Here is a 134,882-nt window from a genome sequence, read left to right as displayed (position 1 = left end):
TTCAGTCATCTGTGATTGTATATTTTATGATTTTATAGAAATATTGTGCTTCAATGGCAGCGGTAGAGCAGTCAATCTCTGTTCGGAGGATCAAAGGTTCGGTTCCCACCCTGTCCGCCCATGTGTCAAAGGGTCCTTGGGCATGACACTGAACCCCATATTGCTCCTGGTTGGCACCAGTGTTTTCGACAGTAGTGTGGGAATTTGTGTGTGTGTGTGCATGGGTGAACGGGGCTTTGGACCTTCTCAGAAGGTAGTAAAGCACTATATAAGTATATGACATTTATATCAATCTACATATATGATAACCCTTGTGCTATACTATGACCCCACCCTTACATTGGCGTGTTATCCCTACCATGACAAAGGTGGATAAAGGTGGAAAGATTTCATGTAATCCATGGAATACCAGTGAAGATCACAAATCATTGAAGAAAAAGATTAAGCGCACTGTCTTGTGGGGTCTAGATGACCCAACTCCCAATGTTAACGTGCCTAGGATAGCACAAGTATTAAAAGCAGGATCTAAAGATCAAATTCATAGTATATTTTCTCTACACCTTATGTGAATCTGATGCAATGTGAAATTGATATAGCATAGTTTTTTTATGGAGGTTGTTCTGGAATCCCTGATGTCACATGACCTCAGTCTGTGATTGGTCAAGCATGTATCAGGATGGTTTATTCAGCATTTAATTTAAACAATAAAACATCAAAAAAAGGAACACTGCATCTTGAGGATTTTGTAGCTCTGGGGCTTTTTGAGCTTTTTGTTTTGTTTTACTACTTTAAATTGTGCTCTCAAAATTTACTTTTAAAGAAATTTTCGTGGCAATGCATGATCAGCACATTTTTACTACAACCTTGTTTTTTTTTCCATTGTAATGCACAATAATTCCACCTCAAACCAGAAACTGTACAAAAAAACAAATTCCAAGGGGCGACAGTGGCTCAGGTGGTTGAGCGGGTCGTCCAATGACCGAAGGGTTGGCGGTTCGATCCCCGCTCCCACCAGCCAAAAAATGTCATTGTGTCCTTGGGCAAGACACTTCACCCTTCTTGCCTCCAGTGTGGCTCCACTGGTGTGTGAATGTGTATGAATGTCCCGGTGATGGTCAGAGGGGCTGTAGGCGCGAAATGGCAGCCACGCCTCTGTCAGTCTGCCCCAGGGCAGCTGTGGCTACAACCATAGCTTACCATCACCAAGTATGAATGAGGAGTGAATGAATAATGGACACACTGTAAGCACTTTGAGTGTCTTGAAAAGCACAGATAAATCCAATCCATTATTATTATTAAATGTATCCGTCTTCAACTGGAAAGAGTTTTTAAGCTTTTAGAACAAAGATCAAAAGTGTTTGGACATTATTAAAATGTCTAAATCCAAAAACAAAGCAAAGACAAGATCAAAACAATATGAAAAATGTATTTAAAAACCAGACAAACCTCCACTATACTGAAATACTGAAGTACTTTTACCTCCTGAGACCAGAGCTAATATTTGAAACAGTCCTCTTCACACACAGGGACAAGTCTAGTAGAATTAACCGAAAATGTGACGTCCAGTGATGGGATTTACAGCTCTTTTTAGGGAGCCGAATCTTTTGGATCAGTGCATTACAAAGAGCCATTCAAAAGACTGACTCATTTGGCTCTTTTTATATTTATTAACTTTTAAGAAGCCGGCCGCAAATTTATTCTTTTAAACTTAGAAATGATCAGATTGATGGGCTGAAATCCGGATCAGAATCACTGAAATTCAGATTTTCCACCAATAATTGAGTTTGAATTATTTTTTGAAATATCAATTATAGCTTAATTTGGCATGTGGGGACAACATGTTAAAGTCTGATCTGGATTTATTGTAAATATTCCATAGCCAGCATAAACAGCGTGAATGTATAATGAGTGTGTATATGTACTCTGAACTATGTTATTAATGCTGAACCGGGGGTCTGCAACCTCTAAAAGAACCATTTGGTTACTGACAAAACCGAATGACAGCTGCAAAATCTCACTATTCTTTTTTTTATATACTTTTTTGCAGCCATTAGGCAATTTAGTTATGACATGTAGCTTTTAAAGTATTACAATATTTAAACTATAACAGTGTAATATTTTTCAATAGGCTATATAACAATTTGGATTTGTTTTAATCTTTTTTTATTTATTTTTTGGTCCAACACCACCAGTCGCAGACAGAAAACTAAACTAATGGTGAGTCGGCAATGATTTCTCTATCATTGTAAACAACCAATATGATTGGCAAACACACCGTTGAGAGCAGAGACTATTAACGGTTTAGGCACTCAAGTAGTGTAATTTGCTGGGGGGCAAAAAAAAGGAAGAACCATTTAACAATCTGCAAAATAAATGGACTCATTTCAGGAGAAATGTTAGCATTTTTAGGGCCAGAACAGCTTTAAACCTTTTCTTTGCTTTTGTTGCTTCACACAAGGTAACAAAATTACTATAACAATTGATTTAAGCTGCTTTTAGCAGCAGTGAGTTTATTTTTTTAATTGGTGAGGAGTGTGCTGCAAGTCTGAGTGTATTTAACACTAGAAAGAAACATTGAAAAGATTTTGCCTATTTGTGCTTAAAAAACGTGCGTACAACAGTTAGACTGCAGGTTACAGAGGATTCATCACTCTGTTATCAAATTATCCATCTGTTTGCTGGGGGCAGGAGCCTATCCCAGCTGTTACCAGGCTGGATTCTGCAAGTACATTGAGGGGCAACACACAAACAGCCATAGCTGTGAATCAAAAGTTGGTGAGACCAAAGCTTCGTCAAGGTTTAGAGTAGCAAGACTGTCCAACACAGAAATGTAGGACTACAAAGACAGCAAGGGGTCTCCAAGAACAATGAGGAAGTATAACAAAAACAGACAGTAAATATACATATTTTATGTCATTTCAAATAATCCTGAATATGTGATTAAAGGTATAGTGAAACAGGAATTCGTCCATGAAATAGTCCATAGTCTTTGGCGGTTTGGCTCTAGGCTGGAGACATCTTGCATGTGACCTCCGACCACGTGAAGAGACCCAAGAGCCCAGACGCTAATGGTGGTTGAGGCCAAAGCGAAAAGCCAGGAGGAGAACGGTGGGTGATGGGTCGGCGGAATGTCTAATGCGGAATGCGGAAAGACAAGGCAAGAATTTGATTATTGTCATTATTTGATGGTGATTGGTTGTTACAAAAAAAAAAGAAGAGCACTCCAGCTATTGGCTACAAGTGAGGACTAATTGTTAAGTGACGTGTGAAGAATCAGGAACCCAGCGTACCTGAAGATAATGTAGATCTTCCCTAGTGAAAATGTGCCAAAGCTTTACTTGTAAAAGACAGAAAACTTCTGTTTTTGTCCTCGTTCCACAATCCACAACCAATAAATCTGACTTAACAAGGCATTTTTATCCAATCCTGAAGGTTTCTTCAAACTCTTTTTTTGTTTTGTTTTTTATCTCAACACCATCATTGCGTGTTAGGCCCAATAACCTGATGTTTTTTGATTGCAGCTGAACCTGGACGGAGGCACTGCTCTCTGGCTTTGATCAGCACCGCCGGCTCTCTCGTCCTCCTGCTGAGTTGGACTTTAAAGGCTCTAACTATGCATGCAATTCAGAAGATGTAAAGAAAAGCTGCAACGTGCTGCTGAGGAGAATACTTAATGAAAACATTTGGCTCTTTTTTTCTTTTTTCTTTTCTTGTTGTACCATTAGTGTTTGAACTGCAATAAGGGAGTTGAATCAGCCGGTTATTCAAGAAAGACCGTGTTTGTGATAGTCAAAGAAAACAATCAGTTCGACTTTATTTGAGTTAGAGTTAGATCAACGCCAGCAAAAAGAACCTCCAAGGAAACAATCTTTTTAATGCAAGCTATGCATTTTTTTGTTATTATTAATGGTCTGCATTTTCCCACTACTGTCACTTTGGCTTCCTTCTTTTGGAATATCCTTGTCATAAGGATTAGATTTGGTCCAAGTTGTGACAGACTGTAGGCGGACAATGCTGGCCTGGATCTGGCAGCGTGTAGGGCCCATTTTTGTCCTAACCTACATTAATCACAGGGGAAAAGATTACATCTCAGTGAAAGCATAAATGAGAATTCAAGAGGTAGGTGCTTTTTTCCTGCCAGGTTTTTAAGAGTACTGGTGAATCCCGCCATGTTTCATGAAATAGTCCGCTAATTATTTCATAGCAGGGTCACTTCCATTTTACAAAAGTCCTGAATATTTTAGTGGTGTTGGGATCCTAGGATGCAAAAACACAAGAAAAACTAGGCCAGAATCTACTTGTTCAAGTAATAATAGATCCAGCAGCATAAGGGGTCTTTCCTCTATCTTTATAGAGATGTTCATAAATATAAAATAAGACCAAACTTTAAACCATTTGGGAGAGATAAACGAAAACCTAATTTGAAATTCTGTGGCAAGCAGATGTTGTTTTGGAGACTTTGTGAACTGCGCTGTGGACAATAGTTATTAAAAATGCAGCAGATGAGCGTATGGGAGACACACGCACACACACGCGCACAAAAGGGAAACATTACTGTAAATGAGACATCTGAAAAGGCCTAATGGCGAGGATTATCATGGCAAAGACGGCACACGTGTGTGGGCACACATTTCATGGGCCCCGCTCCTCAGGAGTCGGGTCTTTGGTGACATTTGGAAAAGGGCAGGGAGCAGCCTTCTCTCTTATATGCACACAAACTGCTTTGACCTCCACACCATCGGGTGTCAGCGCAGCCCCCACCCCCCACCCCCGTATGGAAGTTCAATACTCAGATTAACATCAGGAATAAGGATAAGCTCTGCCCTGCAGGGTTTGGACGGCTTACAATCGTTTCACCTGGATGTCGGGCCGCCCACACAACACACACACAATCACAGATATGGAGGGTCCACGCAGAGAATATGCACTGGGAGTTCATCTTTAAAACACACCGATTAGAACCTGACTTTGCAGCAAACAAATACATTCAATGGCTTATTTAATGGCAAAAAGACCCACTCTGACCATCCAGGTTGTCGTTTCATCATAATTATGCCGTTTTTTGCTAAAATTGTGTCGTTTTTTTTTTAGGACGTTTCTGTAGAGCGGCAGGAGTTCATGACTGTTCAGGAAAAAAGCACCTACTGCCTCAGATTTGATCCTCACATTTTTAATGTGGTATAACTGTAATATAAAAAAAAAGAATTGTCATCAAATTTAACAGTTTTTCAATACAGCACATTGTCATTTATTAGAATGAATAACAACATTTTATTTATACTCACCAATACATTTAAAACATTTGCATCACTTTTTACCAAAAAAAGTATTTTTGAGATTTCATGGAGGCAGCCATTTTAAAATGAGCAGGAAAAGCCCTTCCACTGCCCCGAGTGGAATGATGATAAACAACTGGGCAGAAAACCAAGTTATAGACTACAGCTATGTCCAAATTCCCTTACTACCTGACTACTAAAAAACAATACAGTGCCGGACTATCTCGTGCCCTGGATTTTAAAAGCAATTTGGACAAGATACTCACTACTTGTGGCAAATATGATTTCATGTCACCAATTTCACGAAGTAAAAAATCGAATCGATATGAGCGTTTTACAATGACTATTTATAAATTCCCTGTGTTCTGATGATGAAGATGTGGATGGTTTATAAAAAATAAAAAAAAAAATTGGGTACTGGCTTCCTGGGCCCGGCAGCCCTCTCTCCACGCAGGAAGAGGGATCCCTGAGCTCTCTGGCAATGCCAAGAGCCGGGGATCACATCACATCTGAGCCGGGGGGTGTCCGTGTCCCTGTTGTGTGGGTTCTGGTCCTTGCCCCTGAGCGCTGGGCCTCGCCAAATTTCCAACTGTGGGCGAACCTGGTCGGGCCATGTTTACAACACTTCTTGTGGACCCCCTCTTGTCCTGGGTGCCCTTCTCCTGGTCAGGGATGGCTGGCCCCTGCCTTGCTCCTTCTGGACCAACCGTGGCCCGGGTGGGTGGCTGCCTGGAGTGCGGGGCGGGTCTCCCTTGGGGGGTCCTGACTCTTACCTCGGGTTGGGGTGGGGGGATGCCCAGAACTCCCGGGTGGTGATGTGTTAATTGTCTGAGGCTGTGGGCAGGGTCAGGGTCCCGTGTTGGGCCCTCCATGCGCGGCGGGGGGGCTGCTCTCCTGGTTGGGCTGGCGCTTGCACTCTCTGTCCCCCCCATGCCTCCCTGCTCTCTGGCCCTCCCTGCTCTCTGGCGGTCCTGCTGGCCCTGGCCTGGGTGGCGGATGTGATCGCCCGGGGGGCTGTTGTTCTCTATCTGCTGCCATGCGGGTGTTGGGGGGTTCTGGCTGCCGCTGCTGCTGCGGCGGGGGTCTTGGTGTGGGGATGGCTGGGCACTCTCCCTCCTCCTTTTTACATTCCATCATCCATTTTAGAGGAACATAAACACTCACTCGAGTTTCACACTAGTTGGTTTGAATGCGTAGGTATGCGTGTGTGAACATTATTTGTGTTGTGTACAAGTTGACATGTGAACGTTTTTGGAGCCAACAGGTGTGTTTATAACATTTGAGTGTGTGTGTGGACAGGCCCCGCCCTTATAGACTTGTATTACATCTGAACCTCACTGTGATGATTATAACCATCCAGCAACTTGTTGCTTTATGCTCCTTCATGGTGTTACACCCCCCCGCCCTCTATAATCACCCTCTTATCCCCCCTTCTCTAACATCCCTCTCTCTTCTTCCCTCCTTTTCTTTTCCGTCCGGTCCAACACAAAAGATTTTCAAATATGATTAAAATGAATAAAGTTTAGCCTTGATTACAAAAGGGGTTTATTCAGACATACCTCTGGTTTGTCAGAAGATTCATAACCCCTGTTGTTACAGTAAAATTTGTCCAACAGAAGAGGCCTTCAGCTCTCATCTTGGACAGGACAAGTTAAAAAAAAAATCTTAATACATTTTTAATACATAGTGCACTATGTAGGAGTGGAAGGAATTCAGACACAACCAATGATTTTTTAAAGAAAGTTTGATCATGCTAATGAGAAAGGGGTCTCAGAAATGAGCAGAATCTAAAAAATGAATTTAATTAGCAACACAGGTTAACAGAAACTGCAAATAAAAGAGAATAAGAAGGGTCATCCTCATATATTTCTAATCTCTATAAAATCCAGTTTGTGAAAAAAAATTCAACTGGAAGTTAAACCACTTGAGCAACAGAACATTCTCTAAATTTGACTGCTTGGGCAGACTTACATAACGATGTCTCACAAGCTACTCTTCAGCAAGTGAGCGTGCTCTGGGATGTTGGGAGGTATCTCTCAATCCTTTAAATTGTCAAATTTAGCAACAAATTGATAGCTTGACCGCTGCTCTTCCCACCCGTCTGTCAAAAAGCAGATCATTGATTTGTTTGATGCGATATTTAAAGGAAGGAGCAACTAAAAAAGTATCTGAACAAAGCTGCAGACAACTCGACTGCTTTGGAGCATGACAGTGTGTTAGACCTCTGTAGCTCCTCCATTAGGGATGCTTTGTAACCTGATGTCCACTATTTATATTTAACAAGGAAGTATGGATGCCTGTGCAGCCGCGGTGTGCTTTTCATTCGGAAAGGTTAGCGGCTGAGCTACAGCTCAGAGACTGAGATCAACACAGCAGCTTTGGCTGGTTTTATCTACTCTGTCTGTCTGAGAGGCTGCAGCTCTGCTCCTTCGATGAGTCACTCACAAGGCTGCAGCAGGAAGAAATGCTTCTCTACTGCCACCATGTGTTGGCTGCACACGTAGCATGGTAATGTAGAGTGTAAACATCACTTCTTCTGCAGTTATCTGTATGCACTTGTTCAGCTAGTATAAAGCAAGGAGAATAATCCTGTTATCAAAACGTTTCAAACTGGATGTAAACTTGGTGCCTGTGTAAGAACATGTAAATGATTATAAATAAATATACACACACACACAAGTATTTGTTCAGCCACCAATTGTGCAAGTTCTTCCACTTAACCCTTGTGCTATCTTAGATGACCCCACCCTTGCATTGACGTGTTCTCCCTACCATGACAAAGGTGGATAAAGGTGGAAAAATTTCATGTAATCCATGGACACCAGTGAAGATCACAAATCATTGAAGAAAAAAGGTTCAGAGCACTGTCTAGTGGGTCTAGATGACCCAACTCCCAATGTTAAAATACCTAGGATAGCACAAGGGTTACAAAGATGAGAGAAGCCTGTCATTTTCATCATAGGTACATCTCAACTATGGGAGACAAAGCGAGAACAAAAATCCAGAAAGTCACATTGTCGGATTTTTAAAGTCCCCCTCCGATGAAAATCAGGTTTTTTGAGGTTTTTTTTTTAATGTACTTGTGGAATTTTTCTTATGAAAGAGAACACATGTAATAAGAAATCATTTCATTTTTGCATTTCTGAGTATTTCTTCTTTTAAATCGCTGTCAATCAAACTGTTGCAAAGATGCTCGGTTTGAAATAATGAGCTATTGTGATGTCACAACAGCCTCTGGAGTGCGTGCACTAGCTCCCTGATCCCCCTCCAGCGTGCACAAGCTCAGGTGCGGGAGAAGAGAAGATGGCACATTCCCTGCAAGTATTTTAAGTGTGTCCAAGGCTGGATTTTGTTGTTGGCAGCAAGTGTTTAAAATTAAATCTAAAGTTGAAGTCCCAAAGGTGTTCTCGCTCTGACCGAGTTTGAAGGTTTGCTCTCCTGTATTAACCAGAGAGAGTAAAAATAAAAACAAGGGCCCTTTTTTTTATTATTGCCTCGATGAAAATAATGAAAATATCATAAAGTTCTGGAGGCCCGAGCAGTTTGGCTCTCCATCCTGCAGGAGGTCTCTGTCTGGACGCCAGCTCGCCTCCCGGGAGCCGGCGTAGTGATCGAGATTGTTCCATCTTCATCGGCCCTGCGACAGACTGTCCAGGGCGTACCCGCCTTCGCCCAACAGTAACCGGGACGGTTCAGACGGGTACCAAATTGTGCTGCACTGTTGAAATCGCGGTGCTGCCAGACCTTTGTCGCTCAAATTGCACCGCTGGACCTCCAATCGCATCTGTGCTATTGACCTAACATTCAAACTGGCCACCTCTACTGCAAAAATCACGTTTGGTGAGAACACAGCTTAACCCTAACCCATAACCCTAAACTTAATCCTTCCTCTGGGTCAGGCGGTCAAGAAAAAAAGCTGAGCACAGGCTGAGTGGTCACTTTCTTTACGGCGTTTCATTTTATTTGCTGTTCAAGTTAATTTAACATTCTGTAATTCAAAGCATTTTCATGGGCTTATCAAAGATAAGATCTTTTTCGTTTTTAATTTTATCAAACAGCAGGGTCTGGTACTCACATTTGTTTCGTCATTCCAAAAATATGTCACTTTTCACCGATTCTTTATCGCTAAAGATAAACTTTTGAGAATAGAGACTGTCAGTCGATGTCATATGTGGCCGACGACAGTGAAGGCAGCTAATTCCTTACCTTTGGCTAATAAAACATTTGGTGTTTTCCAAGCAACTCTAGTCATGTGTCTAACGTTCCTCTTGCTGTCTGTAGTTCTTCACCTTCACCTGTCCTCCCAGAATAGAAAATATGGTTGACACTAATCCCACATATCTGTAATCTGCAATAATTCCTTTCATTTTTGACATGTAGTAGATTTTTTCCACACCCCGTGACAACATCATTATTTGTCGGGCTGTAAGGGGGGGGGGGGTTAGGATATTGTTGATGTCAAGTTCAGGATTTGGGTTTAAAGAAAAGGCGGAATAAAAAAAGTAAAAAGGGATGCATTGCTATGACAAAATAAAAGCGAATCATAGAAGGGAATCAAATCGTTATTGGCGATGAAGATCTGGAAGCGGAAAATCATGGAGCTTCTTCTTGTTGTTTGCCCCCCAAACCTCCTGGTGCTGACTTGGCTTGTGATGCAGAACCCAATCTTTGCTCAGGGAGAAAAATTGTTTTTCTTCGGCCTTTCCAAAAACAACACACGACAGCGCAGAGACAACACAGCCTTAAGAAAACATCAGCATTCCATGAACCGGCTGGAACAATCCTTTACCAGCTGCATGCATGTGGAATTTCTTTCCTTTTTCCTTTATTTAAACTTTTACGTCGTTTTATTTAGGAGCAGAGAAAAGCCAAGCTTCTTCTTCCAAAGTAAATCCGAATCAGCATGTCTGCCTCTTACATGCTTGGGAAGCGGTCACATATTTTAAAACACAGGATCTGGCTCCACTACTGTTAGTTTAATTCCGAAAAGACATTAACTGTGGCAAAACCTTTTTATTTATTTATTTCTAAGAGTAACTTAAGATTCAATCTAGCAATACTCTAAGGAATGGACCAGGAGTGAAAAAAAATTATTTTCAGTCTAAGCCAATTTATCACAAAAACCTCCCCAAAGCTACAAATCAAATACGAGACTTTTCCACATTTATTAAAGACAGGTTTGCTATAATCAGTCATAACATCTGTTGACAATTTTGTCTCTTTATCTTAGAATGATGATAGAATGATATTAGAATAATGACTGAAGCCACTTAGAAGTGTGGAGAAACGCTCCAAGACAGAAGGTTACAGTCCAGATACCATGACTCACCTTTTATGCTATGTGCATTCTACTCTTCATAGACAAATCTATGGGCTGTACTTTTGTCGTGGAAACTTGGGTGAAGGTAATGATGGTGATGCTTTCTTTATGCTTACACGTTCGTTTGAGAAATCCAAGCTAGAACTGAGGAAATGCACTTGGTCAGGTTAAACTATAGTTCATGCTAAAACAGGACAGGATACAGAGCTCCACTTACAAGTATTGTCAATGTTTTATCTCATGTCAGAAGCATTTACAGTCGTGCTTGACTAAAACTGGGTGGTTACATGATGGTCATGCTTTTGCAGGTTCTTGTTGATCATACATCTTGGGAGAAGATTTCATGGTCTATGTGGAACTTATACAAAGTCAGAATATATTATTCTACTTTACAAGCAAAGACATTTCCACAGTTATTGATGATGTAAGTTACAGGCAGAGTGAAGAATATTATATGAGGGAAAAATGAAATTCATTATTGGGTCTGAACGCCTTTTCTCAGTTTACATTTTAAAAATTTTATGGTCAACTTTTGCAGCTTCTTCTAATATTCCTCAGAAAAAAATGTTTATATTGAATGCAAAAAGCCCTTTTATCTCATTTAAGTAAATTCTCTGTGGTTTGAAATTGAAAAAAAAACGTAAATGTTTGAAAGCAAAGCAATGACATCAAGTTTCTGAAAAATCCGTTTCCTCTTTTCCTGTTTTCCTGGATCGTGCCGTTTTAAAGTTATTTATTCCACCTTTCAATAAGCAAACTATTCAAGCAAACAGGTTTGTGTGTTGAAGAACAGTAATATTAAGTATGGTGAAGCATCTTTAAGCAGCTTTCAAAGCTTGAAAACACATAGCAAAGGCTCCCCAATAAAGCTGCTGTTGGAAGCTGAGATTGTGCAACAGCCTTACGATGTTTTATTGTGCCATGTTTTCTTATATGAATTTCAAACTGCTATCTCAAAAGCTGGGGATGCAGGTGTTACTTCTTTATATTTATACTCTGCTGAGCTGCTTTATATTCTATCAGGCCATTGAAATGGCTAAATCAGTTATTTATGTAAGCAGCACCTAAAGGCTCAAGACAAATTCCACCATGTGGACAATAAAGTTTTATTATGTTGTGTTCCCATGACAGAAAAAAATGTATTTCCAACTGTGTTTTTTTTTTATCAACCTTTATTTGAGCAGCAGAAAAGTAACTTTGTGATGACAAACAAGCTTTTTTGCAAGGGAGTCCCAGCCAAGTGGAGGCAGCAAATACAAAATCTTTTACCTAATTACAAAATATACAAAATTATAGCTGCAAGAGGCGCTGTATGGCCCAGTGCCCCCCCCCCCCCCCCCTTTTTTTTGACACACCCTCATTGGCTAAGCAGATCTGCTATTTGCCCCTCCATCTCCCCTCCAGCTGCCACCCTGGTCAGAGCTGCCTGTCCCAAAATATAAAAAAAAACAACACTTTTTTCAAAATGGCAACTTTTCTGTTGGTTTTATGTCCATAAAAACCATTTTATTTTTTGGTTGCCAGGGGATGATAAACTAACTATAACTTTATGTAATTTTTAGAAGAATCAGCTAAAGTAAACTTATAGATTTTATTTGACAACAGAGTTTTTTTAGAAACCATATCCCATATTCTTATTATGTTCATGTCATACATTCTATATTTTTGTTCGGCTTCTCAATGATAATTTAGGAGTTTAAATTTATATAGCTGTATATCTTTATGTACATATTTATAGCTGGACATAAAGGTATCTATTTATTTTTATTTTTTAGGGAACATTTAAGATGACGGCCTCTTACTGAGGTCAAAGATCAACAAAACTTCAATAGCGGTTGAAGACTTGTGCATGAAATTTTGTGAAGATCGCTTGAACAACGCCCCCCCCTCCCCCCCATATTGTTCAAATGTCTGAAAATATGCTAAATTTCACAATTTAGTACATCTTGGCCGCCAAGCTGTTGGTCTTGTGGCCATCCCACAATAATTTTGAAACTTACTATGGATTTTCCGAATACTTTTGAACATCCTTTCTTTAGACCCTAATCAATTTTTGACGGTTTTGCCCACTGTGATGTCATCATTTCCAAATCTTCTTATGTCACGACAATCCGCAGCAAAACAAAGCAGTTTATCAGCGAAAATGTCGTACAACAGCAAACTCATCACTTTATAATTGATTACTTTAATTGTCATCTTGCTAAGGTGGAGATTGTGCTGATAATCTTGGTCTACAGCTGTGCAGGCGGGTCTACGAGCAGATATACGGTGATCATAACTGATTTCCAATCGTGCTAAAAAGAAATACTTTCCCATGGTCTCCTTTTCACAATAAAAAAAAAAACTTGTATTCTCACGATAATGAAATTATAATGTTGTGACAAGTAAGCAGGGAAAAAAAGAAAGGTAAATGTCGTTATAGCGGGAACACGTTGTCGTTATCGTGTTAAAAATGATGTCATCATGTGAAAACGTGGAAAAAGAGGAAAAATTTAAGTTGTTCCTATGGAAAAATGATGTAGTTATCTTGTTAAAACAATGTCAATGGGGGGGGGGGGGGGGGGGATTGAGCAACTGAAACTGGGTGTGTGCAAATTTTATTAAGTTTTTGAGTATATAGAAGGAGTGACATTTTTGCTAGGATATGCAGCAACTAAGAATTGCGAGAGAGAAAAAAGGAAAAAAAAAAAGGTCCTCGCAGGCCACCATAACAGGAAGTGGCAAACGGATTTTAGAAAAACACGCGCATGTCTTGGTCTCTGCTTCCAAATAAAGGCGTTTAAATTTTGGTGCCTGTGCAACGTGATTCATGCATTTGTTGCAAAATAAAAGCTTTTGTCTGCCTGCTTCAGCTTGACAAAATGCAACAAAAAAATGATCAACAGCAAACAATAAGAGTCAGTTAATCAATAAGGTACAAATGTAGATGGAAAGAAAAACAAGCATTGCCTCAGTAATGAAAATGACTACGCCTCCAAATGTCTAAGGCCATTTGCAGCATCAACACAAACAATGAACATAAATGTTGCTTTTGTCTCGTCTGGCTACAGGAAAAGGCAAACCTCAATTTCAGAAAAACACAGAAAATAGAAAAAGAGATAAAGTCTGTGTACGTGAGTGATTTTTCCCGACTTTTTCTTTTTCTGTCTGCACTGCACGCTGTGCATTTTCAATTACCAAACATCCAAAAGTCTGTGGAGCTCAGAAGTGCTGACAGGTGATGCGCGCACGCTTTCTCGTACAGTGGTAATTGAAAGCAGTCACTCTGAGACTTCTCTCACCGCAGGGATTTGCACGACAGCTTCACCACTTAGCTCAATCTGTTTCTTTGATGTTGCCGCTCACCTCCAGACTCTGTGTCTGCGGTGTAACATTACTGCATGCACATGGAGTCATGCACGCAGAACACATCCATGCAAAAGCAAAACCTTCAGCTGTGTGAGAAACAACACAAACTCACTCTGTCGTTTCTGCTTGGAGACAATTCATGTTTCAGCCTCCATGTCAATCGGCTGCTTTCAGACCGCGTCCCTCTAATTGGCACTTGTTCTGTGTTCACCTGCACAGATCGTTATGCTTTGAAAGCATCTGAAGTGGATTTTTTTATTAACTTTGTCATACATAACTCATGTTTAAAACTTGTCCTTCATTTTTCCCTTTTTTTGTGAGATGACCAATTATTGCATCTTATTCCTAACAGATCAAACCCTATAATTGGCATAATGATCTATGCACTTGAAGTGAACCTGAAAAACAATTTTTTTTAGCTTGAAACCATAAAAGTTTTGGGATTCTTATCACAAGTGACCCCACTAAGGTTTATTATAATTGATGGAAACTTTTTTAAGTCTTTAAAGTCCTGTTAAATATTTTGTCTGCAACCTTCAACCTTCAGTGCCACATCACCCAGTGATGTGCGGTGAGGTTAATGGCTGGTGAGGCACTGACGTCATCAGTCAGATTTACAAACATATGAACCATATTGAGTATCTTATTCACCATTTGACTGACAACAGTTAACGTGTTTTGTTTAAAATATCATTTCAACATGTTTTTTTCATATACAAACTGCAGCATAGAAAAAGCACAAACCTTATTATCGTCTTACCTTTACTTGTACATAAAGTCCATACGCCGCTCCTTCTGAAGAAAATTACTTGCCGCTTGCTATCACTTATTCTATTATTTTTTAGCGTCATAATCTCAGGGCTCACCGGCGCCCCCTAACATGGCACGAGAACTCCTGGCCTCACCCAGCGGCTGTTTTGCCGGCGTTTAGCGCTCAGCACAAGAAACACATCCCTCATATACAGTTATTTATAAACACAAACACTGTACATCATATACATCTGCTAAATTATCTAAACTCAGCTCATATAGTACAAGTGATTGAACCGACATACAGAGAGACAGCAGTACCGTCTGACTGCATAGGTATTGCGCAATCCAAGGTGAGGCTCAGCGGGCTGGTGCCTCACCGCACGTCACTACTTAGTATCTGAACGGCAAATTCAGCGATTTTGAAAAGAAAAAACACCCAGAAATGGTACATTTAAATGGAAAATGACTGCAAAGCACAAATTACTGATTAAATATAATAATTGAATTTATTTTTTCTCTTTTCTTCCCATAATGACAGGTGAGGCTGTGCCTCACCTGGCTCTCCTGACTGCACGTCGCTGACATCACCCTATAGAAAAAGAAGACACTGATTGGTACTGGAAGCACAAATTAGTACTCTTTTGCCACAAATCAGCATTTTGTGGGCACAAATTAGCATTTATTAGCATTTTGTCCACACAAATAAGCATTTTGTGTGAGCAAAATAGTACTTTAGTATCCTCAGTTCCTCCCAGTAATTACTACTACTAATAACTACTTCTACTACTAACTACTAATAACTACTACTGTTCACAAAAATGCTACATAAACGGCAATTGCTGAATTTGTGAAAATGCTCATTTGTGATCACAAAATGCTATATAAATGCTTATTTGTAGCCTCAAAACAAACGTCTGTGCACAAAATGCTAACTAAATGCTAATTTGAGGCCACAAAATACTCATTTGTGTACAGGAAATGCTATATAAATGTTCATTTGTAGCCTCAAAATGCACATTTGTGTGCACAAAATGCTGATAAAATGTGAATGCTAATTTGCAGCCTCTAAAAATTTATTTGTGCACACAAAATGCTAGTAAAATGCTCATTTGTAGTCTCAAAATAAAAAAATCAAATGTTTATTTGTAGCTTTAAAATAAAAATGTGCTTTCACAAACTAATAAAATGCTAATTTGAGGTCACAAATTATTAATCTGTGTGTCTAAAATGCTAATAAAATGTTAATTTGTGGCTTTGAAATACATATTTGTGAGTGCAAAATGCTAAATAAATGCTCATTTGGAGCCACAAAATACTCGGCCAATAGCTGCTAAATGCTAATACAATGTTCATTAACTCATTCCATTCTATTTTGTCCATACATATTTAATATTTAACTGTTTCTGTACATATTGTACATTTTTTGTTAGAGATGTGAGTACAGTATTTCTTTTTTATTTTATGTATCTTCATCACTCCAAGGCTGCTGCAATTTCATTGTATCATCATGTACAATGACAATAAAAGGATTCTGATTCTGATCAGTAACCTGAAAATACTAATTAGTCTGCAGAAATTTCTAACAAAACAAAATGATCAATTGTTGGCTCAAAATACTAATATGTGTGCACAAAACGCAAATAAAGTTTTCATTTGTAGCCTAAAAATACACATTTTTTGACACAAAACGCAAATAAAATGCTAATTTGCAGCCACTATAAAACAAATTTTCAATTGGATGGAATATTTTTTTATTGTCATGTCCAGGGCTCCGTAAAATCAGGCTAACATCTAGCATATGAAAAATTTGTGGCATATTAATTGAATTTCAAACAAATACATTTGATTAACTTCACAACATTCAAAATATTAGCATAAATTCTAAATTATCAACCCTTTTTAGAATGACCAAAAAATACATGCTAACTTGCATATATGATAAGTGGCGTATACGGTACTTGTGAAGTGCTTTATTTTTTATTTTTTTTAATTTTTTTTTTACTTGTCCTGTCCAACAGTTGGGCAGGCAGATGAGAGCTGAGGGCCTCTTGTGTTGGACATATTTTGCTTTAACAAGAGGGGTTATTAATCTTCAGACAAACCAAAGGTATGTCTGAATACCCCTTTTATAATTGAGGCCTAACTTTATAAATTTCAACCATGTTTGAAAATCTTTGGTGTTGGACAGGACGGAAAAGGAAAGAAGGGAAGAAGAGAGAGGGATGTTAGAGAGAGGGGGGGGCGGGTTAGGATGGTGATAATAGGAGGGGAGGGGGGATGAGACAATGAAGCAGCATAAAGCAACAAGTTTACTGGTTATTTATCATTACGGTAAGGTTCAAATGTAGAACAAAAAGGGCGGGGCCTGTCCACACACACACTCAAATGCTATCAACACACCTGCTAGCTGCAAAAATGTCCACATTTCAACATGTACACAAAACAGATAGTGTTCACACACTGTAAAACCAACTAGTGTGAAATATTTCATTCATTCTATCACGTAAACTATTAATGCAAAGGTGAGCTAACACCTGTGCTCAGGTGAGTGTTTGTGTTCTTCTAAAATGGATGGAGGAATGTGTAAAGAAGGAAGGAGAGTGCCCAGCCACCCCCACACCAAGACCCCCGCCACAGCAGCAGCGGCAGCCGGAACCCCCCCAACGCCACACGGGAGCAGGCAGGGAACAACCGCCCCCCGGGCGACCAAATCCGCCACCCAGGCCAGGGCCAGCAGGACTGCCGCGAGGCCCCCAGAGCGATAGAGCAGGGATGCACGGAGGGAAAGAGAGCGCCGCCCCAGCCCAACCAGGAGAGCAGCCCCCCCGCCGCGCCGGGGGAGACCAACGCAGGGCCCCACCGGAGAAGGGCGCCCACAGCCCCAGACGAGCACCCCATCACCACCCAGGAGTTCCGGGCACCCCCAGCCCCAACCCCAGGTACGAGCCAGGACCCCCCAGTGAAGTGCTTTTCTACCTTCCTCGAAGTCCCAAAGCACTTTACAGCTACAGTCCCATTCACACACACAGTCACACACTAATGGCGGATCCGCTGCCTATCACTGGCGCCAGCCTTCCACCAGAAGCAAGCTTGGGTTCAGTGTCTCGCCCAGGGACACTTCGACGCATGGGCGGGAAAGGTGGGAATCAAACCTACAATCTTCCAATCAGAGGTCAACCGCCTTACCACTGCACCATGGCCGCCCCAATCTACATGCTATTTTTTTTCTTCAACATATTTTTGACACCTGTATGGCATTAACTTAATTATTAGGCTTAATTTAATGGAAACTTAAAAAAAGCCAGAAGCTTAGTGTGGCAGATGATTCACACAGTGGGGTCTAAATCCAAATTTTGGTTCTGTGTGCCTTACCTCACACACCACTGCTGCTGTGGAACATAAAGCAGCTCAAACTAAATAAAATAGGCTACAAACCGAATGCTGATGGATTAATGTTGATCCTTGAGGAAAACAATGAAACATCCTGCATTTCAGCTGCCGGGATTCGTGTCACTGGGCATGAGAAGCAGGTTTTCATTGGAAAAGAACATCTTGCATTTCCTTCCTGCAGGTCTGTTCTGACGCCGATAGTCCACCCTCTGCTGCTGCTGAGTGCTTATCTCCCTTTTTTTTTCTCTCTCCCCCTTTTGTGACCTGGTGATACTGTGGTGTTATCTCATTACTCCTCTCGACTGAGTACCCAGTGGTGAAGTCACCTTCCTTCCTCCAAAAGCACTGCATAGCTTTGGTATGATGAATGAAGGCGGTCACGCAGCATCTGGAAGGGGCTGGGACGGCGAGTGTGCCCGTGTGTGGTGATCTGTAAAAAAAATAAATAAAAGAAAAGACACTGCTTTTAGTGTCTGTTTCCAAAATGCAGCAGCTTTTTCAGTAAATCTCAACCACTGAGGAGTTTTTAAAAAAGAAAAAAAAAACACAAATCCGAGATGCTGGTTTCTGCTTTCTCTGTGGGTTTTTGGTGAGCTTGTGTTTGGATGGATTTGACCCTATTTAAAGCCCTTTTTAAATTTTTTGCAGTTAAAGTCATTTATGACATCACTGACCTTTTTCAGAAATAGGCAAACAGGCGGGACAAATAGGGCGGCACAGTGGTGTAGTGGTTAGCTCTCCCACCTGACAGTAAGATAAGATATTCCTTTATTAGTCCCACGATGGGGAAATTTCCTTATTGCGGCAGCAGGACAGGAACAGAGAGCAAAATATAAAAGAAACAAAACTATGGAGTCAGTATAAACACATATATACACAATATACACACATACATTTCCAAAAAAATTACACAGGATGACCATATAATCAGTTAATACACTGGGTAAGATAAATAAGACCAAGCCGATTATGTTGTTTGACGTGGTTCACTGCGACCAGCTAAGGTTGTAAAGTCTGATGGCAGAAGGTAGAAACGACCTGCGGTGTCGCTCCTTCAGACACTTAGGATGTATCAGTCTGACGCTGAAGGAGCTGCACAGTGAGGACACAGACTCATACATGGGGTGGGCGTCGTTCTCCATCAAGGATGATAGCTTAGCTACCATCCTCCTCTCTCCCACTTCCTGTATTGAGTCCAAAGGCAGCCCTAGAACAGAGCTGGCCTTCTTCACCAGCTTCTCCAGTCGCTTCCTGTCTGCTGCCGAGATGCCGCTACACCAGCTGACCGCTCCATAAAAGATGGCTGATACCACCACAGAGTCATAAAAAGTCTTTAGGAGTGATCCCTGCACTCTAAAAGACCTCAGTCTCCTCAGCAGATGAAGTCTGCTCTGTCCTTTTTTGTACAGTGCTTCTGTATTGTGTGACCAGTCCAGCTTATTGTTGAGGTGAACACCCAAGTACTTGTATGAATCTACTCTCTCAATGTCCCTTCCTTGGATGTTCACCGGTGCAAATGTAGAGTGAGTGTGCCTGCGAAAGTCTACCACCAGCTCCCAGGGCCCTGGTTCTGACTTTTCTTTGTGGACTTTGCATAATCTCCTAGTACAGTTTTCTCCCCTTAGGCCTCTTCACATGGTCCAAAAAAGAGAAAAAAGCTTCATATGTTAATTGGTGAAGTTAGTTGAAAATTGAGCTTAATGAATCTGTCGATCAAAGGTGTCCCAACGTAATTTCAATTTAAATTAAAAAACAAACAAGTAAATTCTTTGTATATTATCTACCCTTAGCAAAAATAGTCAATGTAAGTACACTTAGTTTCTGCCACAACTGAGGGAGTACTCTTGAAGTTTCCATAGGCCTACTATCTACATACTGTAAATTTTAAATGTTCAAGTTTAATCTGAAGAAGTATTCAATTATCATACTTCCTACACTATATGTACATGGTCCACATTATACTTATACTCAAGTATACCTAATGAAATAACCTTCAGGTGTATTAATTTTTGCTCAGGGTAATCTAAACAAAGAGATGAAAAACAATCTTGGGAGCGACCCTCAGCAAAAACGAGTAAACTTGAAATGTATTTTATGAAGTATACTGAGTACTGCAAATATACTACTGACCATGTAGCTGTAGTGTAGGAAGTATACTATTGAAATACTTCACACTAAAGTTGAAGATTTTAAGTTTACAATGTATAGATAGTATATAAAAAGTAGACCTCAAGTACACCACCTCACTTTTAGTATAGACTAAGTATACTTGAGTATAAGTACAACAAATGTACTACTGATCATGTACCTGTAAGTGTAAGAAGTATACTAACTAAATACTTCTGACTAAATTTGAAGATTTTAAGTTTACAATGTATAGATAATATATAAAAAGTAGACCTCAAGTACACCACCTCACTTTTAGTAAAGACTAAGTATACTTGAGTATAAGTACAACAAATGTACTACTGATCATGTACCTGTAAGTGTAAGAAGTATACTAACTAAATACTTCTGACTAAATTTGAAGATTTTAAGTTTACAATGTATAGATAATATATAAAAAGTAGACCTCAAGTACACCAGCTCACTTTCAGTATAGATTAAGTATACTTGTAGTACAATAGACTAGTTTTTGGTAAGGGGAATTGTGAGGTAGTTTCATTATGATTATTTTAGGTTAGTATTAAGTAATCTAGTGATAACCTGTTGAACTGACATGATACCAATAACTTTTAGTCCAAAACAGGAAGTCAAAGTGTTTGTTTGGTGGATTTAAACAGACAGTACGAGTCTTGGCGAGTTAGCGCCCCTAGAGGTGCTGACTGGAATTGCCAGCCCAATTCAATACTTCCACCAACTCAACCTGCTGAAATTAGGGTAAAACACAGTTATTTCATTCATATTTGATTTAAAAAAATGCTTTTCTTTTGCTGGTAGTGGAGGAAATATTATTTTCATGTAGTTTTATTCACTCATCTGCACAGTTTTGCAAATAAACACCAAAATACTTTAAAAAAAAATTGCTAAACTAATATCCAATCTTTTATTGTCAACCCACCAGGCTTAGAAAAACAAAATATTTTTCAGGCAAGTATATTAAAATAACTGTGTGCAAATATTTGCTTTAGCGTAATTTACACAGAGCCAGTCTGTTGAGAGAAATGTGCATAAGTGAGGCAGAAAAATTAATGAACCACTAAGTGGTGATGTTGAGCTATTTTCCTCTGGAGATGAGCCATTCCCACTCATGGATGAGGAGTGTCTGGAAAGATACGCAGTGACATTAACCAAATGGAAAGCGTAAAGTAAAGGGAGAAAAAGGATGGGAAAAATATTCATTACTGTACCAACAAATGTAGCATATAGTTGCATGTTTTTAAGTAGATTTTAAAATGCTGAATGAGTTCTCTCTGTGGTAATTGCAACTAGGATTGAACTGGATAAAAAAATATATACATCTTTGAAAACCCTGTGATTTCTAAAACAAACTTAATTAGACTTCAATGTGTTTTTATGTACAGCCTCATTAATAACACATATTTCTGTAGAATAAATAGAATATAGCTCACATTCCCATGCCTGCAGACTGAAATAATGAGGGAATGATGGGTAATTGTTTGGGATTTATGAAATTCAGGGAACTTAGAGTCAAAAAAGCGGCTGGATGGCTGAATGCAGGACTGGTTTGTGGAAAACCAGGGTTCATTTCCCAGGGGGCACGATGAGCTGAATCCAGTGTGGGTCCTTAGGTAAAACCCTACGCGGTAAGTCCCCCTGTGCCGGGTCCCAAGCCCGGATGAAATACAGGCTTGTGTCAGGAAGGTCATCCGGCGTTAAAAAAAATCTCTGCCGAACCACCTGTGCAAATCAGTGAAAGCTAATTCGCCGTGGCCACCCCCTGAAGGGAAACGCCGAAAGGTGAACAACAAGGGAACTTGAGGTCAAATAAGGAGAATCAGTTACAGAGTATGAAACCACAAACATGAGAACTTTTAAACCAGTTTAAATGTAATCTTCATGTTTTTCTTTCCTTTTTTACGCCTATTTATACTTTATCCTTGTTTGCTTTGTCCTTTCAAATGAGAGAATAAGACACTGAAGCCAAATTCCTTGTATATGCCCTCATTATTCGCTAATAAAATTGATTACTAGTCAGAGAAAAAAAAGGGAAAGTAAAATTATTTTTAGTATTATTTCTGTTTACAGTTTGGGGTTTGTTACCTCCAAACTGTCACTGTGTCAGAGTTACACTGCATTACATGACTTTATTACTTATAAAGTAATAATAAAGGGAAAGTAAAATTATTTTTAGTATTATTTCTGTTTACAGTTTGGGGTTTGTTACCTCCAAACTGTCACTGTGTCAGAGTTACACTGCGTTACATAACTTTATTACTTATAAAGTTATGACTCGTAATCAATTATTACTTATAGCGTTCTTTGTAAGACCTACAGAAGTAGAGGAAGTGACAAGGTACTGTCAAGCATTTCACTCTAAGACAAATGGCGATAAGCTTTAATAATCATTAAGTGAAAGTACAGGAAGCAGAATCACAGCTTTTTGTTGTTAAAATAAAACTATGAGTCATCTACCTAAATGGATAACAGAGTGACAGGAGAACCGTAGGGGTCTGTTTACCTCAGGAAAAGTGGAGCTGTCTATTAAATAATGATTCCAATCACCACACTTTGTCAAAAATAACTGATCAGATACATTTTTTTCTTCAAGAAAAAAAAAAAAAAAAGATAAACACATTTGTTCAAGAAATCAAAAGTTAAATTATTGTTTCTAAGCTAAAAGTGATGAACCATGAGTTTATAAAGATATTTTTAGCAGAGTTTTTTTGTTCATGTGTTCTCGTCTCATTACTAAGTATGTAATGACTTTAATGTCATAGTAATGCTTTACACCCCTTTAGAACTGCAAAAGGTATGCTATCGTAATGTATTTTGTAACTACGTGCTGTAGGCTCCTCTACAGTAAAAAGAAAAAAAAAGGCTTTAAATTAAAAATATTATTCAAAAATAAATCCTGGAACTTTATTAACATTTCACTTAAGTGTTTCATCTTTTAACAAGAAATGAGATTAAACTTTATTGGTCAAAGCACAAAATTTGGCAAAGAAAACTTGTAAAGATTATGTTTATAATCGAAATGGCAATCACACCACAATGCAAAACAGAACATATTACAGTCAGGTGTTGGAAATAATACTTTTAATGTCTTATTACAAACTGTTGGTTATAATAATATCCAATAATTTTCAGTTTAAAAACTGAAAATGTTGGGGGAGAAACATTTGCTGAAACTATTTAATTGTTTTTAAACGTTCCGGCAAGAATTAAAAACTGTGAAACAGAACACTCATTATTTTAGCTATAGTTTCAGAATCCCTAACCAAAATAGCTCTCTTGCCTGAAATAAGTTGACTGTCCTCCAGTCCAGTAGGTGGCGATGTTGAGCTACACAGCTGCGGGTTTTTGCTTGCACGCGGAAGACGTCACCCAAGGAATAACATACGATAACCGACAACTCGAACACTAAACGAAACAGTTACATGATGGATACAAAAATAATACTTTTTTATTAGAAAGTAAGCTTGAGTTTACTTAAGCTTAAAATTGTCTTTCTATTTCACTTTTTAGTTTATAAATTAGTCTATCGGGACTTATTCGCCACTTTCTGGAAAGAAGAACTCAACAGTAGCAGGTAACGTTGACATGCTAACACTAGGATTAGCATCACATTAGGTGTTAGACAATGCGGGAACATTAATTAGCGGTTATGTGGGTCATGCTGTCACGGGATTCGGTTCTTTGGGGAAACTGGACTCTAAAGGTTCATCTCGATGACTTTTAGCTGCTTATATGAAGTTTTTTTTTTCCCGATAAACTGAAGAAGAAGCTAATCGGACAAACAGCGAACTTCTGTTATATATGTTTAAATATGTTTTGAGTTGAGTTTTTAGTCCACTGTTTCTGTATTAAGTGTATTTCTTTGGTCACTGTTAATGTAGTAATTCCATGTCTTTGGCCCATATTGTCAGTAGAAGAACCGAACACAATTATTTTTGGCACAAATGGAACACCGTAGTTTTGAAGAACAGAATCCTGTCGTGTCAAGACAATGTTTTAACATCAAATCTAGTTACTAATAATAATCCTTATGCTCTACTTAATATTTGAAGAAAAAATAGTAAAACAGCTGCATCACTGATTAGATTGAGAAAAGAACCAGGTAAACATACCAGGTATAATAGATATGCATGGAGATGATGCACCTCACTGTTTCAGTATTATATTTATTTCATAAATTATATTTAATTTAAACGTTTGAAGCTTAGTAAAACTGCATTTTATCCAGCCTTTTCTGTGTTTACATGCTTTTGTCCACCAGCCTGGATGGATCCAGCTCTGCTTCGCGAGAGGGAGCTGTTTAAGAAAAGAGCTCTCTCCACGCCGGCTGTTGAGAAGAGACCAGCTGCATCAGACTCTGGATCCCACAAGAAGAAGAAGCCCAAGTTAGACAAGGAAGGCTCCTCTGGCTCCAAACACAGCACTGGTAGGTCATGCTTTATATCTGGTTACTGAGCTTCTCCTGGACGTGCCACAAGCTGCTCCGCTCCATTCTGATAAACCCACTTGCAGACAAATGGATCCATGTACGTCTTTGTTTTCCTCGCCTGGGCTGCCATCTGGCGTAAACCTTAAGTTTGCTCACCAATGTTGGGTTGGGTGTGTGAGAGGCTGTAAGCTTATGAGAGAGGATATGCAGAGAGCTCAGTAATGGATGACTGGAAGGGGGGGTAGGGTTGCTCCTTACAGCGCCGCTGGTCCCACTCGCAACTCAGGTGAAATTCCAATGAACTACTGCCACCCTGCAGAAACTATGTCCTAGAAAAACGACCCAGATTTTTTTAATTTTTAGCTAAAAATGACCTTCTCCTAAGTAAAAGACCAATGGAAACGCTTTCACAATAGATCAAAATATGATCGGAGGGGGTCTTTGAGTGAAACTGGCAGATTATTTTTAAGGATTATGTTTTCTTTCTTTTGTTTGGTTTAAATGTTGTTGTTTTTTAATGGATGGATGATGTAACACCTAGGCAATCAAAACTCATTCATCTGTCACTCATAGGTTATTCTGAGTCAAATATTTGAATAATTACGAAAAGCAAAGTGGTCAAAATTCTGCTGTCATTGCTTTTTTTTAAAGGTGTGCACAGATCAAAAAATGACTTCTAACATTTTTATAGTAAATATAAATAAAGCCTAAAAGAATTCTTTGGATGAAAGGACTGATTCATAAGAATCATGAAATATAGAGAAAGAAAATTCAAACTCTTTAACCAAACTTTTTGTTAGATCTCATTTTTATTGATTTTCTTTAGTCTTTTTATGTTTGTCTTCATGAAAATGCCAACATACCACATTGACCAACAGCCGTCCAACGCTAGATTTTATCACTTCATTTAGTTGCTTTTGGAAAATAAACGTCTTCATCTGTTAAAAAAGTTTCAGAAATGTCAGATTTTCCACCTGGTAACATGAGAGTGGCAGCTGATTTCTATACATCCACTACAAACAATTACAACTTTCGGCTCGCCTTAACATCCATTTAAATGAATCATGTTTATTTATAACAATTCTTTTTTATCATACCACAATGTTTTTAACCCAAAAGAAAAGATTTCCATCAACTTTTATCGGGTTTGTGGGAAGCCAAACGAAAACCTTTATTGTGTCTACAAATTCACGACTGTGTGTTTACCATAGAAGAACGGCAAAAAAACACAAAACTAAACAAAGATGACATGAGTCTTTAAAGCCCTAACTCGGCAAACGTTTCTGTGTACAGAATACTCTGGAACATTGATTCATTTTTTTCTTTGCCTCTGAATTGGATGCATGCAAATAGACAGTCTATGGTATCAGGGGTGCTTGTTTTGGCAATAAATTGGGCATCCCAACCCCAAACTCTTCCATTTTCCTTTGTCTGTGCTGCTGCTATACCACCTCCGTGTGGCTCTCCAGCTCCTTGCATGTTCTCGTCATGAGATTGCTGCAGCTTCCCGACCTTTCTTGCTGCAACTGGTGGCGCGTTTTCCCTTTGGCGCAGCAGCCGCAGTCCAGTAACTCGTAGAGAACGGCCAGAGCGGCCAGGGACAGAACGGTGAGGATGAAGAGCAGGAGGATGACGAAGCAGGCGACGTTCCAACCGTCGTGGAAGGGGTAGACTTCCTGTACCTGCAGGGAAACGTGGGACATGGGGATGGCCTCGGGGAGGGAGGGGGGTACGGTAGCTGTGGCGTTCGCCATGATCCGTGGCTAAAAAAAAATGAAAGGAAAAAAAAAAAACATTAATGGTCTGTAGCAGTTTTTCAAAGCAGAAAAAAGGCTTTTGGAATAACTTTTATTTATGTTTTTAAAAAAGTGCTCGAGCAAGTGCCCAAAACAACTGATTTAATAGCAGATATGTAAATGAGATCAAACAAAATCAGAGAATCATTTAACAGCTGGAACCTGGGCGTACGTCCAGGGCATCAAAAATAGTTTTTCTTACGCTGTTAAACTTGCTGCTGGACTGGTTTAACGCCGAGAAGATCTGGTAATTTAAAAAAAATATATATTTTTCAAAATAAAAGATAGCTGAGACTCAAAATCACCCGATTGGGTGGAAAACTGCAGAATCTGGCGCAGAATCTATTTGCCACATTCAGGAACAGCAGAATCTGGCAAACAAGGAATCTGCGCTTCCGTGTTGGGCTCCTGTGACGCATCGACACAGTAGCTGTATTGGTCATGTAACTTTTCCTGAAGCGATGCGCGCACCAGCAGGGTTTCACTTTATGAGCTTGACATGTGTTTCTCAAAAATGCATCAACATTAACTATAAATTGAACCACAGAAATATAACCTTTATTTTTGTATGTTTATTTTTGTTGTCTTACATTGGACTTTTGTCTTTTAACTAGCATCCCCTAACATTTTGACTAAAGCATACTGATTAAGGTAACTGCAGTCTGAGAATGTTTGAAAATGGACAATTATTTATATACTTAAACGTTTTTGAATAATCTAAGGGGAGACTTGGTCTCTTTTATGAACTTTTTCCTAAGAATTCTGCCTCTTATTTTTGGATTCCTAAACAAAAAGTGACGTCAAATTATATTCTTTAAAAAGCCACTGTGCTTTTTTGTTGCTTCTCTTATTTTTCACGAGCTTTGGAAATGTCGAACTTTGTTAAAAATGTGTTTTTGCTGAGACATTTGGTGAAGTTCTTATCAAATGTTGAATTTAAGCACAAATGTAAACACGATCAAAGTTTGTATTGTGTATAAGTTGGGAATTAATTTGTGGTTGCGTCCGTTTGTCATTCCCCGCCTCTCGTCTCTAACTGCTGCACACTGAGCATCCTCTCCCTGTTAATCAAGCACTAACAGCTTCATCATCACTCGTCGCTATGACAACAGCCTCTTTTATTGCATGTGTTTTGGCCAGCCTCCTCCCTCCCCCCCCCTTTTTCTGTCCATCTCCCCTCACCAATGCTCTCTCGGCTTATCCATTATCCTTCCTGAGGAGTCGCACAAAAACCGGGACGGTGCAGCATCTGTTACCTCCCTCCCCTAAGCGAGCGAGCCCCACCCCGGCCGGGCTCTGTGGGCGGCATTGGAGCCACACATTTGCTTTTTCTCAACACGCATTCCAAAAAAAAAAAAAGCTGTCTGGTTCCTCTCAGTCTCGACTGATTTGTGCGTCCGTTTGTTCGCTCAGGTTTTGTGCGTTTCAGCTGTCACAGGTACGGCGCCCGAACGTGGGACACTCACGGAAATGGTCCCTGGAATGATGGTCCCTGAAACCCGAGGAGCGCAGACTGATCCATGTTTATTTAATCAAGCGTACCCATGAGAAATCCTGGCTTCGGAATATTACAGCTGAGGAGATTGAGGGCTGCTTTTGCCGTTAGCGCGCACAAAAGTAGCTTTTAGAAATGATTGCTAATATCAACTGGAAAATCCTTAAAAAAATGGCAGATCCTAAAAAAAAGTGCCATTTTAAGAATCCTATTCAGAGAAACATGCAGACTCACCTGTCTGGCTGTGGCTGAAGATAGAAGACAGAAGATGCTCTCTCCTCTTTTCACTGCTGCACCTGTCTGTCGGTATTCCCCTCTTCTCAGCCTGCACTCGTCATGGGTTCAGTCCATACACTCCTCCTCCTCCTCTTCCTCCCCCGCCACTCCTTGCAGTGACCCCCCCCCCCCCCCCTTACACCCCTTCTTTTCCTCTGCCTTAGCTCCATTTGTTAGCCAGCTTGTCATCGTTGTAACGTCCCGCCTACTCTGCAGCTTAAAGCTGCAGAGGCTCCAGCTCACAGCCTGAATCACTTAAGTTTTCACCAAATGCTAGATCCATTTAATATTCATGTCTTATCAGAGCAACAGATTAAAAACGGCTTAAAAAAACCCAAGGAAATGCAATACTATTTTTAAAGACCCATTTGTTAAAAATCGTGCTTTTGCTGTTTTTTAACAGGGTTTTTTTTCTGGCATTTTTCTGCTGACAGAGGACTTTTATTTTGAAAATTTAGCTTGAAATAGCCCTTTTGAGTTTTTTCTTGATTCAAATCCTCCTGAATTAGAAGTAGATGAGAAAACACCGTCTGAAAAAGATGATATTTGTGACGTGGAAACGGTCGGCGGGCCATGAGCTCCCTGCTCCGCTCCATTCTGATGCATCCACCTGTAGACGACTAGATCCACGAATGCCTTTGCTTTCCTCGCTGGACATTCGGCGAGCATGTAAACAGAGAGCTCTCAGCAACAAGGAGGGGAAAGGGGGGTGGTGTAGCTCCGCACCAACATTCCCCGTCCACACCTTAGAGGCAAATTTGGAATGAACTCCTGCCGCTCTGCAGAAACGACGTCCTAGAAAACGACACAGGTTTTCAGATTTGGGCGTTAAAACGGACATCATCATAATTAAAAGACCACTGGGAACACTTTGACAATAGATCAGAAGATGATCGGAGTGGGACTTTAAGTTTGTGTTTGCCAAAATGGCTTTAATCTCAACCGTAAAAAGCTTTTATTTTGAAATGTCATTCACAGAGAGCAGTAATGGCAACATCAACATCAAAGCAAGCTCCGGGTACAAATTCGGCTGCCTGGCTAAGATCGTCAATTACATGAAGGTAAACATGATGCTTTCTGTTTGTAGTCCAGGGTAAAAAATGTTTTTTTTTTCTCTTTTGTTTATTTGTTTTTTCCCCGGCACATGTTTTTGACGAACGTGTGAAGTTCATTTTAGCCCCCACATTAGCATCCACATCATTGACCTGCTTGTGCTCTCTCCATCCAAGCTGAGCAGTGGGCCGTGTCAATCTCCCCGACTGACTGAATCGGCTCCCACTTCATTCCACCGATTCTCTCTTTGTGTTCTTTGAGCCATCTATCTGTTGAATGCAGCGGCTCCAAGTTACCCTAAACCAATGGAGAGATGCACGGCCCGCCTTTTCACTGAGAGACTCCGATATGATGTGATGTTTTCTGACTTGTTTTGGTGTGAAATTACAGACCAGACATCAGAATGGCGACACACATTTCCTGGCTTTGGATGAGATTCTGGATGAGACCAAACTTCTGGACATCAGTATGAAACAGAAGCATTGGCTCATGACAGAGGTGAGTTTGCTGCTCCTCCCAGCTGTGAAGTGATGGAGTTGGTGTTTTGTTAGAAACATTTACCCAGCATCCAAGCAGCAGCACTGCGACTTCAGTTCGTTTTGAAGATCAACCTTTTCAATGAATGAGATCTGTCCAAAAAATAACAGAGAAATTCCACAAGGATCTGGATCTAGACGACAACTTCATCTGTCAGACCCAGAAGTTTTCAACCGAAACTGGAAGTCTCCTTTTCCAATATTCCTCGAAAAAACTTTATTTTAACAAGCGACTGTAACAGTTACAGTTTTTCTGTTTCATATGATGCTTTATTTAACCCATCGTGACGATCAGCATATATATATCGCTTTCCTTCGCCACTGCAGTCGAGGTAAGTACCGGCTGAGCGCCGCGTTGTCACGGAAACATGTCAACGCGCTGCACCGCGGAAAAAGTAGTCTGCTTTTTGCGAATAAAGCAATCCAAACTGTATAAATAAAGTTCTAAAAAGTGGTTGAATATTTATTTCTTTTGTAAATGACTATGGTATAAGCGGGTTAATGGCCTTTGAAGTCTGCATTAGGGTTAGGGTCTGCCGCGATCTAGCGTCTGTGTGACACGGCCTTAAAAGCGTGAAACTTCCTTTTGTTGCTTTTTTTTATTCCCCAATATTCCTGAATATTTATGATTCATTTATCTTGTTTTTCTTCTGGATTGTAAGGCTTTTAATTCATTAAAAAACAGCATTCCTCCGCAAAGAGCAGATCTTTGTTGAAGACGTGATCAACTTCCGTGTCAAACCTTCAAAATAAAGCTCACGCTAATTACAGACAGGAGACACTTTTTGGTTTAAACATGTCCTAAAAAACTCTTGTGGAAAGGCCGCATTACAAACCTTGATCATTTTGTTTTGCACAAACACAAATCCCGTTTGGATGCATATACACACACCCTCACACACTTGTAATCAAACACACAACAAAGCCCTTTATCGTCTTGCATTGCAATGTTTTCATGCAGTATTTAAAAAAAAATACGCTTGCTCATTTTTGACCACCTTAATCCTAAATACTGAATAATAAATGACATATTAAAGAAAACCTTTGGCTGACATCAATGTGACCTAACCTGTTTTCACAGAAATGTACATTTTCTCGATTGCTAAATGTGACGGCATGATAGTCAAATAAACATCCTTTCAGGCGCTGGTCAACAACCCAAAGATCGAGGTCCGAGATGGAACGTACGGCTTCAAGCCCAAGTACAACCTGAAAGACAAGAAGGCCTTACTGAGGCTGCTGGACAAACACGACCAGCTGGGACTGGGAGGAGTGCTGCTGGACGACGTGGAGGAGGGGCTTCCCAACGCCGCCAAGGCCATCAAGGTCAAAAAGCATCAACAATTGACGCTCAGTCATAGCATGGCGATGTGTGATAAATGGTTAGTGAGGGGAGGCAAAAATACTAATGAGATGAAAATGACCTTTTAAAGGCTTTGGGGGATCAGATCATCTTCGTCACGAGACCCGACAAGAAAAAGATTCTGTTCTACAACGACAAGCACTGCCAGTTCACGGTAGACGAAGGTGAGTCTTCCTCTGTGAGGATTTGAAAGGTTTAGGATGTTTCTTTAACCCTTCAGATCCTCCTTACATGTAACGAGGTTTTTCTACAAGAGTGTTCAAATATGAATAGTAGCATTTGCTCAAATTCATATTTCATTCTGTGCCGCTTCTATGGAACAAATAGTTTTTGGAATTTTCTTACCGCCACATTCTCCAAAAATCACCACAGTTTGCACACACCTGGTACCCGATGAAAACCACTTTTGGGCATTGTAAGCGACCCCCCCCCCCCCCCCCATGATGACATCACAGCAGGAGAAACAGACACAGAAATGAATCGGGGCAAAGTGTCATATGCAGTTCCAAATCCACAGGCGATACCAAAACACACTTCGGGAATATACAAAGGAAGTTTGAAATATTATGGGATGGCCACTGGACCTACTGCTTATCAGATGTTTTTGTGTGAAATTTGCAGATTTTCACATTTTTGCACAATTAAGACAACTTTTGTCTTGGTGATCTTAACATCTCACACACACACACGCCTCCAGGTTAGATCTACAACAACTGAAGCTGCATTGACCTTTGACCTCCCACCCCCAAAGAAATGAAATCACCTGTATTACCATCTACAAATTAAAATTCCTCCAAAGGGATTTTAATCTTCAGGACTCCTCAAACATCATCAGGAAGCTACTGGGAAGAAAAAAAGTTCATTTGAAGGTTTATAGATTTTAAATAGTGTTAGCGTAGCGAGATCACAAAAGTGGCGTTCCCCTATTTCTGCCGTATTTTTTACGAGAATGTTGTGAAAATGTAACGTATCAATCCTTGGGTCAAGCTCAAGAGATCACTACAAATTATGATGTAAGCACGGGGGAGTGGTTAACAAAAAACCTGTGTTGCCATGGAAATCCAAAAACTTGCTTTTCCTCTAAAAATGACAGATCTCTTTGTCACCACCCCCAGGCGACCCAAAAATAAAGTGGTTGCTATGGAAATAAAACCAGCAGGGAAGCTGTCATTTTGAAAAAGGTTTTTCTTTTTGATGAATTTGTCACATCCAGCTCTGACCAGGGTGGGAGAGTGAGGGGGTGTAGCAGCTACTCAGCCAGGACTTTGTTGTTCTAATTTATTTTACAAAATTCCCTATTTTTCCACATTTTTTGAATGAAAAACCTTTGCAGCAAATAAGTAAAACTTTAAGTTCATGTTTTTTATCTGAATACTGTGGGGATCATTTCCTGGTTTAGAAAAAAAAATGTCTATCTTCCTTAAACACAATCATCTGTTGTTTTTTAATGACCAGAACCCTTCATGAACTTTACTTATTAAAAAGAAAAAGTTACTGTTGGGACTTTTGGGCAAAGACGTTTGTGAATTTGAATAACGTTAACAATTTCTGGTAATTGAATAACAAGAGATTCCGCATCCAGACGTTCCATCCTTCCTGACTGCATCTTGACGGCTTATCTGCAGAATTCCAGAAGCTGTGGAGGAGTGTTCCTGTAGACTCCATAGACGAAGAGAAAATTGACGAGTACTTGAAGAAACAAGGCATCTCCTCCATGCAAGAAACGGGACCAAAGAAAGTGGTTCGTGTCAAATACTTCCTTTGCATTTTCAAAATTAAAAAAAAAAAAAAAAACCTATTGTTTTTTTTTGGGGGGGGGCCAAAACGAGCATTCATCCTCGTTCTCTCTGCAGATGACGGTTCAAAAGAAAAAGAAGCAATCCGGGCAGAGGAAGAGACAATTTAAAACTCACAACAACCACCTGGCTGGAGTGCTGGAGGACTACTCGGACGGTGTGCCTGCTAAGAAATGAGGCGGCAAACGGCTGCAGATGGAGGCTTCCGCTCCCAAACAAAGCTTGTTTTTCTCTGCTTGTACTCTCTTCAGTGAACTGTGGTCTTTCATTACATGAAGCCAGCAGCTGGCGTGTCGTGAAATCTAACTGTATGGATCAACTGAGAGACGGCGGTGGAGCGCAGACGTCTCCGTGGATACCAAACCCTTTAAGGAAGGCATCTGTTTAACTGTAAAGACTCAATAGTTTTTCTTTACCGCATAGCAAAGACGAGCTAGAAAAGGGTTTCTTTTGGAGGAGTTGCAGTATGTTCTAGTAGTTTATTAAAGTGTGTTACATTTGTGTTTCACCTGGTGTGAGACATTTTCCTGAAGTAGAATATTTCAATGCTTTTACTTCTGAGCTTTTGGGGAGCGCAAGATTAACTTTGGACCCATTTATTGGAATATTATTTGAATATTTGTTGTCCAATAAAACTGCCAAAGGTGAGAGAGATCAAACGTGAGGCATTTTGCTGTAAATTGTTTATTTCTATGAAAGAGCGCGTCACACAGCGGCGTGCGGAAGGACAAACGTCCCGTTTAGTTTAACAGCACAAAACATGACTGCGACCTATATACAGTTTGCGTGATTTCCTCTAGTCCCCGACAGTTCAACCTTCTGGACGTGCAGCGGCCACTTCTAGCTCGTCTGGCCTGCTTTAACCGTTTTCTTTAAGTGGTGGTAGTTGGGTAAAATCTTCATCAGAAAATCCAGCTGAAGAGTCTGGGGCTGAAACGACAAGAACATTCTCCATTAGCGTCCTCTGGGGTGGAAACATCCCACCCACTTTTAGCTTTGTTGAAATTCCTTCTTTCCTGCAGTTAAGAAAAGGTTGAAAAAAGCTAAAAAAAAGACACCAGCAGAAGGTCTGATTTAGTTATAAAATGAGGTAATTTTACATATTATCTTCTGTATTATATATGCAGGAGAAACGATGCTGCACATGAGACCAAATACGATTAGAAAAACATTCTTGTGCCATTTTCGTGTTGAGGGAGGACGTGCAAATTAAAACTTGTATTTCTGAGGATTTCTTTACTCAAATTGTTGTATCAGTCGCAGGCGGAAAAATGCTGTTTGAAGAAAGCTTGTTGTGGTGTAGAAGCAACAGTGGGCGGGTCACAAACTCCCTGCTCCGCTCCATTCAGATGCATCCACTTGCAGACACCCAGTGCGGCAAAAAAGGGTTTAGTCAGCCACCAATTTTGCAAGTTCTTCCACTTAAAAAGATGAGAGAGGCCTGTAATTTTCAACATAGGTATACCGAAAACGAGGAAAAAAAATCCAGAAAATCACTTTCTGATTTTTTAAAGAATTTATTAGCAAATTATGGTGGAATAAAAGTATTTGATCAATAACAAAGATTTCTGGCTCTCACAGACCTGTAACCTCTTCTGTAAGAGGATCCTCTGTCCTCCTCTTGTTACCTGTCTGAATGGCACCTGTTTGAACTGGTTATCTATATAAAAGACATCTGTCCACAACCTCAAACAGTTATACTCCAAACTCCACAATGGATAAGACCAAAGAGCTGTCTAAGGACACCAGAAACCAAATTGTTGACCTGCACCAGGCTGGGAAGACTGAATCTGCAATAGTTAAGCAGCTTGGTGTGAAGAAATCAACTGTGGGAGCAATTATTAGGAAATGGAAGACATGCAAGACCACTGATAATCTCCCTCCATACGGGGCTTCTCGCAAGGTCTCACCCCGTGGGGTCAAAATGATCCCAAGAACGGTGAGCAAAAATCCCAGAACCACACGGGGGACCAAGTGAATTACCTGCAGAGAGCTGAGACCAATGTAACAAAGACTACCATCAGTAATAAATCCTGCAGTCCCAGACGTGTCCCTCTGCTAAAGCCAGTACATGTGCAGGCCAGTCTAAGGTTTTCTAGAGAGCATTTGGAAGATTCAGAAGAGGATCAGGAGAATGTCAGATTGGTCAGATTAATCCAAAATAGCACTTTTTGGTAAGAACTCTACTCGTCGTGTTTGGAGGAGAAAGAATGCTGAGCTGCATCCAAAGAACACCATGCATTACTGTAAAGCACGGGGGTGGAAGCATCATGCTTAGGGGCTGTTTTTCAGCAAAGGAGCCAGGACGACTGATCCGTGTAAAAGAAAGAATGAACGGGGCCCATGCATCATCAGATTTTGAATGAAAAGCTTCCATCAGCAAGGACATTGAAGAATAAGACGTGGCTTGGTCTTTCAGCATGACAATAATCCCAAACACACTGCCCTAGTAACGAAGAAGTAGCTTCGCAGGAAGCATTTTAAAGTTCTGGAGTGGCTTAACCAGGAGGGAGTTGAAAATCTGTGATGCCCAGAGACAGCCCCAAAACATCACTGCTCTAGAGGAGATCTGCGTGGAGGAACGGGCCAAATGCCAGAAACCGTTAAACCTCATTGTCAACCAAGGGTGTATAACAAAGTATTGAGTTGAACTTTTGCTATTGACCAAATACTTATTTTCCGCCATAATTTGGGGGGGAAAATATCAGACAAAGTGATTTACTGCCCCTCCCTCCCTTTTGTCTCACCAATGACGTATACCAATGACGAGGAATTACAGGCCTCACTCATCTTTTTAAGTGGAAGAGCTTGCACAATTGGTGGCTGACTTAATGCTTTGTTGCCCCACTGTAGATCCATTAACGTCTTTGTTTTCCTCATCTGAGCTGGCTTCTGGATCAAAACTGCACGACTGGACGGCTCCAATATTAATCGCCATTTTTGTTGCATCGGTAATGTCACGTTGGGGTTGTGAAGGACTATAAGCTAGTCCAGGGGTGGGCAATTCCAGGCCTCGAGGGCCGGTGTGTCTGCATGATTTCCAGATAGTCTTGCCCTACTCATGGCTGATTACCTGGTTCAGGTGTGTCCAGCCAATTAGAACATGCCAGAGCAGGGTATGCTGGAAAACATGCAGGAATGCGGCCCTCAGTGCCCACCTCTGAGCTAGTGGGAGGGAGTGTAAACAGATGGATGATGGGAAATAGGGGCAGACTCACTGCCCACAAACAGTCTCGCTCACAACTAAGAGGCGGATTTAGATTTTGGCTAAAATCAGAACTCTTAATTCATAGTAACAGAAAGTCCTGAGTTCAGACAGACTGGTGTCCATCATTCCGCAGTGAACCGAGTATCTCTGCCACAAATGCCGCCTGAACACGATCAAACCTGACCTGAGGTCGCTCCGTCTGAACCCGCCTCATGCATCCAGAGCCGTAGATGACCGTGTTCTCAGGTATGACCTCACAAGTGTTGACCTGACAGAAGGCTCCGATGATGCAGCCACTGGTGAGGATCACGTTCCTCCCGACGTCAGCTGGACAAAAAGGCAGAGAAGGACATTCGATTAAAAGTTCCTTCTCGTCTGATTGGTCAGAACTCACCTTTAGATTCGATCACGTTGTTGTCACCGATTTTTAAGGCTTGTGATACTGTGGGGTCTGTCAAGGCAAATATGTTGCTCTTTTGTTCGATTGTGATACATTACAAAGATTCTTGAAAGGATACCGCAGCCAACTTCAAACACATTGTTGATCCCGATGGTCATCGTCTTTGGTTCCATCTCAGAATCTGGCATGATGTTTTCTGGGTAACTGAAGAATTACAAAAAAATAAAACATCACTGCTCATTGTGGCATAAAACTACAAATTCAAGCACATGTAACTATAAATAATAACAAACCTGTTAATGATCAGGGCTTGCTCTTCGATCAGGTTGCCCTCTCCGATCACTATGGGTCCTGCCTCTGCGATGATTCGGGCTTTGGGATGGACAACAGTTCTGGGACCTGGAAGTTTGGAACCACAGTTGTTCTCAGTGAGTGACTGTAAACAACGTTCTTCTGAATTTACTAGTTAGTAATAAGCTCCAAAAACATCTCACCAATCGTCACATCTCCTCTGATTTCACTTTCAACACAAACTACAGCCCCAGCGGCTATTTTGACGCTGCACAAAAACGCCAAAAGAGATGTTTGTAAATATTAGCATAGTAGCTAAGATGCTTGCAATTTATAACTTAACCAAGAACATACTCAGTTAGAAACTCACAAAACAATGTAATGATTGTTTTGTCATGTTTAATTAACAATACTTAACATAGTTGTTCTATAGTTGGATTTTAGTGTCACTTACCTTTTCTGAGTATTTAATTTGTCTGCCATTGTAAGAGTGAGCCAGTAGGGCGTAGTAGATTTGTATCGGTCATCGATTCGAACGCCTGACCCTTGTCATGCGCATGCGTAAATAGAGAGTAAAGCTTTAGTTGTTAGCACAGCTAGCAAGAAGGAAAACTGGAAACCATTTAATAAAATACAATAAATGCATAGAAATGTCTTTTATATCATTTTGGTTTATCTGAAATACACATTTTAGGCTCATTCTGTTTGTACAAAAAAAAGTATACAGTTGGTGTGTTAATAATTAATCGGCCAATAAATACAGTCCCGCATTTTAACAACTATTTTGTCCCGCGGTGCTTCCACTACCATGTCAAAACAAGGAAGAAAAAAGGAGATTGACGTTCATTATGGGGAAAAGGGAGCCAAAGAAAAACACAAAACTCACTCTTCAGTTGTAGAGGAGAAGCTAACGAAGAGAGAAGACATGATGACACAATTAGAGAACAATAACATATATATAGTTGGGGTAGTAGTTGTAGCTGTTTTTGTGGCACCGCTTACGGCGGAATCTAAGCGTAAGTCCGAAGAATTAAAAAACACTTTATACTCTGGCTTTTGACTAAAAATAAATAAAATAAAAAACACAAGAAGAAATTAAGGATATTGTGAGCTTGCGAAATACCTCCCCATATTTAATTATATTGTTTAAATCGACTGCTATGGTCAATTAAATGTGCTTTAACGACGTTTATTTTCCTACAAACCCTTTATAGCATGTTAGCTAACAACTAAGCAGTGAACAACTGTGTCAGAGCACTTTAGACATTTGAAATTCCCTCTTGGGGGGATATTTCATGGATTAGTTCAGCATGTGACCGCCGCCTCTGCAGCCATATATATCAGCAGCAGCAGCTCACATGCTTTCTTCCCCCCCGGACGGTATGCTTAGCTGCTTCAAAGTTAGCTTGTAGTCAAACCGGGCGTTTGGCGATTAAACTTCAGACAGTACGGATCAACTGTAAGGTTTGGTATAACTCTTTTTCCTCCCCTTTCCATTTAGTTTAAATAAAAACACTTAAATAATTCTACCTTTTTTTTTAGTTTTTATAAACATGCAGTCAGGATTTCTGGTTTTCCTCCTTTGCACGTGCGCATTAGCTTTAAATATTCCTATTTAATGATAATAAACTGCTATAGATTTGATATTCTTTGAGTTAAATAACTAGCTATACTAACAGAGGCTCAGTAGAAGGTCAAAGGTTACAGTGAGCATTTGTTGTTGGATCTCATCTGATCTATGCTCTGTGTCATTTCTTACTCCAGTTGCTCTTCATCACCGGAAGCACTTGGCTTTGAAGATGGATGAGGCGCTGCTGACGGTCAGCAATGAGCTGAACTCCAGCGTGCTGGTCTCCTGGAAGTCAGAGCGCTGCTACCAGGTGATCACCCTTCAGGTCTTTTATTTGCCGGTGATTTTTCCCTGTCATCGAAGAACTTTGTTCCCCGTCTGCCAGTGTTTGTACCAGCAACTCGGAAAGGTGGATGGAGCGTCCAGCCCCGGCCAGCCGAGTACGGCCAGCTTCACAGTGAAAACGCAACATGCAGTGACGCTACAGCTCAACAATACTAGCAACAACAATGAGCTCTGCAAGTGAGTAAATATTCAACTTTGTGTGACAATAGATGCAGCTCATTTGTCCTCTTTGCAAGCAGCCCTACCTACAACTCACTTCTAATAAACTCCAGCCGCTCTGGAGAATCTATGTTCAAGAAAACGACTTTTAAAACTGGCCAAAAGATGATCGGAGTGGGACTTTTAAGTTTTTCTTATGTTTTGTTATTATTTATTTATTAGTTATTTTTTTTATTCCCAGTGTCCAGTTTCATTTTGGGGAACATGGAAACTACTCTCTGTGGATAAAAAATCTGAATGGTTCGGCTCAGGCCAATTGCTCCGTTGTGACAGATGCAGTCCCGCTGAACAGCTACATACGTGAGTTTAGCACCTCTCTAAACTTGGATCGCATGACTAATGTCAAGTATTTTGGTGGCTGCGATGTTCATGAAATGTTTCTTCTCACAGCAATTTTGGTGGCTTTTTTTGTTTTCGTCGGACTGGCTCTGATGTTTGCCATTGGAAAAAGAATAATGAGGTATGTCGATTTTAGTTTGTGACGTCCAAACAAAAGAGGGAAGTTTTTATTGTTCTCTTATACAAATAACCGTGTTGTCGCCACAATACATGTCAATAAAGGTTTGAGTGACGTTATTGTTACTTATTTAAAGCAGTTTATTATAAATAAAGAGGATAAAAATGCACATTAACCGATGGTTAACAAATTATTTACTATAAATATTGTTTTCACATATTCAATGTCAGCTTAATGGAGCGTAGAATTAGTTTAAGCAGACTAGGAAGTCAAGCTCATTCCACATGCATTTCTGCATCAGCTGATCTGTATGCCATTCTGCATCATTCAGTTAATTAGTCTCACACGAAGCGTCATACTGGCCCTGTTTGCTGCTGTTACGCCCCTGTCTAGGGGCTTGTAAAAGGAAGGAACATAAAGCTTAAAAGGAACAAATTAAATATCTCAATGACTCAAAAACTCTCACAAACAAGCCCAAGCTGAAAATAAGCTTGGAATTTATTCACAGGAAGGAAGAAAAAACTCAAAACTACACAAAACAACCAAAATACAAGGACCAAAGCCTCTAACAAAAGCCAACACAGTAAATCTCTGCTGTGGCAGTATTCAAACCCTGAGCTGGACTTTCTCAGCCAATCAGGTGCTCCGGACAATTTGGGCTTCAATCTGCACACAAATATAGGAGGGGAAGAAAAAGACAGACAGAACCTCCCACTGAAAACAAAAGAAAACGGAGATAATACAATATATATAAATATTACAGTCAAATTCCGAACCATAATGCAAAAACAAAGTGTAAATATCTACTATAAAAAGCTCCTCTGATCATAGGTGGGAAACTGTTCCATCTTATGATTAAAGAGTTTGAGCTGTTAGAAAGACATGCAAGCTAACAATGACGTGTACCGTGGGAGAGGACTGTTGAAGCCTTTATTCCTGAAATCCTTTCTTTTCCAGGTTCGACGCCGTAAAGCGTTTGGTCGTCCGTATCGGCGGCTCCATGGAGACCGAGAGACTCATCAACTCTGTGAGTGACTGAGCAAACTCAGCCATGGGGTTCTGATGTCAGCAAAACAAGTCAAACAGCATTTTTGAACAAACGAGGTGCTGACCCGCCTGTCGGACTTTAAGGTTGCCTCCGACATGAATACTCGCCAATTTCTTTGGGGTGTCCAAATTTACAATTCCAAAATCCAGTGTCCTGGGAGTTTTCCAGAAGCGTCTGCGAAAAGCCAGTGTGCCTCAATGCTCACCAGATTGGCGAATATAGACCACAATGCATTGCGTTTGAACAATATTATCATTTGAAAAGTATATGTACCTTATATAAATCATCCCAAGTTTTCATCATCAACTGTTTATATAACTAGTCTTTGGCAAATGTTCATATTTGTTAGGTTTTTTACTTCTGCAAAAGTGTGACATCATCTTTACCGTTCCCACAAAATAATGACCTCAAAATCCAGACCAGTGGATAGTCCTGCACTATCTGTGAGGGGTTAGAGTGTCGTGAGGGAATTCGGACACATCCTTAATCTTGTGCTGAATGTATACATATCTTCTGTGCTAGAATAAAGTGTTGTGTTTATTTTTTTACTTTGCTTGGATCCGTCAGGAACTGGGCTCCCCTCAGACAGAGGCGCCACTTACTGACAACATCCTTCCTCCTCCTCAGAGTCCCCGCAAAAGGCTTCGATCTCTGGATACTTTCAGAGGGTAAGGCCTCTTCTTTAACTGTCAGCCCGCCAGGAAAATTATTTTTCTAATTTTGTCAAATTTGTTGGTATTTTTTTTTACATAATACAATCGTGTCACATAAACCAGCTGATAATGAAACTGGGACTTTTCCCCCACATTAAGATTCATTGTTCTTTAAAAAAAAAAGTTGTTTTAGCCATATTTTCCTAAAAATAATGTTTTTTTTCAGCATCGCTTTAGTGATTATGGTGTTTGTAAACTATGGAGGAGGAAGATACTGGTTCTTCAGACATGAAAGCTGGAATGGTGAGTCTCACGTGGATCAGAACATGTTTGTTGGTTCCATCTTTTCTGTTATTCAGCTTTTTTTCCCCTTCTCTTTCACTTTTTAGGTCTTACAGTGGCGGATCTTGTGTTTCCATGGTAAGTTTAGTTTATACATTTAAAAAAAAAAAGTCCATAAAAGATATGTTTTCTGTCTAAATAGCGAGAAGAACCATAATTAGAGCCAGTAACTAATTTCTAGAGTGGAATATCACTTTTAATTTTCTGAAATAATTCCATTTAAACTCATAAGATTTTAATTACATTAAGTTTTCAGTTAAATCCCATTTTAATCAGTGCTCGTTTAAAATCACACTTAGGAAAAAAGCAAATTTCACAGAAGTGTTTTGAAAAAAACAAAACAAATGATGAAAGATCATTTAAAAAATTGATTGAATTCCAAAATAAGTCGTTTTTTTTTAAACCTTGACTTTTTTTTTACTTTCATTTTATTTTATAAAGAAAAGTATCACTGAAGAATAGAATATTATGTTTTACAGTGTCTATGAAGGCATTTATGCTAATTTCTGGACATAGAAAAAGATAGAAAATAAACTTTTTAAGTAAAGTGTAAGTAATGGTATTTCTGGCTGGGAAAACTCGGTATAGAGTGGCTGTTGTTGATGCTCCAAACGTATTTTCGTTGTTCCACTGACGATGACAAATAAATATCTTGAATCTTGAATCTAGAGCAGTATTTGTTGTGCCTCATTTTTCTCTGTATTCTTGTTGTCCAGGTTCGTGTTCGTCATGGGGACGTCCATCGCGCTGTCCATCAACTCCCTGTTGCGTGCGGGCCTGACCCGAGGCTCTCTGCTCAGGAAAATAGTGTGGAGGAGCATCCAGCTTTTCCTCATCGGTGTCTTCATTATCAACCCAAACTACTGCCAGGGCGGACGTAAGGATGGTTGATGGCTTTTTTTTAAATAAATGTGGAAGATATTAGGTCAAATGAATTCTTTAATGTGCTCCAAAAGTAATTATATTCTATTGCTTTCTTTTTTTTTCTAAAAACTGCTTGCTTGAATGTTCTAGTGTCTTGGGAGAACTTACGGATACCTGGCGTGCTGCAGCGACTTGCCTTCTCATACTTGGTTGTTGCCAGTCTGGACTTAATGGTGGCGAGAGGTCATCTGGACGTCCTCCAAACAGTGAGCTGAGAGTTGGGCCATTTGTGACCGAACAGAAACACAGTTTGACGACTAGTGGTTTCAAAAATAAAAAAGAAACTGCACAATCTTTTTTGTTTTTGTTTGCCCACTGCAGAAACATTTAATTCCACAGAATTAACTCAGGCAACATATGAAGAAATTCATCTCTTGCCCTCCTTTTTTTTATATGGATGCTACTCCCCTATGACCAAAGAAAGATCTAAAGCCAAAAAAAGAAATAAATCTGATCCAAAAATTAGAAATAGTTCAACTGACAAGCAGTTTTCTAAAGCTAAAAAGGTTATATATGAATTGAAGATTTAAACTTGAAATAACAAATCTCCAAATAAAAAAATAAGTACTCTGTTTTCTGGACAATAAGCTGCCATTTTTTCTTCGGTTTTGAACCATGGGGCTTATACAAAGGTGCGGCCATTCTGTGGATTTTTCTACCACCACTAGGGGCGCTCTAACCGGAATTAGAATCAGAAATAGGAGAGACGAAAAGTCAATGCAAAAAAAAATATACAACACTACCTTTTCTTTAGCAGATAGAACAAGCATGACCAACTTCTATCTGGTAAAGATTTTAAAAATCCGTGCCCCTTCATCATTTAAACCACATGAAGAAGTTCATGTAATGCAAGTTTTAAGTCGAAGGCCACCGAGCTTGCTATTCAGGAAGTACATGCAGTAAATATCGAATTTTTCAACATAGATGCACCGCATCTGCGGCTTATAGCCCAGAGCGGCTTGTATATCTTTTTTTTTTCTTAAAAAATAGAGCGGATGCAGCTTATATACAGGTGCGATATCTATAGTCCATAAAATACGGTAAATAAAATACTAAAGTACAATAAAGATCAATCTTTTTAATGTACAAACCTTTGGATCATCTTTTAGATTTTGTCTATTTTAAAGTTTAAACTTTTGGACTACAGAAGAACTCAGTCTTAACCTGTAACCCATCTGTCTATCATTTCTAAGCTCCACAGAATAAACATTAGAGAAACAAATGTTTACCCAATAACTGGAACAAATGTTCAATCATAAAAAATGTTTTATTTTAGTTTCCAGGTATTTAAATTGTGGTTTTTATTTTTTTTATTTGGAGGTACCATCAAATCTGTTGATTTTTGCATCCTATTATCATTTGAAGTGAAAGTTGAGCTACATGTCAAGACTTAAGCAGCATAAATGTTGTGTTAAGGAGAGTTTTTGTTTCCTAGGATGCTTGGTGGTCTCCATTCCTGGATGTGTTGCTGTACTGGCCAGCCTGGGTGGTTGTGCTTCTTCTGGAAGTTCTCTGGTTGTCCCTGACTTTCCTTCTTCCTGTGCCCGACTGTCCAACGTGAGTCTATGTGTCTTTAATTATGAAGAAACAGTCCTAGCAATGAGCAAGTGTTCGTCCAACAAAAATCCTCCTTTCTCTACCGAGAGAATTGACTTGATCTGGTTTGTGGTGCAGAGGATATCTGGGTCCAGGCGGGATCGGGGACATGGGCCTGTACGCCAACTGTACTGGCGGAGCTGCTGGTTTTCTCGACCGTTGGCTGCTGGGAGAAAAACACATCTACCAGACTCCCTCATCACGGGTTTGAAACATCTCTATTGCTTTTAAGCTGACATCACTAGTTTGTTTCATCAGTTGCTTTTGCAGCCAGAATATGTTTATGAATATGTTAAATGTTTATGTACGTTTTTTTATGTGGTTCCCTTTGATTTAGGTCCTTTATTTAACTCAAATCCCATATGACCCAGAGGGAGTTCTTGGAAGCATCAACTCTGTCCTCATGGCTTTTCTTGGATTACAGGTTTGTCGTTTATTTTATGATTATTTTGATGTGAAAATGTGACCATCAAAGTCATGTAATGATCAAAAGTGCTTGTTTTCAGGCTGGGAAAATAATTTTACACTACCGGGATCTCCCTACGAGTATCATGTCAAGATTCCTCATATGGGGGCTCTTCATGGTGAGAAAGATGTCTAGTGTTTGCCAAATGTCGATAATAGGATAAAAGAAATAGGATGTAGATGTGACAGCGTGGCAGCTAATGTATAGCACAGACATGAGGGTTGATAATGACACCGAAAGCCCAGAGGTGTTTTTATCCTGGTATGAAGGTAATGTCGCTTACTCCTGTAGCTGATTCAGAGCAGAAATAGGTTCCCTAGAAATAAGTAAAACATTCTTACATTTTTTCTTTTAACTAAGCAAAAACTTCTGCCAATGGGGTAAGAAAATGTGTCTTATCCTTATTTTAAGAAAAAAAATTCTAGTCACTGGAGTTTGAGTAGAGATTCATTATCATACGCACAGCTTACACTGACATACGAAATGCGTTACAGTCCAACCCCAACAAGATCCGACATACAACAGAAATATACACATACAGCTCAAATCTGACTTGAATGTTAGGCGCGTTTACGTCATCTTATTAAACTAACATTATTTTGTTATAATGTTGTAAATTTACGATACTTATGGTAATAAATTTACAACTTTAAATCGGGGACATTTACGAGAAAAAAGTCGGAGCTGTTAAGTTACGAGAATAATGTATATTAAAGACTTTGAAAGTCATAGATTTAAATGTACGACTTTTTCTCAAGTTAAATGTATGATGTTAAATGTGGTAAATTTACGACTTTAAAACACAGAAATATATGAGCAAAAAGGTAATCAATCCACAAGAAAAAAATACCCTAAGTTGTCTGAGTATCAGAGCCGTGGTAGAAGGTGAAAGACGTGGTGTTCACTAGCTGGACTGTATGTTCACTTTACTTTAATCTCGTAATATTACCCTTCTTTTGGTGGTCCTGATCTCGTAAATTTACGAGAAAAAGTCTCATAAATTTATGACTTTAATCTTTTATTACTTTTTTTTTTTTTGGTGGCCGGAATACTTTTTCCTACTTGCAAGACTGTAAAAGAGACAGTTTTTCTTAAAACGAGGGTCTTTGTCAGTTTAATGTCCTAACATTCACCGGTGTTAAACCTTTTTGACTAATTAAAATCATTAATTTGATTTTATTTTTTTGCACAGGGAGTCATCTCAGCAGTTCTGACCAGGTGTTCCACAGACCAGGGTTTCATCCCTGTCAACAAGAACCTTTGGTAAGTTTTTTGTCAGTTCCGCATAAATCAACTTGTTAAAAATGTATATCTAAACTAGTTTGATTAATTTGCATTAATGAAAGCTTTTTTAACGGAAAGGCTATAAAATGCAGCTATGGAGTTTAGCATATATAGAAAGATATGTATATTATCTGGTGTTGGGGACTGGCGTAGACTGTCGAAAACATCAAGAACTTGTTTTATTGTGGAGTTTAGATGCAAACCACACGCTAGCATTAAAAGAATTGAGTGAACAAAAGATATTTTCGCTCACAAATGAATGACACTGTCTTCGCCAAGTCAAATGCGAGGTAATTGCTTAATTTGTTATGGTTTTAAAAAAAGTCACAAGATCAATTCCTCAGTTCCATCAGTCAGTTCACAATTGTATTAGAAACGGAAAAGCTCTTTAAAGGGAAAAAAATAATCCTGTTTGTCACTCAGACACAGCAAAACAGGCTCGTTTGCAGACTTGTCATGGTGCTGTCTGTCACTAAACTACTGCCTGTCAAAAAAAATCCATTGTTACTGTATTTTTATGAAAAAAGAAAAAAGACAACTTGCAATTTGAGATTTTAAATAAAGCAATGTTTTCTTAGAGACATTATTAGAACTTTGCAATTACACTAATTAGTTTTTTTTTATCTAAAGCATAAAGTGAAACAATGTTTTGTTCATAAAAGTTGAGAAATGTACTCTTAGGTGCGATTACTTAGCCATTGAAGCCTTTAAACCCAAGGATTTATGTTGTTTTAATAAAAGGTTCACATAAGATCCATATGAATAGGCAGTTATGTAAAAAAATAAGTAAGTTATGTAAAAAAAAATTCACTTTGAGATTAAGGTTGGCTTGATTTTCAAAAAGTTACAATTTGTTTAATAATCTATTCCTGACAGTTTTTTTCAAGGTGACGTAAATGTAGGTACATATTAATAATGTTTTGGTATGTTTCCCATCTAGGTCACTGTCTTATGTGACAACATTGGCTTGCTTTGCTTTTGTGCTGCTGGTGCTGGTCTACTACACAGTGGATGTAAAGAAATGGTGGTCTGGCTCCCCTTTCTACTATCCCGGTAAGCCCTTTAGTCAGGATGAAGGTGTTTAAAGACCCACTCCGATAAAAGTAGTGTTTTGGATATATTTTTTTTACATGTTATTGTGCCATTTTTCTCATTATATGCAAAGAAAAGTATGCATTTCTGAGTATTTCTGTATTCAAATCACTGTGAATCAGGAGCAGACAAAGAAAATGCAGTTTAAAAAATCTTGTAGCTGTGACTGAGTAGCTACAATCAGCATGCCGCAAGCTCCCTGTTCCGCTTCATTCTGATGCATTTACTTGTAGACGACTAGATCCATATACGTCTTTGTTTTCCTTATCCAAACTGGCATGTGGCTCGATAATGTACGGCTGGATAGCACCGCTATTACGCACCATTTTTTGTTGCACAGGTAAGGATGGTTGGGGTTGTGAGGGGCTTTAAGCTACCGGGAGAGCGTGTAAATAAATGGATGATGGGAAGAGCGAGTTGGCTTACTCTGCACCAATAGTCCCGCCCACAACTCGGAGTTGAATTTCGAACAAACTCCTGCCGCTCTGCAGAAACTATGTCCTAAAAAACGACACTGTTTTTGTTGCCTAAAATCATAATTACAAGAGACTTTTTCAAAAGATGATCGGAGTGGGACTTTACTAAGTCGATAACTTAAAAGTGAATGTTTTTTTTTTGCCTTTTAGATTCAGTTTGTAATTATGAAGTCAGAATTTCATAGTTGAACCGTTGTGATCTGTTGCATACCTTTTCGGGGGGATTTCAGGTATGAACTCCATCCTTGTCTACGTCGGTCACGAGGTGTTTGAAGACTACTTCCCCTTCCGCTGGCGCATGGTTGACAGCCAATCCCACACTGAACACCTCATCCAAAACCTTTTTGCAACTTGCTGTTGGATTTTTATCTCCTACATACTCTACAGAAAGAAGATTTTCTGGAAGATTTAGTGAAGGACCAGAAGGAGCAAAGAAAACAGAGGACATTGTTAACTGAGAGTATTTTGATCTTTTTTTTTTGGAAAAAGCAATGACCCACTGGTTCAGGTCTTTTATTGGTGGTTATTATCTTTTCTTTCTAGTACCATCTGTTTTTTTTTCTCTACCTCTGTCTTTTAAACACTTAAAAAATGCAGAACCATGAATGTTTTACTCTGAATGGCCTCCTTCTTTGGAAAAGTAAGTCACTTTTAAAGCATTACGCTGAGCTTTGCCAAAAACTGACTGAGGAACACTGATTTTGTTCATTTGTTTTCTAACTTCAGGCTACAATCTTTGTCAAAAGCATATTGCTGGAGTTCTTTAACCCAATTTCTTCACACAACAAGCAATGTGACACATTCTGCTGTCTTACCACCCGCTGTACTAGTGAAAGTGGAGAATGTCAAATAAAGATGGAAACTTGTTTTGGAAAACTTGTTTGACATCATTAGAAATGCTGAAATAGTATTTTTTCTGTTTAAATGGATGAAAAAAATACACTGTTTTTTTAGCTTTTGCCAAGAGCTATGTAGCTAAAGAGCTCCTCATTGTTTTTCCTCCACACACAATGTATGTATGGGTCTACTTTTTGAGACTGTCAGTTCATAAAAACTTAACTTTTAACAAACCTATAAAAAATAATTTCTTTAAGATGTGTATTTTATCTAAATGCTGTCAAACATTTGTGTGTGTCTAGTACTGTTAAAGTTGATTCCAACATTTTGTAAAACTTTTATAAATATAATGATTACAAATTCTGACTTTGGAAATGATATGTAATAAAGGTTAGTAGAAATTTTTACTATGGTTTTGATAAGTAATTCCTTATGGTTTCATCTTGTCGCTTTATTTTAGCTATGTGTCCTTTTTTGTGCATCGGTGTGGGTAAACATACAACCGTGGGAATTCTATGCTAGTAGGGAGGTGGGCGAGAAGCCACCAGTGACGCTACCTTTTCAAAGTCTCGCGATGGTGGCGTCCAACTTTGAAGACCCTGAGTCAGAGTTGTTCCTCCATTCTCGCGAGACGTTAAAACTTTCCCACGCCTGTCCTGGCGTGTGCCCTCTACCGGTTGCCCCTCCTCCCCCCTCCACACTTCTCAACCCTTTGCCCCGTCCGTCACACCTCCTTCGTGGCCCGCTCCAATCTTCCATGCACTGTGGTTCTGCTGTTTTGCGGTGAAAGAGGAAATGTCTCATAAATAACTCCGCGCTTGTTAGACTTTTCTTCTCTTTTTTCCTCCCGCCCTCTTGTTTTCGTTGCATGTACTCGTGTTTACGTGTGTAGAGAGGTGGGTGGCGGGGGTTGCTATTCGAAAGATGGCGCCCGTTGTTACGGGGTAAGTACAAACATTTAAAGCAAAAAGTAGAATTACGTGTAAAAATAGTAGTTTCCTCTTACGTATTGCTGTAGTAGACTATGGGGTAGCTTTAAGTGAAGTAATTTTCGTAGTTTTGTTCAGTTTTTTCTGTGTTTGTAGATATTTACACCCGGGTTACTTTCACTCTGTTTATAACTTAAAAAACACGCTTACTTGTGTCAATAATCTTTTGTTAGGTTTTTTTTTGCCATAACACGTTTTTATATTTTCATAAAATGAACTAAAAATAAATAAATACTTTTAAACATAAAAAATGGTGGTTAAATGTTGTTAAAAAGGAAAAAAAAACTCTGTTTTCAGAGACGGTACTTCCTTCTGAAACCAGGTTTAAAGACCCACTCTGATGTAATAGTGTTTTTAACGTGTTCTTCTCATGATAGAGGACATACAGTATATTTTTTTTAAATGGCATTTCTGAGTATTTCTTTATTCGAATCGTTGTGAATCACGAGCAGACGAAAAAATGTTGGAAGAAGCTTGTAATTTGGATGTTGAATGTACATATGGAGTGATTTTTGTGCCATTACTCCAAGCACCACACTCACTTCTGTTTGGGCGTCAAAGAGAAAAATGCGCTTAAAAATTAAAAATACGTGCAAACAAAACAAAACAAAACACTACTGCACCTTGAAACAGAGCAGAACACCACGTTACAAATACGCCACAAAAGCCAGCCAATCGCAGACATGGTCATGAAAGTTGATGCTGATTGGTCAGAAATTCTTCCAGTTGTGCACAAGGCCGACCCAGCCTAGGAGCTGATGGGAAAAATCTCTGACCAATCAGTCGTCATGGCTGTGTTCAAATTGGAGGGCTGCCTCCTTCAATGGCCGTGGCCTTCCCGGGCGACGATGACCGGGTCCTTCATCGAGCGGGTTGGCCGGATGTGAACGGCTGTGAATTTGGACGAGCCTAGCCTTAAGATAATTCCAGCCATTAGATCGGCGCATGTCCTGTCGCTTAGCAACCATGAGTCCCGAACAGAGAGGAGTAGTGAACCAGGCATGGAGCTCGGAATTTTCCTGGGTTATTTGATCCAACCTTTAATCTTGGAGGCTGCGTCCCGCTTCACAGTCCGCCATTGTTCTCAGAAAATCTCTGGGTTCCGCCGCAATGCATCTTGGGATATGGACAGTATAGAAGGATACACCAGACCAATTCTTGAAATAAGGAAGAAAAGAAGGCTGTATTGATTGCACGTTTATTTCAGTTTATTTCAGTTTCAAGTGCAAACTTTTACCCTCAAAATGGTGAGAATTGCACTTGGAATAATAATCCCTCTATAAATTCAAGCTACATGCTCTGCTGCATCCACCTGTTATGACTAGGTTCATGTGCCTTCATTTTTCTTATTTGAGCTGTTGTCTGGCTATGGTTATGTTAGGTTTGGGGTGTGAGGAGCTGTTAGCTACCGGGAGAGAGTGCAAACAAAAGGGATGATGGGAAATGAGGCAGGGCTTACTCTGCCATAATGATCCCACCCATAACTCTAAGGGAAATTTCTAATACCCCTCTGCAGACTCTGTCATAGAAAACAACACAGGTGTATATGTTTTTGCTTAAGAACAGCAGAATTTGCTTTGAAAAGAAATCAAAAGACGATTGGAGTGGGACTTTAACTAGCATGATGTTTTGCTTTGGCAGGAAGTTCGATGAGCCAAACCCACCTCAGCATCTAACAAGGTACAGAAGGAACTCACCTTCAAACATTCAGAGTTTTTCAATCAGTTGGAAAAGTTTCTGACGAGTTTTTCCTGACGTTCCAGGGAAGCTATGAGGAGTTATCTGAAGGAAAAAGAAGATCAGACGGTGCTCATACTGCATGCAAAAGTGGCGCAGAAATCATACGGAAATGAAAAAAGGTTCATTTGGAACAATGATGAGGGATACGTGGTGAATTGTGTGTTGTTTTTTCATGCACACATGTATTTGTGTCATACAGGTTTTTCTGTCCTCCACCGTGTGTGTATCTGATGGGGGCTGGCTGGAAGAAAAAGTTGGAAAAAATGGCAAACGACGGTTGCACGGAGCAGGAAGCGCAACCTTTTGCATTTATTGGGATTGGCAACAGCGTTCTAGACATGCAACAACTTCACCTAGAGGGAAAGGTAAATAATAACTGACTGTATGAATATTTTTTTATAAGCAAACCAATAAAAAAGAATGAAAACACTTTTGTTGTGGTCATTGCAGCACTTCTGCATGGCTAAGACTCTGTACATCAGCGACTCCGACAAAAGGAAACACTTCATGCTGTCGGTTAAGATGCTGTATGGAACCAGTTCAAACATCGGCGTTTTCCTCAGTAAACGGATCAAAGTCATCTCCAAGCCCTCCAAGAAGAAACAGTCTTTAAAAAACACAGACTGTGAGTTATTGCAGGCATAAAACAGAGAAAGTTTGGCCTCTTTTTGATGCCTCACAGCCTTGCTTTTCGTCTTTTCTCAGTGTGTATAGCATCTGGAACCAAGGTGGCCCTGTTTAACCGCCTACGCTCACAGACTGTAAGCACCAGATACCTCCATGTGGAAGGGGGGAACTTCTGTGCCAGCTCCCAGCAGTGGGGGGCGTTCTACATACACCTCTGTGAGTCCCAGCTGTTTTGCTCTTTCACTGGAATGACCTTTCTAACAGTTCGTCGTTGTGTTTAGTGGAGGACGATGAGTCAGAAGGGGAGGAGTTTGCTGTGAGGGATGGATACATTCACTACGGCAAGACGGTGAAACTGGTGTGTTCAATAACTGGCATGGCGCTGCCCAGACTGGTGAGTAAGATGCAGTTATAGTCAGTGAGTGCCCACTCCCATCATCTTTTGATCTGTTTGAAGTGTTCCCAGTGTTTTTTTTTAATTATAATTATGTAATTTAAAAGAAAAACTGTGTCGTTTTGTAGGAAAGTTTCTGCAGAGCAGCAGGAGTTCAGTAGAAATTTGCCCCTGATTTGTGGGCAGAGCAAGCCCATCCCCCCTTTCCCATCACCTACCTGTTTACACTCTCTCCTGCTAGCTTACAGCCCCAACTTAACATTACAGGTGAAAACAAAAACGGTGAAGAATATTGGAGCTATCCAGCCGTACAGTTTTGGGCCAGATGTCAGCTCAGACGTTCATGGATGGAGTCGTTTACTAGTGGATGCATCAGAACAGAGCAGGGAGCTTGTAGTCCGCCCTTTGTCTTTGCTACATAACAAACACATTCTTTTTAAAAACATCATTTTTCCATCTGCTACTGGCTTCACAGCGATTTGTTTTAAGAAAACTCAGAAATACAATTTAGGCTTCATTTTTATTTACATAAATGTCAAGAATGTGTTAAAAACAGCAAAAACATGATTTTCATGGGAGTGGGTCTGCAACAATATCTTAATATTGTTTGCTTTTACCTCTTCTCAGGTCATTCGTAAGGTGGACAAGCAAGCAGCCTTGTTGAATGCGGATGACCCGGTGTCCCAGCTTCACAAGTGCGCCTTCTACCTAAAAGACACAGACAGAATGTATCTGTGTCTTTCACAGGAGCGGATCATCCAATTCCAGGTAAACTAAACATTTCTATTTGTAAATACAGTGTTTCGCTGCACGGTGGCGCAGTGGTTAGCGCTCTTGTTTAGGGATGGGTACCGAGCCCCGGTATTGAACGGAGCCCCGGGGTAACATTCTTCAAGACCGCAGTTATCGGTAAGATCTGACCTCAACGGTTCTGCTATCGGTACTGGAGAAGTCACTTTTTTTTGTGTCCCACAAAATCTAAACGTTATTTGCCATATTTAACCAACCAACTCAGTCAATTGTCCGTTGATTAATGATGATATTCATTTAACTATTCTCGGTTAAATGAATTTCACTATTCTCGGTGAAATGAATTTCACTATTCTCGGTGAAATAAATGTCTGGCAATTTGTGTGCAGGGGGGCGGGGCTGTTGTTCCGACAGTATGCGGCGCGTGCGTAAATTTAAATAAATCTGCGCTGGAGCGCCCCGACTATCGTCGTGTCAACCTGCTGCTATGATGACCGCATTTTGCGCTCTCTGTGTAGAAGACAGTGGAGGGGCGCGAGAACATTTGACTCGCTGCTGCAGAGGATGTGAACAATGGAACAAGTAGAGAGGAAAAGCAGGTAGAAAGGTGGGGGAGGGGCTTTGGCTTCAAACTCTGTCAGAGAGATGGAAACACGGGCGTCAGATTTAGACTCAGCTTTCACTGCTGGAGTTGAAGCAGAGACTTTCTCTGGGATGAACTCAAAAATTGATTTAATTTGTTTTATATTTACATCAAGACAGCAATATGTCAAAACATTGCTGTTTATTTTTCTTTAAATAACGTCTTTCTACATGTATTTTACTTTTTAAGTTAGAAAAATGTATAAAAAAATCATTATTGCATCATGAGGAAATAAAACACTTTATGTTCTTAATTTGTTGTTTATTTATTTTTTGTCCTTAAAAAGTATCAATAAGAGTATGGTTAAAATAGCGGATCGATAAGCAGTATCAATAAGAGTAGTAGTACCGTTAAAACCTTAACGGTACCCATTCCTACTCTTGCCTCACAGCAAGAAGTCCCAGCTGGGGGACCTGAAACCAAACATCAATGGGGGACCTTTCTGCATGGAGTTTGCATGCGTGGGTTCTTTCCGGGGACTCCGGCTTCCTCCCACGTCCAAAAACATGCTTCATAGGTTTACTGGTTAATCTAAATTGTCCCTTGGTGTGAGTGTAAATGTGAATGGGTGTGTGATTGTGGCCCCGGCGACACACTGCCGACCTGTCCAGGGTGCCCCCTGTCTTCGCCCAAAGTGGCCGGGATAGGCTCCGGCACCCCTGTGACCCCGAAAGGGATAAAACGGAAGAAGATGAATGAATGAACATAAAGTTTTTCCTCAGATCAATGAGACCTCCTGAACCCTGTTTCATCTTTTTTTTATGGATTTAGACTTTAGGACACCAGGAGTTTGAAAAGTCACTTGGCAAAAGCAACAGTTGTTGTAAACTGTCCAAAAATGACATTTATCTCTTTTTTCAGCAGCTAAAATTGTGATTATGTCCTAGTTTTGTATAAATGAAAAGGAATCATTTGGCTTGGAGCACATGCGGACTTTCATCTTCATCTTGGGATCTTTCTAACAGACTCTTCAGCAGCATCGAACCGTTTGTTTGTTTGTTTTTAAGACATTTGTTGCTTCTCTGTATTAAATAAAGGGCACTGCAGTGATTTCAAATGACAAAAGAACTTCTTTCGTTACTCTGCAGCAGCTAAAAACTGTAAAAGTATTAATTGTATAATAACAGCAGCACACACATCTGTAATATTTCTTATTATGACCAGATTTCTACCAGAGGGAGCAGCTGCTCTAGACTCATTTGGTTGGGTGTAGGACACTCACACAGGAAATCTGGGTTCAATTCACAGGGCAAGGAGCTAAAAATGAAGGGTCTCTCTGGGTCTCTCTGGTCCTTTAAGATCCAGGGTTGTGTCAGGAAGGGCATCCGGCAGAAAAAATCTCTGCCAAATTCAAACCGCATGAATTAGTTGGGGCTGCTTTGCTGTGGCGAAGGTGAAAAGAAAGCATGTGTAGCAGCATTAGCAGCACATTAGCATGTGGGCGTTAGTTTGATTGAACCAGGAAGTATTTCCCAGGGGTCAACAGGTCAAACAATTATTGACCACAGGAAATTGTCAATAAAGTTTTTTAGTATTCCATGAATTGCTGTAATGCTTAAAGGATGACATCCAATTCTGTACTTTTTTTTATTTTAATAAATTCACAAAAATACAAAACGTCTTACTCATCCAATCTAATCAAACGTAATTTATATGGTAATCTTCATGCCACAGTAATGCAAAGAAATTTACAGACTTAAAACAAATATAAATAAAAGGATAGAACAGAGAGAATGTGCTCCAGCCTCCCAACATAATGAAACCTAACATGACAGGACTAAAACCACAAACAGAGGGAATATGATCTTCCTTTAGGGTTTATCTGATGGTTTTTGTGTCATTCGTATTGTTTAGCTGCTTTACAGTCATGGGACTTGAAGTGAAAAGGCTTTTTTTTCTGATTAGAGTTTAGTTTAAAACTTTTTCCTGTTTTTTTTTTTTTTGGGTCAGGCGGCACCGTGTTCCAAAGAAGCTAACAAGGAGCTGGTCAGCGACGGGGCTTCCTGGACCATCATTAGCACCGACAAGGCGGAATACACCTTCTGTGAGGGCATGGGGCCTGTGCAAACACCCGTCACACCCGTCCCTGTGGTAGAAACTTTGCAGGTAGGCGTACAGGCTTTTGTTTTCTCCACACCAGAGGCTCTTATGGGGCAGTAAAAAGCCTTCCCCTCTTTGAAGTTGAATGGTGGAGGAGACGTGGCCATGCTGGAGCTGACGGGACACAACTTCACACCGACTCTCAGAGTGTGGTTTGGAGATGTAGAGGCCGACACCATGTACAGGTGCAGGAGTCCGCTCGACTTCACGTTTCAGCTGCTTTAGTGGAACGATAAGCAGTCTTTTCTCTTCCGTCCATCCCCTCAGGTGTGGAGAAAGCATCCTGTGCGTGGTGCCGGACATCTCTTCTTTCAGGGAAGGCTGGCGCTGGGTGCGACAGCCCGTCCAGGTCCCGGTCACGTTGGTCCGCAATGATGGGATCATCTATTCCACAGCCCTGACCTTCACCTACACGCCTGAGCCCGGACCCCAGCCTCACTGCAGCGCTGCGGGGGCTATTCTCCGCTCACACAGCACCTCTTCATCATCGCCTTCATCTCTGCTGCGTTGGCCTCAGGGATGCTCGCGGGCCCTGAAGCAGTAAAGACTGAAATAAGCTGTCATCATTTCCTCCAAAGGGGCTGACGGACCTGTGATTTTAAGAGCTCTTTTTTTCAGAGCAACTCCAATCAGGACCAGCGCTGAGGAGCAGAGACACGTGAAAGCTGACGCTGTGTTGTAGCGCCCTCTGGTGGGGTGTGCTATACATTTTATAAGAGGATTTTTTTCTTCTGTTTTTCAAAGGTAAATGTACAGTTTTAGCTGTTACAACAGAAAAGTACCTACAGTTTTGCTGACTTTTGTTAATTTTGCTAAAAATTTACTTCACTTTTGTGGACAATAGAAATGATCCAGTTAAAACAGTGTTGAGAGAGAGAGGGAGCATTTTTATTTCATTCATATTTGATCTGAAAGGATTTTGCTGAAGTAGCCAAATCTATTCTCACTAAATAGTTTTTCCTTATTAAGTGCCACATTTGAACCACTTTTTTTATCAGATTATGTGTAACCTGTGGTCTTCAGTTAAATTCTTGGTGTGGCAATAAAAAACAACAGGATTTATGGGCCACTTCATGAAATGAACACATTTGTTTTTGTATAGTTAACAAGTTTGATCTGTGGGAACACCTACTCGTCTGTACCTTTTTCTATGTGTTTAGTTTAAACCACCGGGAAACATGAGAATAGAGTTGCAAAATTAAAAAAGTCTAAATTGAGTGCCTATGGAATCCTAAAATATGAGAAAAAAGTGAGTCCTACGAGAATAGTCGTACAATCATTGTACACTTTTGCCTTATAGCATCTCCTATCCTATTACTCCTTAAAGCAATGTTTTATAATTATAAAATTATTATTTTTTTATGTCTAAAGGTTGTGTTTGTGGACCATCTGTGACCAATGCAAATCCTAAAGGTGGAACTAGCTTGGAAATGTAAACAAACCTTGTTTTCTAGATCTGCCAGGACTAGTTGTTGTCATTTTCCTGTCGTTGTACAGCACAGCTGATATTTTCAGTAATGCAAATGGGTTGTTTTCATATTTGATCATTTGACATTTAACGCTCCCTTTCAGCAGTTGAAGGTCCAAAATGCTAAGCTATATTCCAACACATGGCTTAATGTTTTGTAGTTATATATAAGTATTCTTTTTATTGCATGAGCCATCTTCAAAAAGCTTTTCTACACTGCACCCCAGTGGTCAGCCCATGAAACTGCAGCCTTGTTTTTCTCCCCTCACATTCTCAAGCGGGCCAAGCTTTGATGTTGTGCTCATCAGTGTGTCCCTGAAAGGTATGATGGGAGTTTGTGCCGGCCTGAGGTCAACTGTGAGCAGGAATGAGCCCACCGTGCCATCACTCTGGCAGCTTAACAGCTCTCATGTTTATGGGTCAAATGCCCTTCCTCCTCTGGTGTAGTTTGTCTGTTGGTGCTCTCTCCAGAAATAGCATTCGTAAAGAAAGATTATGTTTCCTTGGGGGGTCTGTGGAAACATTTTTCCAGATTTTTAGTGGGAGAACAACATTTTTTTAATAATTTTTTTTATACATGCTCATTTGGGAAACAGTTACATTGCAGCTTTGACCTTCCAAGAAACTGTTGCTCTTTGATTAACTGAAGAGAAACAGCAGAGGTGTATCAAAAGCTGACACTGTGAGAAACAGATGCTCTAACACCAGGTCTTTGTGCTTCTTATCTTTTCCTGGACTCCTACCTACAAACAATAACCTTCACTTTTATGACCAAATGTTTTTAGCAGAATGTGAACAAGTTATATAAAGTTGTACAATTAAAAGCATAAACATTTCAACACTTGGATGTCTTCTGCTTTGATCATTTAACAAAAAGCTTTAGAAACAAATTCAAATGTAACAGTTATAGATTACTCAGTAAAAAAGGATTTGTTTCCTGAGTGGGTGAACACGTTCCACAGGATGGAAGATCAAATCTATTTTTAACTTGATGGCAGCAGTGAAATTTGTCGCCAATGTTGAAAGTAAGTATAATTGTATGATCTGCTTCCTCCATTACCTGTTTGGGCTTTATTACACCAGGGTTCACTCAGGGAACCTTAAGGTTTCTGCAGCAGCTTTTAGCGTGCAATAAGAGACACGCAAAGCTGTGGAGTTTGCCCTATTTTACAGAACAAGTGCAGATGATATGGAGGCAGGACAAATTCAACTAAAAATAGCACTAATTATGTAGGCAAAAATAAAATACTTGAGAGACTTGTAGAATTAACTAAGACATTTTTAAATGTCAGTTTAAATAAAGGTTGGACTTTAGGTTTGTAACTTAAACACCCCCTCCTATCATCTTTAAAAAAATTATTATTATTCCGTTTTTAGCCAAAATCTAAAAATCTGTCCTTCCGTTGGGACATAGTTTCTGCAGAGCAGCAGAAATTCACTTGCCGCCGCACAGCAACCCCCCCACCCCTCTGCCCCTCCCCACTGCTGAAAGCTCTCTGTTTAAGCAAACGTAACATTAGTGGTGTTACAGGGGCGGAGCTAGGACATTTATTTGGGTGGAGTAGGGAGGGGTCAGAAGACCTTGGAAGGGTGGCAAAAAACCATCTATTACAAATGAAAGGTTAAAAAAAGTATTTTGAACAGTATTGTTAATATTATTGTTTTTTTTTTCCTTTAAAAATATTGCTTTGGGTATTTTTGCAATGCTTAAACGAGCTTAATATTTCCCATTCATGATACTAACATTGACTCAAAAATTAGGAGGGGGGCAAGTGTGGGGAAAAGCTTCACCTTTTCTGTTTGTCTGCAAGTTGATGCGTCAGAACGGACGGAGCAGTGAGCTTGTAGCCCCGCCCAGTGTGTTTTCTACGTCACAAATACTGCTTTTTAAACAGGTTTTTTTTTTCACCTGCTCCAAATTTACAACAAATTTAAAAAACAAATCCAAGATAAACATTTAAGCTTAAATTTTTCAGTATATGTTCTTGATCAGCAGAAAAAGTGACAAGAACATGCTAAAAACCCTTAAAAGATTCTTCAGAGTGGGCCTGTACAAACGGGGCGTGTTTGTTGTAGTGAAAGGGGCGGGGCAGCAGTTCTACTTCCGCTTACGTAAGGGATGGGAAATGAGAAACAAAATTGGATTGTGTGGACAAATGACAAGTTAGAACAACTTGTGTTATAAGAACACACCCCCCTTCAGCTTTTCCTATGAGCTTTACTTTTTTTAAATGACAAATCAAGAATTCCAATTTGTACTTTTCTTTAACTAAAACATCGACTTTCCTAAGATGTAAAATTCATGTGTTTTTTTTCCCCTTTGGAAGTTACATTTTTTTAACATAACGTTTGTTTTTTGTCTTTATTAAACCCATGAGGTGTTTTCTTCGCTTGTCAGGTTTAAATTAAAGCAGACCTCAGTATCACGTCTCGTCCATAATAGCAACACGGATCCGCTTTCGCGGACTGGATCTGTAAACAGCTCGGTCCTTTCGACGGTTCCTCTCCGCCTACTTGAGGAGCTTAAAGACTTCTTGTTATAGACATAGACCTATACATATTTTTATTTAAATATCTAGTATGCTTCCTGTGTCTTTTTTACTGGTCATTTTCCCTCTTGCCGGCTTCTGGGCGGCTGCGCAAAGCGCCGCCGAACTCCAGAGCTTTTCCTCTCCCGGAGGCAGCGCCGGATTCGAACCACCAGGTAAGCAGTTCTCTGTAGTAACAAACACCAATAAATACATTAAAAAAGAAAAAACCTAGGGATTTTAAGATATATTGACGCTTAAAAAAAAATTATATATATAATATATATTATAATATGTATATTAATATACATTAGGATTTCTTACAGAACTCAGGCTTGCTTTCCTCTAATGTTGTATGCTTAGAAGTAACTGCAAAAATAAATGTTTAAATCTTTTTTCCCCCGCGAAATTTACTGCTGGTCATCTTGTATTAACGGGAAAAAAGACATTAGGATAAAAATGAATTATTTCCTCCTTCTAAAAAAAACTTTTATTGACATTTTGACATATCTTGTAAAATTTAATGTCTTTTAAGGAAATAACAATTGCATTTACTCTATAATGCCTTATAGTTGGATGTGAAATTGTAACTTCTCGGATGGATCATATCTATCTATCTATCTATCTATCTATCTATCTATCTATCTATCTATCTATCTATCTATCTATCTATCTATCTATCTATCTATCTATCTATCTATCTATCTATCTATCTATCTATCTATCTATCTATCTATCTATCTATCTATCTATCTATCTATCTATCTATCACACATTAACTATAGTTAATAAATGGGAAAATGTAATTGTTGAAGCTACTTCACCTAAGTGCTCTTTTTAAGTGTTAAATGAGAAGAAAATCTCTCTTACTTGATTGGAAGAAAAAAAGTAAAAGATGATACATATAAATCATATATAGCAGTGTAGAGTATAATTAATCTTAATTACAAATACAAATATGTGTATTTATAGGCTACATACACTTTATAACAGATTGATCTGTTTAATGTAAAGTTTGTCAAAAAGCATTACATTCTCTGCTTGTAAAGGCTTGGAAGGTACTTTATAGAGGACAAGTTGACTGAAAGACCTGCATCATATATCATTGAAACCTTAGACCGAATCTTTGCACTGAAATCTAACGATTTATACTTATAAGTGGATTAATGGTTGTGATGTGACGAAGTAAACAAAGTTCTGTCCTGGCAACATGAAGCAGGCAGCACAAACAGATGCAAGCCCTGGCTGTTCTGCACAACTCAGACACTCTCAAAGTCCAACTGAGAGCTTTTTCCCATGAAAACTGCAAATTTCATGAACAACTGAGAGCTGCAGGAAGGAAACCTAAAAAAATTTGCGCATGATTATTTTTTCTTTTCATAAACCAGAGAGGAACTGTTCACCTGTTGTAACTGATGCATACGGAAGCTGAAAATACTAAATCATTGCTAAATCACTTCATTCTTGACGTTTTTTTATTTGTTTTCAGAGCTTACCTGTGGAAAGAAATTATACATTGTACGTATGTGGTTAACCCCTGTGCTATCTTAGATGACCCCACCCTTACTTTGACGTGTTCTCCCTACCACGACAAAGGTGGATAAAGGTGGAAAGATTCCATAAAAATCCATTGAGACCAGTGAAGATCACAAATCATTGAAAAAAAAGGTTTAGCACACTGTCTAGTGGGTCTAGATCAGTGTTTTTCAACCTTTTTTGAGCCACGGCACACTTTAACCTTGCCAAAATCCCGCGGCACACCAGCATCCAAAGAAAAAAAAAAAGCAGAAATTCATGGTCTTTGTTGATCGAGCCCCCCGCGCCCCCCGCAATCTAACGTGCATTTTTGTGATAGTTGTGGTGGAAAAAGCAGGAAGTTGCGGCAGTTTTTTTCTAAGATGAAATAAAAGTTACGTTAGAAAATTTAGAAACTGTTTGTTGTGGTTTCAAGACGTTAAACAAGGAGGACTCATTGTGCGTTGAGACACTGTCCCTTTAAGCCAGTGCATCATGGGAGATGTAGTGTGAAAACTACCGAAAGAGGGAAGAAAGACTCGCGTCTCTGAGCTTCATTGTTTTGTTCATTTGGCCCACGGTCTGACACCAGACTCTGTGGAAAGCTACACCGCTAAAGACGAGCTTTAGCTGGTATTTTTGTTAGAACTGAGCGACTTTTTGAGCTAATTTGGAACAAGGAAGTGAAGACTTGAACCACTTCTGATTGGTCAGACTGATGACATGTGATTTAGCCTTAAAGAATGATTGGCGGAGACAGTTAAAGGGGCGGGACTTTTCCGCAAACACTTATAGCTGCAGGTAAATCGCGGTAACGTCATTCTTATCAAAATGTATTTAATAGAATTAAATAAACACAAAGAAAATTTAATTGTATGATCTTTTATATTCCTAACTACTCAGTGTTTTATCAGGGCCTGTTTGGATGAACAAAGAGCTGATTTCCTGGAGATGGGAAATGTTTTTAGATCAGTTAATGAGGGCAATTTCCCACGGCACACTTGACCATCTCTCACGGCACACTAGTGTGCCGCGGCACACTGGTTGAAAAACACTGGTCTAGATGACCCAACTCCCAATGTTAAAGTGCCTAGGATAGCACAAGGGTTAAAGGAAACATACAATTGTTAAGAATACAAAATGCTGCTTTTTCCAATAGCATACTGTATTTTTCGCACTATGAGAAATGATTGGTCTATTTTAAACTTTTGTCATATAGTTCGATAATACTGATGCAGCTAAAATAAAACAATTGTAACTATTGCAACTCCCAACATTTTTAGTGACATAAAACAAAACAGTCCAACATCACTACACATTAGCCACGCTAGTGTATTTACAATACCTGTAACTCCCACTGCAACACATAAAAAAACAACCGATACGGCTAAAACAAACATTACTGTGATTATGCTAAATCTCAACTTTGTTAGTAACACAAAAGAAAAAAAAAAACGTCCAACACCACCATACATTAGCCTAATTTACAACACCTGTAGACCCCAACCACTCTGGCAACATAAAAAAGAAAAAACTGACTGCGCTAACTCCCAATCTTGTCAGCAACACGTTAAAAAACAGTGTGACACCACTACACGTTAGCCGCATTAGAGTATTCACCATACCTGTACTTCCTAACCTTTCATGCAACACGTAAAAAAAACAGACGCTGTGTCCAAATTCCTTCCCTACTCACCATATAGTGCGTTCGCCGTTTTTTAGTGCTGTACAAACCTACAATTCCAAAATCGACTGTCCTAGAAATTTCTCAAAAGTCTGTGCTATAAACCATTGTGCATCGATCCTCACTAGATTGGTGAATATAGGCCACAATAGATTACATCAGAACAAGTTTTGGAAAGAAAATGTATTTCAATGAATTTTTGAAATAAATCATTAATGTTTTTATCCTCGGAAGACAGTAGATTCATAAATGGTTGTTGCAAAATGCTCATATCAATTAGATTTTAACTTCGTGAAATCAATGAAGTCATATTCGCCGTTCAAAAAAAAAGAGTGGGCATGGTGTCTGAATTGCTTTTAAAATCCAGGGTACTACATAGTCCCGCACTATGTAGTTTTTTAGTAGTTGGAGGTTAGGGTGGGAATTCGGACCCAGTCAAAGTGTTATTAATACGTCAACTACTAGCCTTAGTACTAACACGTAAAGAAAAAAAAACTCAGACACCGCTGCATGTTAGCTGCATTCTTGTATTTACAATAGCTGTAACTCCCAACATTGTTTGCAACACGTAAAAAAAAAACAGATGGATAACATTAAAACTAACATTACTGTGACTACTCTAATTCTCAACCTTGTTAGTTATACGTAAAAAACAATACAGTCTGACGCCGCTACACATGAGCTGCGTTAGCGTATTTGTAATAACACCCAACTTTGTTTGCAACTTATAAGGTAAACATGCAGACATTGTGAAAGAACACTGTAAAATGGTTTCAACATTTTTAAGCACAGCCAGAATTAATCCATATTTCCCTTGTGCTATCCAAGGCACTTTAAGGTTGGGAGTGGGGTCAACTGAACCTTTTTTCTTCAATGATTTGTGATCTTCACTGGTGTCCATGGATTACATGAAATCCTCTTTACCTTTATCTACCTTTGTCATGGTAGGAATAACACGTCAGTGTAAGGGTGGGGTCATAGGATAGCACAAGGGATATACCTTCGTGTGCTCAGAGAGGGCCACCAAGTTTTTTTTTAAGGCTTTTAAATGCGCCTTATAGTCTGTAAAATATTGTAATTGTGACAGGGCATTTGGAGCTTTACGGATTGTAAGAGGGCTGGTATGAGAGTTGGTATAGACCTTTGACCCTTGCTCTCTTGAGAAGTCCGACTCTTTAGTCACAGATGCAAAAATGGGCTCTGACTCAGTAGACGAAGGGACCCTGTGCGTCATCATCTCATGTGTTCCCTCTGCGTGCTCAAGCTCGGGGTACACAGTCTGATACTTAGCTTAACAGTGGTAGATTGAGACATTATGGCTTCTATGAGACTCCCACAGGAGCCATCGAGAAAATACTGAACATTCTTTCCTAAAGTGTTAGTAAAGTATTCTGGATGTATGCATTTTTGTCTTCCTAGTGCGCTAATAGAAATGATAAAAAAGTAACAAAATATGTAGGATTTGTGTGAAACTATATATAAAACTATTTTTATACCTGAACATTGAGCTATGACAGCAAAATCAATAAAACCAAAGTATTAGTAACATGCTACAACCTATTGTTATTTTATTTTCTAGATTTTTTCCCCTCAAATATGATCAATAGTAAAAAAGCAAATTGTTTGTATTGAATATATATTTATAATAACAAACATAATATTAAAACATTTTGACAGCATTCTTTATGAAAATATTTGAACTTTTTTGTAGGAAAAGGTTAAAATATAGAGAAAAAATCATGCAAGATCAATGAGGCTTTTATTTGTGTTATCTTGCAATGGTTTAAATGAATGACTTGGTTGAAGAAATTCACTGGGATAATCTCTCTTTCTCTCACACTCATGCAGACCCATGCATGTTAGTGAATCCACCATGTTTGAGCGAGGCCGATCGCTATAGCCTGGAGGCCCTACGAAACATCCACCAGATGATGGACGATGACCAAGATGGTGGGATTGAGGTGGAGGAAAGCGTGGAGGTACAAACTTCACTCCATAATGAAGTCATTTTCTAGGTCAAATTCACTTTGCTTCGTTTGTAAAGACACAGATCCCAACAGCAGAGGAACAGGTGGTGCGGCTGCTGGAGTCAAATGCTCCTTCAGGGATAGTAACGGTGTAACTTTGCTTTTGGCTCTGTGACAAAGCTGGTTTGCACTAATAGACAAGTGCAGCTTCGGTGACCTTTGTGATCTTATTTTGAAAATACGCCCACGCTCGAGTGTGTCTTACTTGAACTTTAGCTGTTCAAGACAACTAAATTGAAACGGAACTGAAAAAACAAAACTTCGTTACATGCTTGTCTATGAAAATATGATAAAATGTGCAGTATGCATTTGAGTTCCACTTTTACCAAATAAAATGTTAAATGCAAAATAAGAGAGAAATGATAAAAACTTTTCTCCTCATCCATTTTAACATTTTGTCCATGCATGTGTGCAACAACTGAAGATTTAACAATTCATCTTCTGCACCCTGCTGTTACATTTTACTGTAACATTTTCAAATGTTTCAGTACAACTGTAACATTTGAAAATGTTGCAATTTTATAATCATTCTTTCCTTTCCTGGAATCTGCAAGTCTGTTCTTGTGTGTGACATTCATAGTAAACCTGGAATTCCAGTTGGCCCTTGCATTTCGAAACTGGGTTCATGGACACACTATCCAGAGTCTCAGGTTCCGGTTGCCATGGAGACATCAGTGGAAGGGTTCAGGTCCATAAAAGTCCGCAGATTCCATCAGACATCATACGAGGCCGCTGTTTACGACCAAAAATACATTTTAGGATAACAAACACTCACCCTGCCACCAACATCGACCATGCACACTGAGGATGCTGATTCTAATGAAATGAATGCCGTTTATTATATTATATTATATGGTGATTTGTTTTTGTATTTAATGTGTTCTTGTGGCATTTTTCTCCTGATGGAGGACATATATAATAAAAAATAAGCTACATGACTTTCTGAGTATTTCTTTATTCAAATTGTTGTGAATCAGGAACAGATAAAAAAATGCAAAACCGTACGTCCAGATAGCTCCAACATTTATCACCTTTTTTTTTTTTTGTTGCCCCTTTATTGTATCGCTGGGGTTGTGAGGGTCAGTAAGCTAGCTGGAGAGAGTGTAAAGAATGGATGATGGGAAATGAGGGCAGGCTTACTCCCTGCACAACTCAGAGGCAAATTTCTAATGAACTCCTGCAGCCCTGCAGAAACTGTTATAGAAAACGAGGTTTTTATTTTTTATTTTGTCTAAAAGTGGCATAACTATAAATAAAAGACTGCAATTTTTTTGAAAATAGATCAAAATATGATGGGAGTGGCACTTTATATATTTTTAAATGCAAATCTAGGATTGTCACATTTTTCAAGATGGTACACTTTTAATTAGAGCTGGACACTATGAAGAAATCTTGTGATGTGCGATATTAGTCATCAATAATGCGATCAGGATTTGACTTGTGTTTTGTCAACAAATAGCAAAAAAACAAAACTACAAATAATACATCATTTCCATCCCACTACAACTATTTACATAAAAGTCAACAAACGTTATACTGCAAGTAACCTCAATAGGAGACAGGTAAGAACTTTTATGTGGTGGAAACACAATGTTGAACAATGATCTACTTTTCTGCTAGGATTAGTCAAAACTAATATGGATGTAGTAAAATATGATGCTTTCTCTGTTTATGCATGTGTATAAACTTTTAAAGGGGCTAAATCATGCTTTTCTTAAGCCTTTCTCTGTAAACTACATCCATATATCTGATCATATATTACCTTTGGCTCACTAAAGAATAATTTTTTAATGAAATATGAGTTATTTTCACAGCTTAACTTCTTACAAGGAAGTAAGACGACTCAATGTCAGAGGCGCCGCCTCTCACTCCTTATGGGCGCCATTTTGTGATATCAACCTAGAGTCGGCCACACCAGCGTATCTGCATTTCACCCACAAAAACAAACTTTTGCAAAGATGGATGTGCATATTGTGGAGCTTTCCAAAAACAAAGCGCTTTGCCGATCACTGCTTGTTACAACGTGAGGACCCAGTTGTTTTTGTGGATTGGGAGGGGCTGGTGCTCAGAGAGCAGGGCTTTAAAAGAAGGCTTAAAAATGTGTGAATGGATTAAAATACCGCTTTGGAGTTGTTTTTGTGAGAATTAAAAATCATAATACACCTAAAAGCTCAAAAAAGTTAATTTTGCATGATACAGGCCCTTTAAGAGCTCAGCTGTCCACATCACATTTTTGGATATATTTTCGCAGTAATACATTTTCCTAAACTTGAGCCCTGTTACTATGTGTTTAGAGGGTTAGCTCAAATATTAGCTTGGGCCTCAAGAGGTTAAGGTAGCCATTTATGGCGATTTACGCCATCTTTGGCGATCTGCGTATCGCGGCATCAAGACTTTTTCGATTTATTGTGGAGACCTGCTTTTAATGCATGAATGTTCTGGTTTCCTCTTTTGCTGCAGTTCATCATTGAAGACATGAAACAGCAGCAGACTCACAAACACAGCAAGCTCCACAGAGAAGACCAGCACATCACAGTGGAGGAGCTCTGGAAGGGCTGGAAGTCATCCGAAGGTGAGAAATAAAACATTTTTTTACATTTTTATCTAAATTTACAACGTGCGTATTTGACTGTAAAGAACACGTGTCCTTATCTTACGTTGTTAGTTCATAACTGGACCCAGGAAGATGTGCTGCGCTGGTTGAAAGAGTTTGTTGAGTTGCCACAGTATGAGAGGAATTTCAAAGACTTTAAGGTCAATGGAAACACACTGCCGAGGTGAGGGCGGTCAAGGAATACCGGGAGCAAAGGGCACACGCAAGGTACTTTTTTAATGAGCTGCATCCACACTCATTCTTTCTTGTTTTCTGTTTGTAGGATTGCAGCCAATGAACCTTTATTCCTGAGTTTTCATTTGAAAGTTCAAGACCAGAGAGATAAACAGAAGCTCACCATCAAAGCTCTGGATGTGGTTCTGTTTGGACCGCCTACACGTAACCCTGAATCATGTTTTTTTTTTTAACTTTGACTTCTCGTCCAGTTTTTATCTTTATGCTAACGTACCAGATTAATTTGAACCTCGAGCTTCAAAGTCTCCATATTCCTGATATGTCATCTCCTCACAGGTCCTCCTCATAACTACATGAAGGACCTGCTGCTCATCGTCTCCGTTGTGATGGGAGTCGGCGGGTGCTGGTTTGCTCAGGCTCAGAGCAAAGCCAGCAAGATTCACATCTCCAAGATGATGAAGGACTTGGAGAGCCTCCAGAGGGCTGAACAAAGTCTCATGGATCTGCAAGAGCAGTAAATATTTCTTTGAATTGTTCACCTGCAATTCCAAGCTAAACGAAGAAATGTTTAGCTTATCCAATCATTCATGAATTCAGATTGGAGCAAGCCCAGGAGGAGAAGCGTAATGTGGCTGAGGAGAAACAGAACCTGGAGGAGAAGATGAGAGACGAAATAATGGGGGCGCAGGAGGAAGCCCACCGGCTGCACAGGCTGAGGCAGGGAGCAGTCAGTGAGCTCAGCCGCCTTCGGTATGCAGAGGAGGAGCTGGAACAGGTGGGCAAGAGCACCATAGGAAACGCATATTTTTACTCCCATCCAGTCTAAATTTAATCCCGCAATAGCTACAAAGTGGAGGTAAAGGAAAATCTTTTTAAATTTACAGCAACTGTCAACATGGTGTAACATGTTAGATAGTGATGCTCTTTCGCTGCAAACTTGTGGCATATCTAAAAAAGGCTTCTGCTGCATGATGGGAAACTAAAAGGAATACTGTGAAAAAGGGGAAGGGGCAGAAAAGGGCTAAAAAGTTGCTTGGGGTGGAGCAAGAAATAGCGGGGATCAGTAAAAATGAAGCGAGGAAGACGGGGAATAGGATGAAGAGTGGAAAATACCTGTTGAGTAACAAGACTGAAGGTAGATCTTTTGAAGACATGCTAATGCTACGGTCGCACTAGGCGTGTAACGAGGGTTCAAGAACGGTGCAAATTTGACTTCAGCTCTTTTGCGATTTATGAAGAACTTGGTGTCGTAATTCACATCACAAATGGCAACTATTAATTTATTCTTAATGATCATGTTCAAACAGTTGGGGCTTTCGTATAATAAAAGGCACGCCATGCATATCCCTTGTGCTTTATTGTGGGGTCAAAATGACCCCACCCTTACATTGACGTGTTATCCCTACCAGGATAAAGGTGGAGAGGATTTCATGTAATCCATGGAAACCAGTGAAGATTACAAATCATTGAAGAAAAAGGCTCCACGCACTGTCTTGTAGGGTCCAGATGACCCCACTCCCAATGTTAACGTGCCTTGGAGGCACGTTAACATTGGAAGTGGGGTCATCTGGACCCCACAAGATAGCACAAGGGATATGTCATTACCAGATTAGTCAAAGTTCAACCCAGTTTAAATTTCAATGTGTGTTCAGTGGATGTGCTTGTTGTACGTAGAGCCCAAAAACATTCTTGGAAACATTCGTAGCGACGCACAAACGCTAGAGTTTTGAACACGAAAGCCCGAAACGCGCGGTATGCACGTTAACCTTTAATCGAAAGTGGCCGCTTGAACGCGTGTTGTCGAGGGTATTGTGAATGTAGCTTCAGATGTTTTGCAGACAAAGTCATGGCATCCAGATTTGGACATGAGCGGAGGAGAATAGTTGATAATTCAGCAGTAGAATGTTGCTGAAGTTAGAGCTACCAGGCAGGTAGCCTAGAAAAAGACAAAGTATTTTGATGATGAACCGAATTTCATAGATGTTGGTATTCAATTCAGTTAAATGTTATTTATATAGTCCAAATTCACAACAGTCGTCTCGATGGGCTTTGTATTGGTAATTGTAAGGTAAACATACAAGTAGAGAGGAGTACGCAGAAGACATCAATAAATAAAAGCAAATGTATAACTGTGAGAATTCCTTGAATGAAGATGACATGATTACACTAAAACTTTGGAACTGTGCATCCATGTCTGACTTGATGCCTCTCTTTAGGTCCGGGGAGCACTGATGCAGGCGGAACAGGACATGTGGGCAAGCTGGTCTGTTTCAGAGGCCCTCCAGCAGTGGCTGCAGCTGACACACGAGGTGGAGGTTCAGTACTACAACGTGAAGAAGCAGAGCGCCGAACAGCAACTTGCGACAGCTAAAGATGAGGTCATACTACACGCATGTAACAGAGAAGTAGCTAACAAGATAAAAAAATGTCAAGGCATAAAAATAAAGTTGAACTTTTCTCCTGCTTTCTATTCTGCAGGCAGAAAGAATTAAGAAAAAAAGGAGCACAGTCCTTGGTACACTCCATGTGGCTCACAGCTCATCTCTGGACCAAGTCGATCATAAGATCCTGGAAGCTAAGTGAGTTTAAAATGGCTTGAGCGGTTTTTATTTTGTCACGGCAAATATGCCAGATTCCTCTCGTGTTTTGCAGGAATGCATTTTCGGAGGTAACGGCCTGTCTGCGGGAGCGTCTCCATCGCTGGCAGCAGATTGAACTTCTCTGCGGCTTCCCCATCATCAGGAATCCTGGCATAGGAAACCTCACTGCTCAGCTGTACTCGGACGCCGTCAGCCAGGGCCTGCCTCGAGTGCTGCAGTCGGCTTGTTCATGCCACAGCTCTGTCCACGGATCTGTCGAGAACCTCATAGATGACCCTGGGTCTCCCATGTTACCACAAATCCCAGGTGTGTTCCGGGGAGGAACCTGTGTATTTTTAAAGCTCCAGGCTGTTATGTACGTTAGGGACTTACCCAAGGGGAAGACAAAGGTTTTTCTAAAATTTGAGTACTCATTAAACCATATTGAAGAATTGTTATTCTTTTTTATGTTTCTATTTAAAGCCTGTCTGTAGCTCTTAAATTAAACTGCTTATTTAAAGTTGAAAAAATTCATAAAATTCTTTATTACTGAGAAAAAAAGTAGTTTGCAAAAAAGCCAAAAAAACAAAACAGAAAATCTACTGAATTATAGGAATCAATGTGGCACCCAAAGCTATTTTGGAAATATTTTACTCTGAAAGGCTTAAGAAAAGCAGGATATAGGCCCTTTAAGTTCACTGTATCGTGGGTGAAATAGGACAAATTAAAAAAAAGTAAAATAAATTTGCTGTACATGATGACCCTTCCGCTTAAACCTGTAATGCTGGTTTATCTCATCTATTAGACAAAGGCCTCAGAGCATGTGCAGCTTCTGTTTTAAGTAGCTTTTCCATACAGTCATAAAGCAAGCACTCCGCAGGCCTGGTTAGCTGTGAGCCAGCCTCGATAAATTTAACAGCACACCCCACTGCAAGCTGCAGACGCTAGCGGGACTGAGCCCCCGAACAGCTGTTGCTGCACATGACCGAGCTGCTTGCATGATTCAGTTTGTATTCAACAGGACTGAAGTTACCAAAACATTTCAACAGAGTGCTAATATGACCTTTAGCTTTGTCCCTTCAATCCAAAATGTAATCTCTCTTAATATGTTTCCCCAAATCACTTTTATCAGCCATTTTTCAATAATTGCATACGTTGTTACATTTTTTTTTAATCCACAGTTTCAGTTTCACCAGTCAAGTGTTCTCCTCGACGACATGGATCCACTGTTTGTAGGCCACGTCGTCCTGGCATGATCAACCATCCCTCAACTGCTTTGATTTCTCCTGACCCCGACCTTCTGATCCCCATCCGACCTACTTATCCGTGCTATGATGATGGAGAGGAGATCCTCTTGAAAACACTTAAAAAGCAGTATGTCTTCTAATCTTTTGTTTAATGCCCTATTAAAAGGTGCTGTGTTTTTTTTTATGACCCATGAAGGGATGTAGACAGGTTTGGTCGCATTTTAAAGGGAGCGCAGGTGTGTCTTGCAGTTCTGTTGAGGCCCTTTAAGGGACGTCATAAAAATGGAACATACGATTGTCCATCGTTTAGTTCCAGGGGAGTCAAACTCCAGGCCTCGAAGGCCGCCCTCCTGCTGGTTTTCCTTCAAAACTCAAACAAAAACACAAATAGAATGCAAATAAAAAGAAAGAGTCCAGTTATGTGGCAACCGTTGGTTGGAAAATATGTTGGACACCGGCCCTCAAGGCCTGGATTCTGACACCCCTGGTTTAGTAAGTGTTTATAATGATGATGTAAGTTACAGGCCTTTGTGGTGTACACCGCCCTTGCTCCACTCTCTAGTCATTAGTAAGGTGCACATATTAGCTTTTTACTGACTGCATGGGGCATGCAGCATTATACAAGTGTCTGCAAGATGCCTTGACAAACTACGCTTTGATTGTTAAATTTCCTAATTTTGAATAGTCAGGCTACAAGCACGGGCTTATCATTTGTACAGCACTAATAACCCCTTTGCAAAGTCTGCGTGTTTTAGGGTGTATGAAAAAGGAAAAATCTGTATGACGTGCCTTCATCTGACCTACTTCACCCTGACATGCCATTATGCGTTGTTTAAGTGTTTACTACGACCTGCAGCAAGCCCGTAGTAAAAAGTACATGAAAACTTTTGCTCACCCCCAGAGCAGTCTACGATCTTAAAACTTTGTCAGGGCCACCTTCATGCCCCATACAGGTTTGCCCATTTTTCACCCGCAAATAGCCAATAAGGAACAGTTGTGACTAAAACACAAGGTGTTACTCTTTATGACACACTGGAAATGTAAGGTTCTTTGACAGCTGTTATTCTTCTCCCTTTTGCACTAATCCATCCCTCTCTGTCTGTCATTAACAGAGATTCCCAAGAGAAATTCTTAGACTGCGACTGCACGGCTTCTGCTCCTTTTGCAAAAAAGTACACATGCTCCACAGCTGAGCCTTCCCCTCGAAGGTTTTATCAGGACGAGGCAGAGCTGCTTGCAGACATCTCAACTGGGAAACCTTTGAGGGAAGAGGCAGAATCAGCCGTTGAACCTCCAGTGCACAAACATTTTGCAGAGGAACTTGAAGCTACCACAGATCCGGAAGGCTCCAGCTGGAAAATGGCAAAAGCCAAGGGCTTGGAGTCCTCTTTGGGAACTTTTTCTACAGATGAGCCTGCTGTAAACCCATCAAGAATGATCTTCAGAGACAGGAGTGACGCTTCCAGAGAAGCAGAGTTTTTATTAAGAAAAGGAGACAAAGATACAACAAGGGATTTGATGGATGTCCCCTCACAGCATGTCTACAGAGAGCGGTGTAATTTACCACTTGATGCAAGAAGGATGTTGGTAGAAGCTCCAACAAATGCTCCAAGAATGTTATCAAGAGATATGATGGGGATTTCGGTAGACAGCATCCCTAAAAAGATGCAGAGAGATCAGTCTGAGCCTTTGTTTGAATCCAGAAGAATCACAAGAGACTTGATGGGTATGTCCCATGATACAGGTTCTTGGAAGCTTGCTCGAAATAAAGGAGAATTTCTTCCTGAATCTACTTTAAGGTTACTATCAAAAGACAAAATGGCTGAAACTATTGGTGCACCACCAAGGAACATGTCCAGAGATGAGCTGGAGTATGACGATACCACATCCCTGAAGATGCCTTCCAGAGATGTATTAGAATCGCCTGTAGATGAGCAAGAATCGGCCTCGGAGCCAATAACTTATAGAGGAATACTAAGATATGAGCAGGATGGCTCTGATGAGTCCCTCAGAAGGAGAACACCAAGAGTGCCAGTAGATGAGACCAACATTACAGCAGAAGTTGCCACTGGAAATGTTGCCAGGGACAATGTAGATGTTGCCGGAGCAACGCCCAAGCATTTACTTTGGAGGGAAGAGCAATTGACATTTGAGTCAAGTTCTTTGCCATGTGGAACCGGCCAACCAGACCTTATGCTGACCTCTCAGGTGCCATGGAGATCCTCCTCCGACCTGTACGCTGCGGGCCCGTTGAGTCAGCTTGTGTACGACGGGATCCTTGAAAAGTCGTGCAGCTCAGCAGCTTCTACCCCAATGATCACCTCTGCCTCAACCCCCAACCTGCACGCCAAGGTGGAGTCACCAGCGCCGCTGCAAAAGCCTACCTTCACGTCCGGGGAATCGTCACCCAAAGAAGACAAACACAAAGAGAAGGAGAAAAGCAAGAAATCCTTGAAGCTTAAAAATCTTTTCAAAAAGAAAAGCGACTCACCTCCGGAGAAGTTTGAAAGCGGGCTTCAGAAACTCTGACGATCCACCTTCAAAGATGGTCTTTCTTAAGATGCGTTCACAACAAACGCGATTCACGTGGCAGGGTAGCCAGTTTCAATGTCAAGTTGCTATCAGAGGTCCTGCAGTGCGATTTGAGCGATGAGACGGCGTGTTTTGAGGGGGGGGCGCAACAATGCAGCACAGCGAAAATTGTGACGCATGATGAAAATTAAGCCAAGCAAGTTTAAATATCTGAAGTTTGACCATGGATTTGCATCTCTTCAACCAATAAGGGACTTGGCTTTGACATTTGACGTGTGGAGCCCAAAACCAACATAAAGGAGAATCTGATCATTCTCCTCCCAGTCTTATTTTATCTATTTTTCTTATTTAAATTTAAAAAATAATAAAAAAGGTCCCCTAACTGTATTCTATTGTGGGACAAGAAGTTGTCAAAGATCCTCAAACCAAAAACGTTTGCAAATCATAAAAACCCGCTATAAAACCTAAGGTCTTTGGAACGCCATCCCTTTGTCCGCACGACAGATTGACCCTGTTGTTGAGTGTTTTAAACAAGTCAATAATTTTATATTCAGAAGAGTTTTTAGTTGATCTAATTTAGCCTTTTACTGTGATTTATTTTGTTTTTATTGTCTCTACTTAGTTTAGTCGGTGGCGTGTGTCTGATGACTGGTTGTAGTTTTCTGTGTTTGTACCATTGTAGGCACTTTGTGATTTTGCTCCAGAAAAGGTGCCATAGAAATAAACATTTACTCACTTAATGCGGATCAGCAAGTCGTCAAACTGGGTCACAAAGACAGAAGTACCTCTGAGAGCGACCATCATTCAGACGCAGCTCCTGCAGTAAATGGTGACTCTCATCGTAGCGGGAGAGTCTCTGAATTATCCCAGACATGGTGCCAGGTTGACCTTTTGTAGCTCTCTTACAAATCATTCATGTCTTCCAAGAATTGTTAATGAGATACACACAGACACTGCTCCATGTAGCGATGAGGCTAAAAAACATTTGCCGGTAGCTCCTCCCACACACAGTGGGAGCATTAGGTATATGACTGCACTTGTGGACAAGAGTCCAGCCAAGAATTCATTGTGCATCTAAACAGAGGCAGAGGCGAATTCAGTGCAAACGTGAGAAAACAATGAATTAAAATGGCTATATCAGGAAATCCTAGGGAATTCCGGGGTTCTCACAAATCAATGGATTGACTCTTTTGTAGGTGAGCACATTCAAATGCAGCTTCAGTTCCACAGAGAAGCTGTAGAACTCAATCAATAAAACAACGTTGTGTCCACCTGAAGGTCACCCGGTGAGGTTAAGGGGTGTTTTCTTTCTTCTGGCGCTACATCTTTGTGATAGATGCTTTCACACCAGAAAGCAGGAGGATTGAAATCTCTGCTAGGACATTTTAGTGTTGAGTTTGTGTGTTTTCCTTAAGCTTGTGTAGATTTTCTGGAAGTATCTCATCGTTGTTTGACATCGCAAAATCAACAATGTTCAGATAATTGAAAATTCAAAATTGTCTGTAGAAGTTATCTTGTTTGTTTTTTTAACAAAGAGAACAAGAAAGGGAGGATAAAGGTCTTATAGTTGTTTGTGGTTTGTGCAATGGAAAAATGAACGATAAAACACTTATCTTGTTTTGTATTATGAAGTCTTACATTTTCTGTTTTTTATGCTTTGCCTGAAGCTGAAGTGTAACCTGAAGTTTTAAGTTTCTGTATAACAGAGTAAACACTGTACATAATAAAAAAAATTACAAAATTAAATCTCTTGCACATAATGGTTACGTACGTTTTTAAATAAACACCAAAAAATCTAAGAAATGTTAAGCTTTTTTTGTTAGATGATTGAGTTTGTTGAAACTTTGGCTGTACAGGGGTGGAATGGGTTAAGTGATGTTTAATTTTTTTTTTTTTAATTTAACCTTTATTTAACCAGATAAAACCCACTGAGATCACGTGTGTTTACGTTTACAGTATTACATTTTGCAATAAGATTGGAATTTTACAGTAAGAAATTCAAAGTTAAAATACAGTAAAGTGACCTAGTGTTACAAACTTTAATAAATATGGGGAAACATTTGTAAGTACTGTGAGAATCTTAAAGTGCAAAGATACGAGCTGCACAAACTGGCAATAACATTAAAGACACAAGCACTGACAGCTGGACTTTCTTTCTCTGATACAAAGGAAGCAACGAAAAAAATCAAATAAACCCAAGTTTGGAAAAATGTATTTCACTTTGGAGATTATTCCAAGCAGATGCAGCAGAAAAACTGAAGGCTTGTTTCCCAAATTCAGTCAGATCACGAGGTCCATGACGATGAATAACCCTTGTGCTATCTTAGATGACCCCACCCTTACATTGACGTGTTCTCCCTACCCTGACAAAGGTGGATAAAGGTGGAAAGATTTCATGTAATCCACGGACACCAGTGAAGATCACAAATCATTGAAGAAAAAAGGTTCAACACACTGTCTAGTGGGTCTAGATGACCCAACTCCCAACTGCTTAGGAAAGCACAAGGGATAATGTCATTAGAGAGCAAGGAATAGTGACAGGTGGTTCTTTGAAGAAGAGAACAGAGGTACAAAGGAACCAAACGCAGCGGCTTATAGATCTATGTCATCCAATTCATGTACCTTTGTGTGCTCAGAGAGGGCCACTCAGTTCTGGCATACAGTAATGAGTAAGGCGACTACAACCGGCCACAAACCGTTAAGGCACAGTGGCAGACTGTATTCAGGTTCACTGAAGCAGCAGTGCCTCCGGTGTGTGGATGTAAAAATGAGTAGAAGCACTTTGAGTACCACTGTGGACCATTTAGCATGTTTATCACAGAGGTCAGGTCAGTGATTTGCATTAACCATGCTATATTTTACATATAAGTTAACCAAGTTTGCTGGTGTCCACGTGAAGTGGCTTTGTGTTAGACAGAAGGTATCAGCAGACGTTTTATACGAGTTCACCTTTTTGCATATCCAAATACACATTGAAAGCATTCATTCATTGTGAATTCAAATACTGGTGTAACAGGCTTGTTGTAACAAAATCTTGCACACCTGTCAACACATGCCTCAATATGTGACCCATAGCAAAACTTTTAGGATTGGCTTGACCCTTTATCCATGAACTTCATCTTCACCTGTCTCATGTGTCTGTTCAAGTCTCCACACAGACATACCCTGGATCCTCTCATCCATCTTCATCCAGAGTTTCTCTTTCTCCTCAAGCGTGAGGTCATAACTTCTGACAACATTCAGCATCACTCCTTCAACTTCCAGCAACTCCCCATCTGACACCCTTTTCACATCCAGAACCTTTTTTAACAAGTCCCTACATTCAGAGCTCCTACTCCAAGTCCTGCCTTTCTTTCTTTTCTCTGCCTATGATTATGCCTTTCTTATCTCCTTCCAGTATTAGTTGTCCAATTTCCAGCAGCACCCTCTAGTATGAAGGTTCTGATTGTGATTGGCATGACTGATGTGGCTGTAGTTTCACCTCCTACCCTCTGGATTTAGCTGGACTGGCACACACAAGCACTACTTTGTGCCCCCTTGTGGTTGCAGTGTTGAACATTTACTCAAAAGGCATCACATTATTATCAAATTACTCCACTTCTGCCAATACTGTCGATTTAAAGAATGCAATAAATAATGAAAATGGGTTAATTTTTAAAACACCTGCAAGACCCTTGTATCTAATAAACGTTCCTTGATTTTTTTTTGTTACAATTTTTTAAATTGATGTTCCTTTTCTTATTTTATTAATTTCTTGTATCCTTGTGCAGCATTAACTCCACACCAGGATGTGTCCTGATGCTGCTGCTGCAAAAATAAATAAAAAATAAATAAACGGGAATTCTGAAAGGAATTTTGTCTTCCTTTATCAGTCACAGAGGGTTTTTTCCGGGCTTTGTTTTTTAAACACATCTTACAAGTTTGAATGTGACAGACAGGTACAGTTCGGACTCATCCTAAAATCTGGGTCATTACTTGGGGTTTCAGGATGTAAACGTGTAAGTCATCATTAAAGGAAAAAAAAGAAGCCTTTTCTTTTCGGTCGTTGACCATGCCCCACCCACACACACACACAGAAATGAATCTTAAACACAAATCAATGAGTCACAAAGAGCAAGAGGAAGTTATGGAGGAGCTGTTTGCAAACTGTGCTGTAGCTGATGACACGTGCTGGTTTTTATTGATGCCCGGGAGCTGTCCAGTGCTGAAAATCAATGCAGAGCCTGCAGTGATCATCAGAGCTGCACACAGGTTTTGAAAATGAAACTGCCTGTTATGATTTGTTATTCACCCCTCAGTCCAGCAGTTTTGATAGAGTTGGCTATTCCATAAATTTGACTAAACACAGATCGATTTGCATGGTAGTTTGGCAATTCATCATCCTTATTTAGGCAGTTGCCTCATTTAACGTATGATTGCAGCTGGATTAGGAACTAAAAGTAGAATTAAGCTGGGAAATGATGCTTAAAGACCTACTCTGATGAAAATCAATTTTTGTGTGTGTTTTTAATGTTTTTGCGGCCTTTTTATGATGATGGAGGAAAAATATAATATAACGTTAAGCTTAAAACTGAATTTCTGGTTATTTTTTATTCATATAATTGTGAGTCAGGAGCAGATTGGGTGGTTCACTGCTCCAAGCTCTCAGCAATGGGGAGGGGAAAGGGGGAGGGATTGCTAATGAAGTTCTACCCCGCTGGAAAAAATATAGAAAACGATGCAGGTTTTTTGATTTAGTTTAAAACTTCATAATCATAATTACCGTAAAAGACCACAGGGAACGCTTTTACAAATGATCAAAAGAGGATTTCTTCCTTTTAAGAAAAGCATAATTTTTCAGACATCTTTTGTGAGCCAGTTCATCCTTCCAGCTGGACAGTTCTACACCTAAATTTGCCATTGTGCTTGAAGGTGCATGTGTGTGTGTGTGTGCACAAACACAGAATAAAGGAGATGAAAGAGTTCTCATTGTCATCGTTACCCCCAAAAAGCGAGGAAGCAGAGAATTTGGAGAATATTGGATTTGGTAGTGACTTGTGGATGGTGTCCCTTGTAACCCTTGTGCTTACTAGGCACTTTAACGTTGGGAATGGGTCATCTAGACCCACTAGACAGTGCTCTGAACCTTTTTTCTTCAATGATTTGTGATCTTCACTGGTGTCCATGGATTAAATGAAATCTTTCCACCTTTATCCACCTTTGTCATGGTAGGGACAACACGTCAAAGTAAGGGCGGGGTCATCTAAGAGCACAAGGGTTAATTAATGGAAGTGTCAACCGTTTAAACATTGATCTCGGAGAAGAAAATAATAATTGTGGTTTGTCGGGCTTCCTTCAAACCAAGGCTTTCATATTTTGGAATAGAGCTGTGAAAGAAAAAGCCTGCATCAAGATCTGCACCACTTTTCGCAACAAGCCTCTTCCACCTGTAGGTGGCAGTCATGCCCTAGTATACAGTAGAAAAAGTAGGAGAAGAAGCCCCTTCCTGCCTGCTCAGTGTGAACACCATGGGCTAAAAGCACATTCAAGAACACAAGTTACATCCCCCACTTAACAATCCACCTGCTGACAGCTGTGATAAAGCACCTCTCCAGGAAACAGCAGAAACAGAACGTCTTCATGGACCAGATGCTGCATTCAAGCAACCTCTGACTAAAATCAAGCCACTTTTTTAGCAGAAAACCCCCCACAAATAATAAAACCCAAAACACACTTGTGGCCCAGCTTCAGGAAGCAAACAAGTTTCTATGGGAAAATAGCTCCAGCGTGTGTCAAAGTGAAACTGGTACGGCGTTCAGAGCTAAACCACTGGGGTTACTTGTCAAAAGTACAACTGCTGATACAAGCAGAGTTTGTGCAGAGTTTAAACTGCCATTTAGACACTCCATTTGTATTTGTACAATAATAGCTTACTGTGTGGTGTAAATGAAGTCTTAGTTATAAACATTGTCCTGACGAAACAACATTACACTTTACTGGAGTCTGTGTTTTTTGTAGCTGTTGAATCTGTGAACTTATCTACACTCTCCATCTGTCTGCATGATTCAATCTGTTGTTGTTGTGGGTTTCCTGTGAGCTTTACATGCCAAAAGACATCAGTTCGTTTTGATTTTGTAGTTTTTTGTAACAGAGACTTTACATTTTTTTAAAAATCTAGTTTAGCATTTTTCTTTAAAGTTTTGTTTTCTTTACAACAGTAAGTATCAAGAGAACACTTTAAAGAGTCAGATGGAAGAGCTGAAAGATGTTTTTTTAAAAAAAAAAAAGACATTTGAGGAGTAATAAACAATTAATTAGATGAAGTTCATGTTTTTAGGTTTTCGTTTTGACTTTTCATTTCGTCCATGTTTTAATAAACATGAAAAGTGATGCTTGTTCCCTTTCGCAACCAAACTGAGAGCCAACATGGAGAATCTTTTAATTACCCAACAAAGTCTAAATCAGTTCAAGAAAATCTCATTTTTTTTCTCATTTCTTATAGCCTTGGAGGAGGAGTACACGCAATCAATGTTGTTTTTTCAACATAGTCGAGATGAATCATTGTAGCCCTCATCTGGAAGAAGTAGATGTGAGAATAAGTCAGACTACCAGCTGCTACACAGACCACACATGCTCAGTGATGGCAGCATCGCCACAGAGATCTTCATCATCATCACATGACAAAAACAATCAATGCTTTTAGTAATCTAATGATTGGTTAAGATGATAACATGATAAGGGTAAAGAAGGAAACAAAACCTTTTTAAAGTATTTGAAACCTTTATTTTAGGAGTTTCCCAAAATCTGTTGACATTTTGGACACATTTTATATCTTAATGTAAATATAACATAGGTACACCCTGTAATTCCTTCCTTTGTTAAACGTTGGATCTTTCATTATAACAGGTAGAACTCACAGTGACTTTGCTCTTATCTGTGTGTTGAATCAGCTCACATGTGAAACTGTTACCACTGGGTAAGGGGCTGCATAAGTTCATTTAGACCAGTTTAACCATCATTTATTTATACTAAATTTACATTCTGAAACAAAAACATTGATGATTATGTTTTTTTTTTAACTTGAAACTATTTTTCTATTTTAAATAATAAGAAATCTTTTCATTGAGAAAAATGTCTGCGACATTAGGTCTTTTTGTGGCTCATAGCTTTTCAGTGTGGGTTTCCTGTTAATTCTCACATTTAGACTGTGGCTGAGCCTGATTTACGGTCGGTGTGAGTTTCTCTAACTTCCTGGAAGGGGCCTTGTTGAATAAATAGTACTTAAAATAATGATCAACAACGTTTTTTGCCGTTTCCTGAAACAAATGTTTCCTTTTAGAGCTATTGTCTCATGTTCTGTTCAGAGACTGAACCAAACATGCAAACATGACAAAAGAAACACTGCTGCTGTTCAACTTGATTCTTAACAGTAACAGTCTGCTGTTATCACACAGAACTGGGCACAAACACAGATGTGACGCATGGAAATCTGTTTTATCAACAAATTTGTCCTTCATAAAGTCAAAAAATAAAAATTTAACAATCAATTTTAACAATTTTTGTGTATTTGAAAAATCTAGGGTGTCCACTACTTTCTGGTATCAAGGCTTTTTAACTTTGCCCCTTTTGTATAGTCAATAACACAATTACTCACTCCTAGGTGACGTTAAAAGTGGTTTAGTCCTGCTGTAATGCCTCATTGTGATAAAAAAAAACAGTTGGGCAGAAGTTTAGCAATTGTTGCAACACTTGACCCTAAAGCTACTTTCACGCCAGGCATTCGACACGTGTTCAAGAACACGCTGATTATGGATTCTTGAACGCTCTTTTAGCACACAGTGTTCACCCTGGACTGTCGCTTTCCAAGATAAGCTCATGTCCGCCACCGACAGTTGGAAGAGGCTTCATGCAAAATATCAAATTGGTGCAAATCACGAAAGACTTTATACAGTATAATTTTGGCCGGGAACAAACTTCCCTTATGAATTTCTCCTCCATGATCAACTTTGACTCTGACCCGTCACTATCAAATCTGAGTCCCTGATTGTTCAAAGTTCTACTAGTTTAACTTTCAACTTGCGTTCAGTACGGAGATCCCGAAAACAGTCTTAAGAATGTCCAAATGAACATGAAAATGCAAATATTTGAACACAAATGTACTTTTACACATTTTTACATGAACTTTTTATTGAAATTGGTCCCTTTAACTCATTGCTGAGGCCGGTGTGAACCTAGTTTAACAGCAAAATATTTGGCTTAAAAACACAAAAACTTTTACGATAAGTTTTCGTGAAATGCTGGTCTTTCATATCAATATTTTCTGGAAAAAAAAGAACGTTTTCAAAAAAATGTTCACTTGACTTCATCAGTTTCCTTGTTTCCTTTATGACAGATGATCCACATGTGAGGTGTATTGGACAGCAGAATATGTGCTAAAGGTTGAAGGATGAGCTGCGTTCTTCCTCTTCGGTCCCACAGATGGTTGGTAGATTTCCAGTGCAGCATCCTGAAATGCAAAAGTTTAATTTTTTACCTTCATTGTGAGAAAATGTGATGAAAACACTTTTCATACATGTGGCTTCAGTTCTACAGCTGATGTCCCTCAAACTCTCTAATGCCTCAAATATCTCCATGTGGTTGCAGTAATTTACAAAACCTGGTAGTCCAAAGCATTTTCCTATTCAAGAATGATTTAATCCCAATGGTTCTGAGTTTTTGAGATTAGGGAATATCCACTGGGTGAAAAACTCTTGCGTAATAAACTACTCAACGTTAAACATCATCCATAATTCCAAACTCTTTAGGCTGCTGCAAATAAAAAGAAGTGATGTAGGAAATCAAAGAAACACAAAAAAAAGGAACGCTGCTGCAAATAAAAAAGCCGACTTCACATTCATCCAATTGTTACCCACACCCTAGATTATTGTTGGTATGATTATTAATGATAAAAACAACAGATGTATTTTGGTTCCAGGCTCTCAGTACCTGTTCATGGTTGTGTTTGTGGTAGAGACTGTTCTGGATTAGAGCGGGCGGTGGAACATAGAACTGTGTTTCTGCTGCATGTTGGAGTAAAGCTACAAAATTCAATTCTTCTCTTCTCAAGGGTCTTTCTGCACAATGAATTTCTTCCTGTTAGCAAAACCTAACAATAAACCAGCATCCTCCAATTTACTTTCAAAGCTGGGGCTAGATGGTCTAGAAACAAATAATACATTAAAGCGTACACATAGTGACATTAAACACTGACATGTTCATCTACTTTCTTGTACCTTTTCCAATCTGTACTCCTGTTCCTTCTTTCTCTTTCTTATCACAGCTGTGCACGGGCAAAGTCAACCCCTGATAATTCACTACAATTGGGGATTTTTTCTTTGCAGCATCATTTATTTTTAAATGCAATGTTTCTTTTTTTGTTTGCATTGTTCCTTTGCATGGTCTTGGCCATCATATTTTTTCATTTTAGTCAGTCTTTTTATTTTTATGGCCCGCAGCACTCACAGAGTGCAAGGACCATATTGTAACTGGTACGAGGGTCGAACACTCAAAAAGTCCAAAACGTCAAAAAAACGCGTTAAAACGCCAAAAAATGGGGTCAAAAGTCGCCCAAAGCACAAAACGACACGACAATTGTGTAACGCAACAAAAATACACACACACACGCACAACACCATCGCACAAACGTTAAAATTGTAGTCGCAAAAATGACGACAAAAACACAAAAAAGCCCCAAAAAGCGCTCAAAAGAGGGGTTTAAAGCCAAACAGACATGCCCAGCCTATAGTAAAAGACAGGCCGCATTGAAATACATAGGCCACCTGACTGCAAAAACTTCTATATTGTTTCTGCTTTGTTTCATTATTATGGCCCGCAGCAGCAGTCACTGACTGCAAGGACCATATTGTTTTCGCAGTTGGAACGACGACTTCGCCGCCTTTCAGCGAGAATTTGACCCCCGCCGCATGCTCGAAAAGTCACCAAAATGTGCACACACCTGGGATAAATTGCAAATGAATTTTCCACAAAGTCAACGTCACCCCCCCGAAGACGATGACATCACGGCCAGCGATCCCGTCAAAAAAATGAATGGGCCGAAAATCGCGTATGGGGCCGAACAAAATGTACTTCAAAATACAGTCGCCAAACCAATACACACGTGTCGGGGATATCCCAAAGATGTTTTGAACTCATTATGGGACGGCCACACGACCTACGGCTTGGCGGCCATTTTGTGGCGAACTCTGAGAATTGGCGATTTTCGTGTTTTCCCACAATATGGGGAAAAGACACTTTTGTTTGAACGATTTTCAAGCAATTGCACACACTTGCTGCCAGCTCCAGTCTACAAACACCCTAGAAGTGTCGTTGACCTTTGACCTTGGGAAAAGGCCGCCATCTGGAATTTTCTCAAAAAAGCACCTTTAGCACCAGATACAAACGAAAACTCGTCGTTGGAATTTTCATCAATCGTCTCGTAACTTTTCGGGCACCAACGGCCAGCTACTCTGGAAAAAATGTTGGAATTAGAAGTTGTAGATTTTGAATGACGTGCGCGTGGCGAGCTAGCAACCGTTGCCATCTTGGCTAGCTCGCACATTTTTCATTGGAACGTCGTGAAGAGGAAATATGCGATTCCTTGGCCCGCGCTGAACAAAACGATGCTACGCACGACAAGATCGATAAAGGAATGTGGGCGTGGTAAGCAAAAAACCGTCGCAAAAAAAAGTGCTGACTCGGCAAAAAAAAAAAATTTTCGGATTTTTTTTTTAAGAATCGGCTAGCCAAACCCAGATAACTTTGTCGGGTATATCCAAACAAAGTTTTGAAATCATTACGTGATGGCGACACGACCTACGGTTTGGCGGCCATTTTGTGCCAAAATCTGCCATTTTGAGTTTTTCGCGTTTTTACACAATATGGAAAAATGAACTTTTTTTCGAGCGATTTTCACGAAATTTGACTCGCATGTCCGTAGCATAAGTCTACAATTACCTCTGGAGTTTCATCGACCTTTGACCTCGGGAAAAGGCGGCCATCTTAAATTTCCTATAAAAAACACCTTTGCCACCGGATTCAAACGTAAACTTGTCGTTGGAATTTTTATCGATCGTCGCGAAACTTTTTGGGCATCAATGGTAAGCTACTGTGGAAGAAATGTTGGAATTAGAAGTTGTAGATTTTGAACGGCGTGCGGGTGGCAAGCTAGCAAAAACGGCGCACTGTTATAACTCCCATGCATTTCAATACAATACAGTGAAAATTGAATGCATGCATTCATGCCTGAAACTGAATACATTGAAAAACACTGGATATGGACATATAAGGAATGTGGGCGTGGTTAGCATAAAACCCCTGTTGCTAAGGACAACAAAAAGTTTACTTTTACCGATTTGTCCGAAACTGACGTCAATCTGTTCGTCTTCTCGAGGGGACCAAAACATAAAATGGTTGCTATGGAGATAAAATCAACAGAAAAGCCGCCATTTTGGAAAAAGTGGTTTTTTTATGAACTCATGACATATAGCTCTCACCAATGGAGGAATGTGTTTTTCTGAATAAGTTGATGATGCTGATTGCTATGCTAGCACTTTTAGCTATGTTAGCATAACTAGCATAGTTAGCATAATTAGCATTTTAGGTAATGTGTTTTTCTGAGTCAGTTGATGATGCTGATCGCTATGCTAGCACTTTTAGCCACATTAGCATAGCTAGCATAGTTAGCATAATTAGCATTTTAGGTAATGTGTTTTTCTGAGTCAGTTGATGATGCTGATCGCTATGCTAGCACTTTTAGCCACATAAGCATAGTTAGCATTGTTAGCATAATTAGCATTTTGATCAATGTGTTTTTCTGAGAGGGTTGATGATGCTGATCGCTATGCTAGCACTTTAAGCGACATTAGCATTGTTAGCATAGTTAACATAATAAGCAAATGCAGCCTCGACTAGCTTTTAATTTTTGAGCGGTGAGGGTGGTGAGGGCGGTGAGGGCGTTGAGGGCGGTGGTGCGTAGAGTTGGGCGTGGAAGGCGGGTTGCGTCTGCGGGCCATACAACGCCGCTTGCGGCTTTAATTTTTTTTTTTTTTTTTTACGTTTCTTCTTTCTTACGGATCCGTTGAGCTCAAATTTGACCCCCGCCACATACCCGAAAACTCACCAAAATTGGCACACATCTGGGATAAATTGAAAATGAATTTTCGGCAAAGAGAATGTCACCCCCCCCACGACGATGACATCACGGCGAGCGTTCCCGTAAATCAAATGAATGGGCCGAAAATCGCTTATGGGGCCAAAAAAAAAATATTTCAAATTAGAGCAACGAAACCAAAACACGCGTGTTGGAGATATCCCAAAGAAGTTATGAAATCATTATGGGATGGCCACACGACCTACGGCTTGGCGGCCATCTTGTGGCGAACTCAGAGAAATGGCGATTTTCGTGTTTTTTCACAATATGGGAAAACGACACTTTTGTTCAAGCGATTTTCACAAAATTGCATACACATGCCAAAAACACGATTCTACAACTGCCAAAGAAGTTTCGTTGACCTTTGACCTTGGCAAGGGGCGGCCATCTTGGATTTAAAAAAAAAAGCACCTTTAGTAACGGATACAAACGAAAACTCGTCCTAGGGATTTTTATCGATTTTTTTGAAACTTCTCGGGCATCAATGGCAAGCAACTGTGGAAAAAATGTTGGAATTAGAAGTTGTAGAATTTTAAACGCGTGCGCGTGGCGAATTCGCAACCGTCGCCATTTTGGCTAGCTCGCACATATTTTATCGGAATAGCCTGAAACTGAAATATGCGATTCCCTGACCCACTCTGAACAAAACGATGTCATATACGACAAAATCGATAAAGGAATGTGGCCGTGGTAAACAAAAAACGATCGCAAAAAAAAATGCTGACTCGGCAAAAAAAAAAATTTTCTGATTTTTTTTTAAAGAATCGGCTAACGAAACCCAGATAACTTTGTCGGGTATATCCAAAGAAAGTTTTGAAATCATTACGTGATGGTGACACAACCTACGGTTTGGCGGCCATTTTGTGCCAAAATCTGCCATTTTGAGTTTTTCGCGTTTTTACACAATATAGAAAAATGAACTTTTTTTCGAGCGATTTTCACGAAATTTGACGTGCATGTCCATAGCGTAAGTCTTCAATCACCTCTGGAGTTTCGTTGACCTTTGACCTCGGGAAAAGGCGGCCATCTTGAATTTTCTATAAAAAACACCTTTACCACCAGATTCAAACGTAAACTTGTCGTTGGAATTTTCATCGATTGTCTCGAAACTTTTTTGACATCAATGGCAAGCTACTGTGGAAAAAATGTTGGAATTAGAAGTTGTAGATTTTGAACGGCGTGCGCGTGGCGAGCTAGCAAAGTGGCGCAGTATTATAACTCCCATGTATTTCAATACAATACAATGAAAATTGAATGCATGCATTAATGCCTGAAACTGAATACATTGAAAAACACTGGATATGGACATATAAGGAATGTGGGCGTGGTTAGCATAAAACCACTGTTGCTAAGGACAACAAAAAGTTTACTTTTACCGATTTGTCCGAAACTGACGTCAATCTGTTCGTCCTCCCGAGGGTACCAAAACATAAAATGGTTGCTATGGAGATAAAATCAACAGAAAAGCCGCCATTTTGGAAAAAGTGGTTTTTTTCTACTAACTTATGAGCTTATGGAGGAATGTGTTTTTCTAAGTCAGTTGATGATGCTGACCGCTATGCTAGCACCTTTAGCTATGTTAGCATAACTAGCATAGTTAGCATAATTAGCATTTTAGGTCATGTGTTCTTCTGAGTCAGTTGATGATGCTGATCGCAATGCTAGCACTTTTAGCCACATTAGCATAGTTAGCATTGTTAGCATAATTAGCATATCCAGCCTTGACTAGCTTTTAATTTGCGGGCTGTGAGGGCGGTGAGGTCAGCGGTGGTGCGTAGAGTTGGGCGTGGAAGGCGGGTTGCGTCTGCGGGCCATACAACGCCGCTTGCGGCTTTATTATGGCCCGCAGCAGTCATAGACTGCAAGGACCATATTGTAACTGGTACGAGGGTCGAACACTCAAAAAGTCCAAAACGTCAAAAAAACGCGTCAAAACGCCAAAAAATGGGGTCAAAAGTCGCCCAAAGCACAAAACGACACGACAATTGTGTAACACAACAAAAATACACACACACACGCACAACACCAACGCACAAACGTCAAAATTGTAGTCGCAAAAATGACGACAAAAAAACAAAAAAGCCCCAAAAAGCCCTCAAAGAATGGGTTTAAAGCCAAAAAGACATGCCCAGCCTATAGTAAAAGACAGGCCGCATTGAAATACATAGGCCACCTGACTGCAAAAACTTCTATATTGTTTCTGCTTCGTTTCATTATTATGGCCCGCAGCACTCACAGAGTGCAAGGACCATATTGTAACTGGTACGAGGGTCGAACACTCAAAAAGGTCCAAAACGTCAAAAAAACGCGTCAAAACGCCAAAAAATGGGGTCAAAAGTCGCCCAAAGCACACGACACGACAATTGTGTAACGCAACAAAAATACACACACACACGCACAACACCAACGCAAAAACGTAAAAATTGTAGTCGCAAAAATGACGACAAAAGCACAAAAAAGCCCCAAAAAGCCCTCAAAGAACGGGTTTAAAGCCAAAAAGACATGCCCAGCCTATAGTAAAAGACAGGCCGCATTGAAATACATAGGAAATCCTAACCACAAAAACTTCTATATTGTTTCGGCTTTGTTTCATTATTATTATGGCCCGCAGCAGCAGTCACTGACTGCAAGGACCATATTGTTTTCGCAGTTGGAACGACGACTTCGCCGCCTTTCAGCGAGAATTTGACCCCCGCCGCATGCTCGAAAAGTCACCAAAACGTGCACACACCTGGGATAAATTGCAAATGAATTTTCCACAAAGTCAACGTCACCCCCCCCGAAGACGATGACATCACGGCCAGCGATCCCGTCAAAAAAATGAATGGGCCGAAAATCGCGTATGGGGCCGAACAAAATGTACTTCAAAATACAGCCGCGAAACCAAGACACACGTGTCGGGGATATCCCAAAGATGTTTTGAAATCATTATGGGACGGCCACACGACCTACGGCTTGGCGGCCATTTTGTGGCGAACTCTGAGAATTGGCGATTTTCGTGTTTTCCCACAATATGGGGAAAAGACACTTTTGTTTGAACGATTTTCACGCAATTGCACACACTTGCTGCCAGCTCCAGTCTACAAAAGCCCCAGAAGTGTCGTTGACCTTTGACCTTGGGAAAAGGCCGCCATCTGGAATTTTCTCAAAAAAGCACCTTTAGCACCAGATACAAACGAAAACTCATCGTTGGAATTTTCATCAATCGTCTCGTAACTTTTCGGGCACCAACGGCCAGCTACTCTGGACAAAATGTTGGAATTAGAAGTTGTAGATTTTGAACGGCGTGCGCGTGGCGAGCTAGCAACCGTTGCCATCTTGGCTAGCTCGCACATTTTTCATCGGAATGTCGTGAAGAGGAAATATGCGATTCCTTGGCCCGCGCTGAACAAAACGATGCTACGCACGACAAGATCGATAAAGGAATGTGGGCGTGGTAAGCAAAAAACCGTCGCAAAAAAATGTGCCGACTCGGCAAAAACGAAAAAAATCGGAACTTTTTTTTTGAGAATCGACTAACGAAACCAATATACCCTTGTCCGCGATATCCAAAGGACGTTTTGAAATCATTACGGGATGGTGACACGACCTACGGTTTGGCGGCCATTTTGTGCCAAAATCTGCCATTTTGCGTTTTTCGCGTTTTTACACAATATGGAACAATGAACCTTTTTTCGAGCGATTTTCACGAAATTTGACGCACATGTTGCTAGAGCCAGTCCACAACTACCTCTGGAGTTTCGTCCACCTTTGACCTCGGGAAAAGGCGGCCATCTTGAATTTTCTATAAAAAACACCTTTACCACCAGATTCAAAAGTAAACTTGTCGTTGGAATTTTCCGCGATCGTCTCGAAACTTTTTGGGCATCAATGGCAAGCTACTGTGAAAAAAATGTTGGAATTAGAAGATGTAGATTTTGAACGGCGTGCGCGTGGCAAGCTAGCAAATTGGCGCACTGTTATAACTCCCATGCATTTCAATACAATACAGTGAAAATTGAATGCATGCATTAATGCCTGAAACTGAATACATTGAAAACCACTGGATATGGACATATAAGGAATGTGGGCGTGGTTAGCATAAAACCACTGTTGCTAAGGACAACAAAAAGTTTACTTTTACCGATTTGTCTGAAACTGACGTCAATCTGTTCGTCCTCCCGAGGGGACCAAAACATAAAATGGTTGCTATGGAGATAAAATCAACAGAAAAGCCGTCCATTTTGGAAAAAGTGGGTTTTTTATCAACTTATGACATGTAACTCTCACCAATGGAGGAATGTGTTTTTCTGAGTCAGTTGATGATGCAGATCGCTATGCTAGCACTTTTAGCTATGTTAGCATTACTAGCATAGTTAGCAAAATAAGCATTTTAGGTAATGTGTTTTTCTGAATCAGTTGATGATGCAGATCGCTATGCTAGCAATTTTAGCTATGTTAGCATTACTAGCAAAGTTAGCATAATTAGCATTTAGGTAATGTGTTTTTCTGAGTCAGTTGATGATGCTGATCGCTATGCTAGCACTTTTAGCCACATTAGCATAGCTAGCATAGTTAGCATAATTAGCATTTTAGGTAATGTGTTTTTCTGAGAGAGTTGATTATGCTAATCGCTATGCTAGGACTTTTAGTCACATTAGCATAGTTAGCATAGTTAGCATTATTAGCAAATCCAGCCTTGACTAGCTTTTAATTAGTGGGCGGTGAGGGCGGAGAGGGCCGCGGTGTTGCGTAGAATTGGGCGTGGAAGGCGGGTTGCGTCTGCGGGCCATACAACGCCGCTTGCGGCTTTAATTATTATTATTCTTGCACACTAACGGCGTCTTTGAGCTTAAATTTGACCCCCGCCACATACCCGAAAACTCACCAAAATTGGCACACATCTGGGATAAATTGAAAATGAATTTTCGGCAAAGAGAACGTCACCCCCCCGAAGTCGATGACATCACAGCGAGCGTTCCCGTAAAAAAAATGAATGGGCCGAAAATCGCTTATGGGGCCAAAAAATTTTTTTTTGAAATACAGTTACGAAGCCAAAACACGTGTGTTGGAGATATCCCAAAGAAGTTTTGAAATCATTATGGGATGGCCACACGACCTACGGCTTGGCGGCCATTTTGTGGCGAACTCAGAGAAATGGCGATTTTCGTGTTTTTTCACAATATGGGAAAACGACACTTTTGTTCAAGCGATTTTCACGAAATTGCATACACATGCCAAAAACACAATTCTACAACTGCCAAAGAAGTTTCGTTGACCTTTGACCTTGGCAAGGGGCGGCCATCTTGGATTTTCAAAAAAAAGCACCTTTAGTAACAGATACAAACGAAAACTCGTCCTAGGGATTTTTATCGATCTTTTTGAAACTTCTCGGGCATCAATGGCAAGCTACTGTGGACAAAATGTTGGAATTAGAAGTTGTAGAACTTGAAACGCGTGCGCGTGGCGAATTCGCAACCGTCGCCATTTTAGCTAGCTCGCACATATTTTATCGGAATAGCCTGAAACTGAAATATGCGATTCCCTGACCCACTCTGAACAAAACGATGTCATCTACGACAAAATCGATAGAGGAATGTGGACGTGGTAAAAAAAAAACTTTCGCAAAAAAAAGTGCTGACTCGGCAAAAAAAAAAATTTTCGGATTTTTTTTTAAAGAATCGGCTAACGAAACCCAGATAACTTTGTCGGGTATATCCAAAGAAAGTTTTGAAGTCATTACGTGATGGCGACACGACCTACGGTTTGGCGGCCATTTTGTGCCAAAATCTGCCATTTTGAGTTTTTCGCGTTTTTACACAATATGGAAAAATAAACTTTTTTTCGAGCGATTTTCACGAAATTTGACGCGCATGTCCCTAGCGTAAGTCTACAATCACCTCTGGAGTTTCGTCGACTTTTGACCTCGGGAAAAGGCGGCCATCTTGAATTTTCTATAAAAAACACCTTTACCACCAGATTCAAACGTAAACTTGTCGTTGGAATTTTCATCGATTGTCTCGAAACTTTTTGGGCATCAATGGCAAGCTACTGTGGAAAAAATGTTGGAATTGAAAGTTGTAGATCTTAAACGGCGTGCGCGTGGCGAGCTAGCAAAGTGGCGCACTGTTATAACTCCTATGTTTTTCAAAGGACTACTGTGAAATTTGAATGCCTGCAATAATACCTGAAACTGCATACATTGAAAAACACTGGGTATGGACATATAAGGAATGTGGGCGCGGTTAGCATAAAACCACTGTTGCTAAGGACAACAAAAAGTTTACTTTTACCGATTTGTCCGAAACTGACGTCAATCTGTTTGTCCTCCCGAGGGGACCAAAACATAAAATGGTTGCTATGGAGATAAAATCAACAGAAAAGCCGCCATTTTGGAAAAAGTGGTTTTTTTTATCAACTTATGACATATAGCTCTCACCAATGGAGGAATGTGTTTTTCTGAGTCAGTTGATGACGCTGATCGCTATGCTAGCACTTTTAGCTATGTTAGCATAACTAGCATAGTTAGCATAATTAGCATTTTAGGTAATGTGTTTTTCTGAGTCAGTTGATGATGCTGATCGCTATGCTAGCACTTTTAGCCACATTAGCATAGCTAGCATAGTTAGCATAATTAGCATTTTAGGTAATGTATTTTTCTGAGTCAGTTGATGATGCTGATCGCAATGCTAGCACTTTAAGCCACATTAGCGTAGCTAGCATAGTTAGCATAATTAGCATTTTAGATAATGTGTTTTTCTGAGTCAGTTGATGATGCTGATCGCAATGCAGGCACTTTTAGCCACATTAGCATAGTTAGCATTGTTAGCATAATTAGCAAATCCAGCCTTGACTAGCTTTTAATTTGTGGGCTGTGAGGGCGGTGAGGTCAGCGGTGGTGCGTAGAGTTGGGCATGGAGCGGGTTGCGTCTGCGGGCCATACAACGCCGCTTGCGGCTTTAATTTTTATTTTTATTTAAGTGAGACAACACAACAACTAAACAAAACAAGACAAAACGAAACACTTGAAAAACTTTATAAAAGAATCATATAGATAGACAGGAAAGGTTCAAGACATATATAATTATGCATTCATTGTATTCTTGATACTGGAAAAAAAAAAAAAAAAAAAAAAAAAACGATAGCGGTCTCCCTCCTGAAACCCACTCTATAAATAATGATCTTGTCATTGTTTCAAAAATAAATAGATAAAACAAATAAACAAAAAACGAAGTTGAGAGTAATTACACATAACCATCAGCCAGACGCCTGCAAATGAAGTGAATAGGACCTTATAGAGAGAAAAAGGTGAAAAGCTGCAACGCTAGGTTGTAGCTAAAGGTAAGGACACACAACAGTCACATACTTGATTCTCAGATGAGACTTACTGTTCGTCTAGGAACTCCATGAAGGCTGACCATACTGATAGTGGTGTGATTGTGTCGGGGAGAGAAGGTAATAAACTGGCTAAAGAAATATATTCAAGAAATAAATATTTCCATAAAGATAGGTTTATGGTGTTCTTTGATTTCCAGCTCATGAAAATTGTTTTCTTAGCTATTGTTATTACTAAAAGAATGAATTTAATCTTGGATGGGTCAATATTCAAATGTGTTAATTCTGATAGGTCTCCTAGAAGACACAATGAGGGTGATAAAGGGATGAGGCAGGCCAAGAAGGTAGATAAGGTTTGGGTGATTTCTTCCCAAAATTCTTTAACGGGTGAGCAGTCCCAAGTTGCATGAATATATGTGTCTGGGGTATTTTGAGTGCAAAATGAGCAGATCTCTGAATCATATCCCATTCTTGACATTTTATCTCTTGTGTAGTGAATTCTATGGAGGGTTTTGTATTGTATTAGTTGTAAGTTAGTGTTTTTTGTCATAGTATAGATGTTTTTACATATTTGAAGCCAGAACTCAGTGTTACCAGAAATAGAAAGATCGTTTTCCCACTTTGTTTTGGGAAGTGATAAAGATTCATCTGAGAATATGATTATTTTATATATTTTACAGAGAAGTTTCCTTCTTGAGTTTATTTTTATTAAATCTGTTACTGCAGGTGGAAGATCTAGATTTATTGTAGTTACAGATATTTTGGCTTCTATTGAAGATTTAAGTTGTAGGTATTCTAAAAATTGACTATTCCTGATGCCAAATACTTGGATAAGATAAGAAAATTGTACTAGATCACTGGAATTAAAAATACTAAGAGATGTGTAATACCCTTTGTTGCCCAGAATTGAAGATTGATTGGTTTTTATTGCTTAAAAAATCTGGATTTTTCCAAATAAGGTGTAGAATAAGATATAGATAGACTTGAGTTTGTAATTTTATGAAGTTTCCACCAGGCATTGAGAGTGGAGGCTATTGTCATTACTTTATAACATGGATGACTCTTGATAGATTGACTTAAAAATGGGATGTCTGAGATTTGGAGTTCTTTGCACATTTCTTTTTCACTATCTAACCAGATGGTGTCTGACTGACTTGGATGAATCCACTCATAGACATATTGCAGTTGGTTAGCAAGTGAGTAATAGTAAATGTTGGGAGCGTCCAAACCTCCCTGAGATTTGGGTTTTTGCAAGGTGGTTAATTTTATTTGTGGTGTTTTATTTTTCCAATAGAATTTTGTAATGATTGAGTCTAAAGATTTGAACCAGCCCCGAGGGGGCTGCACTGGAATCATTGAAAGTAAATAATTTATTTTAGGAAGAATTGTCATTTTAATTAGTGCTATTCTGCCCATGATGGAGATAGGTAAATTTACCCAGCATTGCAGGTCATCCCTTACTGTTTTCAACAGAGGTGTAAGGTTGAGGCTAATCAGCTCTGACGCCACTGGGGAAATTTTAATACCCAGGTAGGTGATGTGATTTATGCGTACTGGAATAGCTGAGGTAAAGGCTGTACTTTCCCATTCAGTTTTATTCAGCGGAAGGACAGCTGATTTGTTTCAGTTAACCGAGTAGTCTACAATTTTTGAGAATTGATTAATTAATTGTATAACTTCTTGTAATGATGATTGAGGATTTTGTAGAAACAATAAAACATCATCAGCATATAAACTAATTTTATGGTGGACTAGAGACGTCTGAATTTCAATTATGTTGAGGTTCTGTCGTATAGCTGCTGCTAAAGGTTCAGTAAATATAATAAATAAGGAAGGAGAAAGTGGGCATCCTTGTCTAGTTCCTCTATACAGCGTAAAGCTCTGTGATGTAATACCATTGGTGGTTATTGTGGCTGAAGGTGCATTATAGAGAGTCTTGATCCAGTTATTGAATGACTCCCCAAAACCGAATTTTTCCATGACACTAAAGAGAAAGGTCCAATTGACTTTCTCAAAGGCCTTTTCTGCATCTAAGGTAGCTAAGATGGTGTCTTTTTGCTGTAGAGTCGAATAATGTATTAAATTAAACAGTCTTCGCGTGTTGAGAGAGGAGAGTCTTCCTTTAATAAAGCCAGTTTGATCTGGGTGAATTATTTGGGGGGTTACCTTTTCAATCCTGTAAGCTAAAGCTCTGCTGATGATTTTTAAGTCTACATTAATAAGAGAGATTGGGCGATAATTTGATGGGAAAGTTAGGTCTTTATCAGGTTTTGGCAGCAGAGAGGTGACTGCTGTATTCATGTGTTTTGGAAGTATTGAGGTTTGCTTTATTTCTGTAATTGCTCTGATGAATAATGGAGATATAATATTCCAAGAATGCTTATAGAATTCAGCAACACCAATAATTTTTTTTTACACTTTTAAAAAACATTTGATCAAATATATATATATATACACTTGATATACAGGTTTTAATTAATGAAGTAACCATAAAAACTGTTTTGTTTTTTGTTGCTCCTGCTGCTCAACCACCATTTTTTAACTCCTCCCTTGAACTGTTCTCTCTGTCTGTCTAAGATCTCAACTTCCATGTTTTTTGCCTTAAGATAGAAAGGTTAAAAAAAAAACAACATTTGCCTGGGTTCATTACCTGATGCTGCATTTGTCTTGATGGATGATTCTTTTTGGTATTTTGAGATTTTACTGCAGAAAGTAATGAAAAATTTTTGTTAAAAGTAAAAATTGAAAAATGTAAAAGTCCGAATTTTTCTTTTGGGGGAAGATTAAACTTTGAAAAACCCTTAAAATGAAATAAAGATCTGTGAAAATCCGTTGGTACTGACCTGTGTGTTTACAAAGTTTGTAAACAGAGAAAACCAGAAAAACAGAAACAGCTGGACACAGATAGAGGGGCAGCTTCCACCAAACATCTGGATTCCATGGTACCTCACCTTCGCAATGATGGAGTTCACTGGATTCTACAGGAAAAAATGTAGTTGGTTGATTTTAAATAGATTCATAGAAATCCAACATTTGATAAGAAAGTTCAAAAATCAAACCATAATGCTAATAGTTCAGAGATTTCATAAAACTTATAATTTCATATTCAGTTACATTTTCATCTAAGTTCATAAAAACTGTTCATTGTTGCATAACTGAATCCTCCAATGGTTATGAAAGTTTCAACATTTGTTAAAGGAGTTCAAATATTTTACTTCTAGATAATTTGGGGCTTTTTTTCAGATATATAGAATTAAATTAGGAGATCCAATTGAACTACAGTAAAAACACATGTATTATGTAAAATCCTAAACCATGAGACAGTTGGCCTTATATTTCTACATCCAAACATAAAGTTTTTCAAAAACGTTCACAAATGATAATTTATACAAAAATTCAAGGTTCTGACCATAACGAGAGAGATACAGCAGAAATTATTAATTCCTTTATAAATTGACCAAATTCTTATTTTTTCCTAACAATTGCATTTGTAGATTAAACAGAATAAAAAAGAATACACTTTTGTAAAATACTTACTGATGGAGAGTTTTCTGATGATGTTGCTGTAATTAAACCACGTCTTTTGATCAATTTTTTCCTTGTCTTCCACCTTCTTTCCTTCAGTTGCACAGTAGTAAAATCCTTCATCAGAATAAGTGACATTGATGATCGTCAGATCGTAGGAATCAGAGGAAACGTTCTTAGTCCATATAAACTGTGTTTTCCCTAAATTTGAATAGAGGTACGCTCTATCTAGAACTAGAACAGGATGGTTCTCATTGAAACAGTTTCTGAACCACACAGTCATTCCTTCATCTCCCATTTTGCAGTCACAATAGAGAGTGATGTTGTCTCCATGTCTGACTGTCACCTCAGACACTGATGCAGAAGTCCAGTTAAAACTGCAGGAAACTGCTCCTGGAAGACAGATGTCATTTAAAAAGCCTCTCTTTTGCAATTTTAAATTGAAATTCTAATACAATGAATCATAAGACCAAATTTGAATGAAAGTAAAAGAATAGGTTACCCCATAGTAAAGGCAGAATGATGTGCAGAGGATCCATGAGTGATGTAATCATGCGTTTCAAAGAACACAAATGTTCCTCTTTGCAGATGCAGTTACAGCTTTAACTTGTAGATGTTGTGAGATACGCAGATGTACCTCTGAAGGGGATGCAGATTTTGATTGGTGTGCTGAGAGGAACTTTTTTTTTCTGAGGTTTCTTTGTTGGCTTGAATTCACAAATACAAATACAAGGAATTTGGGTCTAAAAACAGAGCGCTGAACTGCAGAATTGAGGGTGATAAACCTTTTTCTACCAAAACAGAGATTTGAACTGCTGGCCAACCTGGTCAAAATCAATTAAAACTATTTTTTCTTTTTTCTTATTGTCTTGGGGGAGTAATACACACAATTGATGTTTAAAAATGTGTTGTTTTTTTTTTCCGAGAAAGTTCAGACTATCTATTTAACCCGACAAAACTAATCAGCTCCTCTGGAGGATGTCTACGTGAGAATAAGTCAGACTACCAGCTGCTACACAGACCACACATGCTCAGTGATGGCAGCATCACCGTAGAGATCCTCAGCAGCCTCCTTTGACGGGACTTTTGACATGTTGAGATGTTTAAGCCGTGTCTGGGAACACTGGATCCTGAGGGTGCCGTGGTTCTGTTGGACTATAGCAGAACTGACTGAACACCAGCCGTATCTGCTTTTGGCCGGACTTGAAAGCCTGATCCTCCTCATTCACAGGAGTGAAGAAAAGATCCCCCTCATCATCACATGAAAAAATCAATCAATTCTTTTAACAGTCTATTAATTAGTTAAGATGATCACATCATAAAGGATAAGAAGAAAGAAAATGTTTTATAAGTCTTTTTAACCTTTTTATTTTTTTTATTTTCCCAAATCATTACAAATTAGCAATATTATTATATACATTGAATCTTTTAACATATTTAATATCTTCTTTCAATGGATCATTTTTATGATAAAGAATGTAAATTTAACATAGGTGAACCCTGTAAATCCCTCCTTTTTACTCTTTTGTTAACCTGATCTTTCATCCTAACAGGTAGAACTCACAGAGACTTTGCTCTTATCTGTGTGTTGAATCAGCTCACATGTGAAACTGTTACCGCTGGGTAAGGGGCTGCATGTCTGTGGACTTCCTGTCTACTTCAGTGAAGTTCATTTAGGCCAGTTTTACCATCATTTATTTACACTATATTTACATTCTGAAACAAAAACGTTGATGATTATGGTTTTATTTTTTAACTTAAAACTATTGTTCTATTTTAAATAATAAGAAATCTTTTCATTGAGAACAATGTCTGCGTAATCAGGTCTTTTTGAGGCTCATAGCTTATCAGTGTGGGTTTCCTGTTAATTCTCACATTTATACTGTGGCTGAGCCTGATTTACGGTCACTGTAAGTTTCTCTCACTTCCTGGAAGTGGTCTGGTTGAAGTAAATAATGCTTAAAATACTGATCAAGGACAAGTTTTTTATTTCCATTTCCTGAAACAAATCTGGAATAACAGCTCTTTGGTATCGAGACTTTTCTCTGTTCAGAAATTGAGCCCAACATGCAAAACACGACTAAAGAAACACTGCTGCTGTTCAACTTGACTCTAAACAGTAACAGTGTGCTGTTATCACACAGAATGGGCACGCAAAACATCACAGAGATGTGATGCATGGAGTCCTGCTGTACTGCCTCATTGTGAACGGAAGATTTTAAAGGGTTTACTCTATATCAATATTTTCTTAAAACTTTCAGTGAAATCATATATGATTTCACCTTTGGCACACTAATAAACAATGTTTTGACTAAATAGGTGTTATTTTCACAGTTCATTTTTTTTACCTCGAAGTAAGAAGACTCGATCTCCGAGGCACCGACTTTCACTCCTTGTGGATTAAGACGGGCTGGTGCTCAGAGTGCAGGTTTTTACAGGAATGCTGAGAGATGCGCAAATGGATCAAAATCCCAGTTTTGGATTGTTTGGAATAAACATTACAATACAGTGAAAAGCTCAAAAAGTTGATTGCATGATATAAGTCCTTTAATATTAGGCTTATCACAACTTTTTAATGATCAGAAGTATTGAAAATAAAAATAAAAAATTAAAAAAATAAAAACGGTCATGACAATTGTGTTACAAAACCCAGCACCATTTCTAGCTCCTCACTCAAACTGTCCTCTCTGTCTAAGATTTCAACTTTCATGTTTTTGGCCTTTAGATAGAGAGGTTAAAAAAACATATTTACTTGGGTTCATCACCTGGTGATGCTTTTGTCTTCATGGCTAATTCTTTTCAGTATTTTGAGATATTAGTAGAGATAGAAAGTAAACAAAAAATACTGTTAAAAGTAAAAATAAAAATAAAAAATTGGAATTTTTCTTTTAGTGGGAAATTTAGCATTGAAAAATACTTCAATTGAAATAAGGATCTGTGAGCATCCTTTAGTACATACCTGCATTTTGACATAGTTTGTATACGGAGAAAACCAAAAGAACAGAAACAGCCGGACACAGATAGAGGGGCAGCTTTTATACCCGAAGTTTTCTTTGGAGATATTGTTTTATTGTATCTGAATGGAGCCTTATGCCAAACTAAAAGAAAATATGGAAAATAAATAATTCTCTACTGCATGAGTTATCTGACTGAAATTTATTTTTTGAAAGTGGACCTAATGTATTTATTTGAAAAAAGACTGAGTGACAGCAGTGTTTCAGCTACGCTTTAGCTTCAGTCCTTTCTGAGTCAACCTTTGTTTACTTGGACTTTAACTTCCTGTGATAATATTTAAGAAACAGAATCAGAAATACTTTATTGATCCCACACGTGGGAAATTCTTTGTCACCATAGCAACTGACAGCAGAGGGGAAAAAAAAGACTTAGAATGATATAAAAAAAAAACAAGAACAAAAAAAATGTAGCATAAATGCAAACTTCAAGGTAGAATAATTTAAAAAGCTATTCACAGAACAGTGCAGGTAAAAAGATGTGCAAAAGACGTGCAAAATAGAAAAAAAAAACCTATACAAATAGATAATAAAAATTGTAAAGGTTATCTTTTGCAGTGTGTGTTGTTGTACAGGCTTATTGCATTGGGTATGAAGGATTTCTGGTACCGGGTAGTTTTGGAGCGGAGCTGTCTGAGCCTCCTAGAGAAGGAGCTCCACTGTTTGTCCAGAACAGGGTGGAGAGGATGCTCTGGGTTGTCCATGATTGAAAGGAGTCTGTTCAGGGACCTCCTCTCCATCACTGTTTCAAATGTGTCCTGTTTGCAGCCAATGACAGAACCCGCCTTCCTGATCAGCTTGTTCAGTCTGTTGGTGTAACTGACTGCAATACTGCTTCACCAGCAGACCACAGAGGAGAACAAGGTGCTGGCTACCACAGACTGGTAGAAGATCCCCAGCATCTTGCTGCACACATTGAAAGACCTCAGCTTTCTTAGGAAGTAGAGTCTGCTGCAGGCCTTCTTGTACACAGCAGTGCTGTGGCTCCTCCAGCTCAGTCTGCTGTCGATGGTCACACGCAGGTATTTATACTCCTCCACCACTTCCACATCCTTGCCCAGGATGCAGAGGGGTTGTAAGACTGTCCTTTTCCTCCGGAAGTCGATCACCATCTCCCTGGTCTTGTCCACATTGAGCAGCAGGTGATTCTTAAGAATGCAGTATTGTATATATATTTGGTGTCTATTTGTGCAGTGATTAGTGGTTTCACCTCACAGCTAGAAGTCCCCAGTTCAAATCCCAGCGGGGACCTTTGTGTGGAGTTCTCAATGTGCTTGTGTGGGTTTTCTCCGTGCACTCCGGCCTCTTCCCACATTCCAAAAACAGGCTTCAAAGGTTGATGGATTACTCAAAAATTGTGTCCCTAGGTGTGACTGTGGGTGCGATTGTGTGGCCTTACAACAAACAGTCTGGCGACCTGTCCAGCTGGGTGTACCCGGCTTCACCCAACCTGCAGCTTAAGTGTTACATCCCACCGCAAGGAAGGGAGAAATAGGTAACATAAAGAAAATAAAGTTAAGCCGGTAAGGGTCAAAGGCTGTCAGCGCAGCCGTTTATTTGAGTGACAGCTGCAAAGGGGAAAAAAAGGTAACAAACTTGAGGGTGTAGGCACTAATGCAATAAATAACAAAACCGAAGTGGAACTGAAACTAGAGGGACGTCACCAAGACGCAAAGCATAACCGAAAACAAAGATCACACGCATAGAGGAAAACCAGGCAGTTTCCCCGGGCCTCTAATGCCAAGTCAGAGAACAGGGGCAAGCTGATAAAACAGATTCCTCCCAGGAATTCAGCTGCCACTGGGACAGGGGTTGCTTGAGACTTTTATGCTTCGGGGAAAGGCTGGCGATTGGAGGAGGGAAGGAGGCCCCAATCATCTCCTGCACACACACACATATTCACACACCAAAAGGCCTGGCAGTTCCGTGACCCCGAAAGGGATAAAACGGGTCAAGAAGATGGATGGATTTTAACCCTGGAGAACCCAACAACAATTTTCTTCAGGGCTTTTAAAGTTAATCAAGAAGATTTGGTTTTTGTTTGTTTCTTTTGATAAGAAGACGTTCATTTTGATAAGCAGCCAAAAAATACATACAAATAAAAACATAAAAAGGACACAATAGAAAAAAATGTACATAAAAACATCAAAAAAGAGGGCCAAATTTGACCCAGTGGGTTTTTCAGGGTTAATAACCTCTTAAATTAGACATGTTAGAAAACAAACATAAACAAAGTATAAACTTTTGGAAAAAAAAGATTTTCTTAAAACTTTGTCTTTTAACAAAATCAGCTTTCAATTTCTTCACTACAATGAACTTTAGTCATTGTTTTTTGCATTTAAACTCTTCCCAGCACGTTGGACAGTCATGATTGATTGATTGACAGTTTGATAGTTTGCCTTTTCTTTAGTAGAAAACATTGGATTGGCAAAGAAAAGGTATTTCGTCTTTTTCTCATCTGGATGTCTTTCTTAAGGATAACTTTGAATTCAAAGCAAAGACGTCAGCTAGATAAATAAGAATCATCACCTACATTTTTAATTTTCTCATTCTCAGCACAACTTCTATATCTATTTTTATTTGTGCATGAAACTGTTGACAAAAAGGTGTTGCATGTTGCTCGTCGCTGTGGGTTTCCTGTCATTTCTCACCCTTAAAGCGTGACTGATTTAAAGTTTCGATGACTTCCAGGAAGTGGTTAAACTGCCATTAAACAAAACTTGAAGTATGCAGTAGAATATATTTATTTTCACATACTTTAATATTCACATTCTTTAAGTTGGCATTCACAATCTTTTCGTTTGGCATCAGGCTCCGTACAATTCCATGAGATAATTTTTTCCATAAAACATTTGGGTAATAACCCCGAACGGAGCCCACAGGTGGGCCGGGGAGGAGGGTGGGGCGACGAATGCAGCGCTTGCGGTAAGAGAATGAACGGCTGCACACCTGGACTTAAATAGGACGCTGAACAGGTGAGTTAATTAACTACCGCCCTAGGGGAGTAACCAAAGTAAATACTGCAGAGTCTACCTGCCTGAAAGGCGAACTCGTTCACTCATGTCTTTTTCTTTTTAGAAAAAATATCCTAAGAGCTGCTAACTTATGCATTTTTACCACATCACCATCATTTCTGTTTTTCATTTTTCTTTTGTGCAGATGCACATTATGTAGAAACAGCGAATTTATCTGTAGCCTGAGTTTGCTGTTCATTAGTCAGTGTGTTGAACTACACGGATAGGTGAGTGCAGCTAAACCATTGTGGGTTTCCTGTGTGTGTTTCCTTTATTGAAGACCTTCGGGTGGTTGAGCCTGTTTCTGTACTGTTGACTTTCTTAGACACACAACAAGGCAGAGCCATCTTATGAGAAACAAAGAATTAAAAGAAGAAGATTTCATTTGATGTTTTTTGAAGTACCTTCTGAGGTTTCTGTCTAGGAAAAATAAAAGTTCCAATATGATAAATTAGCATCTTTAGATCAAATTCAAAGGAGGTTATTTCAAGGAATTGAAGGTGGAACGATTCTGTTTTTCAATAACGGGAAACTGTGAATTGTTATTAAATTTAAACTGGGTTGATTGTAAAGATGTAAAAAATACAGCTACGCATTTGTCTAAAATGCACAAAAATCTTTATTTGCCGCCCTATTGAATTTGTAAGTCAAAATCAATTTTTTTGCAGGTAAACCGTGTAACCCTTGTGCTATCCTAGGCACTTTAACATGGGGAGTTGGGTCATCTAGACCCACTAGACAGTGCTCTGAACCTTTTTTCTTTAATAATTTATGAACCTCACTGGTGTCCATGGATTACATGAAATCGTTCCACCTTTGTCATGGTAGGGAGAACACGTCAATGTAAGGGTGGGGTCATATGATAGCACAACGGTTAAACAGTAAATAGAAAATAGAAGGCACACATGTTGTCCCTGTAAATGTTCTGCTCCATTGCTTGGATTAGCTGCTGAGGTTTGGCCCAAAGAGCTCTAGTTTTTTGTACTAGAACTGAAATGTTGAATGGCATTTGGGTCTGCATGCAAGAAAATATCCTAAATTGAATCTAAAGATGCCAAAGATAACATTTACAAAAATATCTGCCAAAATGTATATCTGTGACAAAGAGCTTTGTTAGTTTTCTGGTAACAATCTTGGACTCATATGTGGAAAATGTTCTACAGTTTTGATGTTTTGACAGTAGAATATGTGCTGAAGTCAGAAGCCCGAGTTGTTCTCTTCCTCTTTGGTTTCAGTGATGAATGTCGTATTTCCAGGGCAGCATAGCACACATCTTCATCCTGGAATGAAATATTTACGTTTGTTGATGATCTTTTAGTGTTTAAAATAGCAAATATGCAGAAATGCAAGAGGGCCAACAAACAAATATCTCCGGACTGATTGAAAAATATATACCAGATTAGGCATGTCCAAAGTCCAGCCTGGGTTGAGATTTTCACCAGTCCGCATGTTCCTGTCATAGAATCAATAATATGCAGCCCCCAGTATTTTTCTAAAAACCGAGTTTAGGATTTCTTGATTGTGGTTGACTAAATTACATTTAAGCCTAAGAGAACACTATAGTGTGACCCTTCTGTGAGGCTTTCTAGCTCACTTCATGGAAGTGGTTCAGGCTTCCACGGCATGCGTTAAAAAGTAATAATGCACACTTCGTCGGCCATTGACCCTTTCATATCTGTGTCTGTCTAAGAGACTTTTTTTCAAGGAGTTTCAGGTCAAGAGGAACTACCAAACAACACATACTAACTACGGCAACGAACGGTGCAAAAAACGGACAAACTGAAAGTAGTTTTAGTAAAATCATATTTAGATGTGTTTGTTTTCTAAGCGATCAAATAAAAAAAAGACATTGCAATAAAATGTCATTAAACAGTTTATTAGCATTTAATGTTATTAAAATAGATTTTAAAAAATGTCAGGCCATTTTCACTTCATCGAATTTTGCCCTCTTTGCAAAAAGTTTGTTAACCTCTGAACTAAGTAGTATTCAGTCCAAAAATATACAATAAAGACATTATTTAATAAGATTCCAATGTAAACATTAAATGCAAAAACATTATCTACAACTCTCACTCCGCTTAGGGTCAGGATGTCATGTCATGGTGACATATAGTCACAAAGAGATGCTGGATCAGCACATTTGGTCAGTTAACTATTACAGAAGAAAAGATTGATGTTTTTTGACTCAGTTAAGCAGCCAGAGGATTGTTGTTTATTCATCTCATTCATGATTTGCTGTTGTGTTTCAGTATTTGCTGTTGTGTTTCATGATTTGCTGTTATGTTTCGTGATTTGCTGTTGTGTTTCATGATTTGCTGTTGTGTTTCATGATTTGCTGTTGTGTTTCGTGATTTGCTGTTGTGTTTCATGATTTGCTGTTGTGTTTCATGATTTGCTGTTGTGTTTCGTGATTTGTTCATTTGTACGGGGATTTGCTGTTGCTGTATCTTAAATGTAAGCGTGTCTTTCACCTCTCGGCCACCGTACTTACTCCCACACTAACAGTTCCGCCCTCAACTAGGTGGGGAATTTCTTAGGAACCTGCTGCCGTTCTGCAGAAACTATGACCTAGAAAATGACACAGGATTTTTATTTTGGCTAAAACCAGAATAATCATAATTAAAAGACCACTGGGAAGGTTTTCCAATAAAATGATTGGACTGGGTCTTTAAACACCATTAGAGTCTAGCCCAGGGGTGTTAGACTCCAGAACTCAAGGGTGGGCAGCTTCCTGTTTTTTCAGAAACTCTGTCTCATCCGGTGCAGATTACCTGGATCAGGTGTGTTTCGGTAATAATAGTCACAACGAAAGGGTAATTGGAAAACATTAAAGACCTTGGCCTTCAAGGCCTGGAGTTTTACAGCTTTAGTTGAGACAGAATACTTCAACTCCTTTCACTTAATCTATTAAATAAAAAAGTTAAAAAATATTGATAAATGTATTTTTTTTTGTTTAACACACAAAAATGTACATCATGGAAATGTGACAAAGAATATGGATTTTAGTATATGGAAAGGTCAGTTAGTTGTAACCAATTCAGTATTTGCTCTAACACATTTGACAAAATATCACACAAACATCTTTGCAGTTTTCATGTCTTGATGGCTTTTCCATCAGACATCACAACAATTATATCCTGTTTTCATGTGTTCTACTGCAACTATTGGGTTTTTGAGGTTTGCCACTTTAGCTCAGACCCATCTGCACCTCTGTGTGCAGACATGGGCCTGCAGAAACTACATCCATTTATCTGCCATTTTTAAACAGGATTTCATTTGGCACATCTGCAAGATTCAGAATGTCATTTAGGCTAGAAATGATTGAGTCAAAAAACACAAGAGCATCAGACAAACAGACATTTGTTTGATCACATATTGTGTGTCAGAATAACAAAGGCCTCCTGCATGAATTCATCAGAAGCTCAGAAACCACCAGTTCTGAGTGTCTGACCACAATGATGCATGCATCTGATGGAACCTTGAAACATCAAACACACCAGGCAGACAAAGTCAGTTTTAGTAAGATTAAAAAACAAACTCTCTCTAGGACTGCAATTGGTGTCTAACTCAACTGTCCTTTGACTAGGCCCACAATTCAGTAAATCTGTCTATCAAGATGTCTAGCATTGTGTAAACTTAAAATGAGTCAGATCAAATTTATCTGAAACAAAAAAAATTATTCTTTTGATTCTACACTTGACTAAAGCAGTTTTGTATATTTCCTTTCTGGAAAATGTTCTATACATCTGGGGTGAATTGGACAGCAGAATATATTCCAAAGGTTAAAGTATGAGTTGCATTCTTCTTCTTTGGTCCCACAGATGGGTGGTGGATTTCTGGGGCGCCGTCCTAAAATGGCATAGTTTCATTTTTTAATGTCATTGTGACAAAACTACATAGAAAAATAAAGACAATCAGACACCGCAGGTATAAGTAAAAAACTAGAACTAGGCTGAAGTCAGTTACAGTGGGCGGCACGGCTGTATGGTCACTTGATTTATTACTTAATGTTAAATATAATCTATAACTCCTAGTTCTATAAAGGCCCTCTCCACTGGAGGGAGACTAAACACAATAGGAACAACTCAACTATCTTGTCTTAACATTCACACTGATTTGGAGAATAATGACATTGAAAAGTAAAATAAAACTTAATTATTGCAAGTGTCAGAACAAAGAATATGTTTTACTCTGTTTTAACTAAAGTCCATAGCACACAGAAAAAGAAAATGCTTGTTTAAAAAAATATCCGTACTATGGCAAAAATCAACATATTCATAGTAATAATAACTAAATTCTTCTATTAAATTAAGAAGTCATTTGTTATTGTCAAGTTTTCAATAGAAGACTGATAAAGCTTATTATGAAAAATTCCAGGTCATGGACAATCACTAAGGTCGCTCTAGCTACCAACTCCAACACTGCCTAACTATAGTCACAAGGGAGCCAAAGTCTGGGACTCCCCATGGCCGTCCCCAGCCTGGCTAAAATACAGGGTTGTGTCAGGAAGGCCATCTGGCCTAAAAATCTCCACCAAACCACCTGGGTGAATGAGTAAAAGCTGAGTTGCTGTGGCGACCCCTGAAGGGGGATGCCAGAAGGTGAACAACAATCTTGTCCATAACTCCCTGAGTTTTGGTGACAGTGTACCAATTAACATTGGGAGTGGGGTCATCTGGACCCCACAAGACAGTGCGCTGAACCTTTTTTCTTCCATGTGGGATCACTGAGAGAAAGACTTTCTATTCATTTCAGGAAGTCCTCCTGTTGATTGTGTTAACTTACCAGCTCACAGTGACAATTGTTCACTGGGTTATACTAGCGGTGCCAGTAAGGTTGACATTTCATACAAATAGTGCATTTTGTGGTAAGCACCAAATTTGTCATGGATGTAATTTAGGATTCCTTTTTCAGAAAAGCACTTTAGCCACAGGAAAAATCCAAAATAGTAGCCATTTGTAAAGATGGCCACTGTACAGGTCATAGGAATCAGAGGAACCATTCTTTGTCAATCTAAACTGAGTTTTCCTAAAATGTTAAAAATGAGTACATTGTAGGGCTGCACGGGGGCAGAGTGGTTAGTGCTCTTGCCTCAAAGCAAGAAGGCCCCTGGGGACTTGAACCAGAACATCAATGGGGGACCTTTCTGTGTTGAGTTTGCATGTTCTCCCTGTGCATTTGTGGGTTCTCTCCGGGGACTCCGGCATCCTCCCACCGTCCGAAAACATGCTCCATAGGTAAATTGGTCATTCTTGATTGCCCCTAGGTGTGATGTGAGTGTGGATGGGTGTGTGATTGTGGCCCTGCGACAGACTGGCAACCTGTCCAGGGTGTGGTCGGGATAGGCTCCAGCAGCCCTGTGACCCCAAAAGGGATAAAACGGTAAAAAATGAATGAAAATACATTGTAGTTAGAACAAGAACAGGTTTTCATCGGAACAATTTCTGAACCACACAGTCCATCCTCTATTTCTCCTTTTACAGTCACAATAGAGAGTGATGTTGTCTCCATGTCTGATTATCACCTCAAACATTGATGCAGTCCAGTTAAAACTGCGCCTGTAAAACAGATGTCATTTTAAAAATCATTCAACTTTAAATTAAAATTCTGCAAAGTAAAAAAAAAGAAAGAAACTGAAAAACTTTGAACAACAACAGTAAAAGAACATGTTACCCCTGAGAAAAGGCAGAATGATGTGCAGAGGATCCATGAATGATGTGGTCATGAATGTCAAGAAGTACACATGTTCCTCTTTGCAGATGTGGTCACTACTTTAAATTGAAGTTGATATGAGTTACACAGATTTACCACTAGAGAGGACGAAGATTTGCATTGGTCTGCTTAGTGGCACATTTCTTTCTGTGGTTCCTACGCTGGTTTGAATTCACAAATAACCGTGTAAAGGTTTGGGTCTGAATCATAGCACCAAACTGCAGAATCAAATGTAAAGAACCTGATTTTTTCTTATTTATCACAGATAATAATCAGCAGTTTGTGTTTTGGGCTTAACTCCATCAGTTTCATTAAATGCAAACCTCATTGAATACTACGAGTTGACAGAGGAACTGTGAAACAAAGTCAGATAACAGACTTTGTTTCACAGTTATTTTACAACCATTTTAACATCGCTCCATTGGCTCCCTGTGCAATTCAGAATTGTTTTTAAAGTTCTTTTATTGGTTTGCAAATGTTTTTATGGTCTTGGGCCTTCATATTTATCTGATATGATTTTAAAATATGAGCCCTGAGGTCCTCTGATACCGGCCTTTTGGTTATTCCAAAAGTTAGAACAAAAACGTACGGCGAGGCTTCATTCAGTTTTTACGGACCTCGCCTGTGGAACAGCCTCCCAGAGAGCCTCACGGCAGCAGAGACTGTTCATGTTTTTAAAGGAAGGCTCAAAACCTACTTTTTTAATCTTGCTTTTAACTGAAATTTGGGAATTCATTGGATATTTTTATTTCCTCTTTTTATCAATTTGATATGTGTATATAGCAATTTTTTTAATCAGTCTATTTATTCATTTTTAATGTATTTAGTCACTTTTACAATTTTATTTGTCTACTGAAGTTTATTTATGTACTTATTTTCCTTTTTAATTAATTTATTTTATCTTTTATTTTACTCTTTACATTTTAGCTGTAATTCCAGTTTTCCTCCGAGGGATCCTCCACATCGGTGATGGACCCTTCTCAGTGAGCGGGGTCGCTGCAGTGGGATCTCCCGGGTCTAGATCTGGAGGGTCCTGTGATAGTGGACTCTGTGAACCTGGGTGGGGTGTCACTGATGTGGACATGTCCCCAAAACTTTGTTTCCTCAACCTCAGTACAAAGCCAGGTTTTTTACATTGCATCCTTTTATCATTTATTACGGAGCCCGTGTCCTGACATTAAGATATAAAAATATATCTTGTTCCCACAGATTAATATCTTGTTCCCACAGGTTATTATGTCGTTTGCACGAAATACTATTCCGTTCCCACAAGATACTATTCCGTTCCCACAAGATACTATTGCGTTCCCTCAAAATACTATTCCGTTCCCTCGAAATGATTAACTCGTGCGAACGCAATAATTATGTCGTTCGAACGCAATAATTATTCACGTCATAAGTCATACACGCGGATATGCTCTCTGTACGCCGGCAAAACTAAGCCGCTTTCAGCGGTAACTTCCTTTTGATATTTTTCTTATATTCATTGAGACGGTAATAAAGTGATCATTTTTGTTTTTCATGTTCCTTTTTTGAACGAATATGGGTCACAGAGACACAGAAGTTACCGCTGAAAGCGGCTTAGTTTTGCCGGCGTACAGAGAGCATATCCGCGTGTATGACTTATGACGTGAATAATTATTGCGTTCGAACGACATAATTATTGCGTTCGCACGAGTTAATCATTTCGAGGGAACGGAATAGTATTTTGAGGGAATGCAATAGTATCTTGTGGGAACGGAATAGTATCTTGTGGGAACGGAATAGTATCTTGTGGGAACGGAATAGTATTTCGTGCGAACGACATATTAACCTGTGGGAACAAGATATTAATCTGTGGGAACAAGATATATTTTTATATCTTAATGTCAGGACACGGGCTCAGTAATTTATCACAGCGACTGAGTATATGTGTGTGTGTGTGTGTGTGTGTGTGGGGGGGGGGGGTGGCTTGGCATTGTGCCGGTTTTTAATTACATATTTGTTTGTCTAGTCCTTTGTTTTTAAATTTCATCTTGTAAAGCACTTTGAATGCCTTGGGTTTTAAAGGTGCTATACAAATAAACTTTGATTTGATTTGATTTGATTTGATTTGGGAAAAAAAAAACAAATTTTGTGAAATACCTTGAACTGTTTTGACAGAAAAAAATCTGAAAGCTAACTCTTGCATATTGTATTCTGAGAGATATTAAATGCATTTGCATGCAATCTATTCACACTCAGGCATTTACAAATATGAAAGACATAACGTCATTAGGAATTATTTAGAAACAGAATATTTGCATGTTGCCTATTCTTAATATAATCAATATCTGCTTTCAAAAAATAGACTTGTCACAGTATTTATCATATGTGAATAAAGACATATCATCAACACTGATAAAATACAGGATTGTGTCAGGAAGGGCAACCAATGTAAAACTCTCTGCTAAACAAGTGAAAGCTGATTGGCTTTGGCGACCCGTGACGGAATTTGCCGAAAGGTGAACAACAATAAGATAGTTTCAACAGTAATTATTAGTATTATTATTATTTTGCTTCACATGGAGGTCCATGATTATTTCATCTGGATCTGTGAAGAATAGTTAGAAACTGCCTTTAACTTTTATTACACTAATGGTTTAAACTTAATTCACTGGGCATGTATTGTCATCTCAAAATTATATTACATTTGAAGACAGCACAGCCAAGCTATTGTTTTCACAGTTTATTCTCATCCTCCCTTTTTTCTGTGCATGTGTGTTCTGCTGAGCAGGCCTCAGACTTATCTTCACTTTAGCCTTGGAGCTTCTCTCCAGCAGTAACCTGTGGGCGTGATTTTCACACGAGGTCCATCGGACGATCTTCTGAATATGCAAATGCAGGGTTTTTATACCAACCCCATCCCTGAGCTCGTTGGTTCGGACTTTGAATGCACCATGTTCATCTGTCTGTCCCCTTCGTGTTTGTGCGAAGTAAAACCTCCACAAAAGATAAGTTTTGTCTCTGAGTCATTATTCATTCATTTCTATGTGTAAGAAACTGACGGGGTACGAACCTAAAATTTAATACAGTCCTTTCTAGAGAATCCAGTTTCTTCACAGGATCTTACTGTATTGGACAATTTATAACTGGATACAATTTACAAAAAAATATAGTTTGGTCAGAATAAAAAATGAGAAAAAAACGTGAAAATTCCACTATATTAAGTACAAGATTTTGAAAAAGAAAATCTTAGCCACTAGATGTCACTGTGGTGAGGTGGTTCGAACGTTCCACAAGATTGACTCTTTTTCAAACAGTTGTTCTGTTTTTGCCATCACAAATAACAAATAAAGGCCAGATCACAAATAACAAATAAAGGCCAGAGGAGCATCACATGACAAATGAAGCCATGATGAGAACCACTAAAGAGAACCCTTAAATGACGATTTATCGTATTTCGGGCAGATACTCGCTGCAGTGTTTTACAGGTAAATACCCTAGGGCGGTTCAGTCAATTAACTCACCTGCTCAGCGTCCTATTTAAGCCCAGGTGCGCAGTTGTTCATTCTCTTTCTTACCTTCAGCGCTCATTCTTCGCCGGTCTCCGAGCCCGCAGGTCTCCTTCTCTTTCGGCGTCTTGCTGTGTTCCCCCCGTCCTTCGGATGGATGATCCCCATTTTTCTGATGTGGGGTTTTCGTTTCGCCGCGTCTGCTCTCCTTTTGCGGCGATCAGCGGGCGGCTGACGGCGCACAGCGCGTTCGTTTCGCCGCGGTCGCGTGCATCTGCAGGGGGTGTGCTTTCCGCGATGTTCAGGGTGTCCGTGCCCCCCGATCAGGAGCAGTCCGGGACTTCTCGTCTGCCGTGGTCACCCCAATTATCTACGGTGAGCATCATGCGGTTCTTTCCCGTGTAGTTTTCTAAGGCTGCGTTTTGCTTCTTGTTTACGTCGGTGACGTCACGCCCCTAAGGACCCTGGGAATTGTAGTTTTGACTCATGGTCCTTCATGATGCACTTCTGATTCCTTTTCTGCTGCGTAGTTCGGCGTCGTCCGGTTATTGTTTTAGGGGTTGTGGGGTCTCTTCTGTGGTTGTGAAGGCTGGCGGTCCTCGTTTGGACAGGTTTCTCATGCTGGCTGAATTTTTGTGGATTTTAGCATTTTTTATGTTGCTGTTTTGTTCTTTGGGAGCTGAGTGTGAATCTTGACTGTGTTTAATTCGTTGCTGGCTTTATTATTATGGCAGTTCTTCTGTTTATTTTCTTCGTTGTTGTAGCTGTTGGTTAGTCAGAATGTGAATCAGTGTCTCTTGGACCCGTCTCTGCTCTGTGGACATTTTCCCTATGATTGGTCTCTCTTATACGGCGTCTATGGCTCATTTTATTCACTCAGTGATCCTCGTTCGTTGCCCCCGCACCTGCTGCATCTGGTTATGCTCCGCCTGTTTTTCCCTGCTCTGTGTACCCCAGTGGGTCCTGCCCTGGCTCAGGGACTTGCGTCGGCCGCATTGGTGAGTGTGTTAGTCTCGTCGCGGCCTTGTTTTCTCGGCTGGACAGTTAATTTGTTATTCTCTCTCTGGTTTGGAGGTTTGTGGGGGCTATGTGATGGATTCTTCCAGGGCATCGTTTTCAAAGCCGCCACTGAGGGTGGCCCCTGGGACGTTTTCAGGTTGACGTGACTTGATCTGGACCTGTTAGCGCCTCGCAGTTCATTTTCTGGGCATCAGCGGCCTGGTTCCCCATGCGCCTTCACGATTGGTATATATTTTCTTCAGCTCCCCATGCTGTCTCCACGATTTTCCTCCGAAAGCGATATAAGGCTGAGGATGACTGTTATCACTGATGGTCTCACTGTTCTGCCTCTATGCCTCTCAGTGGCGTCTCTTGGCCTTCAGTTGGCGCTCGAAGTATTTGTCGGTTTACCTTTCCGCTGTCGTGGCAGTCCTCATAAAATCGACTTAATTATCTGAAGCCCTGTCCTGGATATTTGTAGGCGATGGGTGCCCTTCATTTTGCATGTCTTTGATGATTTCTTGGTGGCCAACTTTCCTCTGTATCCCTGGTCTTTTGAATCTCTGTGGAAAAAACTTTATTTTCAAATCTGGGTTTCCAGGTTGTCTATAATGTATGGTTCTCCACCCATCCGGATTTATTTTTCTTCTATGAATTTGGGTGGTTCATTGATGCTTGTCTCTCCCCATTATGTCATCTTTAGCTTTGTGCGGCATGTCGTTTATTCAAATTTTGGTTGAATGTGATTCGTCAATGATTGGGCCACCTGACATTTGCTGTAGCTTTGGTCCTATGGTCCTCCGTTCATCTTGTGTTTTTGTTCTGGGTAGTTCGATCCTGGGCCATGTTCCTGTTCTGGATTTTTGTGTTTTGCGTTTGATCTTTCCCTCTCTATGCTTGGAGTGGTTTTGTTATGATGTCTGACGTGTCTTCAGGCTCCCTCCACTTGTTCTTCTGAGTCTGCGCCTACTGGTTTGGGGGAAAAGGATTTAAGAAGAGTGGTTTGTGTTTGTCCGGCCGCCAGAATCCACAGCTCTGATGGTTTTAGGGGGTCATCCGATTATTTAATCCTTGGAGATTATATTAAGGCTGTTTCAATATTGAATGATAGTATTGTGTCATCGGTTGACTTGGTTAATGTTTAAATAACACCTTGAGCAACTTCTACCCTGAACGTAGGAAATATATCACATGCGCTCTCAAGCTTAGTTCAAGAGTTAAATCTTGTGTCCACAAGTCAGTCTTCTGTCTGCCTTGCTTAAGCAGATGGCACACTGCCATTTAGAGGCTTGTTTTACTCTGCCTCTAAATGCTTAAAGTTCAGTCTAGCAAAAATACTATCAAAACCTATGATCCCTCATGGCTCTCAAGTTCTCTTTTGCAGTATTCAGACGCCCTTGGCTAATTAAAATTTTAGTAGTCTGTACTTTGTTGTCCACCAATTTGAGAACCACTAATATAAAATCCAGCTGAGCTGTAATCCTTTGCTACGTGGGATGTTGACCTTCCTCATCTACTAATCTCCTTGGCTACTCTTCCCATCACCTACTCCTCGATGGCCTCCTGAAGGTGCGTCTCTCTGAAAATGTCAAAGTTTACTTTTCTTATCATTTGATTATATATAAAAAAAATTGGTGTTAAGATTTCGTGCAGGATATATATTTCACTATCATTTCACTGTTGGAATTTGTAATTATGGTGGTTTCTAGGGTGCGATAAATCCACAATGGGTCTTTACCTTAACTATCTACTAAATTTAATTTTCTCAGATTTGTTCTTTAGAAGCACTGTTATTTAATTTATCTCAATCATTTTGAAACTGATCAGTTTCTGGGTTATTTATATATTCTTGTCAAGACTAATACTGCTTTGTTTTTATCTATGCATCGCATCCTGAGCCTGCGAACCCCTACGCCCCGATCAGCTTCTCCGTTTCCAGGAAATGACGTCACCCATGCATTCCTTGATCTGGTGCTGCAACGATGACTGCTCGACGTACCTATGGCTGCACTGAAAGTGACGGAGCGGTGGACCTCCTCTGCATTCCAATGACACTTCTGACTGAATTAATTAATCAATGTCAACCGCAGAATGAATGTAAATTATTCGATTATAGATGTTAAAATTATAGCCAGGTGGAAGCCTCAAAATTTAGGATGTTCTAAGTTGTATCATAGTATGCGCAGAGCTAGAATCTGATTCTTAAGTTCATTTGTTTATAGTATGCCAATGAAGCATAGTCATTATGGGCGTTGATCTCGTTTCTAATATTTGGATGGAACCTCAATTAAATGGATGTTCCTTGAGCGCTTATAATTGGTATGCCAAATGGAGAAAATTATGGCTATTAAGCTCGTTCGTGGTACTGTCGTTGGGAGCTTCGAAATAATGGATGTTACTTAAGCGCGTGTATATATAGTTGCCAAAATGGAAGAAGTTTATGGCCATCAAGCTTGTTCTTAGTTTAATAGAAGTTTGAATAATGGCTGTTAAGCATGTCATAATGCGCCATCGGTAGCTTTGGATTGGATGTTAAGTTAGTGTCTCATACGGGTTGTTTGGCGGTTTAAATTATAGTTCTGCACAGCGTTTTGCGGAAGTGAGCTTACGTTCTAAGATCAGGTAAGAGTAATTTATGTTGGCTCCCCTTTTATTTCTTCCCCTCTCTCTTTCAGATATTATGTTCTTTTAGTGTTTTCCACGAACAGGAGCGACCCTACGGTCAATGGTGCCGGGTCACACATAGCAGATCCACTAGATAGCATGTTCCCTTCGTGGCGCTGTACTCGAACGGGGGCGGCCCAACGGTCAATGGTGCCGGGTCACACATAGCAAATCCACTAGATAGCATGTTCCCTTCGTGGCGCTGTACTCGAACAGGGGCGGCCCAACGGTCAATGGTGCCGGGTCACACATAGCAGATCCACTAGATAGCATGTTCCCTTCGTGGCGCTGTACTCGAACAGGGGCGGCCCAAACGGTCAATGGTGCCGGGTCACACATAGCAGATCCACTAGATAGCATGTTCCCTTCGTGGCGCTGTACTCGAACGGGGGCGGCCCAAACGGTCAATGGTGCCGGGTCACACATAGCAGATCCACTAGATAGCATGTTCCCTTCGTGGCGCTGTACTCGAATGGGGGCGGCCCAAACGGTCAATGGTGCCGGGTCACACATAGCAGTCATACTGGGAAATGAAATGAAAATGGAATGCTGCCGAAAACACACCCCATTTTATTACACACTGATTATACATTCACATTTTTCTTCTTCTGGATGATTTTAGTTTTGGAGGTTTTGTTACCCGAAAGTGTTATGGAAATTTCTCATGGGATTGAACGGAGCCTTATGCCAAACGAAAATATGTGAATGCCAACTTAAAGAATGTGGAAAATGTCAAATAAATATTTCTTACTGCAAGAGTTGTCTGACTGAAATGCTAAAACCTAGATGAGATATTTGCAGGCAGCATCTCCAGGAGAAGCAATAGCCAACCTGCAATCAATAAACCAAAAAAACAAAACACTGGGGGGGAGGCGAACCATCACAGTAGTTATGGGCCTTTAGTGTGCTTCAAGACCTTATCTGAAGAAGTTAAAAAATATCTGAATAATCTGTTAATTATATTTTGTCCAAGGGAACTCATTAAATCATTCCAAATGGTCTGTCAATTTCCTTATATTGTGTTTATGATGGTTATGCTGCTTCCAGACAGACATGTATTTTTATATTGGAGCATTTAACCAATCGCATTACAGTTGTCCTTTGTTGCCAGGGAGGGTCAGAGCTCAAAGAGGCCTTCACTATCCATACTGCAGGCCCTCTAATGCAAAATAAATGTCGGACATTGATTTCCTTCAATCAATCAGATTTTGAGTTGGTGTCAGCAGGGCCTTCTAGCAGGTTTAGGCAACATCACAGTATTCAGCCCTTCTGATTGGACAGAAGTTTCAGGATGTCTCATGTAGCCTTGCCCAGTTTTACACAGAGCCACTGAGCCCTTTTTGATCTGTCTTAGTTAAAAACAGAGCTGACTGTAATGTACGCAATAGAGGATTTTGCAGGAAAATCTCCGACTGATCTCCTTGACTTCCTTCATCAGAAAATCTGAGTGAGAGCACGAGCAGTCGTACAGATTTATGTGTTTGGCGCTGACTATCCCCATGTCAACGCAGTGGACCTGTAATTCAGCTCTAAAGCGAATTCAAACCTACGAAGAAACACAACTAGACAGACTCCGCTATCAGCACTGGCCTTCTAGATGGAACTGAAGCGCCATAATCTACATGACAGGGTGATCGAACAGTTTTAAGGAAAGAGAAGAGGATGGATTTTGTCTTCAAATAATCTGATTTTTTGATAAGTGAAACTATAAATATAATATAAATAATATTCCAAATTTATGTGGTTATTTTTAATGTTTTTTGCTGACTTACAGTACAGACCAAAAGTTAGGACACACCTTCACATTGAATGAGAAGGTGTGTCCAAACTTTTGGTATGTACTGTAAGTTGCATTACGAGATTTGTTCACTGTTTTGTTTGTTCTTTTTGTTTAGAGGCATTTATTGTGGCTAAAGGATTTTTCAATATGCAATGCAAAGCTCGTTTCTGCATCGTAAAATGCTTCATGAGGGGTTGAGTGATTTAGATGTAGCATTACTGAGGGTCCAGGTTAGTAATAGACAGTCTGCCACTGCATAACAGTCATTAAAAAAAGAAAACTATTACCCTAAAGTTTAGTGTCGCTCCAAAAAGTAATCCAAAATGATATTCCACAAGATGAATAACCCAAGATTTGGGTTGAAGAAATATTCCAAGTGTTTTAAGAGAGAACAGATAAACCTGGAGGAAGGTTTTTGTATCATTTTCAAACTGACAACCAAGTTGCAGAGCACTTTGTAAGATCATAAAGTTTTCTTTATACTGTTGGACATGAAACCAGTTCAAACTAAAGAGCATTAAGGTGCATTTATAAACCAATATATGTCACTCAAATGTGCTGGAAATGTTTTTTTTCATTTGACTTTTTTTTTCTTTTTTAGCTGTTATGTTAAGCTACGATATGCACATATGATTTGGCTTCAGTTTTAGATGTCCTTCCTGATTCCATCTAAACCTGCTTCATCTCCCTTTTGGGGTCATGGGGTTGCTGGACCCCATCCTGTTACTGTTGCTCAAAGGCAAGGTACACCCTGGACAGGTTGCCAGTCCATCACAGGGGAACACAGAGACACACAGACACATGAAGACCTATGGAAATTTTCCCAGGAAGCATGGTTTTGGACTGTGGGAGGAAAGTCGAAGTGCCCGGAGAAAACTCATGCATGGTTGAAAACATTCAAACGCCACGCAGGAATGGCCCAGCAGGGATTTGAACCAGGGCCTTTATCACTTTGAGGCTAGACTGCTAACCAGCCTGTGATACCAATTTAAAAGGAATTGACCCTAGTGCTATCCTATAGGGTCAACATGACCATTGACGTGTTATCGGGCGGCCGTGGTGCAGCGGTAGGGCGGTCGACCCATGATCGTAAGATTGCAGGTTCGATTCCCGCCTTGCACGCCCATGTGACGAAGTGTCCTTGGGCAAGACACTGAACCCCACCTTGCCTCTGGTGGGAGGTTGGCGCCAGTGTTCGGCAGCGGAGCCACCATCAGTGTGTGAATGTGTGTGTGCATGGGTGAATGGGACTGTGACTGTAAAGCGCTTTGGGCCTTCATAATACAGTAGAAAGCGCTATATAAGTATACGCCATTTACCATTACCATTTACCATTCTTACCATGACAAAGGCCGATAAAGGTGGAGAGGATTTCATGTAATCCATGGACACCAGTGAAGATCGCAAATCATTGAAGAAAAAAGGTTTGTCTATTTGTCTGTGCTCTCAGCATACTGAATCTCCTGCCAGAGGGCAGCCGCTCAAACACCCGGGGTCCTGGGTGTGTGCAGTCCCTCAAGGTCATTAAACAAGGTCATTGGATTTGGGGACAGAGCAAGTCAATTTTTCAATAACAAGAAAGTTGGATTTTCTTATTTAGACCAAGTTTATTCTCAAGAAGTAAAATTACAGTTAAATATTGGGCTAAAATGCACTAAAGTCATTCATTCTCTAATTAAAACTGCATTTCTTTGTAGGTAAACTGTCTAAATAACGAAAGAAAAAAATTGAAAACAAGATGAAGTAGATTTTATTTTTCAATCAAGATCTAGATGAGACAAGCTTTCATCACAGAACTTTACGTTTCTGCAGAAGTGAAGTAACTAATTGTTCACTGATCAAAATGTTCTACAGCTTATGTATTGACGGTAGAATATGTGCTTAAGTCAAAAGTCTGAGTCGTCCTCTTCCTCTGTGGTTTCATGGATGACTTTTGGATTTCCAGAGCAGCATAGCACACATCTTCATCCTGGAATGAAACATTTTCATTTATTGAGAATAGTTTGAGTGTGAAAAAAAGCATCAAAGAAACAGATGTAAAAAAGATTGACTTCTGATTCTAAAGTTGCAGGCTCATGTGTCAGAGTGTTTTTGGAAAGACACTGAACCCCACATTGCTGCTGGTGGTTTCGCTGGCTGCACCTCGCCCGGTAGCTCTGCCGCTGTCAGCGTGTGAATGTGTGTGTGCATCAGTGACTTCAGAAGGGATTTGTGACTGCACGGCCTTAATGTAGGTAGAGAAGTATTTAAAAATGTCAAGCACTACCTAACTTCCACAAGTACTTTCTTGCAAATAGATTGCAATACATCTTAAAATGGTTAAAAAATAATCCAGAAACCAACTCATGGTTAGACTTGGAACAGGCGTTATATGGAAAGATCAACCTGTCAGATCTACCATTTATTAGCCAAACAGTTAAAAAACAGGATTGTTTTCAAAGTATTAATATAAACACGACTTGAACAGCCTGATGGGAATTTCTCAAAATATCAAAATCATCAAGTCAACCGTGCAAAATGACACCCATCTGGAACAACCCAGACATCCTTATAAACAAAAAAATGATACACTTCCCAGCTTGGCAAGCAGGGGGCATAAAACAACTAGAGCACATAATTATTGATAGAAGATTCATAACTCCCCAGGAACTTCAAGACAAACATGGAATAAATAATTTCTTGGAATATCAGCAACTTAAATCAATTATTACCAAAAAGCTTAAATACAGAGACGATTTGAAGCTACCAGATGTAGTTACCACTCTGATTAATTTCTCAATGAATAAAAGTCTCTCCAAAATATTAAACTTTTATGTAATTTAGACAATAATATTTCCCTTCCAACAACAAAATGGGATGCGGATTTGAGCATCAGCACAGATGAAAGCTTCTGGTCAGAACTTTGTCTAAACACCTATAAACTGACAAAAAGTCCAAATCTGCAGCTAATCCATTTTAAAACTCTTCACAGAATTTACTACACTGGACAGAGGATGTTCAAGATGGGTTTCAGTAACTCAGACATTTGCGAGCACTGTGATAGTAATCTACCGGACAGTAACATGCATGCACTGTGGTTCTGCGCGCCTGTCCAGGCTCTCTGGCAGCAGGTATGTGCCGATCTATCCGTCTGGCTTAAGGTTTCAATCACGGCTTCACCGTCACTTTGTGTGCTAGGTGACATGAGTGCCATAGATATAGAAGAAGGATTAGTATCTATCATTTTCGTAACTCTTTGTATTGCTAAAAAAACTATTTTAATAAATTGGAAAAACAAGAAAGATATAAATATAAGTCAACACAGAAATCTGCTGCTTGATCATATCAGCTTGGAAAAAATGTCAGCCCAAAGTTCAAGTTCAAGTAACTTTGGAAGAATTCAGTCTCTCTGGTCTCCCATGGCTAACTCCGTGACTTAGGGGGTGGGGGGGCCTGGTCGTCACTGCTCCTTGTCCTTCTGCCGTGGTTCGGGGTGGGGGTCGGGGCCTCCGGCAGCTGGCGGGGGGTGGTGGGGGCTCTGTTGGTCGGGGGGCCGGGTCCGGTGCCTGGGTGTGGCGGGCGGGGGCGCTGCGTGGTCCTCTGGGCTTGGGTGTGGGGGTGCGTGGTGGGGGGTGGGGTGGCGGCTTGGCTTGGCTTGGGGGGTTGGTCCCTTTGCCTGTGCTGGGGGGGGTTGGTGGGGGCCCTGCTTGGGGGGGCGTTTGACCACCGGGGGACAGTCTCTCAGCTGTCCCCAACTTACCCCCTTCCTCATATTACCTCATATTAGGGTGAGGGGGTGGGGGGCTTAGCCTGCGATGCGCTTTGGGGGGGGGGTTACTTGGTAGTGGTCCCCCCCCTCCCATGGTTGCTGTATGGAGTGGGCCCCTCCTCTTTCGGTTTTATTTGCACCTTAGACATGTAGGGCCCTTGGTAGGGGGGTTGCTTGGACATCACTGCCAGCAAGCAGCAGATGTCTTCCCACAACCCTACCCGCCAATTTTAACCGCACCTTAGACATTTAGGGCCCCTTGGTGGGGAGGGTGAGGGGACATCACTGTGAGTAATCAGGAGATGTCCCCTCAGTGCCCTACCCGCTAATTTTGACTGCACCCCCCTTAATACACACACCCCTCCCCCCTCAAAATATACATTCCAACATAAACACACACACATACACACACAGACCCTCTCAAACACACATGCACGCACACACATTTGCAAGGAAGGTGGGACCTAGGACAATCTGTCCCCTACACCTTCCCTGTTGGGGGGTACGGGGTCCTTGGCAACGGCGGCCGTGTCCCCTGGGTGCCGGTTTCCTGGGCCCGGCGGTGCTCTCTCTGCATGGGGGGGGGGTTCACATCACACCTGAGCCGGGGGTGTCCGTGTCCCTGGGGGGTGGGTTCTGGTCCTTGCCCCTGGGTGCTGGGCCCCGCCAAGTCTCCAACTGTGGCCGAGCCTGGTCGGGCCAAGTTAAGAACACCCCTGGTGGGCCCCCTTTCTCCCCGGGGCGCTCCCCTACTGGGCGGGGGCGGCTGGCCCCTGCCTTGCTCCTCCCTGGACCAACCGTGGGCCGGATGGGAGGCTGCCTGGAGTGTGGGGCGGGTCTCCCTTGGGGGGTCCTGGCTCGTACCTGGGGTTGGGGCGGGGGGATGCCCGGAACTCCTGGGGGGTGGTGGGCTGCTTGTCTGGGGCTGTGGGCGCCCTTCTCGGGTGGGGCCCTGCGTTGGGCTCTCCCGGCTTGGCGGGGGGCTGCCCTCTTGGTTGGGCTGGGGCGGCGCTCCCTTTCCCTCCGTGCCTCCCTGCTCTCTGGCTCTGGGGGCCTCGCGGCGGTCTTGCTGGCCCTGGCCTGGGTGGCGGGCTGGGTCGCCCGGGGGGCGGTTGTTCCCTGCCTGCTGCCGTGTGGCGTTGGGGGTTCCGGCTGCCGCTGCTGATGCGGCGGGGGTCTTGGTGTGGGGAGTGCTGGGAACTCTCCTTCCTTCTTTTCACATTCCACCGTCCATTTTAGAAAAACATAAACACTCACCTGAGCACAGGTGTTAGCTCACCTTTGCACTAACAGTTTGCATGATTGAATGACTGAAATATTTCACACTAGTTTAAGGCATCAGTATGCGTGTGTGAACACTATCTGTTTTGTGTACATGTTGACATGTGGACATTTTGCAACTAACAGGTGTGTTTATAACATTTGAGTGTGTGTGTGGACAGGCTCCGCCCTTTTTTTTTGTTTTTTTTTTACATTTGAACCTTACCATAATGATTAACACCCAGTAAACTTGTTGCTTTATGCTGCTTCATGGTCTTATCCCCCTTCCCCTCCTATTATCACCCCCTACCCCCCCTCTCTCTAACGTCCCTCTTTCTTCTTCCCCTCTTTCCTTTTCCGTCCGGTCCAACACCAAAGATTTTCAGACATGTTTGAAATTAATAAAGTTTGGCCTCAATTACAAAAGGGGTTTATTCAGACATACCTTTGGTTTGTCTGAAGATTAATAACCCCTCTTGTTAAAGTAAAATATGTCCAACCCAAGAGGCCCTCAGCTCTCATCTGTCTGCCTAGCTGTTGGACAGGACAAGTTAAAAAAAAAAAAAAAAAAAAAAAAAAAAAAAAAAAAAAAGAATTGTTTTTGTGGAGCAAAGTCAGATAATTCATTTTGGTTAGCATCATGACACGTGACATTGTCTATTTGAAAAAAACACATATTAAAACCACTTAGTAGACGTCAAATTTGATAAATTTTCTTTATCACTTTTGTTTACTTAGTATGAAATGTCATCTTTGGATGGATTGAATGTCTTCAATGTTCCTCACCCGTAACTTTCTCTTTACATCAGATCAACATTGGTTTAGAAGTCTACAATTATTTTGACAGATAAAATCTCAAATTTCAAATCCATCATAGTGTCTTTCATATTGTTTTCTCTGCCAGATTTAATTGGTCTAGTGCAGGGGTCGGGAACCTATGGCTCGCGAGCCATATATGGCTCTTTTGATGGTCACATGTGGCTTGCAGACAAATCTTTAATTATACTTCTTTTTTCATTAGTCCTTCTCGGGCGCAATGCGATGCCAGAGGCGCGCAGTAGTAGCGGTGCTTGGAGAGAAAACTATCAGTTTACTGTTATCTATTATTTCACAGAGTTTGTACCAACAGGAAACCTGTGAATTGCCGTGCCTAAAACTGCGCGTTCCGGTCTCTGAGAACAAGCGCGCAGATGCGGGGACGGGGTGTTTGAGGAAGAAAGCAGAGAGTGGGGTGGGGGTGGGGGGTTGTGGGCACGGCCAGCAGGTGAATCGCGCAGGGATTGTAAAAACGTAAAACCCACTGCCCGTCACTCACTGCAGCGTGTGAGTGCGTTTGGTTCCATGTCTGCATGTGATCAGTCTGTCTCACATCTACAGAACATTCAGACCTACGATCACGTTTAAAGTCTCAACGTCTGCATGAAGCAGAAACTCACCACGTATCAACCAGACTAGACAATCAGCAAAACTACCACGAGAAATATTCATCATTTATTAGCAACAGCATAACAATGTTATTAAATAGAATCCACATGTTTATTGTACTTTAAAAGTGTTGAAATTACATCAAATGCACACATTTATTTGTATAATTAGTTTTAAACATATTGTCGCGGACTGAGTTTAACTTGGCTGTTGGGCCGCGTTAAAAGTTCTGGAGTTCATTGAACGCATCAAGCAGAGATCTGATTGGCTCTCAGTTCTGTCGCTCAGCCTGTTGTTAGGTAATTTGGACCAATGGGGTTCAGCTATGGGCCAAATAAGGGAAATGGGAGGGCTAGAGCGGCAGTGAGGGAATATAAAGTTGGGAGAAGCGCTCTCTCTCGTCTCGGCGGGAGAGATTCAGGAGTTGCTGATTTAATTGTATGGCGTATGTTGTGGTCTGCAGTAACCAGAATAAAGAACCTTAAAAGAGGTTAAGTCTCCGTGGCTCAGTGTGGGAAAGGAACGCTACATTATTGTATGGCTCTTTCAAAATTACATTTAAAATATGTGGCGTTTATGGCTCTCTTGGCCAAAAAGGTTCCCAACCCCTGCTCTAGTGTCTAGATGCAATCTATTAACGGGAATCATCAAACATAGAGGATTTTTCTGGGTCTTTATTGAAATAATAATACATGTATATTTATTCTCATAAAACATATTCAACAGAGTCAAACCAAATAAAGAAGAGCTGTTAAAACTGCTCATAGCTATAGTATAGGTAGTATACCGGTCACTGAAAAATAGCTCAGTCCAATCAATCCTCAAAGAACGACACTATCATCCAGCAGTTGAAAATGTTTGGTGTTGAAGGAAGCCTGGGTACGTTTTCTGTGGAGATAAGGTTTCATCCAGCAATTCTTAGGTGAGCTTAAGCTACATTCACATCGCCCTTGGCAATGGGCATCTAGGTGACCACTTCCAGTGAAGTCTGTGTAAACGCGTCAATGTACGTTTTTGGTGTCCGCGTTTAAAACTCTCATATTCACGCATCGCTTCGCACATTTTTGTTTCTTGGGCTCTACCTAAAAAAATTGAAAGTTAAACCAGAATGAACTTTAACCAATCAGGCACTCTGATTTGGTAGTGACGTTTGGATTGCGTCCCTTTTCATTCATGCCAATCGATTCATGCCAATTCATGCCTCGCCATACACACTAAATGTAACAAATAAACAAAAAATAATAAAAAACAAACAGAGGTTTATACAAATTTACACTCTGGTTTTTCGAAGATATATAGCCTCTTTTTGTAATAATAAAACCTATCCAACACAAAATCTAATCTGTTTGATCAGTTGTTGGACAGAACAAGTTAAAAAAAATTAAAATAAAATAAAAAATGAACTGATGCATTGCTTAACTAATCATGACAATCAGCATATATACCATTCTCCTCAGCTGCAGCAGAATAAGGTCGGTGCAGGCTCTGTAGCTGTTACCATGACAACGGGACGCACTGCAAATGGTCTGCTTTTTATGAAAGATGATTTCAATCTCAAAAATGGCAAGTTGAAAGTATTAATATTTGATTTAAGATTTAATTATTTCTTAGGTAACTGTGGTGTTAGCAGGATATCGGCCTTCAAGTTGTCCAGTGTCAGAAATGATTGGACTTTGCGGAATAAATCCTCCGACGCGATCAGGTCTTCGAGTTGTCATTTATTTTCCTGTCAATTCTCACATTTAGACTGTGGCTGAGCCTCATTTATGGTAATCTTAAATTCCTCTAACTTCCTGGAAAGTTTCTGGTTGAAGTAACTGATGCTTACAAACAGGACATTTTGTTTCCTGAAACCACATTTTAGAACTTTTGTTTCGTGTTTCTTTAAATGAAGACTTGACCACCACCGGGGAACAGTCTTCCAGCTGTCCCCGACTTACCCTCTTCCTCATATAACCACTTATTAGTGATGGGGGGGATTGACATCCTCCGATGCACCTTAGGGGGATGAGCAACTTGGCAGTGGTCCCCCTCCCATGGTTGCTGTATGGAAAAGGGCCCCTCTCCTCTTGGTTTTAAGTGCACCTTAGACAAGTAGGACCCTTGGTGGTGGTGGGGGGGAGGTGCAGATGCACTCTCAGTGCCCTACCCACCAATTTTAACTGCACCCTCTAGGACACACACCCTTTACCCCTCAAAGATATACACTCTAACACACATACGCACACACACACACCCTCACAAACACACACATTACACAAGGAAGTAGGGACCTCTGATCTTCTGTCCCCTACCCCAACCCTGGCGGAAGTGGGTGTACCAGGCCCTCTGCAGCGGCAGCCATGTTCCCTGCGTGCTGGCTTTCTGGGCCCGGCACTACTCTCTCTACGCAGGGAGAGGGATCCCTGAGTTCTCTGGCAAGACAAAGAGCCAGGGATCACATCACATCTGAGCCTGGGGGTCTCCATGTCCCTGTGGTGTGGGTTCTGGCCCTTGCCCTCAAGCTGTGGGTGAGCAGGGTCGGGCCATGTTTACAACACTGTGGACCCCCTTTTTCCCTGGGTGTCCTCCTCCTGGGCAGGGGTGGCCGGCCCCTGCCTTGCTCTCCCCTGAACCAACCGTGCACTGGGTGGGTGGCTGCCTGTAGCATGGGCCGGCTCTGGCCTGGGTGGTGGATGTGTGTGCCGGCAGGCAGTTGTTCTCTTTCTGCTACCGTGCAGGTTTTGGGGGTTTCCTGGCTGCCGCTGCTGCTACTGCGGGGGGCCTTGTAATTTAGGCCCCTTGAAAAATGATGCTTGTTCCCTTTTGCAAACATGCCAAACTGAGAGCCAATATGGAATATCCAAGTCTAAATCAACGCAACCCTTGTGCTAGGCACTTAACATTGAGAATTGGGTCATCTAGACCCACTAGACAGTGCGCTGAACCTTTTTTTCTTCAATGATTTGTGATCTTCACTGGTGTCCATGGATTACATGAAATCCTCTTCACCTTTATCCACCTTTGTCATGGTAGGGAGAACACATCAATGTAAGGGTGGGGTCATAAGATAGCACAAGGGTTAAGAAAAACTCTTTTTTTTTCTTATGTCTTATTGCCTTGAAGGAGGAGTAGATGCAATCAATGTTGTTTTTTCAACACAGTTCAGATGAATCATTACACCCCTCCTCTGGAGGATGTAGATGTGAGAATAAGTCCGACCTCCTTTGTACTCAGTGGCATCTTTGTTAACCTGATCTTTCATCCTAACAGGTAGAACTCACAGAGACTTTGCACTTATCTGTGTGTTGAATCAGTTCACATGTGAAACTGTTACCACTGGGTAAGGGGCTGCATATGTCTGTGGACTTCCTGTCTACTTCAGTGAAGTTCATTTAGGCCAGTTTTACCATCATTTATTCATACTATATTAACATTAAAAAAATATATTGATGATCATGTTTTATTTTTTTACTTAAAACTATTGTTTTAAGTTTTAAATAATACGAAATCTTTTCATTGAGACTACAATGTCTGCGTCATGAGGTCTTTTTGAGGCTCATAGCTTGTCAGTGTGGGTCTCCTGTTAATTCTCTGTTAATGTGACTGTGGGTAGGCGTTATTTTGTGGTCCGTTTGAGTATCTCTTACTTCCAGGAAGGGGTCTAGTTGAAGTAAATAATGCTTAAAATACTGATCAAGTTCAAGTTTTTTTTCCATTTCCTGAATAAAATTTGGAATAACAATGTTTCCTCAAATTAAGACGTTGTTAGTCAGAAACTAAAAGAGCACATCTGTCTGAAAACAAAAGGCAAAACTTGGTTTATTTACATTTGCATGGTGTCTTATAATTTAAAACCCTTCCTGAATGAATTCCTCAGAAGCTCAGATACCAGCAGCCCTCACTGACCGACCACGATGACAACAGGAAACTTCTACACACAGGGAGGACACAGCGCCAAATTATATTCAAAAACCTCTTCTGGTCTCCTACAAAAATGTCTACCCCAACTGTGCAGCTTTACCGACCACAAATTTAAGAAAAGGAATCTGAAAGCAGCTCTTTGGTGTCGAGACTTTTTCTGTTCAGAGATTGAGCCCAACATGCAAAACATGACTAAAGAAACACTGCTCCTGCTCCTATAATCCTTCATATCATAAAGTGAAAAAATAAAACTTTTACAATCCCATTTTTGTGTGTTTGAAAAATCTAGGGTGTCCACTAATTTCTGGTATCAAGGCTTTTTAACTTTGCCCCTTTTGTATAGTCAATAACACCATTCCTCACTCTTAGGTGACGTTAAAAGTGGTTTATACCATGGTCCGGTTGAATACTCGATTCTGATTGGCTGCTGGGTATGCGTTAAAACCTGATAACCGCACGGTGAAAAAAGAAGTTCCGGTCGGCTAGCTTAAATGATTTGTATCACTGCGCCGGCTTCTGTAAAACAACCTTTTGCTTCATCATCGGGGCAAAAACAAGCGGTAAGCGATTAACTTTCCCTCTGAATTGATGCTTTATTCAACCCATCGGGACGATCAGCATATATATATCGCCGAATCTTAACTGCAGCGGTGGTGCTGCGCGACGCGGACTATATGTTACGTGATGCGGCGCGATGCGCCGCATCACGTAACATATAGTACGCTGTTTATGAGAAAAGTGATACAAATCGAAAAAAAAAACAAGAATTAAGGACTAAAACCTGGTTAATATGTATTGCTTTTGTAAGTGACCATGGTATAAGCGGGTTAATGGCCTTCGAAGTGTGCGGTTACTACTTTTTAACGCACTTCGCGGAAGCAACCGTCCTCCGCTTCGCGTCGGACGGTTCAGGCTTCCACGGCGTGCGTTAAAAAGTAGTAACCGCACACTTCGTCGGCCATTAACCCTTACTTAGTCCAGCTGAACTGCCTCATTGTGAACAGAGGATTTTTATACTTGGCTTATCACAACTTATTAACATCAGAAGTACTGAAATTGATAAAAAAAAGAAGAAAGGATTATGACAATTGAGCAGAAGTTTAGCAATTGTTGCAACACTTGACCCTAATGCTACGTACACACCAGGCATTCGACACGTGTTTGAGAAAACACGCTGATTGTGTGCTCTTGAACGCTCTCTTCACATACAGTGTTCACACTGGACTGTAGCTTTCCGATACTAGCTCATGTCCGCCACCTACAGTTGGAAGAGGCTTTGTGGGAAATGTCGAATTGGTGCAAATTTTGCTCCAGGTTTTTTCTTCTACAGCTCTATTCCAATACATGAAAGACTTTGTTTCGTATAATTTGGGCCGGGATAAAACTTACATTTCTCCTCCATGATCAACTCTACCTCTAACCCGTCACAACCAAATCTGACTCCCTGATTGTTCAAAGTTCTTCTAGTTTAATTTTCAAGTTGCGTTTAGAACGGAGATCCCGAAAACAAACTTGAAAATGTGTTTATTAACATTTGAATGCAAGAGATTTGAACTCAGAAGTGCATTTACGCATTTTTACATTAACCTTTTAATGAAAGTGGTCCCTTGAACTCATTGCTGAAGCCGGTGTGACCATAACTTAAAAGCAAAATATTTCACTTAAAAACACAAAAAAAATTCACAAAACGTTTCCTTCACATGCTAGTCTTTAAATCTTCCTAATTATTCAAAACAGCTCATGTATAAAGAAACCTGACATGTTCATATTAATATTTGACGTAAGAAAAAAAGAGATGATTTCAAAATCTCCACTTGACTAAATCAGTTTCCATCTTTCCTTTATGGCAGACAATTCACATTTGAGGTGTATTGGACAGCAAAATATGTGCTAAAGGTTGAAGGATGAGCTGCGTTCCTCCTCTTTGGTCCAACAGATGGATGGTAGATTTCCAGTGCGGCATCCTGGAATGCAAAAGTTTCCTTCATTATCTTCATTGTGAGAAAATTCGATAAAAAAACATTTTCATTTTTTTTTTTTAACTTGTTCTGTCCAACAGCTGAGCAAACAGATTAGAGCTGAAAGCCTTTTGCGTTGGACAGGTTTTACTATCACAAAAAGAGATTATAATACTTTAGAAGCCAGAGTGTAGATTTGTATTAACCCTTTTTGTTGTATTATTTTTTTATTTACTTGTTACATTTAGTGTGTGTGGGGAGGGAGAGGGAAAGAATGTGTGTGTATGTGTTTGGGGGGGGGGGGGGGGGGGGGGAGAGTAAAAGGAAGAAAGGTGAAAAAGTGGGGGATACAAGTACTGATTTGGATACGTTATTATTTTAAGCTGTAACAGTTATACCAGATCTGCTGGAAAGACAAATATTACATCAAAGGTGAAAATCTGACACAAGGATGAGCGGAATATATCTGACCATCAATACACTGTGGGTTAGGAGGAGGGATGAAGCAGACAGGGAGCAGTATGTCAGTGTGCACGTGCACGTGGGGGTGGAGATACATGCACGCTGCCGAAGTGAACCGTGTGTTCATAAGGGGAACCCGATCCTACCCAGCCGGACCAGCCAGACCAGGAAGGGGAGGAGAGACAGGACAGGAGCCCCCCCAGCATCCGGACCCAGGCAGCCCGGGAGGGGGGGAAGAGGGGACTGCCCACCCAACCAGCCAGGCGCAGAGAAGGACCATTTTCATACATGTGATTTGGCTTCAGTTCTACAGCTGATGCCCCTCAAACTCTATGCGTTTACTCAGACTTGGGACCGGCTCCTGGAAACACCTGGAAAAACCTGGAAAAACCTGGAAATGTCTCCATGTGGTTGCAGTAATTCACAGAACCTGGTAGTCCAAAGCCTTTTCTCACTGAAGAATGAATTACTCTGAGCTTCTGAGCTTAGGGAATGTCCAAGGGTGAAAAAACTCTTGCTTAATAAATTACTTAACATTAAATATCATCCATAATGCTAAAATCTTCAGGCTTCTGCAAATAAAAAGAAATGATGTTGCAAAGAAAAGAACACAAAAAAAATGAACGCTGCTGCAAATGAGAAAAGACAACTTTACATTCATCCAATTGTTACCCACACCTTAGATTATTGTTAGCATAATTATTTATGATTAAAAGGATATATGTACAGTAAACCCTTGTTTTTCGCTGGTTCCAAAAAGAACCCGTGATAGGCAAAATCCGTGAAGTAGAAACCTCTATTTTTTTTACAATTAATATACAATTAAATACTCTATTATACATTGAAAAGAAAGAACAAACCATTTTACAGGCTCAAGCATTTGTTTCACAAATAAAAGTACTTTAGAAACTTTTTTTCAACAAATAATTCTGTACTGTACTGTCAAATAATAATTTTACTAATCGATGTGAACAGAAGGCTTCAAATCACGAAGATTAACCCCGCCATCGCGACCCGAGTATTGGATTAAATGGGAGAAAATTTAAAATGATTATGAAAAAAATACAAAGTACAGTGGGACTCAGGTGTATTTCACTGCTATTCTGACTGAGCCGCTGCATCCTGACTCCGCTCTGCAGTGTTTTCTTCTTTTGAAGCCCGCGGTGCAGGTGTGTTTGTTCTGGAGAAGAACATAGTGATAAGCAGTTGTTGTCGCTATTTTTTCTATGGGTTATAGAGAAACTCGAAATTGCAAGATGATTTGCATGCACGTGTTGTAAATTTGGCAAGCTGTTTTAAGTACGTGTACATATTAAACTGCAACGTTATTGACGCGCAAGTAGAGAAGAAGCGGAGTGACTTTTTAGCCAATCAGAATGCAGAACACAGTGTACGATGCAAATCCGTGAAGTAGCGAAACCGTGAAAAGTAAACCGCGTTATAGCAAGGGATCACTGTATTTTGGTTCCAGGCTTACAGTACCTGTTGTTAGTTGTGTTTGGGGTAGAGACTGTTCCGGATCAGAGTGTGCGGTGGAACAGAACTGTGTTTTTACTGCATGTTGGAGTGAAGCTACAAAACTCAATTCTTGTCTTCTCAGTGGTCTTTCTGTACACTGAGTGCAAACTGTAAGCCAAACTTGACAATAAACCAGCATCCTCCAGTTTGCCTTAAAAGCTGGGGATAGATGGCCTAGAATCAAATAACACATTAAAGAGTACACGTAGTGACATGGATTACTGACATCTTTATGTACTTTCTTGCTTGTTTTCCAATTTGTACTCCTGTTTTTTTTTTCTCCTTCAGCCATTCAGGGGCAAAAACCATCCCTGATAATTCACTTCCGTTGGGGCTTTTTTTTATTGGCAGCAGCATTTCTGTTTATCTGCGACATTTCTTTTATTTGCAACTTCAAATCTTTTTGTTTGCAAGTTCCTTTCTTTGTTTGCATAGTTCCTTGGTATGGTCCTAGTCACTGTAATTTTTTATCAGAGTCAGTCTTTAATCTTAATGCAACACAGAAATATGATCCTTGCCTTAATTTTTTTTACACTTTAAAAAAACATTTGATCAAATGTATATATATTAATCAAATAATACCCCCCAAGTTACTTCTAACTTGGTAACTTGGTAAAAGAAGACTAAGAAAAAGAGAACTAATTCAGATTTTAATAAATAACGTAACTATAAAATCTTTGTTGTTTTTTGTTTTTAATCTGTGCTTTATTGTTGTTCAAAATTTTTTAGCTTGAAGTTAGAAAACAAAACCACCTTTTTTAACGCCTCCCTTAAACTTTTCTCTTTGTCTGTCTAAAATGTCATCTTCCATGCTTTTGGCCTTAAGATATAGAGGCTTAAAAAACACTACATTTGCTTGCGTTTATTACCTGATGCTGCATTTGTCTTGATGGATGATTCTGTTGAGTATTTTGAGATTGTACTGAAGAAAATAAAAAACAAATATTAATAAAGATAATCTTTTTTAATATTATTATATTGGATTTTTTTTGGTGGGAAATTTAGCTTTGAAAAACACTCAAAATGAAATAAGTACGTGTGAACATCTGTTAGTGCTGACCTTTGTGTTTACAAAGTTTGTAAACGGAGAAAACAAAAAGGACAGAAACAGCTGGACACAGATAGAGGGGCAGCTTCCACCAAACATCTGGATCCTGCCGTTCTTCACTGATGTTGCAATGATGGAGTTCACTGGATCCTGCAGGAAATAAAGTAAATGGTTGATTTTAATTAGATTTTTAGTCAAGAGATTATGTTAATAGTTCAAAGATATCATAAAAGCGTTGAGTTTTATGTTTAGTTACATTTTCATCTAAGTTTTATATTAACTGTTCATTTCTGCATAACTGAATCCTCCCAATGGTTATGAAAGTTTCAAAGGACACAAAGGAGTTCAAACATTTTACTTCTAGATAGTTTTGGGATGATGTCAGATATATAGAATTTAAGTAGGGTATTCAATTGAACTACAATGGGGAGCCGGTTTAGCTCGTGCTGGTTTGCGGCGCCTTCCAACCGTGAAACCAGAGTTCAACTCCAGGTTGCTCCCTGTTCCCTTCTCTACCTCTGTGCCGGTCCCAAGCCCGGTTTGAGAAGGTTGCGTCAGGAAGGGCATCCGGCATAAAACATTGCCAAGTTTACCATGCGACTTGTTCGCTGCGGCGACCCCTGATGGGAGAAGTCGAAAGAGGAAGAAGATTCAATTGAACTACAATAAAAACACAAATATGAAATATAACCCTACACCCTGAGCCCGTTGGGTTATTATTTTCACATCCCAGCATAAACTTTTTATAAATTGTTCACAAACGATCATTTATAAGAAAACCGAAGGTTCAGACCATAACGAAAATCTCATGGAGAGTTGCACTAGAAAATATGAATATCTATGTAAGTTTACCAAATTGTTATTTTTGTTTAAAAATTACATTTGCAGATAAAGCAGAATAAAAAAAAAACCACTTTGGTAAAATACTCACTGATGGAGATTTTTCTGATGATGTTGCTGTAATTAAACCACGTCTTTATACCAATTTTTTCTTTGTCTTCCACCTTCTTTTCTTTAGTTCCACAGTAGCAGAAACCTTCATCAGAATAGATGACATTGATGATCATCAGGTCTTAGGAGTCAGAGGAAACATTCTTTGTCCATATAAACTGAGATTTCCCTGATTTTTTAAAGAAGTAATCTGTATCTAGAATAAAAACAGGGGGGTTTTCTGAAACAGGCAGGCAGTTCTCCATCTCCCACTTTGCAGTCACAATAGAGAGTAATGTTGTCTCCATGTCTGACTGTCACCTCAGACACTGATGCAGAAGTCCAGTCAAAACTGCAGGAAACTGCTCCTGGAAGACGGATGTCATTTAAAAAAGCCTCTCTTTTGCAATTTTAAATTGAAATTCAAAACAATAAATCAGAAGAACAACTTTAAATGAAAGTAAAAGAACAGGTTACCCCAGAGTAAAGGCAGAATTATGTGCAGAGGATCCATGATTGATGTAATCATGCGTTTCAAAGAACACAAATGTTCCTCTTTGCAGATGCGTTCACACCTTTAACTTGTAGATGTTGTGAGATATGCAGATGTACCACTGAAGGGGATGCAGCTTTTGATTGGGCTGCTGAGTGGAACCTTTTTTTCTGAGGTTTCTTTGTTGGCTTGAATTCAAAAATACCAGGAATTTGGGTCTAAAATCAAAACGCAAACTGCAGAACTGAAGATGATAAATCAGTTTCTGCCTAATCAGAGATTTGAACTGTTAGCCAACCAAGTCAATCAATCATTTAAAACGATTCTTTCTTATTTTCTTGTCTTGCACACAATCAATGTTAAAATTATTATTTTTTGAATGAAAATTACGACTATATAACCAGACAAAAATAATCAGATCCTCCAGCGGATGTATATGTGAGAATAAGTCAGACTACCAGCTGCTACACAGACCACACATGCTCAGTGATGGCAGCATTACTGAGCATGTGTGGTCTGTTTCACTGTTCTTCCTCAATGACAACGCTGGACACGGTTTCTCGAGAACAGGTGCATTTTAATGTCTTCACTCCATATAACGCCGGGAAAACTACAGCAGAACTGACTGAACAGCAGCTGTTATCCCCTTGCAGCCGGACTTGAAAGCCTGATCCTTCTCACTCACAGGAG

At 40.0% G+C, this 134,882-nt stretch overlaps 5 protein-coding genes and 2 long non-coding RNA genes across 10 annotated transcripts; 4 read left to right on the top strand and 3 right to left on the bottom strand.

The window, feature by feature from the left end:
• Positions 1-23,538: 23,538 nt before the first annotated feature.
• On the top strand, positions 23,539-33,629 carry LOC144994837 (general transcription factor IIE subunit 2-like). 2 transcript variants are annotated; one of them, XM_078953892.1, is made up of 8 exons: positions 23,539-23,800; positions 24,488-24,652; positions 29,201-29,283; positions 29,666-29,773; positions 30,955-31,137; positions 31,245-31,338; positions 32,800-32,915; positions 33,028-33,629. In XM_078953892.1, exons 2-8 carry the CDS (start codon positions 24,493-24,495, stop codon positions 33,145-33,147), a joined length of 864 nt encoding a protein of 287 aa, XP_078810018.1. In that variant the 5' UTR covers positions 23,539-23,800; positions 24,488-24,492; the 3' UTR covers positions 33,148-33,629. The 2 variants fall into 2 exon arrangements, with proteins under 2 accessions (XP_078810018.1, XP_078810020.1); XM_078953894.1 differs by lacking the exon at positions 23,539-23,800 and adding an exon at positions 23,907-23,929.
• On the bottom strand, positions 25,673-28,323 carry LOC144994840 (uncharacterized). Its single transcript, XR_013658486.1, has 2 exons — positions 28,181-28,323; positions 25,673-26,418 (listed from the first exon to the last, which is right to left on the bottom strand). It is a non-coding gene; the product is annotated as an uncharacterized LOC144994840 (long non-coding RNA).
• Positions 33,630-33,638: 9 nt separating the features above from the next.
• Positions 33,639-38,659, bottom strand: LOC144994838 (dynactin subunit 6-like). Its single transcript, XM_078953897.1, has 8 exons — positions 38,629-38,659; positions 37,324-37,414; positions 37,073-37,137; positions 36,872-36,977; positions 36,697-36,782; positions 36,573-36,620; positions 36,363-36,505; positions 33,639-33,900 (listed from the first exon to the last, which is right to left on the bottom strand). The coding sequence occupies exons 1-8, from the start codon at positions 38,642-38,644 to the stop codon at positions 33,811-33,813; spliced, it is 645 nt and encodes a 214-aa protein (XP_078810023.1). The 5' UTR covers positions 38,645-38,659; the 3' UTR covers positions 33,639-33,810.
• Positions 36,874-48,585, top strand: LOC144994829 (heparan-alpha-glucosaminide N-acetyltransferase-like). 3 transcript variants are annotated; one of them, XM_078953886.1, is made up of 18 exons: positions 36,874-37,006; positions 38,634-38,749; positions 38,825-38,961; positions 39,185-39,303; positions 39,394-39,463; positions 40,418-40,487; positions 41,076-41,176; positions 41,388-41,464; positions 41,551-41,581; positions 42,220-42,380; positions 42,518-42,633; positions 43,863-43,984; positions 44,102-44,228; positions 44,361-44,447; positions 44,530-44,607; positions 45,682-45,752; positions 46,714-46,826; positions 47,572-48,585. In XM_078953886.1, the coding sequence occupies exons 1-18, from the start codon at positions 36,958-36,960 to the stop codon at positions 47,751-47,753; spliced, it is 1,827 nt and encodes a 608-aa protein (XP_078810012.1). In that variant the 5' UTR covers positions 36,874-36,957; the 3' UTR covers positions 47,754-48,585. The 3 variants fall into 3 exon arrangements, with proteins under 3 accessions (XP_078810012.1, XP_078810006.1, XP_078810001.1); XM_078953880.1 differs by lacking the exon at positions 36,874-37,006 and adding an exon at positions 37,649-37,885 and having other exon boundaries at positions 41,136-41,176; XM_078953875.1 differs by lacking the exon at positions 36,874-37,006 and adding an exon at positions 37,650-37,885.
• A 259-nt stretch (positions 48,586-48,844) lies between these two features.
• Positions 48,845-56,791, top strand: LOC144994834 (recombining binding protein suppressor of hairless-like). Its single transcript, XM_078953889.1, has 11 exons — positions 48,845-49,122; positions 50,809-50,847; positions 50,931-51,026; positions 51,107-51,272; positions 51,358-51,532; positions 51,613-51,750; positions 51,816-51,928; positions 52,556-52,696; positions 55,272-55,427; positions 55,503-55,606; positions 55,689-56,791. Exons 1-11 carry the CDS (start codon positions 49,103-49,105, stop codon positions 55,963-55,965), a joined length of 1,425 nt encoding a protein of 474 aa, XP_078810015.1. The 5' UTR covers positions 48,845-49,102; the 3' UTR covers positions 55,966-56,791.
• A 2,259-nt stretch (positions 56,792-59,050) lies between these two features.
• LOC101166934 (stromal interaction molecule 2) lies at positions 59,051-75,592 on the top strand. Its single transcript, XM_004065827.5, has 12 exons — positions 59,051-59,593; positions 64,465-64,595; positions 67,104-67,215; positions 67,309-67,420; positions 67,520-67,635; positions 67,768-67,945; positions 68,029-68,206; positions 69,648-69,809; positions 69,910-70,010; positions 70,084-70,337; positions 71,192-71,384; positions 72,370-75,592. The coding sequence occupies exons 1-12, from the start codon at positions 59,470-59,472 to the stop codon at positions 73,784-73,786; spliced, it is 3,078 nt and encodes a 1,025-aa protein (XP_004065875.1). The 5' UTR covers positions 59,051-59,469; the 3' UTR covers positions 73,787-75,592.
• Positions 75,593-80,560: 4,968 nt separating this feature from the next.
• Positions 80,561-98,425, bottom strand: LOC105357791 (uncharacterized). Its single transcript, XR_013658473.1, has 5 exons — positions 97,297-98,425; positions 96,807-97,187; positions 96,113-96,247; positions 95,920-95,972; positions 80,561-82,274 (listed from the first exon to the last, which is right to left on the bottom strand). It is a non-coding gene; the product is annotated as an uncharacterized LOC105357791 (long non-coding RNA).
• Positions 98,426-134,882: the final 36,457 nt, after the last annotated feature.

The sequence above is a fragment of the Oryzias latipes genome, chromosome 1 (genome assembly GCF_053564925.1).
Source record: "Oryzias latipes strain Hd-rR chromosome 1, Olatipes_Hd-rR_3.1".
NCBI classification, from domain to species: domain Eukaryota; kingdom Metazoa; phylum Chordata; class Actinopteri; order Beloniformes; family Adrianichthyidae; genus Oryzias; species Oryzias latipes.
The sequence above is the reverse complement of the archived record's forward strand: the minus strand, read 5'-3'. Positions and strand labels throughout refer to the sequence as shown.

Coding starts and splice junctions, on each gene's coding strand:
- LOC101166934 (XM_004065827.5), top strand. CDS start 59,470: ATGCTTCCTGTGTCTTTTTTACTGGTCATTTTCCCTCTTGCCGGCTTC. Junction 59,594..64,464: donor CGCCGGATTCGAACCACCAG/GTAAGCAGTTCT, acceptor ACACTCATGCAG/ACCCATGCATGTTAGTGAAT. Junction 70,338..71,191: donor CATGTTACCACAAATCCCAG/GTGTGTTCCGGG, acceptor TTTAATCCACAG/TTTCAGTTTCACCAGTCAAG.
- LOC144994837 (XM_078953892.1), top strand. CDS start 24,493: ATGGATCCAGCTCTGCTTCGCGAGAGGGAGCTGTTTAAGAAAAGAGCT. Junction 24,653..29,200: donor TGGCTCCAAACACAGCACTG/GTAGGTCATGCT, acceptor TGTCATTCACAG/AGAGCAGTAATGGCAACATC. Junction 29,774..30,954: donor AGCATTGGCTCATGACAGAG/GTGAGTTTGCTG, acceptor ACATCCTTTCAG/GCGCTGGTCAACAACCCAAA.
- LOC144994838 (XM_078953897.1), bottom strand. Junction 36,621..36,696: donor TGTGTTTGAAGTTGGCTGCG/GTATCCTTTCAA, acceptor CAGACCCCACAG/TATCACAAGCCTTAAAAATC. Junction 33,901..36,362: donor TTCAGACGGAGCGACCTCAG/GTCAGGTTTGAT, acceptor TTGTCGTTTCAG/CCCCAGACTCTTCAGCTGGA.
- LOC144994829 (XM_078953875.1), top strand. CDS start 37,678: ATGTCAAAACAAGGAAGAAAAAAGGAGATTGACGTTCATTATGGGGAA. Junction 42,634..43,862: donor ATCTGGACGTCCTCCAAACA/GTGAGCTGAGAG, acceptor TTTGTTTCCTAG/GATGCTTGGTGGTCTCCATT. Junction 44,448..44,529: donor TGGCTTTTCTTGGATTACAG/GTTTGTCGTTTA, acceptor GCTTGTTTTCAG/GCTGGGAAAATAATTTTACA.
- LOC144994834 (XM_078953889.1), top strand. CDS start 49,103: ATGGCGCCCGTTGTTACGGG. Junction 51,273..51,357: donor AACTTCACCTAGAGGGAAAG/GTAAATAATAAC, acceptor TGGTCATTGCAG/CACTTCTGCATGGCTAAGAC. Junction 55,607..55,688: donor GAGGCCGACACCATGTACAG/GTGCAGGAGTCC, acceptor CCATCCCCTCAG/GTGTGGAGAAAGCATCCTGT.